The sequence below is a fragment of the Gouania willdenowi genome, chromosome 14 (assembly GCF_900634775.1).
Source record: "Gouania willdenowi chromosome 14, fGouWil2.1, whole genome shotgun sequence".
NCBI lineage: Eukaryota > Metazoa > Chordata > Actinopteri > Blenniiformes > Gobiesocidae > Gouania > Gouania willdenowi.
Genome location: NC_041057.1, coordinates 36509731 through 36636706, shown reverse-complemented (window position 1 = coordinate 36636706; position 126976 = coordinate 36509731). Strand labels below are relative to the sequence as shown.

General features: G+C 40.2%; 1 protein-coding gene and 1 long non-coding RNA gene across 2 annotated transcripts; both read right to left on the bottom strand.

Annotated features, from left to right (window-relative positions):
* Positions 1-8759: 8759 nt before the first annotated feature.
* On the bottom strand, positions 8760-10771 carry LOC114476116 (uncharacterized). The gene is made up of 3 exons (XR_003675536.1): positions 9861-10771; positions 9652-9725; positions 8760-9077 (listed from the first exon to the last, which is right to left on the bottom strand). It is a non-coding gene; the product is annotated as an uncharacterized LOC114476116 (long non-coding RNA).
* Positions 10772-42218: 31447 nt separating this feature from the next.
* Positions 42219-101443, bottom strand: LOC114475897 (junctional adhesion molecule C-like). The gene is made up of 9 exons (XM_028467078.1): positions 101368-101443; positions 61846-61914; positions 61241-61354; positions 61017-61169; positions 53876-54078; positions 44065-44164; positions 43875-44001; positions 43588-43642; positions 42219-43348 (listed from the first exon to the last, which is right to left on the bottom strand). Exons 1-9 carry the CDS (start codon positions 101414-101416, stop codon positions 43313-43315), a joined length of 906 nt encoding a protein of 301 aa, XP_028322879.1. The 5' UTR covers positions 101417-101443; the 3' UTR covers positions 42219-43312.
* Between the last annotated feature and the right edge of the window lie 25533 nt (positions 101444-126976).

Sequence of the window (126976 nt, the reverse complement as noted above, 5' to 3'; positions counted from 1 at the left end):
CACTCCATGTGATGAAGCTGTCCACAGCAGTCCTGTTCTCCACCCTGTCCTCCTCCATGATACATCCAACCACTGCTGAGTCATCAGAGAACTTCTGGAGATGACAGGTGTCAGTGCAGTAGATGAAGTCCATGGTGTAGGTGGTGAAGAACCAGGCAGATCCACCGTTATTGAGATTTTAAACCATAAATTCACAACTAAGCAACAAAATCAATGGATTTGTTTATTGATTTGAAAGAATAAAACGTGCAGCTGTCACAAACACAGATTGTACTACACATACTCTTAAAACTAAGTGACCCAATGCTGCCCTCTAGTGACAGCTTTAGTTATGCACAGGCAGCACAATTAATCACATTTTAATCATCACAATTTTGGTTGCCACATTATTTACATTTAAAATATGGACATATGTAATAATGTATTTATTTCGTTAGCTTTTAGTACATTTTAAATTATTGGGTAATTTTTTTTAAAGGAATAATTCTTATTTAAAGCTTCATTTAAAATGTTCACATATTGTTTCTTTAAAAGTAGTATAAAAACATTTTTTCCCTAACATGATGAATAATTGTGATTACAATATTGATCAAAATTATCGTGATTATCATTTTTGTCATAATAGTTCAGTCCTAATCAGTGGTGTCCAAACTTGGTCCTGTAGGGCCGGTGGTCAGGGTTAGGGTCTGTGCTCAACACGCTGCACTGAAGCAGTTTTACATTTATTTATTTAGCACACGTAAAAAACCATATTTATGGTGTAAGGAGGGAAACCAGCCCAAAGAGTAAGTAAGTAAGTAAAGTTTATTTATATAGCGCTTTTTTCAGACCAGGGTCACAAAGCGCTTCACAATTTACAGTTAAAAGGCACAATGCATATAAAAGTCCACTACAATGATGCTACAATGTATAAAAGAGTCCATTCACAAACAGGAGTGAGTCAAGAAAGCCTCCATAAAAAAGTGGGTCTTTAGATGACTTTTAAAAACATCCACAGAGTGTGTGGGAGAGCATTCCAGAGACGAGGAGCTACCGCCTTAAAAGAGCGATCACCTCGTGTTTTAAAGCGGGTGCGGGGGACCATCAGCAGGTTTTGCGAAGAAGACCTCAAGCTCCTGTTTGAAACATAGGGCTGGATCAGACCCTCAATGTATTCAGGCGCCTGGCCATGAAGGGCCCTGAAAGTCAGCACAAGGATTTTAAAATTCATCCTGTAGATGACAGGGAGCCAATGTAGAGTTTTTAAAATAGGAGTGATATGGGCTCTCCTACAGGTACGGGTCAGGAGGCGTGCAGCAGAGTTCTGGACCACTTGTAGACGAGCCAGATCCTTTTTGCTAAGGCATGTAAACAGACTGTTACAATAGTCCAACCGTGAGGAAACAAACGCGTGGATGACCATCTCAAGCTCAGGACCAGAGACTATGTGTCTCAGCTTTGAGATGTTTCTCAGGTGGAAGAAACAGTTCCTGATGAGCTGCTTAGAGTGACGTTCCAGGGACATCCCAAAGAGCTTGTACAGGAGCTCCGCCCCTTTCAATAATGATGTGTTTGAGCTGGAGACACATTAAAACATGAAGATAATAAAGAACATATGGAAATAATAAGAATATTAAGGTTTTTATTCAAATCAAATGGTTTCAGATTTATTACATAGCTTTTCACTGTATTCAAACATTTACAGTCATTTATGTTTGTTCTAGTTTTACAGTTTTTCTGAAAACATGCCTCATATTCTCAGAATTCTATAAACACAAACACACACAATGGACAAAACCTCTCAATTCTCCTGCAACATTAAACTTCACATTCAAAACAATGTTATTTCTTCTCAAAATGTTATTTTGTTTCAAATGACACAAACCATCATATTATTAGACATTAATAAGAACCAGTTGAACACTGACTTAATGTAAAACACACCGTACATCGTAATGACTCTTTTTTGTTCAGTGTTACTACAGACAGTATATACATCAGTGTGTTGTAATGTAAGATATTTGAGAATATTGTTTTTATACTCAGAACACACAAATACATGGTAATAAATATATTCTATTTTTCCCACAAAAACAATGTACACAGTGTACATCCCAACCAACACCAGGTTCCACATACTGTACAGTGGTCTACATACAAAACAGAAGAATTTACTGTATACAGTTACTGTAAAAAAACAAACTATGCTGCATCCTGTCTTCTGTTTGGGTCTGACCACAGCACCTCATCCACATCACAATCAATGCTTTCCTGGCCAAGCAGCGTGGGAAATATAGCCTAGCATGGCCAATCCAGCTATGAAAAGCATCAACTGCTATATCTCTACATGTGTCTTCCATAGCTTGGAGAAGGATATACATGTTTGAGGATGTCAGTCATACACTTTCCATCTCCAGGCAGAAAAACATTCCTCAATAGGATTTAGGAATGGGGAATATGGAGGGAGATAAACAACTAATGAACCAGTTATGAACCAGAGCAGCCTGGTGGAAACTTACGTTGTCCCAAATACAACGTACCTGAGCTGCTGTGGTCCATCTATCTGGTCTGGTGGAATGAGTGTGTTGTGTAGCGTGTCCAGGAATGTGATCAGATGGGCAGTGCTGTAGGGCCAAGGGTACCATGGTGATGCATGACACCGTGGTGTGTAATCGCTGCACACATTGTGATGTTCCCTCCGCGCTGACCAGGGACTTCAACAATAGCACCGATCATATTCCTTCCCCTCCTTCGTCTTTTTGTGAGGTTGAATCCAACCTCATCAATGAAGATGAACTGGTGGTCCACTGCAGCCTCTAGCTCAAGGACTCTCTGAAACACACATGACAATATCAGAAATAGACATGGGCGTGGTCACTATTGTAAAACACAATCATTGTGATTACAATAGTGAAATATGTATAAGGTCATTTATACAGTGTTGAGAGTATGCATCAATTGTGTGATTGTATAGGACTCACTTACACATAGTTATATCACAATTCTTTGACTCTCTCTGAATTGTGTTCAAATGTCACCTGTAGACCTGCTTCATCCTCACATTATTTCTGTTTAAGACACGGTCCAGTGTTGATAAACTGACCCTATCAATATTTATAAATGTGTCATTGTTTTCTATTATTTTTCTTTGTATTTGCTGTAATGTTATGGCGTTATTTTCTAGGACCGTGTTGATTATTTCAGTTTCCTGTTCAGGAGATAGAAGACGTTCCCGACCACCTTGTGTTGGTAATCTTTCAGTTCTGCCAAACAAATAGTAAAATACTGTAAATACAGTAGGAATGCAAAGTAGGAATACATTTCTCAAATACTTGAAACTAGGGATGTAATGATTAATCGTAAGGCAGTTAAAAATCGATTCATAGGTATCACGGTTGATATCGATTTTCTGAAAATTGAATCGCAGTACTTTTTTAACCAGCAGAGGGCGCTATCCACAAGTGTAGGCGGCGGGCGGAGTCTGCTTATACTTTCTTTCTTGCCGCCTTCTACTCTTAAACATGTTAATAAATGATTCATTACCCCTTTAGCACCGAAAGAATATCTGTAATATTACGTGAATATCTGTAAAAGTCACGTTTTTCTATTAGCTCTGTCTGCTAGCATAGCTTCTCTTCTTCACTGCTAGAATATCTGCATGCCAACCGACCACTGGGTTACCAGCGCCCTCTGCTGGTCCAAACAATTATGACGTAAATCAGTGCAATGATGGGTTTTTTTTTTTTGAAGTCCAATTGTTAAGGCACAAAATACATTTTCAGTTGCACTTTTAAAAAGAAAAATAACTATTATGCAGTTTTGCATTGTTTATTATAGAACCAGAATTTAAATTAATAGGCTTCATTTTCATTTGTATTATTCCTTTATTTAATTAATTCAAGATTTATTTTTAGTTAAATTGCATTGTTTTGAATAGTTTATCAAGGAATTCTTTTGACAATGAAAAATAAAAGGAAAATAATAGTATTTTCTAGTTTTTCCCCAAAAAAAATTTTGTCTACAGTCCTATTTTGTAAAATAAATTGTGAGAGAATCGTATCGTGAACCCAGTATCGTGAATCGAATCGTATCGGGAGTTGAGTGAATCGTTACATCCCTACTTGAAACATACTTTATTTTTATAGAACAGTCCACAGGCATTCCTGTACTACTGTACTCATTGAGTACTGTATTGATATACAGTACTGCAGTTTTCTATTGAGAGTAGATTTCTTACCTATTCTCATTTTGAAGGTCTGGATAATGGATGCTACAGTGTAGCTGCTCAAATGTGGCTGTACTCTTTGCCCCGCCTCCCTCATTGTTAGACCATGGTTGATCACATGGTTGATCACATGGTCAACCAAAGTGGCTTTGATCTCATCAGAGATTAAAGTCCATTTCTCACCACTTTTGATGCTAAAGCTCTGATTATTAACTGTAAACCTGTGTGACAGGTGTTTACCCATGTGATGAGTCAGTGTCATAGTAGGACAACTTCACTTTACAATTTGAATGGTCGTGTGTTCCTTGTGAAAACAAGAGATTTACATCATGAAAATTGTGCCAAATGCAGAGAATTGTGTGTAGTGTTGTAAAAAAATGTGTTTTAGAATTTAAATTTGAGTGTAAAGCAGGAATTGTGCTTGTTTAGCAGAATTGGTTCAGGGGGTTGGTGCACGAGTTACATGTTGTGGTCATTGTGTCTCAACTAACAGTTTTTGTGCTTAAACAATCCAGAAAAAGTGTAATAAGTGTTGGAGTCTGTGAAGCAGCTGTAGAACTATAGAAACCACTTTATAACAGGACAAAGCTTTGTTATCAAGATGTGAGAAAACAACATTGTTCAACCATCATCTGACTTCGTTTAGAGAAGGAGATAAACCTCTCAGCTGTCCCAGAGCCCCCAAGATCCCCCCAGACCCCCACGTCCAATCAGAGTCCACAGCTGGAGGTGCTCAAAAGCATCCCTTACTCTGATTGGCTGCACAGAGAAAGTGAGGAGTGAAGTTCAGAGGGGTATTACTTTGTAAAACCTTTGTAAAGTACATTACTATCCACAACATAACAGAAAGTCAGGTATAGCTGCATTTATGTTACCACAGAGCAGGAGATGTCAAAGCCTGCTCCTCCTCCAAAGCACAGTATGGATACGACAGCAATCAAAACGGACATCCTAACCTTCAGGATATCTCCACCATTATCAAACAATGCCATGGCTGATCATTTTGAGTCATTGAAAACGGAAACACAGGAGACGCAGATTAACAGCAACACCGCCGTCATTCGGGCAGATCTCGAGCAGGTGAAAGCTCACGTCAAAAGTGTGGAAGATGATGTGTCCACCTGGTCTGATGAGATGGTGGCAATGCCAGAAACTGTGTCTGCTCTCCAAAAAGAAATGAAGGTGGTTAAAGACGTGAGGATTTAGAGGTGAAGAAGAAGAGGTAATATTGTGGTGGCTGAGCTCCATGGATCCAGCACGCTGGAGGTGGTCTCCTCACTCATAAAAGAAGTGTTTGGACTTGACAGGGAAGTGTGTGTGGAGCGCTCCCATCACAGTCACACACATCCTGAGGAGAACACGCAGCAGCAGAGGAAAACTTATCTACAAAGCCATCATATTCATATTCCCAGACTACACAGATGTCAGGAGGATGCTCCACAACAGACCTGGAGTTCACGACGGGATTCTGTTCCCAACAAGATTCCACGTCACTTACAACGACGTGGAAAGGGACTAAAACATTATTTATAGGTAGTTAGACCTATTGTGTATCAGACTATTGTTGTTGTTCCTGTTCAGATCCTACTGTTCCCTGGGGATGTTTTATTGGGGAAAAATGCAAAAACTGTTTTTTGTTTATGTTTCTTGTTTTTTATTCATCTTACACTATGTAAACAACAATGTGCTGGTATGAGAATAATCATTATGTAGAAGGAACTCGCTCTAACTTTACTTTATTTTCTAAAATAGAGGCTCTCAGAGTCATAAACTATAACATTAAAGGACTTCATGGTCCTGTAAAACAAAAGAAAATTCTTGGTCAGTTAAAAAGGTACAATTGTCATATTTCATACTTGCAGTAAACACACCAGATATTTTATTCCTCACATCAGTCTGGTAGAAAAAGAGGAGTTGATATTTGAATACATAGGCAGGTGATTGTCACTCTAGATGGGAGGTATATTTTAGTTTATGGAGTTATTGATGGTGTGCTAGTTTCCCTTTTTAACATTTATGCTCCTAATGAGGACGAGCCACACTTTATACATCATGTTGTCAATGCTCCTACAGAGCTCAGGTATATATTACTGTTAGGAGGAGACTTGAACTGTGAATGTCGTCACACATGGATAGACAGACTAGCTCTATAAGCCAAATGAGCAAAGCTCTAAAACGACTCAGCAGAACTAGGTCTAATAAATGTCTGGAGAAATAAGTTTTATTCACACAGGCACTCATCATATTCTAGAATAGACCTTTTTTCACCTCTAAAAATGAAGAAGATAAAATAGAAAACATTGAAATCTTATCAATGACCTTATCTGATCATAGTAACATGGGACTTAGCACAGATACCAAAAACTAAACACTGGAGATTGAATGCTTCACTTTTAAATGAAAAAGAATTCTGTCATTTTATAAATATTGTATTTTAAATAATCACCCCTCATTATGTGGGACTGTGCTAAGGCTTATATCAGGGGAAGAATAATATCATTTGCAATGCCAAGAAAAAGAAAAAAAGGTCCAGACAGTGTGAATAGGTGAACAGTAAACATCTGTTAGAACTGCAGATGTGCTCAGTGACATTTAATCATTGTGCAGAGAACTTGACACTGAAGTAATAGAGGGTCATTTGAGATTTACTAAATAAAAATACTATGAAAATGGTCATAGTGCCAGTAAACTATTGATCATCAGATTTAAGAAGCTACAGCCTATTGTCCACAAATTAAAATGTGATGAAAAGACAGTCACTAAACCAGACCAAACTGTTTATAAATCCTTGTATAAGAATGCTGACTCAACACAATTAGATGAACCAATCCAAGAACAGGAAGTTAAACAGGTGATATCAAATTTAAGAAGTAATCAAAGCCCAGGCTTCATTAACACATTTCCCCCCTATTGTTAAAGGCTTCCCAACATGCATTGGGGTTTATTGAGGAGGTTGTACCAAAGAGGAGCTATAGCAGTCGTCAAGGCAGGATGTGATAAAGGCGTGAATTAGTTTCAGTGGCGATGAAGGAAAGTGAAGGACGGAGATGAGAGATGTTTTTGAGGTGAAAAAAGCGTTTTTCATGATTTGTTTGATGTGGTGGTTGAAGCAAAGGTTATTATCAAAAATGATACTAAGGTTACGGCACTGACAGGGCTTTTCCACCAGGCAGGAGCTGGAGCTAACTTGGAGCTAGCGCGTGTTTTGGCTCCGGGCCATTCTGTTTCCACCAACATAGCTCCAGCTCTCGGAGCCAAAAACCGGGGCTACGCTGGCCCCACATAGCTTCTGGGCTACAGCTCAGCTCTGAAGTGGGCGGGTGGGAGGCGGGGTTATCCACAGTCCTCCATAAACGAAAAGCAGCCATTTTTTTAAGCTGGTCACGTTACCTCAAATCCGACAAAAAACATTTGAGTCCAAAGTAAGTTCAAGAAGACAGAGCAGTGGTCAGAGGAGGAGAACATTGTTTCCTGGTTCTGTGGGTGTCTGAAGAGGATCAGGGAAAGTGGGCGGAGCCCCACGGACCAAACAGAACTACAGCCATGGAGGAGCTGGTCCTGTAGAACTGTTAATAATTCTGGTAAATTTTATTTCACCTGTTATTAAACTATTACCAATATTAACTTGCTACAATATTCCCTCATCAATATGATGAACGTTACGTCTAATGTGGTACAGGCTAGTCAGTTAGCCTCTGATTAGCTAGGAAACCATATCAATATCATTGATCTGTATTCAGAACTGATCTTATTGTTATGTATTGATAATATAATAATATTAATATGGTAACAACTTTTCTGATCATTTCACAGTTAGATTTAAAGGTTCATCTGTAGCTCAGCTCGTCTTCATCTCAGAATAAATACAGTTATATTTATTTATTCTATGCAAACATGTACAATATGATCTGTTGGTCCATCCTAAAATATCATTTGTTTATGAACAAATGAAACTATTATTAATAACTAATATTGTTTTCTATTCCTGGACAAAACCAGGCACTTTCTTGATCAAAAAGCATTGCACACTCTTTATTGTACAATTGTTTTACTATATTTGAGATATTATCTAGAGGTTTGGGGAAATACATACATGACAAACATCCAATTGTTATTCATATTTCATAAAAAACATCCATCAGACTCAGACATAACGCTGGATACAGAGACACACACATGGATTATTGTTAAAAACACCACATTTAAAACTCCAGATCTCATCAAACTCTAAACTGTCCAAATGATTTATAAAGTAAAGGTTTATTTCCAAAAGTGTTGCAGAAAAGATTTTTAGAGAGAGAAGTGGAAAATAATTTGTGTATAACAATATCAGGGGTTAAATTATGGAACTGCATAAGTGATGAAATAAAACAACATAAATCAGTTTAAAAAGTTTTTAAAATCATATATTGTTAGTAAATATAAGAATTACCAAGTACATGTCATATATACATTCATGTGTATATGTGTTTGATGTGAATGTATACACTGTATATAAAACTTGTGTAGAATAAAGAGTTAAAATAGTAATATAAGCTAAATATTTTGTGTGTGTGATTATCTAGAGAACCTTGTTTAGTTTTATTGTGATAAGGTAGGTTTGTATAAGCTTTGCTTCAAACTACACACTTTAAGGATTACACAGTTGAGTGTTTGTTTTTGTATTTTCTTATTGTGGAGAATGCTGGAATAAATAATAAATTAAATATTATTTTAATGCTTCTATGCAGTAAAAAAAGGAGGAAGATGTTAATGCAGATGTTCTTCATGGAACAGTCAGCGACACGGTTCATGGACCAGAACCAGGACCAGGACTACGTCCATGGTCCATAACCTCCAGCTCATGATGAACTCCTCAGCACTGGTGTTGATTCTGGAGGAGATAAAATCAGACTTTGGTCCTTTCTAATAAAAAACTCACTATCATTTAAGTAAATGTTAATATATATTGAGTTGATTTGTAAATCTATTTTTACTTTGTGTAAATAAAGTTATTTATTTTGTATTCTACAAGGACTTTGTGTGTTGTGTACTTGTAAACACACACATGTATTTTATTTCTATTCAGATCATTTAATTACTCTTTACATCCACTTTTTTGCCCAAAGATAGAAACATAACCTGCTGTAACACTATTAGGTTTGTATTTTTTATTTTGATACATTTATAGAATTGAAAAGTTCATATAATACTCACCTATTAAGAAGGACATTTAAATAGAATGTAATTAAGATTTCTTCAATTCAAAATGTATTGAAACAAATCAAACAGCAGCAATAGATATAAAACATGTTGGATCAATAAGGTGTCATTGATCATTAATAACACAAGTTAAACAACACAAACATTTTAATAAAGCATCTCTTCAGTCACACACAGTAAGTCCTTGGTCCAAATATATACAGTATGAATGAAATGACATCAGGACTCGTTAGTTTGACACAAACTTGTTCTGATTCTGTTCGTATTGAGTCCCACCAACAGCATGGTCACAGACGTGCACAGTCAGCATTAAGAGCATCTATAATGATAAACAAACATATCAAAATCAACTTATTGTCTTTATCTGCTGAACTTATGCAGGTGTAGTTGAAGCTACGTAGCTTAGCAAATGCTAACACGGTCATTGTTAAACAATAAAACGTCTGATAATTACCTGTGTTCACTAATGTTGTTGCAGATTCCTGTGACTCTGATGAAGACGTTACATTTGTTCAGCAGAATCTTTACGTAGGATAAGATGGTATTTATACGACGTCAACAGTCAAAACATGGGCTTCATTATCAATCAATCAATCAATCTTTATTTGTATAGCGCCAAATCATAACCAATGGTATCTCAAGACACTTTACAGTAGAGCAGTCTTAAGGACGGACTCTTCATGTTATGGATACACACATATGCATATATACGTATATACACATGTAATGGGGGTTGGGGAGGTACTGGGGAAGTTTGAATAACAATGAATTAACCAAAAGTTTATGGAGGGAGAGTAAAGCGACCGGGTGTGAGCACCTCTTAGTTACCAAGGAGGACAGCAACTGCGGAAGTCACAAATTTATTAAAAAGATTAAAGTAAAACAGATTAAAATGCCCACAAATTAAAATCAATGTATGTGTGGGGGCGAAATTATTAGTTATTCTTAAAAATATATTTACTCATATATTTTTAATCCTTAAGCCTTGGGTAACTTTCCATTGTGTGATTCTCATTTCTTCAACTTTGCTCTGGGTCAGACCGCCTTGTCCAAAGCACATGATATGCTTACACACACACTCACATAGTTCCCCAAAACATTCCCAAGGACAGATGCGTAGGCACTCTCCGTGTACGCACTCACATGGCTACACACACTCACATAGTCACATGCACTCCCCATACACATCCATTCATACACACAAACACATAAACGCACACCCCTCCGTTTCTATGACAATCAAGCAGATACCAGGACTGTTTGACCCAAGAAGAAGAAAATGTTTTTTTCTTCTTCTCTCTCCCCACCTCCTCCACTCTGTCCTGTCTTTATCTCCCAGGGGGGAGGAGGGAGGGGGAACTGCGGGGATATACATGTGTCAGAACTATGTGTCACTCGATCATCGGACCTCGGACCGGACGGTCACTACTTTTGTTCCATCTTTGTCTTTTTTTTTACTTAGCTTTAGAATAAACTTTTTCATAAAATCATCAATGCTCCGACTGGACTCCATCATTCAACCAGAGAAATAAATCATGTCTCCAAATGAGGTCAACCGCAAATCTTGCCGTAACAATGCTACAATCTATTAACGATGTGGGCTAAGGAACGAATAAAATAAGGGTAAAAGTCACTATCCACGATAAAGTGCAATGTGCAGCTATGCCCAGGTCCTCGCTCTCCCTTGTCCCAAGGCAGTAGATCCCTCTGGTCACAGGCTCAGGGTCCCCTGAAAATGCAAAACATAGGCCAGCACGGGGGTCCGAAAACTACGTCCGAGGGTGGGGTGTTGCCACGTCACTTACAGGGCAAGGCAGAGGTCCCCTCTGCCTCTGCGTATATGTGGCTCTTAACACTCCAATCAGTCTCAATACTTCCCGCTGGCTCCAGTCCTCCACACGCTGGGACCCCTACACAAAACAGCTATCGGCAGTCAAACTTCCCACAACAATATCGCCGATCTGACTTTGTCCAACAAGTGTTACTACGTTCCCATAGGGTACTCACACGGAAGGCAGAATCCTCCTCTGCCCCTGCGTGTATATCGCCTCGCAACACTTGTGATCCCGGCGTGCTTGTGGTCCCCGGTGCGTGTGCCATCCTGTGCCCTGGGAACCTGGGGAGGACCCACAGCTTCCCTCCGCTCCTTCTCCTGTCTGCCCCTTTTATTGTGCTCCAGCCACAGGTGCTGATTAACCTCAGGTGTGTTGATTAGCCTCAGGGGTTGGACATAGTCATGTGATGGTGTTGATCAAATGACAGCATGTGACTGGCAAGGTTCATAAAACAAAAGCTAAAATGCACTGCAAAAATAAAACCAATACAAAACACACTAAAAACACAGCACACAATAAAAAATAAAATACCATTTCACAGCAGGATCACACACATACATATGTATCCCACACCCAACATGAATTCATCATGGCGGCAAGGAAAACCCTCTGTTAAGCAGCAGGAACCTTGTGTGGATCCCATTCCTATGATGAACAGCCATCCACGTTATGCTGTGTTGGGTGTGTGCAGAGGAAAGGGTGGAGACAGAGTTGTTGAGACTCTGTAACTCCACACTGAGGATCCCACGGACCTGCAAGACAAAAGCCAGAAGGAGAACAGGAGCAAACACACAAGGGAAGAAGCAGACATAGAGGGAGTGTTAGAGAGAGGAATGGGACCCTCTCCGGTCCCTCTCTAACCTAAATGACCTCTCTCTTAACGCCCTCTCCAACCTCTCTCCAACCGAGCATGCCAGACCCCCCCCCCCGGCAGTCTATGCCTATTGCATCTTAATTATGAGCTATGAGCTGGTTCCTAACTAAAAGCTTTACCAAAGAGGAATGTTTTGAGCCTAACCTTAAAGGTAGAGAGGGTGTCTGCCCCCCGAACCGTGGTTGGTAGATGGTTCCAGAGAAGTGGGGCCTGATAACTGAAAGCTCTTCCTCCTATACTACTTTTAGAGATGAATGGAACAACGAGTAGTCCAGCATTTTGAGAGCGTAGTGTTCTGGGGGGATTGTATGGCACTACAAGCTCCTTGAGATAGACTGGTGCCTGTCCATTTAGGGCTTTATAAGTGAGAAGAAGAATCTTGAATTCTATTCTATATTTTATGGGAAGCCAATGCAGAGAGGCTAATACAGGAGTAATGTGATCTCTTCTCCTAGTTTTAGTCAGTACACGTGCTGCAGCATTTTGAACCAGCTGAAGTGTCTTAAGCGACTTGCTCGGGCAGCCTGCTAAAAGAGAATTACAATAATCCAGTCTAGAGGTAACAAAAGCATGGACTAGTTTTTCGGCGTCGCCCTGAGACAGGATAGATCTGATTTTAGCAATGTTACGGAGATGAAAGAAGGCAGTTCTTGAAGTTTGTTTTATGTGAGAGTTGAAGGATAAATCCTGATCAAATAGAACCCCAAGGTTTCTAACAGTTGTGCTTTGTGCCAGAGTAATGCCATCTAGGGCAGTTAGGCTAGCATAGGTTTCTCTAAGGTGTCGTGGGCCCAGTACAATGACCTCAGTCTTGTCTGAGTTGAGAAGAAGAACATTTTGGTCCATCCAGGCCCTAATGTCCTTTAGACAGGCCTCAAGTTTAGATAGCTGATTTGTCTCACCTGGCTTCATTGATACATACAGTTGGGTATCATCAGCATAGCAGTGAAAGTTAACAGAGTATTTTCTCATAACATTACCAAGGGGGAGCATATAGATACAGAAGAGGATTGGACCTAGCACAGAGCCCTGAGGAACCCCGTAGCTTACTTTAGTGTACACAGAAGACTTATTATTCACGTGTACAAACTGGTACCTATCAGATAGGTAGGACTTAAACCAGTTTAGGGCAGTCCCTGTGATTCCAAGTAATTCCTCTAATCTCTCTAGTAGAATATAGTGATCTATAGTGTCAAAAGCTGCACTAAGATCTAATAAAACCAGCACTGAGAGTCGTCCTTCATCTGAAGCCCAGAGTAGATCATTAGTTACTTTAACTAAAGCAGTCTCTGTGCTGTGTTGAGCTCTAAAACCTGACTGGAAGTCCTCGAACAGGCTGTTGTTTTGAAGGAAGTCACAGAGCTGAGCTGCCACAACTTTCTCAAGAATCTTTGAAATAAAAGGAAGATTAGATATAGGCCTGTAGTTTGCTAAAGTGCTGGAATCAAGAGTAGGTTTTTTGAGAAGGGGTTTGATTACAGCTACTTTAAAGGACTGTGGCACGTAGCCTATTGATAGGGATATATTTATTGTCTCCAACAAAGATGGGCAGACCAGGGGAACAACTTCTTTAAACAGCTTAGTTGGGATCGGATCTGAAAGGCAGGTCGATGGTTTGGAGGATGAAATAATAGAGTTAAGTTCCTGAAGTCCTATATGTGTGAAACAGTTTAGGTTAGGCCTATTTACATTTAATGGTACAGCAGGCCCAGGTGAAGGCAGGGAGTGGCTAATTTTATCTCTAATCTTATGAATTTTATGGTTAAAAAATGTCATAAAGTCCTCACAGCTGAGGGCTAGAGGAATCATGGGCTCAATAGAGCTCTGACTTTGTGTTAGCCTGGCTACAGTGCTGAAAAGGTACCTCGGATTATTTTTATTTTCTTCAATTAGTGAGGAGTAGTATGTAGATGGACTATGTCGTAAGGCTGTCATGTATTTACTATGGCTTTCTTGCCAGAGTATTCGTGACTCCTCTGTTTTATTGGAGCGCCACATTCTCTCTAATTTACGGGTTGTTTGTTTGAGTGTGTGAGTTTCAGAGCTAAACCACGGAGCTTTCCTCTGACGTTTAATAGTTTTTTCCCTCAATGGGGCAATTGAGTCCAAGGTGGATTTTAGTAGACTAGCAGAGCTATCGACAAGCAGATCCAGTTGAGAGGGGTTATAATTAATATCATAGTTATTTATTGGATGGTGCACTGAGTTTAAGGCAGCAGGAATGGCCTCTTTAAATTTAGCCACAGCACTATTGGACAGATTTCTACTCCTAACTATTTTATTGCACAGTGCGAGATCCTCTAGGATAATGTTAAAAGATATTAAAAAGTGATCTGATAGCAGAGGATTTTCAGGGTAGACTTTTAGTTCATTAATATCAAGGCCATATGTTAGAACAAGATCAAGAGTATGATTTAAACGATGAGTAGCTTCATTAATAGTTTGAAAAAAGCCAACTGAGTCTATTAGGGACATAAAGGCTAAGCTCAGGCTATCACTATCTTTGTCCACATGGATATTAAAATCTCCTACTATCAGTATTTTATCAGAACTGAGGACTAGGTTTGATATAAACTCAGAGAATTCTGATAGAAATTCAGAATAAGGGCCTGGAGGACGGTAAATTATCACAAATAAGACTGGCTGGCAGGTTTTTGATTTGGTATGAGATAAATTTAGAACCAGGCTTTCAAAGGAAGTGTAACTGGCCTTTGGTTTAGGATAGATTAGGAGAGAGGAATGATAAATAGCTGCTACACCACCTCCACGGCCTATGTCTCGTGGCATATGAGTATTTAAATGACTGGGAGGAGTGGCTTCATTTAAACTAACATATTCATCTTGATACAGCCATGTTTCAGTTAAACAGAATAAATCAAAGTTATTTTCTGAGATAAGGTCATTTACTAGTAGAGATTTGGATCTCAGTGATCTAATATTTAATAGAGCACATCTAATGCTTTTATGTTTTGGTGTTTCTAGATTTGAGATTTTAATTTTTTTCAGATTTTTATAATTGATAGCTCTTTTATTTGATTTTATGTTAAAATCATTGTGAAATATGGGTCGGGGGACTGACACCGTCTCCATAAAATAATATTCACCACCATCACAACAGTTGTCATGGCGATGAACACAGCTATCATAATAGCAATGGGAGGGAAACTGTCCTAAGGCAAGTGCAGAGGGGCGTGGAGGACTCCGCCTCTGTAACATGGTCTCATTCATGAGATGTCATAACAGTGACTGTGCCATGTTTTCTGATAGTAGAGATGCTCCCTCCAAAGTAGGATGGATTCCATCTCTTCCTATCAGGTTCGGTTTTCCCCAGAAGGATCTCCAATTATCAATGAAGCCCACCTCGTTTTCTGGACACCACCTCGATAGCCAGCGGTTAAATGATGACATGCTATAGGCTATACATGTCATCACTGGTCAGATTTGGTAAGGGACCAGAGAAAATTACGGAGTCCGACATTGTTTTAGCATAAGCACAAACTGATTCAATGTTCACTTTGGTTGCTTCCGACTGACGACGTCGGGAGTCATTAGTGCCGACATGGAGGACTATCCTATCAAACTTACGGTTACTCGTTGCCAGCAACTTTAGATTTGATTCTATGTCGCCCGCTCTGACCCCTGGGATGCACCTCACGATGCCCGCTGACTTCGCTAGCTTCACGTTTCTCACTATGGAGTCGCCAATTATCAGAGTTTGTTCCCCGGTGAGTGTGTTGTCCTCACAGAGGGGGGAGAACCTGTTTGAGACGTGAACATGGTGTTGTCCCGAGCGGCTTTTTGACCTTCGACTATGCTTACCACGGACAGTAACCCACTCATTGCTGGCCGGGGGGGAAGCTAAGCTAGAGCTAGCACGGTCCGCACCGGCTAGGTCCTGCTTGCTAGCTTCGGTTTTGGTATCAGGGGTGCGGAACCGCTTCTCCAGATTGTTGATCCTCGCCTCCATATCTAACAGTACGCTACACTTTATGCAACTACCATTGTCCCTAAAGGAGGAAGAGGAGTAACTAAACATCTGACACACCGGGCAGGAGAGCGGAGGGGAGGAGAGAGAAGCCATAGGTGCTAAATTTAAGCTAAGCTAAGCTAAGCTAAGGACAAAAGGAAGTTTAAAGGAGATTGTACTGCCTATAAGAGGCGAGATTGCTTTTTACTTAACCTTCGTACGTTTAACTGTACGGTAAAAAATTAAAACAAGTGTTTTCAAGGCTAAAATATCAATAACAACAAGTTTGATTAGCGTTAGCAGAACACAGTAGTAGAGCGCTGCAAGCAGCGGTAGAACGTAAACAGGAAATGATCGATACGTCCCCACGTCCTCATGTCATGAACTTATGACGCAAGTGCTCAGGGGTAAACTGTTACGTAATCAGTGACATACTGACGTATTGTGGTGACGCAAGGACGTGGCTCCAACTTGCCGCTGCTGCAGTGGAAAACCAAACCGGTTCTTCAGCAAAACAGGTCTAGCTCTGAAGGAGCTCTGGCACCAACCCCAGCTCCAAAAAAAACCCCCGTGCTCTTGGTGGAAAAGCCACATGAGAGGCGGGACACAGGGTAGAGTTATCAATGGTGAGGTGAAAGTCAGAGGCTGTTTGGGTGATGGAGTTTGGACCAATGAGAAGTTTGTCTGATTTTGTTACTGTTTAAGATCAGGAAGTTTTCTTGGAGCCATGTTTTGATATCAGAGACAGTTTGAAAGTGTGGAGTGGGTTTCATAGGTGATAGACTTGGTGGAGATGTATAAGTGGACGTTGTCGGCGTAACAGTGAAAAAAGAGACCATGACGACGAATGATTTGACCGAGGGGGAGGAGGTAGATGGTGAAGAGGAGAGGACCAAGGACAGAACCCTGGGGGACTCCTTGGGACAGGGGGGCAGTGGAGGAGGAGCAGTTGTTGATGAAGATAAATTGTTTTCTATTAGTGAGGTAGGACTTTAACCAGGTGAGGGCATCGCCAGTGATATTGAGGAGGGATTTTAAGCAGGAAAGTTGGATGGAGTGGTTAATGGTGTCAAAAGTAGCATTGAGATCAAGAAGAACAAGAATTGAGAGTAGGGTGGAGTCAGATGAGAGGAGGAGGTTGTTGGTGACTTTGAGGACGGCTGTTTCAGTGCTGTGTTTGGTGCGGAATCCAGATTGAAAAGGTGATTATTGCTAAGATGGAATGTGATTTGTGAGGCAACAACACGTTCCAGAACTTTTGACAGGAAGTGGAGGTTGGAGATAGGTCGGAAGTTGCTCATGATCAAGTTTTTTGATGACAGGGGTTACGGGAGCCAGTTTCAGTAATGAAGGGACGGAGGGAAAGTTGAGGGAGGAGTTGATGATTTTTGAGATGAGATGGGAGATGGTGGGGAAACAGTGCTTAACAAAGGTGGATGGGACAGGATCAAGTACGCAGGTGGAGGTTTTCATAGTGGAGAGGATTTTTAACAGTTCAGCTGGGTGGACAGGTGTGAAGTTGGAAAGAGAACGAGTGGTAAGAGGGGCGGAGGCAGGTGATGAGTCAGCGGGAGTGAGAGAAATATTTAAGGAATTGTAGAGGGTGTTCATTTTAGATTGGAAGAATGATAGGAAAGAGTTGCATTTGTTTGTGTTAAATAAGTGGGAAATGTTGTCACAGGGATTGAGGAGTTTGTTGACGGTGGAGAAGAGAATCTTTTGGTTATTGGAGCTGTTGTGGATAAGGTTGGAGTAGTAGTTAGAGCAGGCGGTGTTGAGGGCAGATTTATATAGTTGAAGGTGATCGGAGTAGGCTAGGAGATGGACTGTTAAACTGTTTTTTTTGTGGAGATGTTCGAGTTGACATTTGTGGGTTTTTAGTTTTCTGAGGTCAGGGTGTACCAGGGCGCGGTGTGTGTAAATGAGACTGATTTGGTTTTGGAGGGGGCAAGTTGGGCGAGGCAGGAGACGAGGCAATTATTGTAATGATTAACAAGGTCTGTGGGGTCGTCAGTGATGTTGTCCAGATGGAAGTTGAAATCGCTGAGGAGGAGAATGGAAGGTGAGATGGGTGAGAGCTGTGTGACAAAATCAGATAAATTGGGTAAAAAAGATGGGTTGGGTTTAGGAGGGCGGTAAATGACTGCAATGACGAGGGGGGAAGGACTGGGGAGTTTGAAGGTGATGTTTTCGAATGACTGAAAGGATGTTGTGGATATGGTGCTGATGTTGAGGGCTTTTTTATGGACTGAGGCTACGCCACCGCCCCGGCCAGTGAGACGTGTTCAATGTAAGTGTAACCAGGGGGAGTGGCTTGGTTTAGTGACAAATAGTCTAGAGGTTTATGCCAGGTTTCAGTGATGCAGAGAAAGTCCAGGTTATTGTCAGTTATGAATTCATGTGGGATGAGTGCTTTATTGTTAAGTGAACGGGTGTTAACACTAGAAGTCCCACAGAGGTGTCAAATGAACTTTTTACCTATAAAACCCAGAGAGGTGTCATTTGACCCAAAGAGAACACAAAAATTATTTATTTTTAATGACAGTGTGGTGTGAGAAATGTGCAAAAGAACAACTGTGATTTGTTTTCAATGGTTTTTATTTGTGTAAAAAAAAAAAAAACAAACAAAATAAATAAAAATAACGATAATAACAAAGCAACTGTGCACATATTTAGAAGAATCTCCTTCATCCTCTTATTGAGACTCGTGACATACTTGGCACTGCCACGGTATCTCTCTCCTACATTTGCCACATGTGTATTTGTGGCAATGAACACATCGCACAGTTGCGCGATTGCTCTTGCAGCAATGGTTGATCTGACACTTAGCCCTTTTCCCAGGGCCAGGTGTAGGCGGTTGTTGTTGGCGCAGTTGCTCTTTGAGTGCCTTCTTTTCACTCACATGAGAGTTAGCCAACTCTCTTGCTAGCTGAACCAGGAAGTCCACCCGTCTCTCCTGCACCCCGGTGCATGCTTGATAAAGCAGATGTGCATTGAGTGCCGCCATGTCGATCATGTTGTAGAACACGGCGACTGGCCATCGCCGTGTTCCTGTGCGCACACTGTACTCCCGCACCATCTGGTCCATCACATCCACTCCGCACTTTGTGGTGTTGTATTGGGTGATGGTGTTTGGCTTCCTTTTGTTGGTTTCCTCAGTCTCAACCACGCTGTGCATGCTGCTGAGAATGTAGACGGTCTTTTTTCGTTTGGGCGCATACACCGTCAGCGTGGCACCAGTGGTGGAAAACACCTAAAAAAGAAGAAATTGTTGTTATTATAGCGGTTTTAAACACAATGACACACTCAGAGGTGTTGATGGAATAAAAAAGACCAACAACATACCTGAGTGGTGAATTCCTTGCGGTCCATCTTTCTAGTTGACTGAGGAATTTCCCGGCGAATCTTGTTGACTGTCCCGAGGATGGTGGTTTTCCGGCTGAGCAGTCGTCGTGCAAGTGTCAGTGATGTAAAGAAATTGTCCGTGGTGACCGTCCTGCCTTTGTCCATAAATGGTTCCATCAGCTTCATCACCACACTCTCAGAAAGTCTCTCCTCACTGGGACGACTGGGGTCCTTTCCAAGATATGGGAGGACATTGCAGATGTACTTTGTTTTCAAATCACAAGCCACCCAAAACTTTATGCCAAATTTGTCGGGTTTTGTTGCAATGTACTGCAGGAAACAGCAGCGAGTCTTCGATGGGAAAAGCTGTTCATCAATTGTGATGTGTCGACCAGGGTTGTAGCATGTGATGCAGTTGGTAACAAACGATCCCCACACATCCGAAATTGCAGCAAACTTATCTGTCTGCACTCGCTCACTGCGCGTAAACATGTCATCAAATCGTAGGTGACGCATGATGTCTTGGAAACGGTTTCGTGACATAATTCCAGTGATAAGTGGGTTTCCCAGGCATGCTGACCAGCTGTCACGCAGAGATGGAACCTTGGTCACCCCCCTCAAAATAATAACAGAAATAAATGCCATTAGTTCATGGAGGATCATGAACCAGTCCGTCTGCTCCGTTTGCCGTGCATGCTGAATAGTCCATTCTTGAATGGGACGGAGCATGCCAACAGTAATGAAACAGAGGAAGCTCTGAAGGCGACTCCTGATTCTTCTTCTGGCCTTTGCTGTTGGCTCTCCATCTGCAGCGTACGGTTCCATTGGAGTGAAACGGAGAATTGTACCCACATGTTCTTCATGCCACACTGTGCCCTCTTTCGCCGTCTCTGTGGGCTCACTCTCCAACCGAGCTCTCTTTTCCAGATGAGGAGCAGTCGCGTCATCTGCAATGTGAACAAATTCAAATTATTCTTTTCTTCGGTTTTAAATAAAAATAAAGTCAGGAAATGAAAATAGGATGTTTGGGAAATCTAACCTGAAGACAGCTCAGAGTCCTGTTCTGCAAGATGGCGCCGCGGATGGCTGCTGTGGTGTGTTGGTGCGCACTTTTTTGTCTTGTTTTTGTTGTAAAATCCGCAACTGGCTTCTCTTATTCAAGAGAAGAGCTCTTGAATGTCAGGGCAACAACCCCGAGAGATTTATTCCCCACTTTCATCGCTTCCTCTGTGGATTTACTGGACATTTTACTCAAAGGTGCGCTCACCTTTGCTCACGCAGTGAAGCGCCGGAGGAGAGGAAAAAGAGCCGGTGCGCTTGTGCGCCTCCGCCAGCGCGGCCGACGCACACCGTTACCGGGGATATTCCTCTCTAACGTGCGCTCACTGTGTAACAAAGTGGACGAACTCCAGCTGCTGTTGGGTAGAAACAGAGACTTCTCCTCATCTTCTGTTCTGTGCTTCACGGAAACGTGGCTGTGTGGAGCGGTACCGGACTCTGCGCTGCAGCTGGCCGGCTTCCAACTTCACAGAGCGGACCGAGACGCGGAGCTCACCGGGAAGAAGAAAGGTGGAGGAATCTGCTTTTATGTGAACAGTAACTGGTGTAACGACGTGACAGTGATCCTCCAGCACTGCTCTCCTCACCTGGAATCCTTTATTATCAACAGCAAACCCTTCTATTCTCCCCGTGAGTTCGCTTCATTCATCCTGGTTGGTGTGTACATCCCACCGTCAGCTGATGTGCGCGAGGCACAGCGCACACTCGCCGACCAGATCCTGTGCATGGAGCGGACCTACCCGGACTCTTTTATCATTGTGCTTGGTGACTTTAATAAAGGGGACCTCTCACACCAGCTCCCCAAATATAGACAATTAATTAAATGTCCGACCAGAGAGGAGAAGACACTGGATCACTGTTACACCACACTAAGCAGTGCTTATCACGCCGTTTCCCGTGCTGCACTGGGCCAATCGGACCATTTGATGGTCCATCTGATTCCTTCATACAGACAGAGGCTGAAGCTCTGTAAACCTGTGGTGAAGGAATCTAAACAATGGACCAGTGAAGCAGTGGAGAAACTCCAGGAGTGTTTGGACTGGACTGACTGGGATGTTTTCAGGTCTGCGAACAGTTCTCTGGATGAGTTTACAGATGCTGTGACATCCTACATCAGCTTCTGTGAGGACAGCTGTATTCCATCAAAGACCAGGGTGAGTTATAACAATGACAAACCCTGGTTCACAGCTAAGCTCAGAGGGTTGAGGGCAGACAAAGAGGTCGCTTTCAAGAGTGGAGACAGAGCCAGGTACAGAGAGTCGAAGTACACGTTTGAAAAGGAGGTGAGAAAAGCCAAACGTTTGTACTCAGAGAAGCTACAATATCAGTTCTCTGCAAATGACTCGGCTTCTGTCTGGAGAGGGCTCAGGCAAATTACAAACTACAAGCCCAGAGCCCCTGCTGCTGCTAACGACCTCTGCCTGGCCAACAGTCTGAATGAGTTCTATTGTAGATTTGACAGACAATGGGACAGACCTGACTCCAACCCCCCTCACACCTCTGACCAGCCTCACTCCAACACCTTCACCCCCCACATCAAAGCTACAGTTTCACCCCAGCTGCCTACAGAGGCTCTCTCCCCTATCTTCCCCCCCTCCTCCCCCCCTCCTACAGAGACACCTTTCTCCATCAAAGAGAGAGATGTGAATAGACTTTTCAGGAGACAAAACCCCCGTAAGGCTTGTGGACCGGACTCTGTCTCTCCCTCTACCTTGAAGCACTGTGCTGATCAGCTGTCTCCAGTGTTCACAGACATTTTTAACACCTCACTGGAGACATGCACCGTACCAGCCTGTTTTAAGGCCTCCACCATCGTTCCTGTCCCTAAAAAGCTGAGGATCACAGGACTTAATGACTACAGACCCATCGCTCTGACATCTGTGGTCATGAAGTCCTTTGAACGCCTCATGCTCTCCCACATCAAGGACATCACCGACCCCCACCTGGACCCCCTGCAGTTTGCCTATAGATCCAACAGGTCAGTAGACGATGCTGTAAACCTGGCTCTCCACTTCATCCTCCAGCACCTGGACTCCCCAGGCTCCTACGCCAGGATCCTGTTTGTGGACTTCAGCTCTGCTTTTAATACAATAATCCCAGCTCTCCTTCAGGACAAGCTTTCCCAGCTGAACGTGCCAGACTCCACCTGCAGGTGGATCACAGACTTCCTGTCTGACAGGAAGCAGCACGTGAAGCTGGGAAAAACCATCTCTGCTCCCCGGACCATCAGCACTGGATCTCCTCAGGGCTGTGTTCTTTCTCCTCTGCTCTTCTCCCTGTACACCAACAGCTGCAGCTCCTCTCACCAGTCGGTCAAACTCCTGAAGTTTGCAGACGACACGACCATCATCGGTCTCATCGCTGATGGAGACGAGTCCGACTACAGGTGGGAGACAGACCGGCTGGTGTCCTGGTGCAGCCAGAACAACCTGGAGCTCAATGCTTTAAAGACAGTGGAGATGATAGCAGACTTCAGGAAGAACCCAGCCCCCCTCACCCCCCTCACCCTGGGAGACTCTACAGTGAGCTCTGTAGAGTACTTCTGCTTCCTGGGGACCATCATCACTCAGGACCTCAAGTGGGAGCTGAACATCAGCTCCCTTACCAAAAAAGCTCAGCAGAGGATGTACTTTTTGCGGCAGCTGAAGAAGTTCAGTCTGCCAACAAAGATGATGGTGAACTTCTACAGCTCCATCATCCAGTCCATCCTCTGCTCCTCCATCACCATCTGGTACGCTGCAGCTACGGCCAAGGACAAGGCCAGACTGCAGCGTATCATCCACTCTGCAGAGAAGGTCATCGGCTGCAATCTGCCCTCCCTCCAGGACCTGTACGCCTCCAGGATTTTGAGGCGTGCAGGAAAGATTGTGGCCGACCCCTCCCACCCCGGTCATAAACTGTTTCAATCTCTCCCTTCTGGTAGGAGGTTTCGGTCCATCAGGACCAGAACCTCCAGACACAAAAACAGCTTCTTTCCCTCTGCCACCATCCACATGAACACACCCCAAGTCACCCACTGAACCCCCCCCCCCCCACCCGATCACCACCTCCGCCAGCTTGATACCTGCTGCACTGTATATATATATTTATATTTATCCTATTTATCCTTTATTCTCTATCTATCCTTTATTTATCCCTCATCCTTTATATTTATCATTATTATTATTATTATTGTTGCTGGGTTGTTCTTTGTTGTGTTGTTTTTATTTCTTTTATTTCTTTTTGTTGCTTGTTTTGTGCACCAACCACCAAGTCAAATTCCTTGTACTGTCCTCAAAACTGTACATGGCAAATAAAACATTTCTGATTCTGATTTCTGATTCTGATTCTGATTCTGAATCCGAATTTGGCTGAAGGTTTATGTCCTCCCCATCTGAGTCACAAGGGTTTGCATTGTTCAGGATCAATTCCAACGCTTCTTGAGTGGTAAATCTTCTCTGCATTTTGAGTAGAATAAGTGTGGAGTGTCAGCAGGTGGAAGCAGCCAGCTATTTATTCCCCACAGCACAAAAGGCTGCATGACAACATGGTATTCCAGGGGTGTCCAATTCCGGTCCTCGAGGGCCACTAATCAGCACACCTTATTCAAATGATCATCCAGCTCTGCAGAAGCCTGATAATCATTTGAATCAGGTGTGTTGGAAGAGGTGACTCTGTTTCTTTCAATGTTTGTAGTCTGTGTTTGTTCTCCCCCAGCATCAAGCAGAACGAGTTAATAAACGGGGCATTGTGACTTTAGCTTCCAGGGCACTTCCCCCTAACATTCCAGACTTCCATTGTTAGAGTCAGGCTCTCCCCCCTGCTGATTTCTCAGGTGATTCATTTACAAATGAATAGATGCAAATTGTAGCCATCAGAGTCGTCAGTTTGGTCCTAGAGTTCATTTGACCCTGCTCTGGGACTTCTGGGGGGATATAGAAATCCCTGGGACTTCTAGTGTTAAGGAGAACCAGTTTCAGTATTTTTAGCATTGAGGGTGGCTGTGAGGAATGAGGGAGTGGACGGAGGATGGGATTAGGCCGTTTTATACGTTTAATGTCATTTTTGTAGGGTTTAGGGGGTCTCACTGTGATTATGGACGAAATGGGAAAGGTGTGAGCAGAGGGATGCAGTAACTAGTGGAGCCTGTAGGGGAAGCTGTGGCAGGAGGAGGTGCTTTGATGGGGCACAGTAGAGTAAGGTGAAGGAGACGGTGTGTGTTTTGTAAATAGTCAATCATGTGGAAATGCTGGACGGCGTGCTGAAGATTGGCTGTTAAAATACTACTGCCCAGTTTATTAAGGTGAAAACCATTAGGATTAAAAGATGATTTCTGACCCCAGAAGAGATTAAGATTGTCAATCAGAATCAGAATCAGAATAGTTTTAATGGCCAAGTACAGTTTTTAGGACAGTACAAGGAATTTGTCTTGGTTGTCGGTGCACGAAACAAAGAACAAAGAAACAAGCCAGCAACAATAATAATAATAATGATAAATATAAAGGATGAGGGATAAATAAAGGATAGATAGAGAATAAAGGATAAATATATATATATATATATATATATATACAGTGCAGCAGATAATGTCTTCATGGAGGTGGTGATTGGGTGGTGGGGGTCAGTGGGTGACTTGGGGTGTGTTCATGTGGATGGTGGCAGAGGGAAAGAAGCTGTTTTTGTGTCTGGAGGTTCTGGTCCTGATGGACCTAAACCTCCTTCCAGAAGGGAGAGATTGAAACAGTTTATGACCGGGGTGGGAGGGGTCGGCCACAATCTTTCCTGCACGCCTCAAAATCCTGGAGGGGTTCAGGTCCTGGAGGGAGGGCAGATTGCAGCCGATGACCTTCTCTGCAGAGTGGATGATACGCTGCAGTCTGGCCTTGTCCTTGGCCGTAGCTGCAGCGTACCAGATGGTGATGGAGGAGCAGAGGATGGACTGGATGATGGAGCTGTAGAAGTTCACCATCATCTTTGTTGGCAGACTGAACTTCTTCAGCTGCCGCAGGAAGTACATCCTCTGCTGAGCTTTTTTGATGAGAGAGCTGATGTTCAGCTCCCACTTGAGGTCCTGGGTGATGATGGTCCCCAGGAAGCAGAAGTTCTCCACAGAGCTCACTGTAGAGTCTCCCAGGGTGAGGGGGGCTGGGTTCTTCCTGAAGTCTGCTATCATCTCCACTGTCTGGCTGCACCAGGACCAATGGAGCCAACATGTTGAGCTCTACAGGTTTTTTGGAGCCATGTATGGAGGCTGAGAATTGGTTGAAAATTCCCATTCCGCAGTGAGGAGAGAGTGGGCCACTGATGAATCAACACAGCCGAAGTGGACGATGATTCTATGGACAGACGGTGGTAGTGAATGAAGAAGATTGGGAAGTTTATCGAGGATGACAGGGACGGTGGCGCCAGGAAAACAGTGTGTGACTGCATTGAAGAAGCGGATGTTCCGTGTAAATGGGTGACGGAGGAGTGGGAGATATCGACGGCGATGGTGAGACTGGAGGAGAAGAGCGAACAGGGAAGTCATGAGTGCACTGCAGGGCCGGAGTGAACTGAGGCACGGAAAGGGGACGAGCCACAAAGGAAGAGGAATGCTCAGGATTTACTGAAGGAGGGATCGAAGGAGGGGATTCGGACTGCACAGTGGATGACACAGCAGGAAAAGTGAATTCCGATAAATTGAGGATATGAAATCTGTTATTCAGCTGGATTTTGTGATGCGTGGTGTGAGGCGGACGTGTGTTTCTCCTGCTGTGGGGGACCAGGGACCACGGCGGATGGTCACGTGGAGTGGAGATGGACTTGGGTTTGGCCCTGAGCCGGGTCCAGGTGTCATCGGGATTTGGAGGCGGCGGCAAGTGAACTCCAGTCGTCGGACCAGGAGCGGTGGTGTCCGGAGGCAAAGCGGCCCCCGTGGCTGCAACGATGGACGGCGCAGAACCGGTGGAAGACGGAGACCCTGGTTGTCCGGGACCAAAGATGACTGTGTCCATTTGCTGCTCGGCTTCAGAGATATGATGCAATGTGGATAGACGATGTTCCAGCTCTGTGATCTTCTCAGCGAGGCGAGTGCAGCTGTGGCAGCCAGGCAGAGAGGTGGGTGGAGCCATATATTGTTTGCAGTGGATGAGAGACAGAAAAAAACAGAAGGCCAGTACAGGGCTAAAAATGTTTTATAATGTGATGTGGTGAAATGGCTGGCACGCCTTGACAATAAGTGAGCAGAGAGGGCACAGGACTTACACGCAGGAGCTCCTAACCGGAGCCCGCAACGTTGAGATAGAGTTGCTTCTCAGAGTAAGCACAGGACAGGGCGAACAGCAGCTGGACTTACCGGCGAGGGCCCAACAAGTGGGACCGGTGCGGAAGTTAGGTGATACAGGAAGTGTTGGTTCCCTCCAACGAGCTCTGCACAGATGAGGGAGGGATGATCGACTATGAAGTCGATCATCAAACTGCGGCCTAGGGTGTCCTGGTGTCAGGTACACATATGGACACCCTTATGCCTGAACATGGTGTTTGTTTTGGGCAATCTGCGACTAGCACAGAAATCCAAAATGAATCATCACTCGGGTTCAGATTAGGGGGGCCATTCCTCCCATTCACTCCCCTCTGGGTCTTACTGTCATTGCCAAGTGAGCGTTGAAAATCCCCAGCAGAATGAGAAAATCCCGGGAAGGAGCACTCTCCAATACCATCTCTAAGGAATCAAAGAAGCCTATGGGAGGGCGGGCCCATGTCATCTTTTCAGGCTCTGCTCGGTCGGGGCCTGTGGGCAGAGACCTGGCCACTAGGCGCTCGCTCTCAAGCCCCAACCCCAGGCCTGGCTCCAGGGTGGGGCCCTGGTAGCGCCAATCCAGGCGACGTAAACTTCCTTTGATGTTTCTTCATCACATGTGGCTTTCCCAGCAATGGTTTATAAATGGAACATTAAGAACAACTGAGCTGCTTAACTTTAAAACCTCAGAGCCTGACATCCCACATCCTCGGAAAGGCCACAGTCCAGATACAATGGAAACATCCTGGTGTTAGCTCAGAGATAATCAAAAATAAATAGTCTATTAGTCAGTGAAAGCACTGGAAAGTATGAAAATATAAACAATGCTTCATTCATTTGGAGGATTTCTTCAAGTGGACACACATGCACACACACACACACACACACACACATTTATAACTGTGCGTTTGACCATATTCACTAGTGGTGCAACGGATCAATAAACTCATCATTGATCTGTTGCACCACCAATATTCACCAAACTTCAGTATTAATCAATGTTGACGTGATTGTACGCTATGATCAGATCTAACACCAGAGGGTGTTTGATCAAACCCAGCTCAGGGTTAAGTCCAGGTTTAACTTGAGAGTCCAGCTCTGTTAAGCCTGGTTCTAACTAGAACAGTGGTTTCATCAAAGAGAAAACACCTTAGTTACCATAGTAACACAGTCCGTGTGTCAAACCTCATAAAACTATTTGTTGATTTGTGTATCTTTCTGTTGTGTTTTTGGTGCATTTTTTGTATAAATGTGTTTGTTGTTTTTTTTTGTTTGTTTTTTTTTTTTTTTACAAATTTTCATATTTTTTGTAATGTATGTTTTTTGGAGTCATTATGTGTATTTTTGTATCTTTCTATTGTGTTTTTGTATAATTATAGTTTTTTGTTGCCATTGTAATGTGATTCTGTTTTCATTTTGTGTATTTTTTGTATAAATAGAAAATTTGGTGCATTTTTATGCATTTCTGTTGTAAATGTGTGAACTTTTTGTATAAATATTGTTTTGTTTTTGTGTTATTTTACACATTTAGTATATATTTTTTATTATAAATACTGTGTGTGTGTGTGTATGTGTGTGTGTGTGTGTGTGTGTGTGTGTGTGTGTGTGTGTGTGTGTGTGTGTGTCTACGTCCATCTCCTCAGTGCACCTGCATTGTATTTTTCTGTAATGTATATTTTTTGGAGTCGTGTATTTTTTATTCTTTCAGTTGTCTTTTTGTGCATTTTTTGTGTTTTATTTTACTCATTTAGTATATTTTGATTATACATTTATAAATACTGTGTGTGTGTGTGTGTGTGTTCCGTGAAATGTTTGAGACGCTAATAACCAAACTCATAGTGATTGTAGAGCCAATCAGAAAAACAACAAAACTGCGCAAAACAGAACGTAAAGCTCCAAACTACATGAGTGAGCAAGTAAATTAAAGTATTATGTACATTTTGGGTTTTTTTAAATAGCAAAAATCATTGTTTACATTTGAACCGAGTGGTCAGAGTTTAACTTCCATGTACGGCACCACAGAGAATCTACAGTTTACCAGATGGAGAATTGAACGGGTTGAGTTTAATACTGACTATAGTGAAACAGTGCGTTAGTGAATAATTACACAGACAGTTATATGGTTTATACAATGGGAAACGTGTCTGTAAAAGACTCACCAGTGGCTGATAGTTTCAAATGATCTATTCAGAGAGCTCTATGTTTGAGATGCTAATGATAGCATGGTACAGGAGGAAGTGGAGGAGGAGTGGCCGCACACGTGACTCTTGCTCAGGTGAGGAGCTGTGCAGTAAAAGAGATATAGATGGTGCGCTAGCGCCCCCTCACACCCTGAGGTCAAACGTTCAATAGGTTTCATTTCGGGGCCATCCAGAAGTGAAATAAAATAAAATAAACATTTGGAAATGACTAAGTTTCAGGTCAAACTCGCACCGCATCGGGGAGATATTCGCTCCATACACACACACACATGCACGCACACACACACACACACACACAGACGTTGCTTGCTTGTATAGATAGATAGTATAGATAGGCTTCTTCTTCATTTGTACTAGTTCTTTATTCATTTCATTCAGGATTTATTTTTAATTAAATTGCATTGTTTTGCATAGTTTATCAAGAGATTTTTTTGACAATGAAAGATAAAAGAAAATAGTACAGTATTTTAAGAAAAAAAATAAAGAATATTTTTCAGAATCTGTCTACAGTCTGATTTTGTAAAATAGTGAGAGAATCGTATCGTGAGTTGAGTGAGTCGTTATCTCTAATCTAAATAGATAAATAGATAGATAAATAGATAGATATACACACGCACGTATATCAATCACTTGTGCTGCGATTGTGCTGTTTTTTGATGTACAATTTTTCTTTTGTGCAGTTATAGTTTTAGAAATATTAATGATTGGTCAGCCTGCTCATTATGAAGCTCCGAAACGGCTACAAATTATACCAAACGTTTGTGATGTTTTGTGCTTTCAATATTTATTTGTGCTGGTTAAGATTTCAAAATATTATAAACTTTGAAGCCTAAGGCGTCCACGCATGTTTTCCACCAATGGAACGCGCGCACGTGTAAATAGTGCACCCCAACACATGGCAAAAAAAAAAAAAAAGACCCGCGCTTGTTTGTCTCTGTGACGTGGGGAAAAGATTCATGCCAAAGTACATGACACGGAAGTGAAGCGTTACACATTCCGAGATATCTTTAGCTCTGCAACACTTAGGAGACTCTAAATCCTCCTAAATGTCCGTGAGGAGGTTCTGTGCCCAACACCAGCTAAAGCAAAAAGGACATGTTTCTGATGCACAGTTGGAAGCAGCGATCTTGTCATGCCATACTACCGTTAGCATAGCCATTAGCATCAGATGAGAGTACACTTTCGGGTCACGTACTTTGGCCAATCGGTAATGGAGAAAATGGATAAAGGTGTTAGTTTTCCGTTTTTTCATTTTGGTTTTGGAAACAAATAATGTGTTTTTTTTTTGTTTTTCATGTTTTTGTGACATAATAAAAAACAAATGGACGAATGATACACGGATTCATGAGGACCAAAGTTCATTATCATGAAAAAAAGAAATAGAGTATTGAATGGGGAAATATCAGCGTGAGAAATGTCAAGTGTGGCGTGAGAATGCATCAAATTGCGTGATTGTCACACTCAAAGAGTGATGCTTGGCAGCTCTGAACTTAATAAAAATAATAATGGACCTGGTTAGTGGATGGTAGACCTCATAAATGTACCTTTTCACAGTGAGAACTCATACTGTCCTTTTCACCCTCAGAAATCTCTCTTTACTATCAATAATAATAATAATACATTTTAGATATAAGCTCTTTTCAAAAACTCTAAAACACTTTACAGTTGTTAAAACAATTACACAAGTCAGAAAAAGAAACCAACAACAATAAAGTAAATACAGAAAATACATAACAATAGAAAGTTGAAAGCTTGTAGAAGGAGTGGAAACAGAGGAGGTCTGTAGCTTTGATAATGTTTATAACATCGATTTTATAAAAGTGCTCAGATACATCCATCATTCCCGGGTAGAGTCCTAATCCTCCCGCTGGAGACCCAGGTAGTCGGTGTTTTCATTCACCAGGGGTCACCTGTGTGGAAGTGAGGGGGCTGCCCTCTGCTGAGCTGCTCCATCGATTTTTAAAAGTGATCGGATCGACCGAAATCAGCATCAGCGGAAAACCCCGGTCACCTCCTCTAGTCTGAATATGTGTAATATTGAGAATATAAACACAAACACTAACGATCTCTGGAATAACATTACAAACACTGTTGGGTTGGAAATATCAACAGAGAGGACGAGCTTGTTTAGGTTTATATTCCTCTGATCTTTGTTATTTTTAGTAACCACTAGATGGCGGAATATGAATAATGTAGCATGAGTTGATCTACTGGAATTTACAAGGTTTTATATATTAGGACAACAATTATTACATGACTGGGATGAATGGATAGATGGATGGATGATTATACCAATATGGCGGCGCGGATGGTTGCCTCAGTACTGCGCTCTCTCGTAGTTGTTACGTTTCTCTGGTCTCTTTCACCAGAGAAGAACTAATAAACGTAGGACAGTCCTCTGCTGATCTTTTTTTCACCGATTTTCATTGAACCAGAAAGTTATGCAGAGATTCTCACCAGAGGAGCAGCAGCTCTCTATGGAATTAGCAGGAGACGCCGTAGACGCAGACGGAGTAAACGAGCAGGCGCCCTCGTCAAACTGAGGCAGCGGGGATTACGCACTGCGCTTCCATCCATTCACCTGGTGAATGTCAGGCTCTCTGGTAAATAAAATAGATGAACTGCTGCTCCTAAACACCAGAAACACGGACTTTTGCAGACCCGCCGCCCTGTGTTTTACTGAAACCTGGTTTAGTGAACTCATCTCGTGTAAAAGAGCTGTGGGAAGACGAGGGGAGGTGGAATATGCTTTTACATTAACCAAGGTTGGTGGACAGATGTTACAGTGTTGAAACAGACGTGTAGCCATAATCTGGAGAGTTTTTTCATAAACTGTAAACCATTTTATTCTCCTCGTTTGTTATGGTTGGTGTTTACATCCCACCTCAGGCTTGTGTAACAGAGGCGTTACAGCACCTGGCCGACCAGATAACAGACGTGGAGAAACAACATCCAGACTCTTTGCTAATCATTCTAAAGGATTTTAACAGAGCAAATCTAACCCATGAACTCCCTAAATACAGACAACATATAAAGTGTCCCACCAGGGGGGCTAACACACTGGACCACTGCTACACTGTAATAAAGGATTCATATCACTCTGTTCCCCGTGCAGCTTTGGGGCTCTCTGATCACTGTCTGATTCACCTCATCCTGACCTACAGGCAGAAGTTTAAATCTGCTAAACCTGTAGTAAGGACTGTAAAGAGGTGGACAGAGGGGGAGGAGTTACAGGACTGCTTTGACTGCTCTGATTGGAGGGTTTTTGAAGCTGCATCAGACCTAGATGAACTGACTGACACTGTGACATCTTACATCTGCTTCTGTGAGGACATGTGTGTGCAGACCAGGACCTTCTGCACATACAACAACAACAAACCCTGGTTCACACCTCAACTCAGGATGCTGAGTCAGGCTAAGGAGGAAGCCTACAGGAGTGGGGACTGGGTCCTGTTTAAGCAGACTAAGTACACACTAACCAAGGAGATCAGAGTAGACAAGAGGTGCTACACTGAGAAGCTAAAACAAAGCGTCTCAAACAAAGACCCTTCAGAAGTGTGGAAAGGCCTGCGTGAGGTCACCAACTACAGGAAACCCTCCCCCCACCCTGCAGGTAACAAAAGACTGGCTGAAGACCTGAATACCTTCTACTGCAGGTTTTCACACCCACCCCCCAGCTCATTAGCATCAGCCCATCACCTGGACTCTGCCCTTCCTGCTCCCCCTACTCCCCCCCCTACCTCACCCTCTGACCCCCCACCTACCCTGAAGATCAATGACAGAGATGTGTGCCAGCTATTCAAGAGACAAAAGATCAGAAAGTCTCCAGGACCAGACGGAGTATCTCCCTCCTGCCTGAAAGCCTGAGCTGAGCAGCTGGTCCACATCTTCACACGGATCTTCAACACATCACTGGAGCTGTGTGAAGTACCTTCCTGCTTCAAAAGCTCCAGCATCATCTCAGTCCCAAAGAAACCTGCCATCACAGAATCAATGACTATCGACCCATTGCTCTGACGTCCGTAGTCATGAAGTCCTTTGAGAGGCTGGTACTGAGCCATCTGAAGGACAACACAGGACCCCTGCTGGACCCCCTGCAGTTTGCCTACATCCTCCATCACCTCCACTCCCCAGGGACCTACGCTAGGATCCTGTTTGTGGATTTCAGCTCTGCGTTCAACACCATCATCCTGGACATCCTTCACCAGAAACTCACCCAGCTCACAGTGCCGGCCTCCACCTGTCAGTGGATCACCAACTTCCTGACTGACAGGAAGCAGCAAGTAAGGCTGGGAGGCATCACATCCAGCACCCGGTCACTCAGCACTGGCGCCCCTCAGGGGTGTGTTCTCTCCCCACTGCTATTCTCCCTCTACACCAATGACTGCACCTCAGGGGACCCCTCTGTGAAACTCCTGAAGTTTGCAGACGACACCACCGTCATCGGTCTCATCAGGGATGGGGACGAGTCTGTCTTCAGACGGGAGGTGGAACAGCTGGCTCTTTGGTGCAGTCAGAAACATCTGGAACTGAACCTGTTCAAGACTGTGGAGATGACAGTGGACTTCAGGAGAAATCCCCCCCACTCACCCCCCTTACCATTCTGAATAGCAAAGTGGCAACCGTGGACTCCTTCAGGTTCCTGGGATCCACAATCTCACAGGACCTGAAGTGGACCTCCCACATAGACACAACCAGGAAAAAGGCACAGCAGAGGATGTACTTCCTGTATCAGCTGAGGAAGTTCAACCTGCCCCAGGAGCTGCTGATCATGTTCTACACCTCCATCATTCAGTCTGTTCTGTGCACCTCCATCACTGTCTGGTTTGGATCTACAACCAAACTAGACAGACACAGACTACAAAGGATAGTCAGGACTGTAGAAAAGATCATTGGTGTTGATCTGCCCTCCATCCAAGACTTATACCTGTCCAGGGTCAGGAAACGGGGAGGAAACATCACTGCAGACTCCTCCCCCCCTGCACACAATCTGTTTAAACTCCTCCCCTCCGGCAAACGCTACAGATCACTGTACGCCATAAAAACAGTTTGTTCCCCCAGGCTGTCACTGTGAATGTTCATGTACATAAAAATGTACTATTTAATATATGTGTTCACCTGCACTGCTGCACTATTATTATCTTGTTATATAATTTTTTTAGTTTTGCACATATTAGTCTTTAACTACTGTTTATATTTTTTCTAGTTGATTGTTATTATTTAATGTTTACATTAATATAGAGTACAGTTCACCAAATTCCTCGTGTGTATAACATACATTACATGATCAATAAAGTTGATTCTGAATATATGGATGGATGTAGAGCAGCTACAGACCTTATAATAACATATAGTAGATGATGATGATGATGATGATTTCCATCTGTCTCTTCATCACTTCTGTTTCTGATATTTTCTAAATTGTAAATGTGCTTCTGTCACATCTGTTCTTCTTCTTCTTCTTCTTCTTCTTCTCTGATCTGACTTTGTTGAACCACAGTGACGTGATGATGTCAGAACACATCAGGGTTAGATCATCATCAGACGGACACTCAGAATGTTCCAGATGATTGTGAACCACATCCTACAGCTGTGGAGCAGCTTGGACCTAATCTACATGTCATAGTAACATCTGGACGCATCATCACATGATGGTCCACCGACATAGTTGTCTGTGGTGTTCAAACTATGGTTCAGGTCCAAACAAACATTGAGAACTAACAAGCTTGAATATTCAGGCTTTACCTCAATATAAAATACACACATGTATACATTACATTACAGAATAAAAACACACAATAAAGGATGAATTTATAGATATTTTATCATCGTCGCGTCTGATCAGAAAGAATAAAACCTAATAAACATCATGTTTTATAAACTTTGATCTATTGGAACAGGACATGAACATTAAATGGTCCAAATATCCAGATTCCACCAACAAAAGGTTCAGATTATTGATTATAGTTACAGGATAGAGGTGGGCGGAGCCTGCTGTCATAGAAACAGTGAAACAAACACTATGGGGGAGGGGTTTGTGTGTGATGTAAGAATAAAGGCTAAAGACTACACTCACTGAAACATCTACTGAGTCTCTGAGGAACCTTCAGAGAACCAAGAACCAGCCTGGTTTCATGTCTCTCACATTCATAAAGAGCTGGACATCAAAGACCATTTATGATCTTATTGATTATTGATTAGAAGATGCCAGTTGTTTACAGCAGCAGATACAGTTTAGATATGGGTTCAGATCAAAGAAAGAACCAAACATCAGCATAATTTTAGAATGACTTTATTCATCAAAGAGAGAGAGAGAGAGACAGAGAGAGAGAGACAGAGAGAGAGAGACAGAGAGAGAGAGAGAGAGAGAGAGAGACAGAGAGAGAGACAGAGAGAGAGAGAGACATTCAGACTTTACAATACGTGACTTCAAGGAAAAACAGACACAGCCAACATTGATCATTGATCACCTCTGTGAAGATGAGGTCTAAGTTGAGAGTTTAGAAGCTCAACTGAGACCAAAGATTTAATGCTGAGTCATCAATTAAATACTGTATCATGGTGACAAAAAGGTTGGAGATCAAAGAGAGAAACATTAGACACATTGTTCCTCCACTGATCAATAATCAATCCTAACAGGTGATTAACCTGCAAGCTAATGTCCCATTTAGCCTAAATCAAGTGTGTCAAACTCAAGGCCCGGGGGCCAAATCTGGCCCCATTAAAAAGGGCATTTGGTCCCCAGACTGAACATGATTATTGTGTAAATGACCAAATTATTCAGTTGTTGACTTTCACACATTCAATAAAAATACACAATATTTTTGAAGCCCAAAGTTTCCACGTTTATATTACATTATTAGTCATTTCACATCACAAATTATAGAAAGAAATCTCAAATTTTCAAAAAATCTTGCAATTTCTCACAAATAATTCTAGAAAATTTCACAAAAATTGGTTAAAAAAATCTATATGAATATAATATATCATCATAATAATAGAGTCCGTATTTGGCCCCTGAACTATAATGAGTTTGACACCACTAGCCTAGATGCTAACATCTCTATTATTTGAATGGGTATCAAAGTCTATGTGAAGCTAACACATGCTAACAGTGCTCTATCATTATTGATCACTGAAGGTTAGCATGTGAACAGCTAACAGCTCCTGTTTGTGTAGTTAGCATCCAGCTAACATAATGCTGCTAACACTAAGTGACCTGTCCATTGGTAAGCTAAGGGTTAGCATAGCTGTGGTTAATTTGGTGGTTTAAAAAGAGGGAGGAGCTAAGATACCATACATTGACTGTTTCTGTTGAACATGTGTTGTTTTTTTAGTGACACATCCAACCATACATCCAACCATGAGGCATAGAGAACATAAGGAACATTGAGCACTGATACTGCTAGCGTAGCGTAGCTGCTAATGTTTCTATTCCTGCTAAACATGAGCCATACACACTCAGATCCTCTTTGGGTATTTTTAGTCTCGTCAATGAGACGCTGTGAACTCAACGTTCTTAAACCTTTAACACACACACGCACACACACACACGCACGCACACACACACGCACGCACACGCACGCACACACACACACACACACACACACAGGTTGGGCTCAATTATAATCACGCAATTAATACATTTCAATTAAGGCAATTGTAATTGGAAAAAATCTGTTGCTGTTGTAATTGAATTGTTATTAACTTCAGATAATTGACTTTTTAATTTTCATTGTCATGGAACTTTTATAAAACATGTCATTTATAATTAAACACAAACCTGGTGAACCATGTGATGGTTCTATGTCTCACACATAAATTCAAAATTATTAAAATATGTTTCAAGTTTACCTGTCACTTTTGTTCAGAATATAGATATATAGAAATATAAATCTAGCAAGGTACCGCGCTGCCTTGGGCGGGGTGGGGTTGGTGGCTGGGGCCTGCCTGGGGGGGTCCCGCCGTGCTCCGCATGGCCGGTATGGTTCGGGGGGTGCCGCGGGGGGTCTCCTGTTGTGCTGCTCGGCGTGTCCCTGGGGCCCGCAGTGCCAGATGCCCGTCTGCGCCATCTACCCTCTCCGGTGGCCCGCCATGCGAACGGGTCGGGCTCCTACCAGACAGGCCTCCTACATGGACACTTCACATCACTCACTCCCAGCTGGTCTGGCTCACCCACTTGTTGCACCACACTCACATACCCAACCCTTGGGGGACTGGATGGTGGGGCTGGGGGTGGAGGGGGCCGCCGCCTGTGCTACTAAGTAGTGTCACGCGGGCGGCACTCCCACCTCTGGCTGTCCTATTGATCCCTCCAATTTTAATTACACCTCAACACACCACCCCCCGGAGGGTGGGACCACCACTTCCACCCTCCGGAGCTATTGCACCACATACACATATATACACATAGGCTGGATGGGGAGCACCGCTCCCCTCCATCCACCCTTTTTTAATAGCACTTCATACATTCACTAAACACATACATTCACTCAGGAGATAGGGAAGTGCCTCTCCATTGGGGAATGGAGAGGCACCATAACAGGGTGGTGGGTAACTTCACACATTTGGGCCTGTCAGGTGGGGGCCCGGCCCCTCTGTTGATGGCCGGGCCGCCGTGTGGGGATCGGGAGGGTGCAGTCGGGCGTGGCGGGGCGGTGGGTCTCTGGGGGGCGTGGAGGGGTGTTGCTGGGGGCTATCTTTGCGGGGTCTCTCCGGGCGGTGCCGGCCTGGTGGGGCGTGGGGGTGCCCCTTCCCTACGGGTGGGGCTTGGTGCTTGTCTCGTCTCCTGGTTGCCTTGGGGGGGCCTCATGGTGTGTGGGTCTGGGGCAGCCTGCCGTGCCGGTGTGGGGGGTGGGCACGCTGGGGGGTGCTGGCGTCTGCGCCGGGGTTGCTTGGCGCTCCTGGGTGGTGCTCTTTCCTGGGGGACGGCTCTAGCTGTTCCGGTGGTTGAGGTCGGTATCGGCCACTTGGTAGGTCTGTCCTGCTATCTGCGGGCTGGCGGGTGGGTGGGTTCTGAGCCTTTGGCTGGGAGCTGCTGCTCCGCATCGGTTGTGTGCCGTTGGGGTGCCTCTCTCGGCAGCCAGTCGCTCTTGCGCCGGGGGGGGGGGGCATTGCCCTGTGGCTTGCGCTGTCCTGTGGCCTGGGCTGCTGTTCTTGCACCGTCTGGGGCTGTGCGGTCTTGCTGGGTTGTGGCCTGTTCGTGGGCTGGGGTGAGGGGGCCCCCCACGGGGGTTTGCCCTTGGGGGTTCCCTATCCTGCGGTGGTGCCCTTGGGGTCCTGGCTTGGACGGCGCCCTGTGAGCCGGGCTCACAGGTGTGACTGGGCCCTTTGGTGGGGGCTGTCTAGGGCTCATCGCTCAGGCGGCATCAAGGAAAGGCGATTTGGTGTGCTCTGGGGTGCTTGGTCGGTGCACCTGGGGGCCGGCGGGGCAACTTGCAGCATCCACTTGGTGCCCTCGGCGACTATGGGCGTGGTCGCCATCCCTGGGAGCGCTGCTCTCGGTGGCTGTCTCTCAGCCTGGGATCTTAGGGGCGTCTGGGGGGTTGCTCGGCCGTGGGTGGGTGGTCTGGGGCTCCCTGGCCCCCCCTCTTTCTGCTGGCCTGGCTGGATCTGCGAGCTCGGGGCAGTTCCTGGGTTTGCGGTAGCGTTTTTTTGCACATATACTGGTATACGATGCACTGGCACGCCTTGGGATGTGGGATAAAACTCATACTGGGCTTAACTTTTGACACGTTAATCCCAAATACCTGCTTCAGGTACTACCATTCACTCATTCCCCCTGTTCACAGCCACCATCATTATAGCTAAGCTTCACACTTGTCACTATACTGGCTGGATTACACAACATAATAAGCACAATATATTCTACAACTTCACATCTCACCCTCACTGTAAAACAATCTATTCTCCCCACACTTTTTATTTCCTACCTTGAGTCTCTTCTCCCTGCTCCCTTTCCCCTCCCTCTCCACTTAGGTGTAACACTGCTCTCCCTTTTTATATCCTCCCAATAATAAAAGATTTCTTACCCTTCCTTAGGGAGGGCTGGTGATGGTCACAATTAAGCAATTAAAAAAAAATCAATTTATTTTATTGCAATAACAAAACATGCATTGTTGCCTCATAATGATTGCACTTCCTGTGGTGTTGACCTTTGACAGCATGTGCAGACAAGAGAAAAAAAAAAGAAGAAAATAAATATAAATCTATATATAAATCTAAGGGTAGAATGATGCCCACACCATAAATATTAATACCAATATATTAATTGATTAGGAAGCATAACAAGTTAATCAATAGATGAGAAACTAATTAGATGATAGATAATATTTATTAGTGTATTTTACAGCTGATTATAGACATGAGTCAAACTGACCCGTTAGCATTAGAGATGCTAACAGAAAGCTAACACAAAATGAAAATGGTTCACTACAATCATAACGGAGTTGTAATTGGACATGGATATTTAAAAAAAGCAACTGTAATTTAAAAAAGTAATTGAGCCAACCCTGCCACACACACACACACACACACACACACACACACACACACACACACACACACACACACACACACACACACACACACACACACACACACACACACACACACACACACACACACACACACACACACACACACACACACACACACACACACAGTTTAAATCTGTCTCAGTGCTATAGAGCTGCCTAATGTGCCTGATTAAAAATAAGAGTGAGTTGTTTGACCATCAGATCCATTTCAGGTTGGATGACACATGTTGGATGGCACTTGTTGAACAACATGGAGTCACTGAGTTCATCACTGCTGCATAAAGGTCATCTCACGAATAGAAATACTGACACTTCCTGTTTCTACCTTTAAACACGCCCCCTTTAACACTGTCTGTACCAAAAATAAGTCCCACTAAATATAGGCACTAATATCTTTATTTCTATGTCAACAGATCTATGAAAAACACTATGTACACACTGTAGATATGTGAAGATGCTGAGTCATGGTTCATCTCAAACACGTGTGAGTGACGGGAGGCGAAGGCACTGAGAGGAATGACTATACAGGGTTAGGCCACACCCCCAGCCTCAGTGTAGGTGTCCAATCATTGGGCAGATCTTCTCCACCAATGGCTGCTCACGCTTTAACGTTCATCACAAGTTAAAAAGAGCTTTAAAGCGTCTTTAGACGCTCTAGTTCACGTACGACAGCGTGTGACGGCCACGTTTAGAAAGAAAAAATAATGATTCATATTTAACCAGGACTAAAAAACCACAGCAGCAGCTTCTGTTTGTTCTAGAATGATCTCATTATAATAAACATGAAATAATGATTTAGTGTTTAACAGAACTATCAGTGTTAATAAATACATGATAAGTGTGTAGTTATTTTATTCATCATCATAGTCTATTATTCATCTTAAATAAGGAAAAATAGTAAAATTTTATTTTATAATAATAATTATCAGTATCGTATTACATTACAGTATATGTTGTAAATTACATAATAAAATAATGTAACAGTATGTATTATAGTTCACATATAAATGATCATTACATAATTTTACCAAGAAAAATACTAAGTTTTCAATTTTTATGTCTGATTATAAAACAGTCCAGTGACATTAACGCCTCATTAGTTACAGTTACACACGTCTGATTTGATGTTGTTTTTCCTCAGTATTAAATAAATATCAGAACATGTAAATCAAACTATGACATTTACTGCCATGTTTTGAATCGTTAAACATTGCATAATTGTTCATTGATGTGATTATAATCCTGTTCATTTACAGACGCTGAATTCTGTGGGCAACAAGTCCTCGTTAAACAGCCCAATGAATATATATGTATATATGTATATATACACACATACAGTGGGGCAAAAAAGTATTTATTCAGCCACTAATTGTACAAGTTCTCCCTCCTAAAAAGATGAGAGTCCTGTAATTTTCATCTTAGATAAACCTCAACTATGAGAGACAACATGAGAAAAAAAATCCAGAAAATCACATTGTAGGATTTTTAATGAAATAAATGGTAAATACCTTGGTAAAATAAGTATTTGGTCAATAACAAAAGTTAATCTCAATACTTTGTAATGTACCCTTTGTTGACAATGACAGAGGTCAAAGGTTTTCACACACTGTTGCTGGTATGTTGGTCCATTCCTCCATGCACATCTCCTCTAGAGCAGTGATGTTTTGGGGCTGTTGCTAGGCAACACGGACTTTTAACTCTCTCCAAAGATTTTCTATGGGGTTGAGATCTGGAGACTGGCTAGGCCACTCCAGGACCTTGAAATGCTTCTTATGAAGCCACTCCTTCGTTGCCAGGGCGATGTGTTTGTGATCATTGTGGTGCTGAAAGACCAGCCATGTTTCATCTTCAATGCCCTTGTTGATGGAAGGAGGTTTTAACTCTAAATCTCACGATACATTCATTCTTTCCTTTACATGGATCAGTCGTCCTGGTCCCTTTGCAGAGAAACAGCCCCAAAGCATGATGTTACCACCCCCATGCTTTACAGTAGGTATGGTGTTCTTTCTCTTCCAAACACGACGAGTTGAGTTTTTACCAAAAAGTTCTATTTTAGTTTCACCTGACCATATAACCTTCACCCAATCCTCTTCTGGATCATCTAAATGTTCTCTATCAAACTTCAGACGGGCCTGGACATGTAGTGGCTTAAGCAGGGGGACACGTCTGGTACTAGAGGATTTGAGTCCCTGGTGGCGTAGTGTGTTACTGATGGTAACCTTTGTTACTTTGGTCCCAGCTCTCTGCAGGTCATTCACTAGGTCCCCCCGTGTGGTTCTGGGATTTTTGCTCATGGTTCTCATGATCATTTTGACCCCACGGGATGAGATCTTGGAGCCCCAGATGGAGGGAGATTATCAGTGTCTTGTATGTTTTCCATTTTCTAATAATTGCTCCCACAGTTGATTTCTTCACACCAAGCTGTTTACCTATTGTAGACTCACTCTACCCAGCCTGGTGCAGGTCTACAGTTTAGTTTCTGGTGTCCTTTGACAGCTCTTTGGTCTTGGCCATAGTGGAGTTTGGAGTCTGACTGTTTGAGGTTGTGGACAGGTGTGTTTTATACTGATAACCAGTTCAAACAGGTTCCATTAACACAGGTAACGAGTGGAGGAGGAGCCTCTTAAAGAAGAAGTTACAGGTCTGTGAGAGACACAAATCTGGCTTGTTTGTAGATGACCAAATACTAATTTTACCAATTAATTCATTAAAAATCCTACAATGTGATTTTCTGGATTTTTTTTCACATGTTGTCTCTCATAGTTGAGGTTTATCTATGATGAAAATTACAGGCCTCATCTTTTTAAGTGAACTTGCACAATTGGTGGCTGAATAAATATTTTTTGCACCACTGTACCTATAAAGATGAATTTCAAGAAGAATACCATTAAAACAATGTAAAGTGTGGCCATAACACACTGTCACTGTGAGCCAATCAAACCATGGTCAGAGTTTCATTTCGCCTTAACTTTCTTCACCATCAGACACTCAATGAGAGAAATAAAGAAAACAGATATTTACAATCACTACTGTAACCCTCAGCGGTTAGTCTGTGACACAATAGTTACAGCGTGCTAGAAATAATACTAATAATAATACTGAGATCATCTCTAACATAACAGAGTTTCTACGTCCTGATCAGAGTGAAGCTAATGAGAGAACGTTGGACTGTTGTTGGTAAATTTAATCCAACTTTACTTAGTGTAGCTCTTTAGATCATAGAAGTAGCATGTTAGCATGTTTAATATGTGTAGCATTTGTAACATGTGTAGCCTGTGTAGCATGTTAACATGTTTAGCACGTGTAGCATGTTAATTTCTCTGGGAGGCTAACGTATAAACCCTGTAATAATCCTACAGCTTCATTTGATCCCATTCTAGTGTGAAAGTGAAAACAAGTGAAGCTAATTTTAATATTTACAAGATGAACACTAGCGTAGAAGGACACTTCACAGCATTAGACTCTCCACACTCAAAAGCCTAAATATCTACAACCACCTCAACACAAAGTGGACCAAATAAAAAAGAAATCACGTTAGTACTTTACAAATCTTTAAAAAAGTAAACCTTTGTCTATAGGCATTTTAAAATATATTCCATCAAAAATAGTTGGACAAATTTCCACAATAGAAAATAAATGTCGTATAAATGATGAGTTAGAGAGGTGAGGGCAGTTGAAAGGTGTGTTGATGAAGCCCCGCCCCCAGTGGGCATGAAGTGAAACCAGCATCAGTTCATACACATCAACAGTGGTTCATCGTCACCTTTGGCAAACTGAGCAGCTCATTGGTCGCTCAGCTGGGAGGACACGCCCACACGTCACTCGCCCTCCTCAGATTACAAATGAAGACTTGTGTCTGAAATCCCCCTGAAGAGACAGAAGCCCCGCCCATTATGGTAATTACATGTTAATTGGTCAGGAAACTACCCAACCTGGCAACCCAGTGTGTACGCCGTATGTATGAGAACAAGACACAGTTCTGTGTGTTATATATAGATATTAGTTTCTTTGTGTTATATATAGATATATAACACACCTTTGAACATGTCATACAGAGCTTGATGTAGAGTAAATAATCAATGATTATTATTGATTGATAAACAAACCTCATCGTCTGTCCTAACGTAGTCCACTCCGTCTCCTTTAGCTGGGACTTTATAACTGGAACACACACACACACCACACACACACACACACACACACACACACACACACACACACACACACACACACACACACACACACACACACACACACACACACACACACACACACACACACACACACACACACACACACACACACACACACACACACACACACACACACACACACACAGTGATCAATGAATGATGATCAGGCTGAAGTATTGGATCAATAATAGAACACTCACTTGTTTCCTGTCTCTTTGTGGCTGAAGTATCCTTGTTTGAAGGCACAGCAGATTCCCACAGAGATACACAACAGGACCACCAGGACCACCACAACCCCCAGAGCTATCCCCACTACATCTATGTCATCTACACACACACACAACAAGGGTTAGGGGTGTGTGTGTGTGTGTGTGTGTGTGTGACACTTACACACTTCCATCTGCTGAGCATCACACTCCGCATGTCCTGCATCGTTCTTTGCTCTACAGTGATATTCCCCTGCATCATCTTTTCTCACTGAGATGAACTTCTGCAAGACACACACACGCACACGCACACACGTGTTTAATGTCTGAGGAGAAACTGGAGTAAAATAAAGACTAAAACTACTAAGGTTTACATTTCCTCACATCAGCTTCTATCATAGATATTAATCATACACATCAGTAATCACATGACACACACAGCTTTAATCTAAAGAGCTACTCCTAGAGCAGTGGTTGTGTTCAGGCCACAACCCCCAAAATAAAGATGCCAGATCCCGGGGACCCCCACTGTAGCTGAAGTTGTTAAACACAGACATGAACATTAGGGTCCTGTACTATGAAGCTGGATAACTACTGTGTATCCTGGATTTATCTTCGTTACCTTCACCTAACCAAACATTCTCTGTCATAGAGAAGCTGTCCTACAAATCTAGATATCAACTCACTCAAGTTAACCTGGTGATTTCAGCCGGGCTATGTGCATGTGCCTGTGACAGGGGGCGGAGTTAGCAGCATCAGACCAATCACAATCACAGAAAAACTGGTGAACAACTTATGTCACAATTGAGGAATAATTATTTAAAAATATGAAGAATTAAAATCCATAATTCAGACCAAAAACAAAACTGTTGCTGCAGTAAAAGCAGAAAGTAATTAATGCAGGAATTGATGAGTGTTGATTATTAAATTAGTGAGATTATGAACAGACACTGATCACTTTCTCTTTGATCTTGTCTGTGTCTCTGATGCTGCGTTCATACAGATCTACATCTGTATGATGGCGCCGTGGATGGCTGCTGTGGTGTGTTGGTGCGCACTTTTTTGTCTTGTTTTTGTCGTAAAATCCGCAACTGGCTGCTCTTATTCCAGAGAAGAGCTCTTGAACGTCAGGGCAACAATCCCCAAAGATTTATTTCCCACTTTCATCGCTTCCTCTGTGGATTTACTGGACATTTTACTCAAAGGTTCGCTCACCTTTGCTCACGCAGTGAAGCGCCGGAGGAGAGGAAAAAGAGCTGGTGCGCTTGTGCGCCTCCGCCAGCGCGGCCGACGCACACCGTTACCGGGGATATTCCTCTCTAACGTGCGCTCACTGTGTAACAAAGTGGACGAACTCCAGCTGCTGTTGGGTAGAAACAGAGACTTCTCCTCATCTTCTGTTCTGTGCTTCACAGAAACGTGGCTGTGTGGAGCGGTACCGGACTCTGCGCTGCAGTTGGCCGGCTTCCAACTTCACAGAGCGGACCGAGACGCGGAGCTCACCGGGAAGAAGAAAGGTGGAGGAATCTGCTTTTATGTGAACAGCAACTGGTGTAACTACGTGACAGTGATCCTCCAGCACTGCTCTCCTCACCTGGAATCCTTTATTATCAACAACAAACCCTTCTATTCTCCTCGTGAGTTCACTTCATTCATCCTGGTTGGTGTGTACATCCCACCGTCAGCTGATGTGTGTGAGGCACAGCGCACACTCGCCGACCAGATCCTGTGCATGGAGCGGACCTACCTGGACTCTTTTATCATTGTGCTTGGTGACTTTAATAAAGGTAACCTCTCACACCAGCTCCCCAAATATAGACAATTAATTAAATGTCCGACCAGAGAGGAGAAGACACTGGATCACTGTTACACCACACTAAGCAGTGCTTATCACGCTGTTTCCCGTGCTGCACTGGGCCTATCGGACCATGTGATGGTCCACCTGATTCCTTCATACAGACAGAGGCTGAAGCTCTGTAAACCTGTGGTGAAGGAATCTAAACAATGGACCAGTGAAGCAGTGGAGAAACTCCAGGAGTGTTTGGACTGGACTGACTGGGATGTTTTCAGGTCTGCGAACAGTTCTCTGGATGAGTTTACAGACGCTGTGACGTCCTACATCAGCTTCTGTGAGGACAGCTGCATTCCATCAAAGACCAGGGTGAGTTATAACAATGACAAACCCTGGTTCACAGCTAAGCTCAGAGGGCTGAGGGCAGACAAAGAGGACGCTTTCAGGAGTGGAGACAGAGCCAGGTACAGAGAGTCAAAGTACACGTTTGGAAAGGAGGTGAGAAAAGACTCAGAGAAGCTACAACATCAGTTCTCTGCTAACGACTGCTTCTGTCTGGAGAGGCTCAGGTAAATAACAAACTACAAGCCCAGAGCTCCTGATGCTGCTAACGACCTCTGCCTGGCCAACAGTCTGAATAACTTCTATTGTAGATGCGACAGACAATGGGACAGACCTGACTCTTCCCCCCTCACACCTCTGACCAGCCTCACTCCAACACCTTCACCCCCCACTTCAAAGCTAGAGACTCACCACAGCTGCTTACAGAGGTTCTCTCCCCTATCTTCCCCCCCTCCTCCCCCCTCCCACAGAGACACCTTTCTCCATCAAAGAGAGAGATGTAAATAGACTTTTCAGGAGACAAAACCCCCCTAAGGTTTGTGGACCTGACTCTGTCTCTCCTTATGCTTCCGGCAGCTGAGCTAGCAGCAGCGAAAGAGCAGAGCGGAGCTCACAGAGGAATTTATTTACTAAACATGAACTTTTTCTTCTGAGAAATGATACGATACTTCAACATCAAACTATCATTTATTGCTTTTTTATTTGCTGGCTCAACTGGAAAGCTAAGTAGCAAGCTAGAGAAGGTGGTCTTCAACCAACTGAGTCAATTCTTGACATTCAACAAAATATTTGATAAATTTCAGTCAGGTTTTGGTTCTCATCACAGCACAGAAACTGATCTGATCAAAGTGATCAATGACATAAGGTTGAACACTGATTCAGGAAAAGTATCTGTTCTCATTCTATTGGATCTAAGTCTACATTTGACACTGTAGATCATACAATGTTGTTGCACAGATTGTAAACATGGGTTGGACTAAATGTTAAAGTAATGGTTTAAGTTCTACTTGGAGGATCAAAGTTATTTTGTAAACATTGTAAACTTTGAATCTGACAGATTACCAATGTCCTGTGGGGTTCCTCAGGGCTCTGTTCTTGGACCTCTTCTGTTTAGCCTTTATATGCTTCCTTTAGGACACATTTTACACAACTGTAAGGTTGATTATCAGAGCTACGCAGATGACACACAACTATATCTATCACTGAACCCAGATGACTATGGTCCCATTGAGGTGTTGTGTGACTGCTTAGAAAAAGTAAACTGATGGATGAGTGAAAACTTCCTTCAACTAAACCATGACAAGATGGAGGTGATTGTCTTTGGTAACAAGGAAAAGAGGACTGCTGTCAGCAACTATCTGAGTCTGGATCTTTAGAAGATAAAGACCAAGTCAAAAACCTTGGTGTTCTGATTGACTCAGATCTGACATTCAGCATCAGATCAAATCTATCACAAAAACATCTTCTACCACCTAAAGAACATCTCCAGAGTGAAAGGTTTAATGACTCAGAAAGATCAGGAGAAACTGGTCCATGCTTTTATCTCCAGCAGACTGGACTATTGTAATGGTCTTCATCAAACATCTACAGCTGGTTCAGAACGCTGCAGCTCAGGTCTGAACCAGAACAAAGAGGTCAGAACACATTACACTGGCTCCCAGTCAGCCTCAGAGGAGACTGTAAAGTTCTGCTGCTGGTTATAAATGTGTGAATGGGTTTGGTCCAGAATACATCAGTGAGATGTTAGTCAGGTATGAACCCAGCAGGTCTCTGAGATCTATGGACACAGGTCAGATAGTGGAGCCCAGAGCTCACAGTAACCATGGTGATGCTGTGTTTAGTTGTTATGCTGCAAAGAAGTGGAACAAACTGCAGCAGAGCTGAAGTCAGCATCACATGTGAACATTTTTAAATCAAAGTTAAAGGAACTGTTTTTCTCTACTGTGTATGATTGAGAGAGAGATTTATGGTCATGATGATGATGTCATGTGTTTGTTGATGATTTTAATTGATTTTACTGATGATTTTAAATGTTCTTATTGATTTTAAACAATTGAATGTTTTATCATGTAAAGCACATTGAGTTAGCTTGTGTATGAAATGCGCTATACAAATAAATTTGCCTTGTCTCTCCTTCCACCTTAAAGCACTGTGCTGATCAGCTGTCTCCAGTGTTCACAGACATTTTAACACCTCACTGGAGACATGCACCGTACCAGCCTGTTTTAAGGCCTCCACCATCGTTCCTGTCCCTAAAAAGCTGAGGATCACAGGACTTAATGACTACAGACCCGTCGCTCTGACATCTGTGGTCATGAAGTCCTTTGAACGCCTCATGCTCTCCCACATCAAGGACATCACCGACCCCCACCTGGACCCCCTGCAGTTCTCCTATAGATCCAACAGGTCTGTAGACGATGCTGTAAACCTGGCTCTCCACTTCATCCTCCAGCACCTGGACTCCCCAGGCTCCTACACCAGGATCCTGTTTGTGGACTTCAGCTCTGCTTTCAACACTATAATCCCAGCTCTCCTTCAGGACAAGCTTTCCCAGCTGAACGTGCCAGACTCCACCTGCAGGTGGATCACAGACTTCCTGTCTGACAGGAAGCAGCACGTGAAGCTGGGAAAAACCATCTCTGCTCCAGGACCATCAGCACTGGATCTCCTCAGGGCTGTGTTCTTTCTCCTCTGATCTTCTCCCTGTACACCAACAGCTGCAGCTTGCAGACGACATGACCATCATCAGACTCATCTCTTTAAAGACAGTGGAGATAATAGCAGACTTCAGGAAGAACCCAGCCCCCCACACCCCCCTCACCCTGGGATACTCTACAGTGAGCTCTGTGGAGTACTTCTGCTTCCTGGGGACCATCATCACTCAGGACCTCAAGTGGAGCTGAACATCAGCTCCATCATCAAAAAAGCTCAGCAGAGGATGTACTTCCTGTGGCAGCTGAAGAAGTTCAGTCTGCCAACAAAGATGATGGTGAACTTCTACAGCTCCATCATCCAGTCCATCCTCTGCTCCTCCATCACCATCTGGTACGCTGAAGCTACAGCCAAGGACAAGGCCAGACTGCAGCGTATCATCCACTCTGCAGAGAAGGTCATCGGCTGCAATCTGCCCTCCCTCCAGGACCTGAACCCCTCCAGGATATTGAGGCGTGCAGGAAAGATTGTGGCCGACCCCTCCCACCCCGGTCATAAACTGTTTCAATCTCTCCCTTCTGGAAGGAGGTTTAGGTCCATCAGGACCAGAACCTCCAGACACAAAAACAGCTTCTTTCCCTCTGCCACCATCCACATGAACACACCCCCCCCCCCGATCACCACCTCCATGAAGACATTACCTGCTGCAATGTATATATATTTATATTTATCCTTTATCTATCCTTTATTTATCCCTCATCCTTTATATTTATCATTATTATTATTGTTGCTGGGTTGTTTCTTTGTTTTTTTGTTTCGCGCACCAACTACCAAGTCAAACTCCTTGTACTGTCCTAAAAAACTGTACTTGGCCATTAAAACATTTCTGATTTTGATTCTGCTAGCCTGGCTGCATCTGCGGGCCTGGGGCGGCGCCTGGGTTTGCAGTAGCGGTTTTTGCACATACATTGGTCTACGATGTACTGGCACACCTTGGGATGTGGGATAAAACTGGTAGTGGGCTTAACTTTAGACACGTTGATCCTAAATACCTGTTTTAGGTTTTACCACTCACTCATTCCCTCTGTCCACAGCCACCACCATTTTACCTAAGCTTCACACTGGTCACCAGACTGGATTGATTACACAACATAATAAGCACAATATGTTCTACTACAACTTCACATCTCACTTTAAAATAATAAATTCTTCCCCACCTTTACATTTTCTACCTTGAATCCCTCCTCCCTGTTCCCCCCCACCCCCCCACCCAGGTGTAACACTGCTCTCTCTTTTTATATTCTCCCTTTAATAAAGTGTTTCTTACACTTCCTAAGGGAGGGCTGGTGATGGTCACAGTTATGCAATAAAATAAATTCATTTATTTTATTGCAATAACAAAACATGCATTGCTGCCTCAAAAAGATTACACTTGTTGTAGTGTTGACCTTTGACATCATGTGCAGACAAGGCTTCTTAGGGATGCAGATGAAGGGTGCATCCCATAGTGAGACATCTCACGAAATATTATGAAATAGAACTATATGTTTACTTTAGGATGTGATGATAAATAAAGGATAAATATGTCCTGTCAGCAAAACATCATATCTGCTCGTTTTATAAGAGATCTGATTGGTCAGGAGGCGGGGCTTTAGTACTCGCTCAGATCTGATCCACTTCATAACCTGGTCCCGACCTGGTTAGTCATTCAGGCTAAGTTACCATGGTGATTTAGCCCAAGTTACTGTGGTGATTTAGCCCCGTAAGACGTTAGCCAGCATCATAGTCCATCACACCCTGATTAAATCCTGGAAGTAAATGGACTTGAATGGACATGATTTATATAGAGTTTTATCACCACTGAAACAGTCTCAGAGCTTTACATATCAGCTCATTCACCCAATCACTCTCACATTCACACACCAGTGGGACAGGACTGACATGCAAGGCACTAGTCGACCACTGGGAGCAACTTAGGGTTCAGTGTCTTGCCCAAGGACACTTTGACACATAGTCAGGTACTGGGATCGAACCCCCAACCTCTCGATCAGAAGACGACCCACTACCACCTGAGCCACGGTCGAAGTTAGTGAAATAAATAAATCTAGCTTCTTAGTGCAGGCCCTGAAGAACAGTCATGTGGAGACAGGACCATCTATAAGGGGGAATAAAGGAGAGATTTTTGGGGTCCATCCATAAAGTCAGTAAAATGATGGTCTATTGTTCTATGAATCTGTGATAACCACATTTATTTATTCATCTGAATAATATCCACTGTTATCCAGGAACGTTTATTATTCATTCAAGGATTCAAGGATTCAAGGTTCTTTATTGTCAAATATGCCCCATGTTAAACATACAGCACAGATGAAATTGCAATCCCCCCCAACCCCCAGTGCAAACCTGCAGTGCATAAAAAGAGCACTTAAAACACACAACAAACACACAAAAAAAAAAACAACTAGTAATACTATACAACAAATAACTTAACTAAAGACATACGGACAACAAATAACAAATAACGAACAACAATGAGGTAGAATGTGGATAAATTACTATGAGGTAGAATATAAATAAATTACAGTATTAATAATATAAACAGAGTGCAGATGAAGTTAAAAAGTGAGGTAGTGTGCAAATAGCATAACAATACAATGACGGCTGTGCAGAGTTTAGGGTGCGTGAATTAGTGGAGCACGCAGGGGGTGGAGGTGGAGGGGGGAGATGCCAGGTCCTGTAGGGGCAGACTGTGGCAGGATGAAGGGGGGGGGGGTGGAGGGCAGAGGGGGCATAGGGGTGAAGGAGGGTAGACAACTGAGGGCAGAGGGTGGAAGGAGGCGGAGGGGGGATGGAGGCAGGGGAAGGAAAGGGGATGAGTGGACGAATGGGAGGGAGAGCAGGGAGGGAGTTGAGTCTCCTGACAGCCTGGTGGAATAAACTGTTCTTGAGCCTGCTCGTTCGAGTCATCTTATAGTCATCTTAAAGATGGAAATCATGGTTTTAATCACTAATAAAATGGTTCAAAGTGACCAAAAATAAGCAAAAAAGTGGTAAAAAAGATTAAAATTTTGTGAGTTTGGTGAAGTTGGGGGAACAAGGGTAAAAATAAGCAAAAATGGCTTTAATTGTTTAAATAACATTCATAGTTCATTGAAGGCATCTGGTGACCTCCTCACAGTGTCTCACGACCCCAAGGTTGAGAACCCCTGCATTAGACAACTGAGGTCATTTATTTACATTTATAACCACTAGTACAGTTCCCATTGGAAGTATGTATTCATATAGTGGGAGGAGCTTAAGTAGAGTTGTCAGTTATGACCAAATGAGTATGTGTTTGAAGGTTGGCTGTACATAGAGGTGTACATACTGTACTCTGTAGTGTTATAAAGGGTTTATGTGTGGGTGTAAAATAAAATGGGATTTATCTGGTTTAGTTCTATTAGACATGAACATGATAAATGTGTTTGTTGTTTCTTTTTTTGGTGTATTTTTCTGTAATGTATGTTTTTTGGAGTCATTATGTGTATTTTTGTATCTTTCTGTTGTGTTTTTGTGCATTTGTTGGTATAATTATTGTTTTTTGTTGCCATTGTAGTGATTCTGTGTATTTTTTGGTGTAGTTTTGTACATTTTTGTTGTCATTTTGTATATTTTTTGTATAAGTATTTAGTTTTGTGTATTTTGAGTCAATTTCATATTTTTGTTGTTGTTTGGTGTGTTTTTCTGTAATGTATGTTTTTTAGTCATTTTGTGTGTTTTTGTGCATTTCTGTTGTTGTTTTGTGTACTTTTTGTACAAATATCGTTTAGTATTTTGTTTTATTTCACTCATTTAGTATTTTTTTATTATAAATACCTTATGTGTGGTGAGGGCATGTTTTGAGATGTGTGTGTGTGTGTGTGAGATTTGGACTCCCTCCCTCCATCATTTTTTAAAGAAAATATTAGTTTTTAGCTCCTGAAAGTAAACAAAATAATTACTAATAAATAAAAAACTCATAATTAAACAAAAATGTAAGTTAAAAATAAAATAACATACAATTAGTAGAATAAAAGTAGATTTAAATTATAGTGACATGGATTATTCTGACTGATCCTTTTTAATTATTTATATATCATATAAAGATGTATGAGAACAACATTAATGTCACATGATTTCCTCTCAGGGATCAATGATTTACGGAATCTGATCAGGTTTATTGATTAAGTTTTGATCAACTTAGTTTAAATGAACCTAAATTAAATGATCCTATCTACTGTAGATCTGATGAGATGTTTTTATAATGTAACATTCTAATAACGTTGCTCCAACAGACTTTTATTTTGCAAACCAGAAGTTATCACTATAACGGTTGTACTTGAGGTAGCTAGCTGACTGTGAATGTGTAGCTATAGACACTTAATAAAGGCTGGAATAAAAAGAACTAAAGGACAACACGGACTGAGTTATTCTTAGTTAGTCAGACATAACAGATCGATCACTGAGCAGGTGAAGATGATTAAAGCTGATCACATTCTCACAGAGCGCTGCTGTGCTACACAAAAAACGGGCGGAGCTTCACAGGCACAGCAAAGTTAAACAGGCACTGGTGGTTCTGTGTTTATGAGTCAGTGATGATTTGTGTTGTTTTAGACGGTGTTTGTGGTGAATGAGTTTAATGCAGCCAGGACAGGAGGAGGGAGGGCGGGGCTACTAATAAGTGGTCCCTGGAAACATTTCCCCATAAAAAACATTCTTTGCCCCACGATGATGGCGTTTCATGCTGATTTTGTCCATTTCCGCGTTTAACTGTTTTTATTGGTCGATTCCGTGATTCCGTCCGCAATTCCGTGAACGTGGATTTTATAGAGCCCTATAAATATTAATGGTGCACTAGCACCCCCTCACACACTGAGGTCAAAAGCTGAATAGATTTCATTTCTGGGCCGTTCAGAAGTGAAATTCAATTAAAATTAACATTTGGAAATGACCAAATTACTCCAAAATAACAGATGCACACACTCAGGGTATTTGGAAGCCGTTGAAAAAGTTTCAGATCAAACAGGCACCGCGTTTGGGAGATATTCACTCCATACACACACACGCACACACAGACCTTTTTTGCTTTTATAGATAGATGTGATGATTGTTACACATGTTTAATAAAGTTATATTGACAGCTGTGCTGTAAACAGGAGTCAGTCAGTGTGTGCGTGTGTGTCCCACTAACCAGAATTCCAGTCTCCTGGTCCACTGTGTATGAGGAGTTGTAGAACCTGGTGGTTGTCTTGGGGTCCTCAGGGATCTGTTCCTGGTTCCTGAACCACTGGTACTGAGCCTTAGGGAAGCCCTGGTCCTCCACACACACCAGCTCAGCTGATTTACCCACGGGAACCGCCTTAGGAACACTGCACTGTGGAACCACTGGTTTCACTACACACACACACACACACACACACACACACACACACACACACACACACACACACACACACACACACACACACACACACACACACACACACACACACACACACACACACACACACAGTCAGTCCCTCATGTCCTCAGGTTCATCACCAAAACACACAGCTCTGTTTTCTTTAGCTTAACTTAGCCCTATTTTTTTTTAGCTTAACTTAGCCCTATTTTTTTTTAGCTTAACTTAGCCCTATTTTTTTTTAGCTTAACTTAGCCCTATTTTGTTTTCGCTTAACTTAGTCTGGCAAAATGTTCGGTGCCTCAGGAGGGGGAAGCAGTGTTTCACCAGCACTGTTTACAGTGCAGGGGGGAGCTGCTGACCTCAACTGGGGATGTTGTCGGGCGGTGGAAGGAGTACTTCGAGGGTCTCCTCAATCCCACTGCCACGTTTTCCAATGAGGAAGCAGAGGCTGGGGACTCAGAGGCGGACTCGCCCATCACCCGGGCTGAAGTCACCGAGGTGGTTGGAAAGCTCCTCGGGAGCAGGGCTCCGGGGGTGGATGAGATTCGTCCTGAGTACCTTAAGTCTCTGGATGTTGTAGGACTGTCTTGGTTGACACGTCTCTGCAACATCACGTGGCAGTTGGGGACAGTGCCTCTGGATTGGCAGACCGGGGTGGTGGTCCCTCTCTTTAAGAAGGGGGATCGGAGGGTGTGCTCCAACTACAGAGGGATCACACTCCTCAGTATCCCCGGCAAGGTCTACTCCAGGGTGCTGGTGAGGAGGATCCGGCCGATAGTCAAACCTTGGATTCAGGAGGAACAATACGGTTTTCGTCCCGGTCACGGCACACTGGACTAGCTCTATACCCTTCATCAAGTGCTCGAGGGTTCGTGGGAGTTTACCCAACCAGTCCACATGTGTTTTATGGATCTGGAGAAGGCGTTCGACCGTGTCCCTCGTGGTGCCCTGTGGGGGGTTCTCCGGGAGTATGGGGTCCGGGGCCATTTGCTAAGGCCTGTCCGTTCCCTGTATGACCGCAGCAGGAGTCTGGTTTGCATTGCCGGCAGTACGTCAGACCTGTTTCCAGTGCATGTCGGTCTCTGCCAGGGCTGCCTTTTGTCACCGGTTCTGTTCATTACTTTTATGGACAGAACTTCTAGGTGCAGCCAGGGACCAGAAGGGGTCCGATTTGGGAACCTCAGGATTTCATCTCTGCTGTTTGCAGATGATGTTGTTCTGTTGGCTTCATCAAATCAGGACCTTCAGCGTGCACTGGAGGGGTTTGCAGCCGAGTGTGAAGCGACCGGGATGAGGATCAGCACCTCCAAATCTGAGGCCATGGTTCTCCACCAAAAAAAAGGTGGCTTCCCCTCTCTGGGTCGGTGGAGAGTCGTTGCCTCAAGTGGAGGAGTTCAAGTATCTCGGGGTCTTGTTCACGAGTGAGGGTCGGATGGAGCGTGAGATCGATAGACGGATTGGTGCGGCGTCAGCAGTGATGCGGTCGCTGTATCGGACTGTTGTGGTGAAGAGGGAGCTGAGTCGGGGGAAAAGCTCTCAATTTACCGATCAATCTACGTTCCTACCCTCACCTATGGTCATGAGATTTGGGTAATCACCGAAAGGACAAGATAGCAGATACAGGCGGCCGAAATGAGTTTCCTTCACAGGGTGGCTGGGCGCACCCTTGGAGATAGGGTGAGAAGCTCAGTCACTCGGGAGGAGCTCGGAGTAGAGTCGCTGCTCCTTCACGGCCAGCTGAGGTGGCTCGGGCATCTGTTTCGGAATCCTCCTGGTCGCCTCCTTCTTGAGGTGTTTCAGGCATTTCCTTATGGGAAGAGGCCTCGTGGGAGGCCCAGGACATGCTGGAGGGACTATGTCTCTGAGCTGGCCTGGTGTCGCCCCAGAACGGCTGGAGGAGGTGTGCATGGATCGGGAGGTCTGGGCATCTCTGCTGAGACTGCTACCTCCGCAACCCGGCCCCGGATAAAAGTGGAAGAAAACGGATGAATGGATGGATGGATGGATAGTCTTACTTTCTTTAGCTTAGCTTAGTCCTATTTTCTTTAGCTTAGCTTAGCCCTACTTTCTTTAGCTGAACTTAGCCCTACTTTCTTTAGCTTATCCCTACTTTCGTTAGTTTAAAGTAGCCCTACTTTCTTTAGCTTAGCTTAGCCCTACTTTTAGCTTAACGTAGCCCTACTTTCTGTAGGTTAGTTTAGCCCAATTTTCTTTAGCTTAACCTAGCCCTACTTTCTTTAGCTTACCTTATCCCTACTTTCTTTAGCTTAACGTAGCCCTACTTTCTTTAGCTTAACTTAGCCCTACTTTCTTTAGCTTAACGTAGCCCTACTTTCTTTAGCTTAGCCCAATTTTCTTTAGCTTAACTTAGCCCTACTTTCTGTAGCTTAGCCCTATTTTCTTTAGCTTAGCCCTATTTTCTTTAGCTTAACTTAGCCATATTTTCTTTAGCTTAGCCCTACTTTCTTTAACTTAACTTAGCCCTACTTTCGTTAGCTTAGTTTAGCCCAATTTTCTTTAGCTTAACTTAGCCCTACTTTCTTTAGCTTAGCCCTATTTTCTTTAGCTTAACTTAGCCTTATTTTCTTTAGCTTAGCCCAATTTTCTTTAGCTTAACTTAGCCCTACTTTCTGTAGCTTAGCCCTATTTTCTTTAGCTTAACTTAGCCATATTTTCTTTAGCATAGCCCTACTTTATTTAGCTTAACTTAGCCCTACTTTCTTCAGCAAAGCCCTACTTTCTTTAACTTAACTTAGCCCTACTTCCTTTAGCTTAGCCCTATTTTCTTTAGCCTAACTTAGCCATATTTTCTTTAGCTTAGCCCTACTTTCTTTAACTTAACTTAGCCCTACTTTCGTTAGCTTAGTTTAGCCCAATTTTCTTTAGCTTAACTTAGCCCTACTTTCTTTAGCTTAGCCCTATTTTCTTTAGCTTAACTTAGCCTTATTTTCTTTAGCTTAGCCCTACTTTCTTTAGCTTAACTTAGCCCTACTTTCTTTAGCAAAGCCCTACTTTCTTCAGCTTAACTTAGCCCTATTTTGTTTAGCTTTGCCCTACTTTCTTTAGCTGAACTTATCCCTACTTTCTTTAGCCTAGCCCTACTTTATTTAGCTTAACTTAGCCCTACTTTCTTTAGCTTGACTTCGCCTTACTTTCTTTAGCTTAGCTTAGCCATAATTTGTTTAGCTTAGCTTAGCCCTACTTTCGTTAGCTTACTAAACTAACTAAATTAAACTAGTATCAGTACCTCTGACTAACTAACTAAACTAGTATTAGTACCTCTGACTAACTAACTAAACTAGTATCAGTACCTCTGACTAACTAAACTAGTAGTAGTACCTCTGACTAACTAACTAAACTAGTATTAGTACCTCTGACTAACTAACTAAACTAGTATTAGTACCTCTGACTAACTAACTAAACTAGTATCAGTACCTCTGACTAACTAACTAAACTAGTATCAGTACCTCTGACTAACTAACTAAACTAGTATTAGTACCTCTGACTAACTAACTAAACTAGTATCAGTACCTCTGACTAACTAACTAAACTAGTATCAGTACCTCTGACTAACTAACTAAACTAGTATCAGTACCTCTGACTAACTAAACTAGTATCAGTACCTCTGACTAACTAACTAAACTAGTATCAGTACCTCTGACTAACTAACTAAACTAGTATTAGTACCTCTGACTAACTAACTAAACTAGTATCAGTACCTCTGACTAACTAACTAAACTAGTATCAGTACCTCTGACTAACTAACTAAACTAGTATCAGTACCTCTGACTAACTAACTAAACTAGTATTAGTACCTCTGACTAACTAACTAAACTAGTATCAGTACCTCTGACTAACTAACTAAACTAGTATCAGTACCTCTGACTAACTAACTAAACTAGTATCAGTACCTCTGACTAACTAACTAAACTAGTATTAGTACCTCTGACTAACTAACTAAACTAGTATCAGTACCTCTGACTAACTAACTAAACTAGTATCAGTACCTCTGACTAACTAACTAAACTAGTATCAGTACCTCTGACTAACTAACTAAACTAGTATCAGTACCTCTGACTAACTAACTAAACTAGTATCAGTACTTCTGACTAACTAACTAGTATCAGTACCTCTGACTAACTAACTAAACTAGTATCAGTACCTCTGACTAACTAACTAAACTAGTATCAGTACCTCTGACTAACTAACTAAACTAGTATCAGTACCTCTGACTAACTAACTAAACTAGTATCAGTACCTCTGACTAACTAACTAAACTAGTATCAGTACCTCTGACTAACTAACTAAACTAGTATCAGTACCTTGACTAACTAACTTAAACTAGTATCAGTACCTTCTGACTAACTAACTAAACTAGTATCAGTACCTCTGGACTAACTAACTAAACTAGTATCAGTACCTCGACTAACTACTAAACTAGTATCAGTACCTCTGACTAACTAACTAAACTAGTATCAGTACCTCTGACTAACTAACTAAAACTAGTATCAGTACCTCTGACTAACTAACTAAACTAAGTATCAGTACCTCTGACTAACTAACTAAACTAGTATCAGTACTCTGACTAACTAACCTAAACTAGTATCAGTACCTCTGACTAACTAACTAAACTAGTATCAGTACCTCTGACTAACTAACTAAACTAGTATCAGTACCTCTGACTAACTAACTAAACTAGTATCAGTACCTCTGACTAACTAACTAAACTAGTATCAGTACCTCTGACTAACTAACTAAACTAGTATCAGTACCTCTGACTAACTAACTAAACTAGTATCAGTACCTCTGACTAACTAACTAAACTAGTATCAGTACCTCTGACTAACTAACTAAACTAGTATCAGTACCTCTGACTAACTAACTAAACTAGTATCAGTACCTCTGACTAACTAACTAAACTAGTATCAGTACCTCTGACTAACTAACTAAACTAGTATCAGTACCTCTGACTAACTAACTAAACTAGTATCAGTACCTCTGACTAACTAACTAACTAGTATCAGTACCTCTGACTAACTAACTAAACTAGTATCAGTACCTCTGACTAACTAACTAAACTAGTATCAGTACCTCTGACTAACTAACTAAACTAGTATCAGTACCTCTGACTAACTAACTAAACTAGTATCAGTACCTCTGACTAACTAACTAAACTAGTATTAGTACCTCTGACTAACTAACTAAACTAGTATCAGTACCTCTGACTAACTAACTAAACTAGTATCAGTACCTCTGACTAACTAACTAAACTAGTATCAGTACCTCTGACTAACTAACTAAACTAGTATCAGTACCTCTGACTAACTAACTAAACTAGTATCAGTACCTCTGACTAACTAACTAAACTAGTATCAGTACCTCTGACTAACTAAACTAAACTAGTATCAGTACCTCTGACTAACTAACTAAACTAGTATCAGTACCTCTGACTAACTAACTAAACTAGTATCAGTACCTCTGACTAACTAACTAAACTAGTATCAGTACCTCTGACTAACTAAACTAAACTAGTATCACTACCTCTGACTAACTAACTAAACTAGTATCAGAACCTCTGACTAACTAACTAAACTAGTATCAGTACCTCTGACTAACTAACTAAACTAGTATTAGTACCTCTGACTAACTAACTAAACTAGTATCAGTACCTCTGACTAACTAACTAAACTAGTATCAGTCCATCTGACTAACTAACTAAACTAGTATTAGTACCTCTGACTAACTAACTAAACTAGTATCAGTACCTCTGACTAACTAGCTAAACTAGTATCAGTACCTCTGACTAACTAACTAAACTAGTATCAGTACCTCTGACTAACTAACTAAACTAGTATCAGTACCTCTGACTAACTAAACTAAACTAGTATCAGTACCTCTGACTAACTAACTAAACTAGTATCAGTACCTCTGACTAACTAACTAAACTAGTATCAGTACCTCTGACTAACTAAACTAAACTAGTATCAGTACCTCTGACTAACTAACTAAACTAGTATCAGTACCTCTGACTAACTAACTAAACTAGTATCAGTACCTCTGACTAACTAACTAAACTAGTATCAGTACCTCTGACTAACTAAACTAAACTAGTATCAGTACTTCTGACTAACTAACTAAATTAGTATCAGTACCTCTGACTAACTAAACTAAACTAGTATCAGTACCTCTGACTAACTAACTAAACTAGTATCAGTACCTCTGACTAACTAAACTAAACTAGTATCAGTACATCTGACTAACTAACTAAACTAGTATTAGTACCCTCTGACTAACTAACTAAACTAGTATCAGTACCTCTGACTAAACTAGCTAACCTAGTATCAGTACCTCTGACTAACTAACTAAACTAGTATCAGTACCTCTGACTAACTAACTAAACTAGTATCAGTACCTCTGACTAACTAACTAAACTAGTATCAGTACCTCTGACTAACTAACTAAACTAGTATCAGTACCTCTGACTAACTAACTAAACTAGTATCAGTACCTCTGACTAACTAACAACTAGTATCGTACCTCTGACTAACTAACTAAACTAGTATCAGTACCTCTGACTAACTAACTAAACTAGTATCAGTACCTCTGACTAACTAACTAAACTAGTATCAGTACCTCTGGACTAACTAACTAAACTAGTACCTCAGTACCACCTCTGACTAAGCTAACTAAACTAGTATAGTACCTCTGACTAACTAACTAAACTAGGATCAGTACCCTCTGACTAACTAACTAAACTAGTATCAGTACCTCTGACTAACTAAACTAAACTAGTATCAGTAACCCCTCTGACTAACTAACTAAACTAGTATCAGTACCTCTGACTAACTAAACTAGTATCAGTACCTCTGACTAACTAACTAAACTAGTATCAGTACCTCTGACTAACTAACTAAACTAGTATCAGTACCTCTGACCACCAGGTTGATGATGACCTCATCAAAGCTCCTCTGGTCATCAGCAGCAGTGACCTCACAGCGGTATTTAGCTGTATCTGCTCTGGTAGCGTTTAGGATCAGGAGGGTTGCAGGTTCTCTGATGACCGCTCTGTTCTCCAGGTCTCCTGTGTGTGTGTGGGGGGGGGGGGTCAGCATAGCCACCACAGTGCACGTGAAGTACTGGTGCGTGTGTTACCTGAGATCTTCTTATCAAAATAAACATAACTGGGTCCTTCATCTGTGATTTTCTTCCATTCGATGCGTGGGTTTGATGTAGAGATGGATTCAATAAGACAGGACAGCTCTATCCCTGTGTGAACACATGAACACATGAAGATATGAATACATGAACATATGAGCACATGAAGATATGGACATATGAACATATGAACACCTGAACATATGAAGATATGAACACATGAGCACATCAAGAGATGAAGATATGAACACATGAAGTGATGAAGACATGAACTCATGAATATTTGAACACATGAACATGAAGATTTGAACAGATGAAGATATGATTATATGAACACATGAATATATGAACACATTATTACATGAACACATGAATATATGAAAACATGAAAATATGAACACATAACTATATGAACACATGAAGACATGAAGAGATGAACACATGAACATATGAATATACGAACAGATGAAGATATGAACACATGAAAATATGAACACATGAAAATATGAACACATGAAGATATGAATATATGAAAACATGAAAATATGAACACATGAAGATATGAACTAATATATATATATATATATTGTTATGATTCTTACTGTCAAACTCGTCCGTCCATGGTGAGTCGTTGTTGGTCCTCAGGACGACTGATAACACACTGACACAACCTGTACACACACACACACACACACATTAGCACAATCATGTATGATCACATGTGAGTCATTCCGTGTCATTTTCAATAATATTCCACACACTTCCCTCTAAAAAATATTAGTAACTACAATATTTGCATTTCCTGAAGAAAATGCAAATGAGGATGCAGGTGCTGGCCCGTGTCGTACTGCATGAGCTTAGCATTAGCATTAGCCTGGCATTAATGCTAGGATTAGCCTGACATTAACGTTGGGGTTAACCTTAGCCTAGCAATAGCATTAACCTAGCGTTAACATTAACCTAGCATTAGCATAATGTTAGCATTAGCTTAGCATTACCATTACCCTAGCTTTAGCATTACCTTCGCATTAGCAGTGACCTAGCATTAATCTAGTGTTAGCATTAACTTAGTGTTAGCATTAACCTAGAAATAGCATTATCCTATCATTGACATTAACCAAGCATTAGCATTAACGTAACAACAGCATTAGCCTAGCATTGACAATAGCCTAGCATTAACATTTGCCTCGCATTAGCACTAACTAAGCATTATCACTAACTTAGCAATAGCATTAGCCTAGCAATAGCTGAATATTAGCAATTGTTATCCAGTCTGCACTGGGACAATAAACGACCTTTGTTTTTTATATACAATAAAGTCTTTTGACCAAAAATGCGCGTTCGACTGTGAAAGTGTGATCCAGTCAAAACGGGAAGGCAACGTGTGAGGAGAACCGCAGCACACACGCAGAGCACACACACTACACACAGCAGCTGGGCGATCGGACCCTCGTCAGCCGGAGTGTGCGCTGTGCGCTACGGCTGGAGATCACCGCTGGACAAGAGGGGAACGGAGGCCAGATCAAGCAGCGGGAGAGGGAGGAGCTAAAATAACCCTCTAGCCAAATGTTAGCCATACTCATCACTGGAACTGTTTACAAAGGGTGGTGGGCGTGTCTGTTGCCCATGCTGCCGGGGCTCTAGGGCTACGTCATGAAATGGGAGGCACTCACACGGGGAGAGGCGGGGCTCCAAGAACCCAAGCGTCTCAACTTCCAGGTTTCTTAATGAATGAGTATTTTATTTTGCTAAATGTAAAATATTACATGGCTGTAGTTGATTTTGGAAGGTCTTAATATAGATAAAAGGACCTTTAATATCAGGTACAGAGTGGCTGGAGATGAAGGTTAGATATAACCATAACCCACAGTATTGAATGGGGAAATATAAGCGTGAGAAATGTCAAGTGTGGTGTGAGAATGCGTCAAATTGCTCTGGTTCATAGCTCTATGTTGATCACATTACAGGGAGCTGAGACATATGCTAAGTAGTTTACTGAAGACCCAAACACGTTCCAGACCCAAACACACACTGACTGTTTAGAGGAGCTGACATGTCCAACAGATAGGATGTATAGCAGATCTATTTCTGTAGGTGGAGCTTATTACTATACCGTATTTACCTTTCTATGTGATGGAGTTACTGATATATTGGAAGAATAATAAGGACACACCCCCTCACTATATTATCCATATCTATAAAGTATTGATCAGATTAAACTAAACATTTACAGTGTGAATATTAAATAATCACTAAACTATTGGTAAAAAATTCAGAACATATTTAACCTGAAGTGTATGGAACATCCTGAACATAGGTTTAAATCCCATTGAATGTCACTGTATCTATGAAACCAAACAGTTGTTGATACTGTGGGATTTTTCACAGTAACAATCAAAGCTAACACTGCAGAATGTGCTCAGTTTACATCAGCGTCCATTTTTAGCTGGTCAAATGTGTGTGTGTGTGTGTGTGTGTGTGTGTGTGTGTGTGTGTGTGTGTTATGCACAGTGGATAATTGTGCAGAGAACCATGTGCCCTTTTCAGGGCGAGTGAGCTTTGCCAGTTATGCTGTCAACCTCTCTCTCTCTCTGTGTATCGGTGTCTCTCGTCAATGTTAAACTGATGGAGCATTGGAACCGTGTGTGTGTGGTGGGGTGGGGGGGCACAGCCCATGGTTCACTAACCAACTCATGCAAAGTATCTCATTCCTAAACACGAGGAATGTTCTTCTCTGAGTCTGTTACCATGGTAACATTGTCCATGAACTAAACCTGGTCGCTGGCAGGTTTTATCAAAGACACTCTGGGTTTTTACCTGGCTCCGCCCACCTGAACACCATTTCACTAGGAACACTTTAATAAACCTTAAGACTTTTCTCTGACACATATTAGTGACATCACACACCGCAGACGTGTTCACATCATTACTAATGTTGTGACAACATGTACCATCAGAGAACAAAACAACAAGGAAAGAACATGGAGTCTATGAGCTTCCAGCAAGAAATCAAAATCACCAAAATGAAGAGGTCAACCCAACCCCCACATCTCAGGACCCACCTGCTTCACCCCAAAATTCACCTACTTCCACCTCATCCAGCTTCTCTCCTACCCCTGCCTTCTTGGATTTAACTGCCCAGATGAACGAGCTGGTTCTGGCTGGCACAAGACTGACACCCCACCCTTTACCCCACCATGGTCCCATCTTATCTCCTCTAAAGAACCAATCAGCACCACCCATCCCTCCTCAATGATACCAGGTCCAGGATCACTCTTCTCCTCAGGCCAGATGTGTTCATCTTAGAGCGACACAGGTCTGATGTGTGCTGGGTCCAGACTGTAATAGCTCTATGTTTAGGAACAACCAGAAAAAGTCAGGGCCTTATGGAGTTAATGCAGCTTCTTTAATTCCTGTGGTGACAGGTAACACAGGTAAAATTGTGAAATTAAAGAAAAACAAAAAGCTTAATAGAGATAAAAATGTGACTCCTATAACATGTCATCCAAAAAGTCCACCAGTGTCTCCAGTAAAGTCTTTAAAATGAGCTCTTCTTAATGTTAGATCTCTTGTTAACAAGTCACTAATAATTAATGATTTTATTTTGACACATCACTTGGACTTTTTATTTCTTAATGAAACATGGTTGAATGATGGTATCAGTAATACTATTCTCAATGAAAGTTCACCACAAGACTTTATTTATTTCAATAAGTGTCGTACTTGCAGGAAAGGTGGTGGAGTTGCTGCCATTTTTAAATCAATATTTCAGTGCAAAGAAATAATATTTGGTGATTTTATCTCCTTTGAATATATGTCATTCTTACTGAAGGGTGATTCAAGAGTTCTGTTTTTAGTCGTTTATAGACCCCCAAAATATTCTGGAGAATTCATGGATGAGTTTGCTGAACTGCTGTCAGTTGTATGCACTGAATACAACTTTTTAATAATAACAGGTGACTTAAATATTCATGTAGACAATAACATGGACAATACTGCCAAAGAACTGTATGCTTTAATGGATACTTTTGGTCTTACACAACATGTGACTGGTCCGACACACACTCAAGGTCACACTTTGGATCTGGTTATCTCTAAAGGTGTTGATATCTCTGCTGTTGATGTAAGAGACTTAGCTCTATCTGATCATTTCTGTGTCTTTTTTGACCTAGAGACTGTAACATCTGTTCCCCCTAGTTATGTGTGTTTAAAGAAAAGGTACATAAATGAGAACACAAGTGCACAGTTTATGGAAGCCATAGCAATGACACCAACATTGAGTGCTGAGACAGTTGATGATCTTCTGGATGAGTATAATAGAAACGTCTGTAATGTCATAGATGTGGTGGCTCCAATCAAAACTAAGAGAAAACCAAACACACAGAAAACACCTTGGAGGAGGACTGAGATAATGCAGAATTTGAAATCTGATTGTAGAAGAGCTGAGCGTAAATGGAGATCAACAAAACTCCAAATTCATCTAGAACTATGCAAAATAAGTCTGCGAAAATTCAATGATGGCTTGTTCAAAGCAAGGCAGCAATACTTTTCTGAAATTATTGCTAAAAATGTCAACAACTCTCACACGTTGTTTTCTGTATTTGAAAAGCTCACAACCCCCCAGATCTATGGACACAGGTCAGATAGTAGAGACCAGAGCTCACAGTAACCATGGTGATGCTGTGTTTAGTTGTTATGCTGCAAAGAAGTGGAACAAACTGCAGCAGAGCTGAAGTCAGCATCACATGTGAACATTTTTAAATCAAAGTTAAAGGAACTATTTTTCTCTACTGTATATGATTGAGAGAGATTTATGGTCATGTTGATGATGTCTTGTGGTTGTTGATGATTTTAATTGATTTTACTGATTATTTAAATTGATTTTACTGATTATGTTAAATGTTCTTATTGATTTTAAGCTGTTGAATGTTTTCTGTTGCACTTACTGATCATGTAAAGCACATTGAGTTGCCTTATGTATGAAATGTGCTATACAAATACTTTTGCCTTGCCTTTAAGTACTTTTTTGCTAACTGTAGTTTCCTTTATAACACTGTGGATGTAGATCATTTAGTGAAAGACACTGAGAGGTTGATTTAGATTAAAACATCTATAGACGACTGTAGTATTTATGGCTCGACATTTATGGATGCCCTCGTGTAAAAGTTACGGTGGCGAAATGCGTTGAGGCTCTGTTTTTGAGAGTGTAGGGTTGAGGGTTTAATCCCAGATTCACTTTTTTTTAACGACGTCTTTCTTGGACGTCGGCATAACTCTGGCGACTACATTACAATGAAAATCAATATAAATGGCACAATGTTAAGCTGACTTCACTGTGTTTTTATCCAGTGTAACAGGAGGACTCTCTACGCAGCCATCCTATGCTGCTGACACGTCTCCTCAGACACATTTTATTCATTCTATTAAACGAATATTGGATATCGGATTCAAATTTCCGGATTTTCCGATTTCTTTTTTCCCCATTCCTTTTTTTTTTTATTTTATTCAATTTTAGAATACTGTAGATATTATGTTGAAGGTTAAAAATTATGGAACCAATTGGGGTTAATAATAAATGGGTCAGTTTTTCTCATATCTTCTGTTGCCGACTATTGTTCTCTGTTAGAGTTTGATCAAGCGTTTTCTAACATTCCCCACTATAAAATAAGTCATCAATATTTTTTATTAAAGAAAAGAGAGATAAAAAAAAAGATATCAGATCAATATCATATCGGAAATGAAAAAGTTGTATTGGGACATCCCTAGCTGTAATGGAATCAGATACCAAGAGTTTACATGGCGGTGTATGTTGACCCAGAGTTTATGAATAGACTCAGAGTTTGATGAACCTCCTTTAAGGAACAGACCTCTGGTCTATGTTTGGGTAAAGTTTGAGCAAAATCTGTTGTGGCTGGAAACTTTAACCATGTGGACTTAAAAACTTTGCTCCCCAAGCTTTACCAGCGTGCTGGATAAGGTTTTACAGCAACATCAAGGACAACATCAAGGTCTCCCCCCTTCCCCACCTCAGACAATCAGATCACCTATCCCTGTTTCTCACCCCAGTATACAGACCTGCATTACTGCCTGACACAGCTACAAGTTTGCTTCCACACGAAGGACTTGACTGTTCTGTTTTATATTAAAACGTGCATGGATAATGTCACAGAGAAGAAGATGGCTAGACACTATCCAAATTGAAAACAGTGGATGAACAGTGAGGTTAAACAGCTGCTGAGAGATCGGGGCTCTGCCTTCAGGTCTGGAGATAAGGATTTGTACAACTCAGCCAGATCCAACCTGAAGACGGGAATGCTGTACACTCTGTACACCCATGACTGTGCACCAATTCACAGCAGCAACGTCCTCGTAAAATTTGCGGATGACACTACTGTGGTTGGGCTGATTCGCAACAACTATGAGACTGTCTACAGAGAGGAGGTCCTGAACCTCAGCGCCTGGTGCTCCCTCAATAACCTGGCACTCAACTGCTCAAAAGCTAACGAGTTGGTGCTGGACTTCAGGAGAAAGAGGGAGGACCCCCCCCCTTCTCATCCAAGGGTGCCTGGTGGATCAGGTCAGTGACTTCAGGGTTCTGGGAACGTACATTTCACAGGACCTCACGTGGGGCACCGACAGCAATGCCCTGGTAAAAAGGCACAGCAGCGCCTGTACTTTTTAAGGTCACTGAGAAGGGTCAACGTGTCCCGGGACCTGCTGCTGTCCTTCTACATGTGCTCTGGAGAGAACATCCTCACCCACAACATCCTGGTGTGGTTCAGGAGCAGCTCTCAGGCTGATAAGAAGGCTCTGGAGAGGATCAGGAAGTCAGCACAGAGCATCATAGGAGTGCAGCTGTCCTCTCTGTCAGACATCTACAACACCAGATGTCTGCACAGGGCCACAAGCATCACCTGTGACAGTTCACACCCTGTTCTCACTGCTGCCCTCAGGGAAGAGGTACAGGTCCATCAGGGCCAGATTCACTGCAATCAGGGTAATGAACACAGTAATCACACCCTGTTCCATTGTTTCAGTCACTCTTCAATGTGCAATATATATTTTTATTCCCATCACTGCTCTCCTATTGTACATTTCATTTTATTTCATATTTTTACGAGCTTATTGTGTCTTTATTTTATTATATACTCTTTTTTTCTTTATACCTGTACATAGTTGTCTTTTAATATCATTGTACATTGTGTATGACAATAAAAGCCTTCTATTCTATTCTAGTCTAATAATGACTAATAACTGATTAATAACTGATTAATAAATGTCTAATAACTGATTAATGACTAATAATGACTAATAACTGTTAATGACTAATAACTGACTAATAACTGATTAATAATGACTAATAACTGATTAATAAATGTCTAATAACTGACTAATAACTGATTAATAACTGATTAATAATGACTAATAACTGACTACTAATGACTAATAACTGACTACTAATGACTAATAACTGACTATTAACTGACTAATAACTGATTAATAATGACTAATAACTGATTAATGACTAATAACTGACTAATAACTGATTAATAATGACTAATAACTGATTAATGACTAATAACTGACTACTAATGACTAATAACTGACTATTAACTGATTAATAACTGATTAATAATGACTAATAACTGATTAATAAATGTCTAATAACTGACTAATAACTGACTAATAATGACTAATAACTGATTAATGACTAATAACTGACTAATAACTGATTAATAATGACTAATAACTGATTAATGACTAATAACTGACTACTAATGACTAATAACTGACTATTAACTGACTAATAACTGATTAATAATGACTAATAACTGATTAATAAATGTCTAATAACTGATTAATAACTGATTAATAATGACTAATAACTGATTAATGACTAATAACTGACTAATAACTGATTAATAATGACTAATAACTGATTAATGACTAATAACTGATTAATAATGACTAATAACTGACTACTAATGACTAATAACTGACTATTAACTGACTAATAACTGATTAATAAATAGCTGACTAATAACTGATTAATAATGACTAATAACTGATTAATAATGATTATTAACTGACTAATAACTGACTAATAACTGACTAATAACTGGTTAATAATGATTATTAACTGACTAAAAACTGACTAATAACTGATTAATAATGACTAATAACTGATTAATAACTGATTAATAAATGACTAATAACTGACTAATAGCTGATTAATAATGACTAATAACTGACTAATAGCTGACTAATAACTGACTAATAGCTGATTAATAATGACTATTAACTGACTAATAACTGACTAATAATGACTAATAACTGACTAATAGCTGACTAATAATGACTAATAATGACTAATAACTGACTACTAATGACTAATAACTGATTAATAATGACTAATAACTGATTAATAATGATTATTAACTGACTAATAGCTGATTAATAATGACTAATTGACTAATAACTGATTAATAACTGATTAATAATGACTATTAACTGACTAATAGCTGACTAATAATGACTAATAACTGACTACTAATGACTAATAACTGACTATTAACTGACTAATAACTGATTAATAATGGATAATAACTGATTAATAAATAGCTGACTAATAACTGATTAATAATGATTATTAACTGACTAATAGCTGATTAATAATGACTAATTGACTAATAACTGACTAATAACTGATTAATAATGACTATTAACTGACTAATAACTGACTATTAACTGACTAATAACTGATTAATAATGATAATAACTGATTAATAAATAGCTGACTAATAACTGATTAATAATGATTATTAACTGACTAATAAATGACTAATAACTGACTAATAACTGAATAATAGCTGATTAATAATGACTATTAACTGACTAATAATGACTAATAATGACTAATAACTGACTAATAATGACTAATAACTGATTAATAATGATTATTAACTGACTAATAAATGACTAATAACTGAATAATAATGACTAATAACTGATTAATAATGATTATTAACTGACTAATAACTGATTAATAATGACTAATAACTGATTAATAACTGATTAATAACTGACTAATAACTGAATAATAATGACTAATTGACTAATAACTGACTAATAACTGACTAATAATGACTAATAACGACTAATAACTGACTACTAATGACTAATAACTGACTAATAATGACTATTAACTGACTAATAACTGACTACTAATGACTAATAACTGACTAATAATGACTATTAACTGACTAATAACGACTAATAACGACTAATAACTGACTATTAACTGACTAATAACTGATTAATAATGGCTAATAACTGATTAATAAATAGCTGACTAATAACTGATAAATAATGACAAATAACTGACTAACTGACCTTTTTACAACAGAGAAACAGTTTATGATATTAAATAAATATAATGAATATAAATCCATGATGACAGTGAAGAACAACAGTGTAAGTGCAGCGCATGCACCAGGGGGGAATGTTGGCAGCAAATCGCCGACTCCGTGAGTGTGTAAATGCGTGAGATTAATTATGACATTAATCTATTGGATGATAAATGGACAGCGCTCTGATCAGTTAAACTTTATTACAGCACACACATGTTGTTTACTGTAGTATGTTCTTGATGATGCTGTCAGCCTCACTATAGTGTATGAATGAACAAATTAATTCATCATCCAGTGATGATAAATATCAGTTTGTGTTGGAATAAATAATAATAATAATAAATTAAAATATACTGATTTCTCCCTTTCCACCTGAGATAAACAACAGTTAATGCATGTTGTGTTACGTAAGTAGATCTAGTCTGTTACTAATTAGACCTTCTGTGTGTATGTGTGTGTGTGTGTGTGGCGGGGGGGTCCCCTACCACAGCAAACATGCTAAACTAAGCTAAGCTGATTAGCTCGAGCTCTTCCTAGAATCACATGACAAAAGCTTGTTTTCATCTGCTGACACTAGCATCATTAGCTATGCTAACAGCTATGCTAACAGTTAGTTTATAGCATCCAATGTGGCCCACAGCAAAAAGTTAATATTACAGAAAAAACATGAAGAATCAACATGAAAATTAATAACTAATTTGAATATAGAAATCTCAGTCCCTCAAAATACACAAATTCAATGAAACTTTACAATATTTGATGGCATTTTTAAAAGTAAATTGTTGAAAGAACCCCTGCATTTTAACTCAAATTATTCCACAAGATTTCTACAAATTAAATAAAAATTCATCACATAACCAAGTAAATCAGACCCTCCAGGAATTTAGCCAATCCCTGCAAATTCTGCGTGGCCCTGTCATTCTGTCCAATCACCGCAAATTTCTGCAATTTTAACCAATCTGTTTAAAGATTTCGGTCAATTCGGCAGCACAACGTGGCTGTACGCTTAAGTCCGTCTGCTTTGTGTAAACCACATCAACTTCCAAAGCCGGTGTCATGATCTGAGTTCACATTGTACTGAGGTTAAATTTGTGCATATGCGCACTACCAAAAATGAATTATTTGCTAAAAAAATGTATTCATTTTTGTTTATTTTTGTTTTCAAAGTGAACGGACACATGTTTAATTTGTTTATTAAAAAAAAAAAAAAAAAAAAATGTTTACTGGATAAGTACGGAGGTAAACTGAGACCGGCTGTCACTGAGAGTTCCCCAGTGTGAGCGGTTCTGGTTACAGACTGTGTCACAAACAAATAGTGTCAAACGTGTTTCATGAACACAACTGTCTAATGATCTCCTGCTGAAGGACTTTTAAATAAAATAACCTGATTAAACCTCTACTATTATATATGATATTTGATAGAGCTTCATTACAGGTACCGTCTAAAACAGTAGCAGTGAGTAATATCATTGGTGCTTGCGCCCCCTGGTGGTATCTCCACACACACATTTACAAATGACTGAACACATGAGACTCTTCTGCAGCAAAAAGTGTTTGTAGGAAAAGTCTTTGATGAGATTCTGACAGAAAAAAAAACATTTATTTATTTATTTTAGGATTCTTCAGCTTTTGTTTCAAAAACTTAAACTGATTCTCTGTAATATTCTCTGCACTGGAAACCTTTAAAATGTGACGGAAATAATCCATATCTTGTTAAATTATTGTGAATCCGAGCTCTTTTCTGTATTGTTATGAAATAATTCAAAGGCAATCAGGTTTTTTGCCAAATTGACCAGTTTAGGCAACGTTAAAAAAAAAAAAATAAAGCCTGAAAATGCTGCAACTTTTGCCGCAGTTTTTTTTGAAAAAGCTGCAACAATCACAGAAATTGGCTGTGAAACCCTGGAGGGACTGATTAATGTAGGTGAGACTGAATCTGTCACTTATTGTTGGTCATTATCAGCGTTTCTCAGAATTTATGTATCATTTAAAGGTGGAAGTGCAAAATAGGGCATATTATTGCTGAAATGTATTGTTTCCCAACCTATAGTCTGTGGCCCACTTCAGGTCAAACTGGTCTGTATTTGGCCCCTGATTTAAACCAGCACTTCATCTTGTCTCTTCTACTCCACCTGTCAAACTCAAGGCCCTTTAGACCAGGGATGCCATAAAATGTGAAATAAACCATCCAGTTGTTTGTTTGTGGTCTGTGTAAGTCTGATAACACAGAGAAAATTGCCCCGTTTCAAATTTTCTACATTTGTGATATCACACGTGAAATCAGGAATCAGTGTTGCCAGATCAGATGAACAATTTCCAGCCCAATCACATCTTAGAACCCAAACACAAACCATGGATCTGGCAACACTGTGTTTGTGACACAGTGTGACTCAGCAGTTCTGACTGTCACCATGAATGGATTATTCCTGTAATCTCTACATGAGACGATGACAATAAAGTAACGTAGCAGCTCCACTAAGTGTTTTTGCTGTTGAAGCTGCTGTTGCTGCACGGTGCATACACTTCATCAAACACTGTTTTTCTGACTCACAATCACAATATCTGCTTAAATATCCATGTGTTTTACTGTAATGTGCAGCTTTTTGGCTGAAAACAACAACATGAGTGTGTGAATAGCAAAATAAAGTCTCTAGTGATCAGCTGTTGTGTGGAGTCTATAGACACGCCCACTCATATATGGACCTTTAATTTAGGTGGAATCCATCAGTTGTTCTGTTGCTGCTGACTCAGCTACAGCTGAGCTAAGCTGGTGAAAGTTAAAAAGTATCTGGTTTCAACAAGTAAAATGTATCTGAAGAAGGTTTGTCTCCTCATTTATCATAATCCTGTGTGATACGGGTGGGAGGGACTAAAAGGGGTGGGGTTAACTGACGTAGGCTGTACATATATATACATAGATATGGGTGTGTGGAAATGTGGGTGGAGTTTATTGGTGATGACTGGCAAAGTTAATGTACCATCTGTTATTGAGTCATGTTTTAACTCATTCACTGCCAGATGTTTTAGAGCATTTTGACTGATTTTTAAAGACCCACAGAATATTTTGTACTATGACAATGTGAAATCTGACACCAGAGTCTGAAAGATTAAAGTCTCTAATTTCATTAGAAAATAATTTTGTTTCTAGTTTGTTTCGTTCTTCTGTAATCAGCAGTTGAATAGAGGCAAGTTTCACACAAATCACCAGTTTGTAACAAAAAGCTGAGAAAAACTATTTGTGACTTTGAAGCTTTTTCTTTGCTTTAGTGACACCTCAACATTAGTTTCCTTCTATAAAACTATAAAAACCACACTGAGACCAGGCTTTTGATGTCCAAATTATCATTATTTTGTTATCTCTGTCAGAGTTGAATTATCCTCCAAGTCTCTCCCCCCGTCATTCTAAACACAAGCAACTTCCTCCTCGGGGCAAGCGGTGAGACATTAGTCTCACCGCTTGCCCCGTTTTTTTTTTTTTTTATTGTTTTCTCTCACCATCACCACACTCTCAATAGTCCACTTAGTTCCACACATGTTCTGGTTGAGTGTGAGCTGCTGTGAACTGGTGAGAACTTCAGCATCAACTCATAGGGACATTTTCTGTCTCGTAAACTCCTTTCCTCTCCCTCCGAGCTCTGCCCATCACAGGTGATCTCTCATCCAAAGGTGCTCTGCTGCCACCTACAGGTCACCTATTCTTTTGCTATCTGGCTCACAGTTGAATGTTTTGCTGACAGCCCCCCCCCCCTTTCCCCGTCAATCACACAGGCATAACTTCCTCCTCCTCCCAACATGCAGAGATGACCCGTTTGGCCTTGTTAGTTTATGGTTAAATCTCACCATTGCAACATAATCAATAATCCACTCAGGTCCACATGTTATGTGTAAATATATGGAGCTGTGAGCTGATGGATATGTGACAATATCACTTCATAATCTCCCTCGTCCCTGCTTCTTCCTCCTTAGCTAATGGTAGCATCAGTGGCTAATCTCTCATCATCGGTGCACTGCTGCCACCTTCAGGGCACAGTTGGTCACTACATCACATTACAGATTAGATATTGATGAGAGACCTCCCCCAGGGTGTATTCTAGTCATCACCGTGAAAAGAAGTAATTAACATATTACGTCAATGGCACTGAAAGAGTTAAGAACCTTTTTGTTTGACTAATTCCTACTGGATATTCAGTCACATGGCCTATTGTTGGATGACTTTACTCTAACACGTACTTTCTGTGACTCGTTTAGGCCTATAGGGTTAGGGTTAGGGTTAGTTATACACATCTATCCATTGACCTTTTATGAAATCTGGACGTACGGACGCATCCAGTAGGAACCCAGCATCACACTCGCGCACACACACACACACACTAAAACCAGTCTCCATGTATGTTTATTGTTCTCTAAAATAATATTTTATAAATAATGAATTACTAATTTAATCAGGTTTGTTACCCTGTGGTTTTAGACAGCCTTTGTGTTAATGGGTAAAGATGAAACAATGTATATTAGATGTAAATGTTAATGCTAACATGGTGAACATGTGCTAAATCTAAACACAGATCTAATGAACCTATCAGTGCTCTGATATTTAAAGCTTCAACTCTACCAGTGGATCTGATGACTGGGTTAATACTGGTGGGGGGAGGGGGGGGTGCTGGTTCCATCCACTAACACTAACGCTACCAGTTCATCACCACCTGACTAATTAATTAATAAGATGATCACATATTAACATTAGCAAAAGCTGCTTTAGAGACGATTACTACAGCTCATCTCTCACTAAACGTTCACACAGAGATACGAACGTGTGTGTGTGTGATGGACGGAACCACACCAGCTCCACCTGTTCATATCACACACACACACACACACACACACACACACACACACACACACACACACACACACACACACACACACACACACACACACACACACACACACACACACACACACACACACACACACACACACACACACACACACACACCTTCTCTCAGCAGAAGGATCACATGACTGTAGAAAACAAGGGTCAATGAGGTGAATATTCTGTCCAACTGCATTTGTTTTAGTTAAAAAAGGTCTAAATGTATAAAAAATACCAAATATGTATAACTTAGTATAAACTAGTACGGTGCCCGTCGAAAGTATGTATTCATATAGTGGGAGGAGCTTAGGTAGAGTTGTCAATTATGACCAAATGAGTATGTGTTTGAAGGTTAGATGTACATAGAGGTGTACATACTGTACTCTGTGGTGTTATAAAGGCTTTTTTGTTGGTGTAAAATAAAATAGTGTGTGATTTATCTGATTTAATTCTATTAAACATGAACATGATAAATTGATAAATGAAGTTTGCAGAGTTCACCCAGAGGGAGGGGCTGTGTGGGGGGGGGGCACACAGACACACACACACACGCACGCATGCAAGCGCACAGACACAGACGCACACACACACACACACACACACACACACACACACACACACACACACACACACACACACACACACACACACACACACACACACACACACACACACACACACACACACACACACACACAGAACTTCCTTGTTCTCACTTTGATTATATTTTTTAAATGTTAATTATCTGTGATGTATTCTGTTATCCAAAGTGTCTAAATACCATATAGTGTGACTGCTCACGTATTCATCCTTTCTGTTCCAGGTGTATAAAACACAGCTTGGCTCCGCCCACCAGCGCTCTTTATCTCATTACCTCCGCCAAGTTTTGTCAGTGTGTCTGTTAGCAAGATAACTTATATATATGCCATTCATTTTCCCATCCACACTGTGGAACTTCTTGTTGATGATGTCATCAGGGTTCCAATTAAAAAAAGAATACAGATATAAGTGGTCCTCACAGAGCATGATTTGTAACAAGGTTGTAATATTTTAATAACTATTTGACAATTAATAATATTGTTATTTTAAATGCTTAAGGTATGTTTTGATGATCAATGAATCTAATAGTGTATATAAAATCAACGTAGGACTACAACATAGGGTGTAAATCACTAGTTTATTCTGTATTTACAGCAACACAGTCATGGTCCGTGGACCCTCTAAGGGTCAGTGCTGATCATGTGATCCTCCAATAAAAGGCTGGACCTGACCGGGGGGGAGGGGGGACCTGATGGTGTCACTATGACTCAGCGTTAACAACTCAGACTTTAACCTGCAGCTCAGTGTGAGTGTTCTACACACACTTTATACACACACCTAGCAGCAGTTCAGTTTATCATCATAATAAACTGATCTCTAGGAATCATGATGTCATCTAAGGACCAGCCACTGTCACTGCACACGCTCAGATCGTCTCAGTCATTACCCTCATCTAACCCTTAATTACTCTCATCTAACCCTTAATTACCCTCATCTAACCCTTAATTACTCTCATCTAACCCTTAATTACCCTCATCTAACCCTTAATTACCCTCATCTAACCCTTAATTACCCTCATCTAACCCTTAATTACTCTCATCTAACCCTTAATTACTCTCATCTAACCCTTAATTACCCTCATCTAACCCTTAATTACCCTCATCTAACCCTTAATTACTCTCATCTAACCCTTAATTACTCTCATCTAACCCTTAATTATTCTCATCTAACCCTTAATTACCCTCATCTAACCCTTAATTACTCTCATCTAACCCTTAATTACTCTCATCTAACCCTTAATTATTCTCATCTAACCCTTAACTACCCTCATCTAACCCTTAATTACTCTCATCTAACCCTTAATTACCCTCATCTAACCCTTAATTACCCTCATCTAACCCTTAATTACCCTCATCTAACCCTTAATTACTCTCATTTAACCCTTAATTACCCTCATCTAACCCTTAATTACTCTCATCTAACCCTTAATTACTCTCATCTAACCCTTAATTACTCTCATTTAACCCTTAATTAACACTCATTTAACCCTTAATTACCCTCATTTAACCCTTAATTAACACTCATTTAACCCTTAATTACCCCCATTTAACCCTTAATTAACACTCATTTAACCCTTAATTACCCTCATTAAACCCTTAATTACCCTCATTTAACCCTTAATTAACACTCATTTAACCCTTAATTACCCTCATTTAACCCTTAATTAACACTCATTTAACCCTTAATTACCCTCATTAAACCCTTAATTACCCTCATTTAACCCTTAATTACCCTCATTTAACCCTTAATTAACACTCATTTAACCCTTAATTACCCTCATCTAACCCTTAATTAAAACTCATTTAACCCTTAGTTAACACTCAGACAGTATACTATAGTACGTACTAGACAATACATACGATAGTATATACTAGACAGTACACTATAGTATATACTAGACAGTACACTATAGTACGTACTAGACAGTATATACTATAGTATATACTAGACAGTACACCATAGTACGTACTAGACAGTACACTATAGTATATACTAGACAGTACACTATAGTATATACTAGACAGTACACTATAGTACGCACTAGACAGTATATACTATAGTATATACTAGACAGTACACCATAGTACGTACTAGACAGTACACTATAGTACGTACTAGACAGTACACTATAGTACGTACTAGACAGTACACTATAGTACGTACTAGAAAGTACACTATAGTATATACTAGACCGTACACTATAGTATATACTAGACAGTATATACTAGACAGTATATACTAGACAGTACATGTCTGCCTGATGAGGGAAACAGTGAGAACGTTCTGTCAGAACTGATCCAAACACAGACCCAGAAAAACCAGAGGACTGACAGCTACAGCTAGCAGCTGCAGTTACAGTTGGCAGCTACAACTAGCAGCTACAGCTAGCAGCCACAGCTACAGCTACAGCTACAGCTACAGTTACAGCTAGCTGCTAGCTGTAACTGTAGCTAGCAGCTACAGCTGTAACTAGCAGCTAGCATGGTGCACATGCTTCACATTCTAGTTCAGGATGCCAGACCTCTTCCTTAATCCAAATTCATAATGTAATAGGATACATGCACAGATGATAAACACGTGTACAACTGGACTTTATCAATCTAATGATTCACTTTATTAATTTAATGATTCACTTTATCAATCTAATGATTCCATTGATTCAGACATATCTAAGTGATCAATAGAGCAGACTGTACCCTCCTATATGTTTACAATGAATAATACATTTCAGCCCCTCTGGAATACTAAACAGGGATTCCTCAAGGCTCTATATTGGGCCCCTTGCTGTTCTGCCTCTACATCAATGAACTGCCAAACATCTCCAAAGAGACTGAGTGCTTTCAGCTTTATGCTGATGACACTGTTATTTATGTCTCAGCTCAGACTCCAGAAAAGGCTGCAGAGCTAATAAACCAAACAGTTGGTCATTGTCTCCCAGTGGTTAAAGCAAAAGTGCCTGTGTTTGAATCATTCAAAGACAGTTACTACAATACGTACTTTTCTCTGCACCAAAAATCACTGGAGAACTTCCAGATACTGATAAAAAAAATCCAGCTGATAATGTTGAGATCACCACTTAGAATTTGACGAGCACATAAAGAAATATCACAGACAATCCCCCTGAACTACTTCTGTTTAATAAGACCTTGTTTATCCATGAATGATTCTCTCGTTCTTCATACTGCATCACTGTGCGGGGACAAGCTACCCAGTCGGCCATGAAAAGTGTCACCTCTCTGTACAGACAGGCATGGTGATGGACAAGTGATGGACAGAAAGCCTGTGAGGTGGCACTACCGTACAATTTTAGAAAAACACCATTTTTTAAGTTTTGATAGTTTAATTAAATATGCATTCTTAAAATTACATTTCAAATGTGTGTGTAATGTTGTGCCTGACATTGTTTGTAAAATGGTAGAGAAATGTTACCCCCACTGTCACCACTAGAGGCGCTGCAAACAGTGACTGTAAAGCAGCCAAATGTAAAACCCCTTTGGGTCAAAGCGCCTTCACAGCGAAGGATCCACAGATCTGAACCTGTTCCACAGCAAAGTAAAGTTAAACCAAGCCTACAAACCCTAAATTCATTTTATAAGTCTGTAAATTATTTACATTTTATGTATAACTATGTATCACTTTTGGCCTTTGTCTGTTTTATGTCTTTGGCTGGGTGGCCCATGGACATGGCACTGATGGCTATTTTATAAAAATGTAACAATGCTCTCTGTTCTGTTCCTCCTAAATAAATAAACTAATAAATAAAAACATTAAAAATAATAATAATAATAAATAAATTCACATTGAATCCTGAGCAGAAATATCTCCCAGGTCCTAAAACCTGCTACATTAGATAATGGACCCAGTGAAATATGCAGACATCACACACACACACACACACACACACACACACACACACACACACACACACACACACACACACACACACACACACACACACACACACACACACACACACACACACACACACACACACACACACACACACACACACACACACACACACAAATCTGACTCACTCATCAGGATACACAGCATAGACAGAACAGACCTGAACATCACTGGTTCTGACCCTTTAGAACATAACCAGTGATGTTTATGTTATAAAGGGTTAGAACCAGTGATGTTCAGGGCCTTGTTCTGGGGGGTTAGGGTCGGTGGCATGGTGCGCTGAGTCTTCGGCTCCTTGGGGCTCTCTCGGGCGTGTATGTAGGGGGGAGGTGGCTGCCTCTTAGCCTGGGATCTCTGGGATGTCTGGGGGTGCAGCTCGGTAGTGGGGGGTGGCCTGGGGCTCCCTGGCCCCGCTCTTTCTGCCGGCCTGGCTGCATCATCGGGCCTGGGGCGGCTCTTGGGTTCTCAGAAGAGGCTCTTGCACAAACAGTGGTCATGGATGCACTGGCACGCCTTAGACTGTGGGATAAAACTGGTAGTGGGCTTAACCTTAGACACAATGATCCCAAATACCCGTTTAAGGTGTTACCACTCACTCCTTCCACCATTATACTTAAGCTGGGTGCTGTGTCACCCACCTCAATTTCTTCACACTTTTCACCAGACTGGCTGAACGGATTACACAACACAATAAGCACAACTGTAACATCACATCTCACTCTTACCTCAAAGCAGTCAACGCTTCCCCATCCCTTCCATTTCCTACCCTGACTCCCTCCTCCCTATTCCCTTTCCCCTCACCTAGGTGTAGTAACATCCATACAAAAAAATCATGCTTTTCTTAAGGGTGTAAACGACTCATTAACAGCCCTGAGGAACAGAGTGGGAGACCATAAAGACTTTATAACAAGTAGTTCACTGTTTACTGGTCCAACAGTTTCCACTGAGCAACTTGTCCACAGCCTTTGTTTACACAATGGAACAAAAGGCTTGTTGTGTGTTAAACAACAACGTTATACTGATGCTCATCTAATCAGGTTCAGAACTAACAAAGTTCACTTCTTTCAAACACCATCACTAGAACACTAACACACTGCCTGATACACACTATCAGTTATAAGGGTGTGCCAAAATATCGATAGTACGATATGTCGCAAGGTTTCGTGTAGCAGTACGTTATCAATTCACTGGCTTCAAATATCGATATTTAAAATGTTTTTTTTCCCTTATTACACAAGTTAAGTATAGGGCCCTATAAAATCCACGTAAATGGAATCATGTACAGAATCGGCATGAAATGTCTCACTGCTGAAGCACTTCTCGGCTGCATTAAACACTGCCTAAACCACCTGAAACCCCATCAAAACTACACAAACCATACCGCCTCTGGTCTGTCACTGGATGTCGGTGGGGGGCCTTGGGGTTGGGGGGGATGGGGTCGGTGGCGGGGTGCCACCGACCCCATTACTAGTGTACTGTCTAGTAAATGGTTTACACCAGAAGTGTAGGCGATGGGCAAAATCGCCAACTTCTCGTTGTAGCCGCCTTCTACTCTTAAACATGTTCATAAATGATTCCTTACACCTTTAGCACCCAAAGAATATCTGTAATATGATATGAATATCTGTAAAAGTCACATTTTTCTATGAGCTTTGTCTGCTAGCACATAGCATCTCTTCTTCACTGCACAGAATAGCTGCACCCCAACTGAACACTGGGTTACCAGCGCCCTCTGCTGGTCCAAACTAATATCTGGCGGCTGCAACTGAAGGAAAACAATCATTCTCTTTAAACATTTCCCCAATAATATAATAAATCTTAACATTCACAACATTACTGAATTCAACCAAATTAAATAAACATTATCTTTAAGAAAAATTCAACAAAGAAAAGAGTCTCTGGTAAGAATAATTCACTGACCAAATTTGAAAAAAAAAAATATTTTAAAGAGGTTTTAATTCTTCTCTATGGATATTGAATATGTTTTTTTTAAAACATTCATCATGATCATGATCAATATCATCATGAATTAAAAGTCCTGCATCCAGGGTACTTGGTTACGAAAATCACAAATGTAAGGGTATATGCAATATATACTATGAATATTAATGTGCATTGATACAACTAAATATATTACCAAAACCAACTACAAGCAAATCACACATAAATGATGTAAATCATACAGATGTTCCAGTACCAGACAGTATTCTACAGAGGACTACTAACAGACCACGCCCCCATACTACTGCTATACTATAAGTTGGTACATTTTACACTGGAAAGAGATAAACTGATAATGATGCTCAATTCTTTGTCATCATTACCATGGATACCAGATTTCAACTTGTAAATGCATCATGTAAACACAAACTAGGTGAGAAAATACATTATGATAAGAAAAGTGCTACAAAATAGACAGAATTACACTAATGCACCAAAAGTCACCATTTAGCATCATTTTTGCTAAACTGGGCTCAGTGCAACAGTTGTAAAAAGAATATCAGATCAGTGCACAGGGAAACCAACACAGGTGCACAGTGTGCCCACAGCGCCAGAGACACTGGATCTATTTACATAATCCACATATCAAATATAAGGATAATCCATGTTCTTGTGCAGAAAAAAGGATTAATTTAATAGTGGATGATTGTTTCAATCCTGTTCACTCTCTGATCTGCTCGGGGGACAACACACTGACAGCTGACGCACAACACTTTTTTTTTTGTTGCAGAGCAGCACTTACACACACACAGCTGTTGCTGGACATGGAATCATTGTTTCGGTATTAAATATTATATTACCATATCACCTATATAAGTGCATTGCATTTTTTTTACGGTATTGAATCTTGGTCGATCACGACGTCATCGACCAATTAGTCGACTAAACGACCAAAGCTGGCAGCCCTACTGTATATACATATACATTGTGTACAATACATGCATTGTACAATTGCCTTTTAAATTTTTTCAAAATCAGGAATCGTTCAAATTTAAACGATTTTCAACCCTACTGACCAATAATGCCTCTCCTAAGCAGAGGTTGAGACAAAGTGGAAACAAAGAAAAGTTCACTCAGTATGTTTTATGTCACATTAACGCGTACACAGAAACATGACACGCCTCCAAAAAATCCAACATATGAATCAGAAGCAAGAATTAGATTTTAAAGTCTGTCAGCGCATGTTCCACTGAGATCAACTCAGACCTTCTGAACTTCATCAAGAGTTGCTCAAAAGTTCAACAAAAACTGGTAAAAAACATTCAAATATCACTTAATAATGATTAGTGATTATTAGACTTAATGATAATTAGCGATTATTAGACTTAATGATAATTAGCGATTATTAGACTTAATAATAATTAGCGATTATTAGACTTAATAATAATTAGCGATTATTAGACTCAATGATAATTAGCGATTATTAGACTCAATAATAATTAGCGATTATTAGACTTAATGATAATTAGCGATTATTAGACTTAATAATAATTAGCGATTATTAGACTTAATGATAATTAGCGATTATTAGACTCAATAATAATTAGCGATTATTAGACTTAATAATAATTAGCGATTATTAGACTTAATAATAATTAGTGATTATTAGACTTAATAATAATTAGTGATTATTAGACTCAATAATAATTAGCGATTATTAGACTTAATAATAATTAGCGATTATTAGACTCAATAATAATTAGCGATTATTAGACTTAATAATAATTAGCGATTATTAGACTTAATGATAATTAGCGATTATTAGACTCAATAATAATTAGCGATTATTAGACTTAATAATAATTAGCGATTATTAGACTCAATAATAATTAGCGATTATTAGACTCAATAATAATTAGCGATTATTAGACTCAATAATAATTAGCGATTATTAGACTTAATAATAATTAGCGATTATTAGACTTAATAATAATTAGCGATTATTAGACTTAATAATAATTAGCGATTATTAGACTTAATAATAATTAGTACCACATTAGATGAGAAAACCTATGAATACAGAATGTTCTAAGGAGGTTCTAAATGTTCATCTTCCTGCTGAGAACTCTCACGTGATGAGATTTTGCCAGTTATCAGGCTCCGCCCCCATAATAAACTTCAATGGAAACACATTCAGACACACTTTAGACTTTATGGAAACTTGTGAAATATTATTTAGATTTTAGTGTAAAACTAATGGAAACCCATATATAAAGTAGAGGAAGTAGAGAAGCTTCTCTTCATCATCAACTTTAAAACACTTTAAGTTTCAATGAGAACACATTTAATTTAACTCTTTAGGTTTGTCCCATTAAAGCCCCTAGCAGCTGGTCCCCACACACACACACACACACGCACACGCACACGCACACGCACACGCACATGAGCAGTAGATGAAGAGCAGAGTTGCTAAATGAGGGGTCACAGGTGAACCCCCCCCCCCTTAAAAACAAAAAAAACACCTTCTGTTTCTTTCAGTGTGACAGTGAAAGCTCTCCTCCCCCTCAGTGTTTGATGTTGACCTTAGACAAAGGGACATATTCATTATTTACAATAAATACATGAATAAAAAGACAACGTAGGATTGGAAGAACCTGCCTTTTAATTAAAAAACATGAAAGTGTTTCCTGAGAGTTTATATGAAGGTCAGGGTTAGGACGCAGTGACTCTTAAAACTAGTATTTAATACTAAATATCTATCATTATAGGAGATATTGTACAGTTTAGTAACTAAGTATTTGTTATAGATATACACATCATAGATCTAACTGTGAACGGTTGGTCAGTGTTTAAATAACAGTAGTAACTGTAGAACTGTACATTCTATAAAAAGTAGATTCATTCATTCTGAAAATGAACTTAATCATGTACTTTAGACACTTATTATTTAAAAATAGAAAGTTAAGTTAAGCAGGAGTGGCATTGTTTTTAATATAATGAGTACATATTTTAATGTTTTATAACAATAATATTTCTATTAAATGAGGAATAGATCATATATAATAATATATAACCTCACATACTGTAACCCTACTTATAAAAAAATGTTCTTATGTAAAATAAACTCAATGATGCACTTATGATTTAATCTTCTGCCAAAAGGTTTAAGGCAGTAAAATAGTAAAATAAAGCTAAACAGGAGTGTCATTGTTTTATTAATATTTAGAGTTCAGTTATGTTTTAATCCATGATTAAATGAGGACACGCCTTTATAATCTACAGAGCACTGTGTGTGTGTGTGTGTGTGTGTGTGTGTGTGTGCTAACTCAGACAACACATGTGCATTAAACAGTCTCACATACTTTAGTTTATACAGGCTGGCCATGGGGGGGTGGGGGGTGGTCAACCATCTGATATTCTACAGTCACACTTCCATCACCTGCTACACAGGAATCTATGATGAGTTTCCGTGGGAAAAACCGGGGGGGGGGGGGTGGCATACTGTCAAACTGCTGATATCTGGTAATCAATCACTATCAATCAGCTGATCACCTCCATCATCTATCAATCACACAACAAGCCTCATCAGCCCCATGTTTCCTCCATAAGGATCAATAAAGAAGAAAGACAGAACAGAACCATCAAAGTGACATCACCATGGTTACACTAAAAATATAACAATAATATGTTAAGGTCCTCAGAGGTGTCAGCTGATCACTGTGTATTATATATGAATAATAGACATATCTAACCCATCGGTAGAGAACATGGTGGGTTCACACCCTTAAATCTGTTAAGGCTCATTGTGATTGGACGGCTGGTGTTTGACAAATCAAATGTGATTGATTTAAAGTATTGATCCTAGTCCTGGTGGTTTTAGGTCTAATAATAAGTGTGTTGGTATGGAGGAGGGTTCATCATGAGCGTCTGCTGCTGTCAGACCAAAATAAGATGGTGTGAGACTGGGCTGTGAATCACTGTGTGTGTGTGTGTGTGTGTGTGTGTGTGTGTCAAAATGCCAGGCATAGATGACGAGTCTGTAACATGGGGCCAGGCCCAGCCTGAGCTAGGGGAGGGGGTTGAGGGGGTTGGGGGGGCTGGGGGGGTGTTGACATGTGTCATTGAACACAACCAACCAGGATATTCAGGCTTTTTATTGTGACTCAGACTTTAGTCAGACTTTAGTCAGACTTTAGTCAGGTTTAAAACAGGTCAAAGTCATCATAAACTAATCAAAAGCTTTCAGTTTTTTTTTTACAATAAACTGAGACAGAAACCAAACCATGAGTCAGCATATATTCCAGGGCCTTGTGTGTGAAAGGATTTCCTGTGTTTGTGTAATTAAGACTAAAGATGGTGATTATAGTAATGGATCAGTTAACCTGACGTCCACAGAGGAAGGAGTGGTTCTCATAATGACTCAGCTATTTACTCAGTGCTTTCCTTTTATAAACACATCATCATCTACTACAGCCCCACTGTCCATGGAACATGGATTCACTTCATCCTACATGTTTTAGGACAAAATATCACTTTTCCACAGTGGTTCTCAACCTGTTCAATCTGTGACCCTCCAAAATAAAGGTCCCAGAGAGCGGGGACCCTCCAAAATAAAGGTCCCATAGAGCAGGGACCCCCTCTGTATCTGAAGGTGGTTGAACACAGACATGAACATTGAAGAACAGTCATGTGGAGACAGGACCATCTATAAGGGGGAATAAAGGAGAGATTTTTGGGGTCCATCCATAAAGTCAGTAAAATGATGGTCCATTGTTCTATGAATCTGTGATAACCACATTTATTTATTCATCTGAATAATATCCACTGCTATCCAGGAACGTTTATTATTATTATTATAGTCATCTTAAAGATGGAAATCCTGGTTTTAATCACTAATAAAATGGTTCAAAGTGAATAAAAATGTGGTGAAATGGGATTTAAAAACCACAGAAAATAGTTAAAAACTGTAAATTAAAGAGGATAAAAACAGACAAAAAGTGGTAAAAAAATCAGCAAAAATGAGCTGAGATTGTTCAGGAAATATTCTTAGTTTCTTGAAGGCATCTGGTGACCCCCTCCCAGTGTCTCATGATCCCAAATGGAGTCCTGACCCCAAGGTTGAGAAGCACTGCTCTAATGTGTAGCAACTTTAGCAAATGAACAAGCATAATAATGTCATTAATAACAGTATTTATCTGTATGAATCCAGTTTAATAGTGTGCAATGGGATTAAGGACTGTTAAACTCAAATAAAAAGGGGGAGGGGTCTACTCTCTAACATCTGTCCATCCTTCATACATACTGTACTTATCATGATTACGTCTATATGTGACCAAATATGTTCTCCTTTCAATGTGACTTGATTCTAAAACAGAAACAATGTGTGGAAGTTTAAATGAAGTTCACTCCATCACTGATGAACACATCAACACCAGGGGGTTACCATGGTGACCTCAGTACACAGTTCATTACATGTTCTCCATCTAGAGCACTTTCATGAGATGTTCTTCTTCTCTCAGAGAGCAGACGGTAGCGTTCTAAAATATTCAACCAACAAAAGCAAAAAGCTACAAATAATTCATTGAGAAAATAGCAGAACAAAAGGACACACACACACACACACACACACACAGACACACAGACACACACACAGACACAGACACAGACACAGACACAGACACAGACACAGACACAGACACACACACACACACACACACACACACACACACACACACACACACACACACACACACACACACACACACACACACACACAGAACTAGAACAGGTAATAAATAACATTCTCATTTTGGTTCCTGATCTATCCATCATTTCTACTGTGGGTTGTTAGATCCAATCCCACTAACTCACATCAGTCTATACGTGACATTTCTAGCTCCAGCCTCTCTATGCTTTACCTTTAGCTCCTCCTCTTCTTATTCTGGTACCGACTCTGACACATGTGGAGGTGGAGAACCTCATAATAACAAAGACACTGTTCCACATGTAGAAGGAGATGAAACGTATCTGATTAGAGCAGACAAGCTAATGACAAGCTAATGACAAGCTAATGACAAGCTAATGACAAGCTAATGACGAGCTAATGACGAGCTAATTTACAGCTTTGGAGACAATGTGAGAGAGAACAACAGTAGAGTGGGACAAAGTATTTGATCATTGTGATGATGATGATAAACAAGCCCTGAACATTCACAACACTGCAGATAATAACATATAACAATAGATAATAACATATAACAATAACATATAACATTAGATAATAACATATAACAATAGATAATAACATATAACAATAAACAATAACATATAACATTAGATAATAACATATAACAATAGATAATAACATATAACAATAAATAATAACATATAACATTAGATAATAACATATAACAATAGATAATAACATATAACAATAAATAATAACATAACAATAAATAATAACAAATAACAATAGATAATAACATATAACAATAAATAATAACAAATAACAATAGATAATAACATATAACAATAAATAATAACAAATAACAATAGATAATAACATATAACAATAAATAATAACAAATAACAATAGATAATAACATATAACAATAAATAATAACATATAACAATAGATAATAACATATAACAATAAATAATAACATATAACAATAGATAATAACATATAACAATAAATAATAACAAATAACAATAGATAATAACATATAACAATAAATAATAACAAATAACAATAGATAATAACATATAACAATAAATAATAACATATAACAATAGATAATAACATAATAACATATAACAATAGATAATATCACATAACAATAAATAATAACATAATAACATATAACAATAAATAATAACATATAACAATAGATAATAACATAATAACATATAACAATAAATAATAACATATAACAATAGATAATAACATATAACAATAAATAATAACATATAACAATAAATAATAACATATAACAATAAATAATAACATATAACAATAGATAATAACATATAACAATAGATAATAACATAATAACATATAACAATAAATAATAACATATAACAATAGATAATAACATAATAACATATAACAATAAATAATAACATATAACAATAGATAATAACATATAACAATAAATAATAACATATAACAATAGATAATAACATATAACAATAGATAATATCACATAACAATAAATAATAACATAATAACATATAACAACAGATAATAACATATAACAACAGATAATAACATATAACAATAGATAATAACATATAACAATAGATAATAACATATAACAATAGATAATAACATATAACAATAAATAATAACATATAACAATAGATAATAACATATAACAATAAATAATAACATATAACAATAGATAATAACATATAACAATAAATAATAACATAATAACATATAACAATAAATAATAACATAATAACATATAACAATAAATAATAACATATAACAATAGATAATAACATATAACAATAGATAATAACATAATAACATATAACAATAAATAATAACATATAACAATAGATAATAACAAATAACAATAAATAATAACATAATAACATATAACAATAAATAATAACATATAACAATAGATAATAACATAATAACATATAACAATAAATAATAACATATAACAATAGATAATAACATAATAACATATAACAATAAATAATAACATATAACAATAGATAATAACATATAACAATAGATAATAACATAACAATAGATAATAACATAACAATAGATAATAACATAATAACATATAACAACAGATAATAACATATAACAATAGATAATAACATATAACAATAGATAATAACATATAACAATAGATAATAACATATAACAATAGATTCTGATATAATAAATCTTAATAAATATATGAATAAAAGTGATTAAAAGAGATTCTCAGGTGAACAGAAAATCTATTTTATTAAAGTTTCCATATTTTATAAATAAAAAATATTGAACTAGTATCTGATTCAGCACATTTAACGTAGTTCACAGGGTCAAAGGTCGCTGAGCCCTGGTCTAGAAAATACCTCTGATTAGCAGAGAAGTGATCAGAGTATATATATAGATATAAACCATATAGATCTACATCATTTTATTGGGTTAAATTCTCACAGTCACACTTATTAACAAACAGCTGATCAATATGTGACATTTTAGTCTTCTCCTCCTCTAAGGGACAGCACATGTGAGTGAGTTCTGCAGTGTGGATGTTTAGATGAAGGTCTGGGTCACTGATCATCTAGTTTTTCTGTTCTGAGAAGTAAATGCAGCAACTCCTAAAACATATTTAGTTTATTCAAATAAAGATATCAAACATATATATCAATATATGTTATATTGTCATTTTCTATATCACTAAAATATAAAACTGTAAATATTGCCCAGCCCTAGGTCAGAGAACCGTCTAATGTCATTACAACAATGTGACCCACCCTACATCTGGAGTTAGTCAGTAATCCTCCCACTACCACAGCTGTTACATCATCATCATCATCATCACTGAATGTACAGACCACTCCCACTTCTCATATTATACACTACCTCCACCTGATAGGGATCAATACAACTGATGTTGGTGTTTATGAAGTTTCACCTCTTCATCATCAGCACATTATTTTATTAATCCTCAGATTTATGGAAGGTTTTGATTGGTCGTAAAATAATTACATTATATGCAACATTATGTTGAAGATTAAAAAGGAACAGTTGGTTAAATATAGAATGTTAAAAACATGACTGATGCTATTGGTCCAAATCCTCTTTGATCCTAATAAATGGCTTTGATGTTCCTGTTGTATAGGATGAAGAACTTATAGAAACTTAAATAAAGATCCATCATCTTTCAGCATTTAAATGTCAACATAATCCAAAGGTCCATGTATGTTTTAATTATTGATTATCTATTTAGAAAAGGGAATTAAAAAATAAAAAAATGAAGTATTTGATCTTTATTTTTAAATTCAAACATTAAGATTGAAATTCAAGACATTTTTTTATCAGGGTCAAGAAAGGCTAAACAAAGCATCCTCACACGCTCTTATTTTGAAAATGGCAACTTCCTGTTTCTGTCTAAAATCTAATTGTTTTGTTTTCAGGAAAAGAAAATCAAAATCAACCTGTATAAAAAATATAATTAAAGAGTAAATCATTTCAATCTTATAATTATTTATATTTAATCCAATGACATAAACACACACGGACCTATGTTTTGTTGTTTTATTGATGCATTGATCAGATTACGTCTCCATCCTATCACAGGATCACATGTGATCAGTCACAGTCAGCTGATCTACTGTGGTACATTTACATCTTTATATGCAGATATTATTCTATTCTATTCTACAGACATGTTAGGATGTGGACAGATGAGAGAGCTTCATTATTTAAAATGAAAATACATAATGAGTCATTTCACAAACCACCCACACACTTTAGTCTCTGAATTTTTTACCAATTGTACCTTAATAATTTAATATTAATATAAATGTTTAGTTTGATCTGATGAATACATCTTTATTATGAATACGATTCTAATGTTCTACATTTTCGTTAGGGGTTAGTGGTTAGCGGTTAGGGATTAGGGATTAGGGGTTAGTGGTTAGTGGTTAGGGGTTAGCAGTTAGGGGTTAGCGGTTAGGGGTTAGCGGTTAGGGGTTAGCGGTTAGGGGTTAGGGGTTAGTGGTTAGGGATTAGGGATTAGGGGTTAGTGGTTAGTGGTTAGGGGTTAGCGGTTAGGGGTTAGTGGTTAGGGGTTAGCGGTTAGGGGTTAGTGGTTAGGGATTAGGGATTAGGGGTTAGTGGTTAGTGGTTAGGGGTTAGCGGTTAGGGGTTAGCGGTTAGTGTTTATCTCTCTGGATGCTGATGATCCACTTTTTTGCAGTTCATTCTCTTGTACATAAAAAAACTCAAAGCAGAACAACATCTAGCTGAAGCTCTACACCTAGGAACACAACAGTGGTATCTAGATGTTCTATCTCCTCTTGTTTAGAAGGTCAACTTCCTCCTTTTGTATGTCATTGGGTAGACACATAAGCACACAAAGAATAAAACCACGTTTCAAAAGTGTGACGGCTCACTTCTCCACTGTTTGACTGTCTGAACAGGAAATACTTCATCAGTCTTATTTTCAACTGTAAATACGTCACGTCTCACTGTGCATATAGTTATAGTAGGTGGAGCTTATTACTATACCATATTTACCTTTCTATGTTCCAGACATATTGGAAGATGAAAATGGAAGAATAATAAGGACACACCCCCCACTACATTATCCATATCTATAAAGTATTGATCAGATCAAACTAAACATTTACTGTATGAATACTCAATAATCACTGAACTATTAGTAAAAAAAAATCTGAATTTTTTTAGACTGAAGAATGTGAGAGTTTGGAATGATCCACATCCAACTATCACCTGAGGTGGTCAGCTGACTGCCTGCTGGATATTTATAGACACTAACCATCCTAATGTTACAGCCTGGGAAACAAAGATGAACATAGAGTGATCATGATGAGACATGAATGAGACACCATCACTTATTTCCTCCATGGATGACTTGGTGGTCTCCTCCTTATCTGAACTTTAAAATGTGAGTCCACTCACAGGAAGTGGTTGTGGTCCACGCCCTGACCCCAGCCCTAGAATGTGCTGCATGTGTTCCACTGCATACCCCACCACGCTCCTCTGCTGACATGTGAAGCATGCACATGCCTCATGTCTCCATCTGTTTGCCTTTCAACCCAGCATCTGCAGCAGTAGACACTTAGCTTAGCTTAGCTAGCCTCAGGTTCCAGACAAACACACAACCACCACTACCTCCAACAGCTCCATGAACATCACTGTTACTAACCACCGTGTGAATAATCACAGAGGAGCTGACATGTCCACCAGATAGGATGTATAGCAGATCTATTTCTGTAGGTGGAGCTTATTACTATACCATATTTACCTTTCTATGTGATGGAGTTACTGATATACTGGAAGATGAACATGGAAGAATAATGACACACCCCCATCACTACATTATCTATATCTATAAAGTGTTGATCAGAACAAAGTAAACATTTACAGTGAGAATATTAAATAATCATAGAACAACTGATTACAGCATCATTTAAAGATTTAAATGTGCACGTGAAACATTAGATCATCATCTACTGTAATGATGGTAAAGGTGAAGTTAGAACATGTTTCATCATCATCATCATCATCATCAGCTCTGTTTTCTCTCTGCGTTCCAACAGGTGTTAGTGATTGTAGTCAGTGGTCATGTGACGTTCAGCTCTCCCTGCATGTGTTTAACACACACACACACACACACACACACACACACACACACACACACACACACACACACACACACACACACACACACACACACACACACACACACACACACACACACACACACACACACACACACACACACACACACACACTGAGGTTTGGGATATTTGTGGTTACGACTCAGCTCCAAAACACCAGCCGTGCACTAGTGCTCAGCTGTTTGAACTCATTCCACAGAGAGAGAGAGCCATGTGGCACTTCACTTTAATCCATGGATGGACTGTTGTTACACACACACACACACACACACACACACACACACACACACGGTTCCTGTGCTTTAAAGGAATGTGTGTGAAATGCAGAGCAACACATTCTGTCATTTCTAACATCAGACGTTAGGGAGAGAACCTCCATCAGCAGTTCTCCTGGAGGAGGGGGCGGGGCTACACCACAGGCTGTCAGCATGGGGGAGGAAGGCTGGGTTTGAAGATAAACGTTAAAATGGTGACGAAGCATCATCATCATCTGATGAAGGACGTTCAAAGCTTTGACTGATGCTGTGACTTATCAGAAGAACAGTCTGATCTGATCTGATCTTATTCAGATAGTGATGGAGGGCTCTGATTGGTTCAGGCTGACAGTCTGAGATACTGTGACCTTCTGTCATTAAACGTCCAGGAAAAGGAAACACATTGGAATAGTTGAAGTGTGATGAAATAATTCTGATTCTTACACAGGGACAACACTGAGAAAAACCAGTAAACAGTGGTTCCACATATACAGTAGGTGGGGGGTGGGGTGGGGGGCAATAGAATTAAATATATAGACCATCTAGAGATTGGCCACAACCACACAGTGTGTAACAACATATACAATAATGATAAAATGATTAGTAACATTATTGCTAATGTCCATCGTCAATATGTATGTTCTCACTCATTCACACTCTATAGGAATGAAATGTTTCTCTAATACAGCATAATTATCACAATTATCATATACCATTAGAACCTTCTGTTTTTAACCCTAACCTGAACCCTAATCACATTTGCAATATTCTGGCGATATCATAAAACATGTTGTTCTAATCGCAAAGGCTACGATTATTTATTTTTTTTTGGACCAACGAGCTCCATCCTTATTGGTCCTGTTAATGGTATTATTAAGGTGGCGTTAATCCTCAAGCCTCAGACAAACAGTGATACTGCTGTGCTGCCTGTCAGTCCACCTTAAGAGCCAACATGTGGAGCTGACTGATGGGAGGGGCTACTGTAGACAGTGCTAGCCTGTTCACCTTGCTTCATGAGTAGGCGTGTCTGTAAACGCTATCCACACTCTTGTTATTGTCTTCAGCCCAAAAACTGCACATTACAGTAAAACACGTGGATATTTAAGCAGCTATTGTGATTTAGAGTCAGAAACGTGTGTGTGACGCTGCAGAACCAGATGAGTTGTGTGTGCACGCCGTGCAGGGTTCTCCACGACTTAGCCTTTAGCCTAGCCGCTAGTCCTCTGTAGCAGCCACGCTTCTGCCGTCTGTCACGCTGCCTCCATCTGCTCCAGTGGTGGTGAGAGCTGGCAGGAAAACCTGATGCTTCGTGGGCCGCTGGGTGGTCTCAGCGTAGCGTCCTAGGCTGCGTAGCGTTTCCCCGCACATCGGCCACTACTGTGCCTCGGCTGCCGGAAACAATTAGTTCGCGTTAGGGATGTAACGACTCACTCATCTCCCGATACGATTCGATTCACGATACTGGGTTCAAGCTACGATTCTCTCACGATTTATTTTACAAAATGGGACTGTAGACAAATGATGATTGAAAAATATTCCTTTATTATAGAAAATACTGTATTATTTTCCTTTTATTTTTCATTGTCAAAGAATCCCTTGATAAACTATTCAAAGCAATGCAATTTAACTAAAAATAAATCTTGAATGAAATAAATAAAGGAATAAATAAGGAATCATTTATGAACATGTTTAAGAGTTTAAGAGTAGAAGGCGGCCAGAAAGAAAGTAGTAGCAGATTCCGCCCGCCGCCTCAGCAGTTGAACAAGAGAAGGATAATAAATCTGACGTTGCAACGAGCACACACTTTTCTGACTCAAAATCACTGCACGTTGTGTGATTACATCATAACGTCACACGTTACTATTCGGCCTTGATTTTAACTGACCAAACCGAAGGGTGAATTTGGCTTTTTTTGCAATATTCGGCCAAATATATTCGATGGCCAAATATTTGGTGTATCCCTAATCAATAATGATTAGATCAGGTCTGTGGTTCACCTCCTACCACGACTACAGTCATCATTAAAATAAAGAAATGATCTAATGATAAAAAATTCATTTCTGATCAACAACAGGGCTATGAACACACACACACTCACGTGTGACATTCTGGTCCTGAGGACCGTGCACTGATAACACACTGGTGGGATTACTGTGGAGGTATTTTTACCATCTGAGGATTCAACGAGGACTTAAAAAAGGAGTAAAAGTAGATGATTCCTCTGTTCCCACACACACACACACACACACACACACACACACACACACACACACACACACACACACACACACACACACACACACACACACACACACACACACACACACACACACACACACACACACACACACACACACACACACACACACACACACTGATAAAGTTTGTTTCCTTTCTCACTCGTCTGTGTGTGTGTGTGTGTGTGTGTGTGTGTGGTTAAAGAGCAGTTTCCAGGATTACTCTGTTTCTAGGATTACTCTGTTTCTAGGATTACTCTGTTTCTAGGATTACTCTGTTTCTAGGATTACTCTGTTTCTAGGATTACTCTGTTTCTAGGATTACTCTGTTTCCAGGGAGTTTTCCAGAGTAACTGGTGGAGGTGGAAATGTCAGAGCATTCCACTGGTTTGGATGGAAAGGTTTAAAATAACAAAGGCTGTGCTGCGTCTCGTCTCTGTGACAGATGACGAGCTGATATTTAATCTGGGTGGAGCCAGCGTTAGCGTTAGCAACATCAAATGAAAATACCAAACACATCTCTTCTTTACCATCTCCTGATTTCAAACATGTTTGGAAATAACTAATGATTTTAATTTGAACATCATTCTAATTAGTGTCAGTGAGTATTCATGGTTAGTGCACATCAGCACTAATTAATTAGCTCTAATTAATTCTGAATATGTGCTTATGGCTGCTTCAGTCTGGACACATTTGTTCTGATTCTTAACGTGTGGCGCTGTTGGCCCAGGGCCAGTGGAGCACATGGACGGGTCCAGACATTTCATCAGCTACTAAAACGTCTGATATCAGCCTGTCACATGACTCATTAAAAAGTATTCCACGGCCCAGAGGTATGAACACAGAGAACTAATTAAAGCAGAAACATCAACACGTGACACATCAAAGCACTGAGTCTGTCCTTTGATCCTCTCACACCTCACTTCCTCTCATGGCCAAAGGGAAAAAACATGAGAAAAGCTCAGCATTGCATCGTTATTTATTCATCCACAGAAAACATGGAACCATGAACGCTTCAAAAAACACTTTCTCACACAGAAAAACATTAAAAAACAAGAATATTAGAGTAGAAACCCTTACTCCACAAAGTTTAACATATATGAAGACAACAGAAAACAGCATAGTAAGCACTTTTACTCTAACAGTGAGAATAAAAGTGATTTATTAGAGGATCAGAACTACAGCTGAAATAAGGACTTACAACTTCATGTGTAAAATATAGAAATAAAGAGTGAACCTGACGAGGCCCATCAGATGTTCAGCTCTGATTATTATCAATTACAATTACAATTACACTGATCTAAAGATGATCTGCTTTCACAAAGATCAGTTTAAATGGTCTTCCTAGTGGCGTGTGTCCCAGAATCTGGTTTAGTTACTTTATAATACTTTATTATTGTACAACGTGTTTCCTAAAGGATCAACAAACCATGAAATCTGCAATATTTTATCTATTTGATTTACATTGTGATTCTCATTTATTTGGTATTATAATTTAATACTAACAATTATCATGACTTTAGTGTCTTTATTTTGCTTAATTAAAAACAACGTTGATGGGGAGGTTCATATATTTAAATAATGAATTTCTTTTTTTTCAAGCAAAGACCATGAACAATTATATTTTGAATATCAACTATAGGGCTGGACGATATGAACCAAAACTCAAATGTTTTTTTTTCAAAATAACGATATACCATATAAATATTAAAAAAAAAACATTCAGGGTTAAATTTGCTGATGCCAGATTTCACACAGACATTTATTAACAAACAGCTGATCAATAATTGGTCTGTTTCTCCTCTAAGGGACAGCACGTGTGAGTGAGTTTTGTCGATGAAGGTCTGGGTTGTTCATCTAACTGAGCTTTACATCTTCTAAGAAGTAGAGAAAGAAAAAACCAGTGTTTAACAGGAATGTCACGTATCAAAAGTACCTCGATATCATCATGGTTATGTCACGGTATAAAATAATGAGCCGTTGCTCTTAAAACTGAGTTTTTTGGTTGGGAGTAGCTGACATTTTCAGAGTACCATAATGCATTGCGGCGTCGTCATTCAGGCGGTTGAGCCCATGGCGTACGACAGTGTGATGTCAGAGGGACACATGGTGGATGATGAAAATAAAGGAGATGTAAGAACGTGTAGATGATGCAGCGCTACAAGTCAGAGGAAAGTGTAGCGTACACTACTCATTTAACAACCAACATCCAGAAAAGTTTAAAGATTGAATCAAACAAACCATTCAGTCTGATCTAAAAACTCTATAAGAAAACATTTACTACCACGGTCCCTTTGTGTGTGTGTGTGTGTGTGTGTGTGTGTGTGTTATTCCGCTGTAATATAGAAGGGTCCAACCAGGGACATAAATTGTAAACTAGCGCTAGCACTACTACACACTTATTTTGTATCTATGTTGAACTAATCATCGCTGTTAAATAAATAAATAAATAAATAAATAAATGAATAAATGAATAAATGAATAAATGAATAAATGAATAAATGAATAAATGAATAAATGAATAAATAAATAAAGTTACTTCTAGTCCTAACCTCCACTGTTGACTTGTTCATCTTTCTCTAGAAAAACCTCAAATTAATCTAAACACAGAAAAAAGAAGTTTGCACTACTTTGATTTCATTGGCTGTTTTTTTTAAAATTCTTATTATTTTATTTATTGTAACGAGGCTGTTTCTATACCTGTGCCTTTAACAGTGTTAGTAAGCACTATTCAGTTTATAATGTCATGAATGTAAAAGTATGACAATAAATACAGTCAAAATATTAAACAGACATTTTTTTAATGCTCATCATTCTTGTTATTGTTAGCATTGCTGCTAACTGTAAAACTGTGAGTTTTCCCACATTACCGCAATAATTATCGTACCGTGAGGTTAATAACGTGAGATTTAAATATGGTTACATCCCTAGTATTTAATACTAAATAAGATATGTTCTAGTGTTTGTAGATCACGATATGTTTGATCTGAAGCTGATGGATGTTCTTCTTCTACTGTTTATTGGAGGTATTAAATCAACGCACTAGTGCACCCCCCACTACCAGCAATTTTGGAAGAGGATATGACATCACAATTCATAAATATTGACCCTAAAGAGAATAATTTATTTTTAATATGGTCACGAAAGAAAATCATAATACATCACAAAACAATGCTTTCCCCACCCTAATATATGTAGACTAGAGCTTTAATTTCAATCATTTACTTTATCCAAAAATCTGAAAGGGGCGGAGCCAACAAAGCAGCTGTTTACACAGCATGTTTCAACCTTCACTTAGGCTGAGTATGTTAGCTATGTTAGCAATGTAGCTGTGTGTAGCTATATTAGCTATAAATAGCGATGTAGCTGTGTGTAGCTAAGTTAGCTATAAGTAGCTATGTAGCTGTGTGTAGCTAAGTTAGCTATAAGTAGCTATGTAGCTGTGTTTAGATATGTTAGCTATAAGTAGCTATGTAGCTGTGTGTAGCTAAGTAGCTATATGTAGCTATGTTAGCTATGTAGCTGTGTAGCTACATTAGCTATATGTAGCTGTGTGGAGCTAAGTAGCTATATGTAGCTATGTTAGCTATGTAGCTGTGTAGCTATGTTAGCTATATGTAGTTATATTATCTATATGTAGCTATGTTAGCTATGTAGCTGTGTAGCTATGTAAGCTACATGTAACTATGTTAGCTGTGTAGCTATGTTAGCTATATGTAGCTATGTAAGCTATATGTAGCTATGTTAGCTATATGTAGCTATGTAAGCTATATGTAGCTATGTTAGCTATATGTAGCTATGTAAGCTACATGTAGCTATGTTAGCTACATGTAGCTATGTTAGCTATATGTAGCTATGTAAGCTATATGTAGCTATGTTAGCTATATGTAGCTATGTTAGCTATGTAAGCTATATGTAGCTATGTTAGCTATATGTAGCTTTTTATTCACAGTCTTCACAGGTTCTCTCTGAAAAATAATGATAAAACATTATATCTGACTCTAAGCTGCTATAGGACAGATGATTTATTTTGTTATTCGACATTAAAACTGAATAATTAAGGATAAATAACTGCCTTAACGTTTTCATTTTAAAGATACATTTACTAACCAATGGTTCAGTTTTTATCCCAATATCAGTAAAACAAATGGAAAATAACTGTAGACTGAAACAAGGTGAAGATAGATGTTTTATTTATATTCTGTAACACTGACCACTTCAACTGCTTCTACTTTTGACTTTAGTGATGATTGTTATAATAATAATTAAGTGTGTAAGAAAAAAAAAAAACATAACATTAGCATAGCACGTAAACTTCTGTTTACTAGGTGTCAGTGAACGCACCATTACACCTTGTTTCACTACTCAATGACTTTTAGCTTTATTTACATTAAACATACTGGACACTTTGATAGATAATGTGATTAGTTTATATTAAAAACTTTAAGAACTAAACAGAATCAGAAATTTTTGTAAAAGCAAAACTTTTTTATATATATATAAAATGTAATTTTACACTTTTATAAATCACTACCGTTACCATTTACTTGTTCTCACAAGTTTAAAAAACAATGGAAAAAATTGTATTTCATACCATTTTGGGACATTTGTAGTGATTGATGTCATATCACGATGTATATTGTATTGTTTAGTATCGGGATATATCGTATCATGACATGCAAATCATAAATTGTATTGTATTGTCAGACTCATGGCAATGTACAGGCCTAATAATAATAATAACAGTAATAATAATAATGAAATAATAATAATAATAATAATGTAATAATAATAATAGTAATTATAATAATAATAATAATAATAATAATAATAATAGTAATAATAGTAATTATAATAATAATAGTAATAATAGTAATAATAGTAATAATAATAATAATTATTATTATTATAATTATAATAATAATAATAACTACAGTCCATTAAAGGAACCAGCGGTGAGCAGTGTATAATAATAAAGCTGGAAACAGACTCTGGAGGAGGAAGAGGAGGATGATGAAGAGTAGGGGGGGGGTTCTGCTCCCCCTCCCTCGGTCAGTCTGTCTTTATTCTCCCGCAGGAAGAACCGTTATCTCACATCACTGACTTTAGTGTTTGTTTAGAGCCTAAAACTTCATTAGTTTCACATTAAACGTGTTTATATGAAGTTAAATCATCTAAAGTTTCACATTAAACGTGTTTATATGAAGTTAAATCATCTAAAGTTTCACATTAGAACATGTTTATATAAAATTAGAGTCTAACTAAATAACTTTGATCATGTGTTTGTAACATAGTGTTAATTGTTGTCAGTGATCACATGTTATTAAACTATAGAATGTTCTACACACTAATCTATCATAGACAGTAACGGACCGACCACAGACCACAGACCGACTGTTACCGACACGCAACACTTCACACGGTGATAAAAAGCCTCTAAACACACACACGCGGTCCGGTAGGACCCGGTAGACCCCGGTAGACCCCCCGGTACCGGGGCTGTAGCGGTGGTACTCACAGTGAGTTGAGAGCAGAGAGAGAACCAGGACCAGGCGTGTGTTCGCCATCTTGGAATGAACAGCTCTGAGCAGCGGGCACGCGCACACGCACTAGAGAGAGAGAGAGAGAGAGGGAGAGAGAGAGAGGGAGGGGCGGAGCGACCGTTAGGCAGCATCACCATGGCAACCCAGAGCATCACTCACACTCAGAGACACAGAAAGGAATTTATAGAACAGATAACAGCAACAGGTCTAACAGTGATTACAGATACAGACAGTACCTAACGACTGACACTAACTACTGACAGTACCTAACGACTGACACTAACTACTGACAGTACCCGACTACTGACACTAATTAACTACTGACACGAACTACTGACAGTAACTAACTACTGACACGAACTACTGACAGTACCCGACTACTGACATTAACTAACTACTGACACTAATTAACTACTGCCCTTAACTACAGACAGTACCTAACGACTGACACTAACTACTGACAGTACCCGACTACTGACAGTACCTGACTACTGACACTAATTAACTACTGACACGAACTACTGACAGTAACTAACTACTGACACGAACTACTGACAGTACCCGACTACTGACATTAACTAACTACTGACACTAATTAACTACTGCCCTTAACTACAGACAGTACCTAACGACTGACACTAACTACTGACAGTACCCGACTACTGACAGTACCTGACTACTGACACTAATTAACTATGGACAGTACCTAACTACTGACACTAACTACTGACAGTACCCGACTACTGACAGTACCTGACTACTGACAATAATTAACTATGGACAGTACCTAACTACTGACACTAACTACTGACAGTACCTGACTACTGACACTAATTAACTATGGACAGTACCTAACTACTGACACTAACTACTGACAGTACCTGACTACTGACACTAATTAACTACTGACACAAACTACTGACAGCAACTAACTACTGACACGAACTACTGACAGTAACTAACTACTGACACTAACTACTGACAGTACCCGACTACTGACATTAACTAACTACTGACACTAATTAACTACTGCCCTTAACTACAGACAGTAACTAACTACTGACATTAACTAACTACTGACAGTAACTACTGACATTAACTAACTACTGACACTAACTAACTACTGACAGCAACAAACTACTGACACTAACTACTGACAGTAACAAACTACTGACACTAACTACAGACAGTAACTAAATAGTGACACTAACTACTGACAGTAACAAACTACTGACACTAACTACAGACAGTAACTAAATAGTGACACTAACTAACTACTGACAGTACCTAATTACTGACACTAACTACTGACAGTAACAAACTACTGACACTAACTACTGACAGTACCCGGCTACTGACATTAACTAACTACTGACACTAATTAACTACTGCCCTTAACTACAGACAGTAACTAACTACTGACAGTAACTAACTACTGTCAGTAACTAACTACTGACAGTAACTAACTACTGTCAGTAACTAACTACTGACAGTAACTACTGACATTAACTAACTACTGACACTAACTAACTACTGACAGCAACAAACTACTGACACTAACTACTGACAGTAACAAACTACTGACACTAACTACAGACAGTAACTAAATAGTGACACTAACTACTGACAGTAACAAACTACTGACACTAACTACAGACAGTAACTAAATAGTGACACTAACTAACTACTGACAGTACCTAATTACTGACACTAACTACTGACAGTAACAAACTACTGACACAAATTAACTACTGACAGTAACTAACTACTGACACAAACTAACTACTGACAGAAACTAACTACAGACAGTAAACTAACAACTGACTGTAACTAACTACTGACTGTAAATACAGATACAGACAGTAACTGCAAACAGTAACTAACTACAGACAGCAACTAACAACATACAGTAACTACAGATACAGACAGTAACTACTGACAGTAACTAACTACAGACAGTAACACTAACTACAGACAGTAACTACAGACAGTAACTAACTACAGACAGTAACACTAACTACATACAGTAACAAACTACTGACAGTATCTGACTACAGACAGTAACTACAGATACAGACAGTAACTACAGACAGTAACTAACTACTGACAGTACCTGACTACTGACACTAACTACTGACAGTACCCGACTACTGACAATACCTGACTACTGACACTAATTAACTATGGACAGTACCTAACTACTGACACTAACTACTGACACGAACTACTGACACTAATTAACTACAGACACTAACTACTGACAGTAACTACAGACAGTAACTAACTACTGACACTAATTAACTACTGACACGAACTACTGACAGTAACTAACTACTGACACTAATTAACTACAGACACTAACTACTGACAGAAACTACAAACAGTAACTAACTACTGACACTAACTAACTACGGACACTAACTAACTACTGACAGTAACTACTGACATTAACTAACTACTGACACTAACTAACTACTGACAGTAACAAACTACAGACAATAACTAACTACTGACACTAACTACAGACAGTAACTAACTACTGACGCTAACTAACTACTGACAGAAACAAACTACTGACACTAACTAACTACTGACAGTAACTAACTACAGACAGTAAACTAACAACTGACTGTAACTAGCTACAGCCAGCAACTAACAACAGACAGTAACTACAGATACAGACAGTAACTACAGACAGTAACTAACTACAGACAGTAACTAACTACAGACAGCAACAAACTACTAACAGTATCTAACTACTGTCAGTAACTAACTACAGACAGCAACTACAGATACAGACAGTAACTAACTACAGACAGTAACTAACTACTGACAGTAACTAACTATAGACAGTAACTACTGACAGTAACTACAGACAGTAACTAACTACTGACAGTAACTAACTACTGACAGTAACTAACTATAGACAGTAACTACTGACAGTAACTACAGACAGTAACTAACTACTGACAGTAACTAACTATAGACAGTAGCTAACTATAGACAGTAACTACAGACAGTAACTACTGACAGTAACTACAGACAGAAACTAACTACTGACAGAAACTAACTACTGACAGTAACAAACTACAGACAGTAACTACTGACAGTAACTAACTACAGACAGTAACTACAGACAGTAACTAACTACAGACAGTAACACTGACTACAGACAGTAACAAACTACTAACAGTATCTAACTACTGTCAGTAACTAACTACAGACAGCAACTACAGATACAGACAGTAACTAACTACAGACAGTAACTAACTACGGACAGTAACTAACTATAGACAGTAACTACTGACAGTAACTACAGACAGTAACTAACTACTGACAGTAACTAACTACTGACAGTAACTAACTATAGACAGTAACTACAGACAGTAACTACAGACACTAACTAACTACTGACAGTAACTACAGACAGTAACTACAGACAGTAACTAACTACTGACAGTAACTAACTACAGACAGCAACTACTGACAGTAACTAACTATAGACAGTAACTACAGACAGTAACTACTGACAGTAACTACAGACAGTAACTAACTATAGACAGCAACTACAGACAGTAACCACTGACAGTAACTACAGACAGTAACTAACTACAGACAGTAACTAACTATAGACAATAACTACAGACAGTAACTACTGACAGTAACAACTGACAGTAACTAACTACAGACAGTAACTACAGACAGTAACTAACTACAGAAAGTTACTAACTACAGACAGTAACTAACTACTGACAGTAACTAACTACAGACAGTAACTACAAACAGTAAATAACTACTGACAGTAACTAACTACTGACAGTAACTAACTACAGACATTAACTACTGACAGTAAATACTGACAGTAACTAACTACAGACAGTATCTAATTACAGATACAGACAGTAACTACAATTACAGATAGTAACTAACTACAGACAGTAACTAACTACTGACAGTAACTAACTACAGACAGTAACTACAGACAGTAACTACAGACAGTAACTACAGACAGTAACTAACTACAAACAGTAACTATCTACTGACAGAAACTAACTACAGACAGCAACTACAGACAGTCACTACAGACAGTAACTAACTACAGACAGCAACTACAGACAGTAACTACAGACAGTAACTACCTACAGACAGTAACTAACTACAGACAGTAACTAACTACAGACAGTAACTAACTACAGATACAGACAGTAACTGACAAAAGACAGTTCGGGTGTGGCTTGGTGTTTGTCTCGTCTCTGGGTTGCTTTGGTGGGTGGCCCCCGCTGTGTGGGGGGTGGACACGCTGGGGGTTTGATGGCGTCTGTACCGGGGTTGGGGCAGGGTTGCTTGGCACTACGGGACGATGCTGTTTGCAGGGGGGTGGCGCTAGCTGTTCGGGTAGGTCTGTCCTGCTATCTGTGGACCAGTGGGTGGGTCTGTGGCGCCCTTTGCTGGGGGCCACGGACCCACCCGGATGTGTGCTGTTGGAGTGCCTCCTTCCCGCGTTGGTGGCTATCAGTCGCTCAATGGAGGGCATTGCCCCGTGGCATGCATTGTCCGGCGGGGCCTGGGCTGTTGTCCTTTTTTTTTATTTCTGTGACCATCACCAGCCCTCCCTAAGGAAGGGAAAGAAATCTTTTTATTATAGGGAGGATATAAAAAGGGAGAGCAGTGTTACACCTAAGTGGAGAGGGAGGGGGGGGAAGGGGAAAGGGAGTAGAGAGACTCAAAGTAGGAAATAGAAAGGGTGGGGAAAATAAGATTGTTTTACAGTGAGATGTGAAGTTGTAGAATATATTGTGCTTATTATGTTGTGTAATCAAGCCAGTATGGTGACAAGTGTGAAGCTTAGCTATAATGGTGGTGGCTGTGGACAGGGGGAATGAGTGAGTGGTAGTACCTAAAGCAGGTATTTGGGATTAAAGTTAAGCCCAGTATGAGTTTTATCCCACATCCCAAGGCGTGCCAGTGCATCGTATACCAGTATATGTGCAAAAAACCGCTACCGCAAACCCAGGAACTGCCCCGGGCCTGCAGATGCAGCCAGGCCAGCAGAAAGAGTGGGGGCCAGGGAGCCCCAGGCCACCCCCCCCACGGCCGAGCAACCCCCCAGACGCCCCCAAGATCCCAGGCTGAGAGGCAGCCACCGCCCCCCACACACACATCCGAGGAAGCCCCAAGCAGCCGAGCACCCAGCGCATCCAGCCACCGACCCCAACCCCAAGGCCCCCCGCCAGCATCCCGCCCCCCCACCCACCCACACTTAAGCACCCAACCCCCGAGAGGAGGGCCCAGAGAGGCCCCCGCCTGAGACCCCAGCAGCGGAGCCAAGGCCCACGCCCAACAGACGGCCAGAGCCGCGCCAAACGGGCAGCCAGGGGGGGGGGGGTTCTACACACACACCCACCCAGCACAACCCAGGGGAGGCCCCAGCACGGGCGAGGCCCCACAACTCACCCTTCCCTCCCCACGAAGCTACACAAGCCGGCCCCTGCGGTCCCTCAAGTGAGCCCCCAGAAAGGGGTGGGGGAAAAGGGTGGCCCGGCCCACCGCGCCAGCGGCACCCTCAGCGAAGGTGCGCCCCAGGGAACCAGGCCTAGGCGCCCAGACAGGCCGGCGGAGTAACCCACCGCAACATCCCGCCACCCAACAATCCAGGACGCAATCGCCGCTCCCAAGAGCAGCCACCCCCAGCGCCACCCCCACCCCGGACCCCCCCGGCCCGAAACCGCACAGGGACCCCGAGAGCACCCGAAAAAAACGCACGCCCCCGCAGAGGCACCCAAAACACCAGTAGCTGTAGCATCATTAGCTGTAGCATCGTTAGCTGCAGCATCAGTAGCTGTAGCATCGTTAGCTGTAGCATCAGTAGCTGTAGTATCAGTAACTGTAGCATCAGTAGCTGTAGTATCAGTAGCTGTAGCATTAGTAGCTGTAGCATTGTTAGCTGTAGCATCAGTAGCTGTGGCATTGTTAGCTGTAGCATCAGTAGCTGTAGGATTGTTAGCTGCAGCATCAGTAGCTGTAGCATCGTTAGCAGTAGCATCAGTAGCTGTAGTATCAGTAACTGTAGCATCAGTAGCTGTAGTATCAGTAGCTGTAGCATTAGTAGCTGTAGCATTGTTAGCTGTAGCATCAGTAGCTGTGGCATCGTTAGCTGTAGCATCAGTAGCTGTATGATTGTTAGCTGTAACATCAGTAGCTGTAGTATCAGTAGCTGTAGCATTGTTAGCTGTAGCATCGTTAGCTGTAGCATCAGTAGCTGTAGCATTGTTAACTGCAGCATCAGTAGCTGTAGCATTGCTAGCTGTAGCATCAGTTGCTGTAGCATCAGTAGCTGTAGCATTGTTAGCTGTAGCATCAGTAACTGTAGCATAGTTAGCTGCAGCATCAGTAGCTGTAGCATCGTTAGCTGAAGCATCAGTAGCTGTAGCATCGTTAGCTGCAGCATCAGTAGCTGTAGCATCGTTAGCTGTAGCATCAGTAACTGTAGCATAGTTAACTGCAGCATCAGTAACTGTAGCATCGATAGCTGTAGCATCAGTAGCTGTAGCATCATTAGCTGCAGCATCAGTAGCTGTAGCATCGTTAACTGCAGCATCAGTAGCTGTAGCATCGTTAGCTGCAGCATCAGTAGCTGTAGCATCGTTAGTTTAGCATTGTCAGCTGTAGCATCAGTAGCTGTGGCATCGTTAGCTGCAGCATCAGTAGCTGTAGCATTGTTAGCTGTAGCATCAGTAGCTGTAGCATCAGTAGCTGTAGCATCAGCAGCTGTCGCATCAGTAGCTGTAGCATCAGTAGCTGTAGCATCAACAGCTGTAGTATCAGTAACTGTAGCATCGTTAGCTGTAGCATCAGTAGCTGTAGCATTAGCAGCTGTAGCATCAGTAGCTGTAGCATCGTTAGCTGCAGCATCAGTAGCTGTAGCATTGTTAGCTGTAGCATCAGTAGCTGTAGCTACAGTAGCTGTAAGATTGTTAGCTGTAGCATCAGTAGCTGTAAGATTGTTAGCTGTAGCATCAGTAGCTGTAGCTTCAGTAGCTATAAGATTGTTAGCTGTAGCATCAGTAGCTGTAGCATCAGTAGCTGTAAGATTGTTAGCTGTAGCATCAGTAGCTATAAGATTGTTAGCTGTAGCATCAGTAGCTGTAAGATTGTTAGCTGTAGCATCAGTAGCTGTAAGATTGTTAGCTGTAGCATCAGTAGCTGTAAGATTGTTAGCTGTAGCTTCAGTAGCTATAAGATTGTTAGCTGTAGCATCAGTAGCTGTAAGATTGTTAGCTGTAGCATCAGTAGCTGTAAGATTGTTAGCTGTAGCATCAGTAGCTGTAGCTACAGTAGCTGTAAGATTGTTAGCTGTAGCTTCAGTAGCTATAAGATTGTTAGCTGTAGCATCAGTATCATAGCGTAAACTACACACAGTGTGAGGTGACACTATTCACACACTATATAGTTAATAAGGTAATGGTTTGTAACTGCTTTAGAATTCCATTCCTAATTGTCGCTGTGTGTGATAAAGATGTTTATTAATGTCTCTACAGTCTCAGATAAATACTGACAGTTTTCCTCGTGAAGCTACAAATATGAGCAAATTAAAGTTGTACGTCAGACACAGAATGTGTTCAAGGCCAAACGTCATCTGAGTGTCAGGGTTGATTGTGTGTCGACGGATGGTTGTGAGCGTTCTGTCATAGATGGAGATGAAATGTGCCTTTAGCTCACTCTTTGACACGTTCTGTAATGACTCTGTGTGAATCCTGAGTTTACAGCAGAACCAATGAGAGAATCTATTGTTTCATGAGTGACAGCACGTTTTCATCATGTTTGTTGTTTAAAAAAATATTTTCATGGTGAAACATCATTTTTTTGCTGCTTGAACATACATTTATTCTTCTAACCATAAGCCATAACGTTCCCCATGTCTCCTTAGACCTAACCCCGCCCCTTTTTATTACCTGCAGCACAGCGTTGTTTACGGTGAGGGGGTGCAGAGGAGAACACGCCCGTCAGCTCTGATTGGATCTTTTCCAAATGAAGTGAATTTTCTTTCCCATTAACAACAAAAAATCTTGTTCTGCAGCACGAAAATATGAAAACATTTTGTTAGAACTCATGAAACAATAGATTACATTTGATGACAACATCGTGAAGTTTAGTTAGATGATGAATGAGTCTGAGCAGAACACAAAGCTGTGGCTGCATCTGTTCATCATTGGTTCCATTATTGGTTTCTATCATTAATTCCAATTATGGTTCAATCATTTGTCCTTTAAAGTTCCTTCGTTTTCCATTTGGAACTAAACTTATATAATATGTAAAGCCTTGGAACCAAAGAATCTCCTTTGGCCATAAATGAAGTTATTTTATGATAAAAGAATAAAGAATGTGAGTGAAAGGAGGAGTTACTGTATGTCATCATTGTTTCAGTGCTGTGAGGTCATTTTCCATTGGTTTTCCTGCTCATTTGATGGAGATTAAATGGACATGATTTATATAGAGCTTTATCACCACGGAAACAGTCTCTAAGCTTTACATATCAGCTCATTCACCAGTGGGACAGGACTGACATGCAAGGCACTAGTCGACCACTGGGAGCAACTTAGGGTTCAGTGTCTTGCCCAAGGACACTTCGACACAGTCAGGTACTGGGATCGAACCCCCAACCTCTCGATCAGAAGATGACCCTCTACCACCTGAGCCACGGTCGCTTATTAATAAGCTGTAATTCACGTTCTCAGGGCTATGATGGATCTGAATAAAGGATCCCAGCGTTCACAGGCCTGATGATTGTCTCAGAATGTCTGGAGGTACACGGTCAGACAGAAGAGCTGCAGCTTGTTTTTTGGAGCCAACAGAGGACATGAATCCACTGTAGCATGAAAGATCTCATGAATTAAACAGTGATCTCTCTTATTAACTCAGTCCACTGTGATCAGTTCACTGCCATCTCTCCTCCTCCTCCTCCTCCTCCTCCTCCTCCTCCTCCTCCTCCTCCTCCTCCTCTGTAGACCTGTAAATAGCAGAATGACCACATCAACACACAGTCTGCTCTGAGGCAGCAGTCACAGAAAGGAGAGTAGAGGAGGGGTCTCCATCAGGAACAAACATAGAGAAAGGAATAAAAACATGAGACAGATGCATCTCTGTTCTAATGATGTAATGGATGTTCCTCACTGATAGAAGCAGGTGTTCCAGGTTCTCTGTTCTCTCTGTGGATGAAGTTACACTTCTTCTGTTTTAGGTTAAAAGTTGAAAATTTGAGTGGCTAAAAACAGACAAAAAGTGTCAATATTGGAACAATTAGTTTAAACTGGCAAATAATGAGCATGACAAAAGGTAAATGTGGTTAATTTGGCAAAAATAATCATGAAATATGATGAAAAGAGGTTAAAAGTGACAATAATGGTCAACATATGTGACATTAGGTGTAAAAGTGGTAGAAATGGTTTATTAGTGATGAACATGTCTGGAAAGTGGAAAAATGTGTAGAAAAGTCATTAAAATGTGATGTAGAAGTGTCAGAAATGTGAGAAATACATTAAAAGGAACAAAAATATGACAAGTGATGAAAATATGTTAAAATGTTGTGAGTTTGGTGGAGTTGTAGAAAAAGGGTAAAAAAAACAAAAATGGGCTCAAATTGTTATAAAAGAAATTTCTTAGTTTCTTGAAGGCATCTGGTGAGCCCCTCCCAGTGTGTCGCGACCCCAAATGGAGTCCTGACCCTAAGGTTGAGAACCCCTGCTTTAAAATAATACAGGAATTTCCTGCAATTTTTTGCAAAATGACACAAAGTTTTTTTCACTGAGGAGAAATAAGGTTAAAACATCAAGAACTGACGGTGTTCAAGAAAAGAATGATCACAACACATCCACTATAGATTCAGATCCCTCTTCTACCTTTATCATATTTCAGTGTGTCACGACCCACAATCGGGTCTTGACCCCAAGTTTGGGAACCCATGTTCCAGTGTACTGTATAGAATTAATGAAGTAGTTACTACCACAGTCTTGATGTTCTCCTTGTCAGTCTCAGTGGGACTGAGTCTAAAACACCTGATTATCTTCTACTTGTTCTGGAAAAAGGTTGGCAAACATTTAAAGGGGGACAGTCACCTCAGTGGTATCTGTCATTGTGTCCTTGGGCAAGGCACTTTACCCACATTGCCCAGTATGAATGTAATGTGAGTGAGTGTTGGTGGTGGTGGGAAGGGCCTATGGTTATGGTTATGGTGCAGACCAAGACTTTCTGCACATACAACAACAACAAACCCTGGTTCACACCTCAACTCAGGATGCTGCGTAAGGCTAAGGAGGAAGCCTACAGGAGTGGGGATAGGGACCTGTTCAGGCAAGCCAAGTACACACTATCCAGGGAGATCAAAGTAGCCAAGAGGTGCTACACTGAGAAGCTAAAACAAAGCTTCTCAAACAAAGATCCCTCTGCAGTGTGGAAAAGCCTGCATGAAGTCACCAACTACAGGAAACCCTCCCCCCACCCTACTGGTAACAAAAGACTAGCTAGAGACCTGAACAGCTTCTACTGCAGGTTTTCACACCCACCCCCCAGCTCATTAGCATCAGCCCATCACCTGGACTCTGCCCTTCCTGCTCCCCCTACTCCCCCCCCTACCTCACCCTCTGTCCCCCCACCTGCCCTGAAGATCAATGAAAGAGATGTGTGCCAGCTTTTCAAAAAACAAAAGATCAAAAAGGCTCCAGGACCAGACGGAGTATCTCCCTCCTGCCTGAAAGCCTGTGCTGAGCAGCTGGCCCACATCTTCACACGGATCTTCAATACATCAATGGAGCTGTGTGAAGTACCTTCCTGCTTCAAAAGTTCCAGCATCATCCCAGTCCCCAAGAAACCTGCCATCACAGGATCAATGACTATCGACCCATTGCTCTGACGTCTGTAGTCATGAAGTCCTTTGAGAGGCTTTTTCTGAGCCACCTGAAAAAGATCACAGGACCCCTGCTGGACCCCCTGCAGTTTGCCTATCGGGCAAACAGGTCTGTCGAGGATGCAGTCAACATGGGACTGAACTACATCCTGCATCACCTCGACTCCCCAGGGACCTACGCTAGGATCCTGTTTGTGGATTTCAGCTCTGCATTCAACACCATCATCCCGGACATCCTTCACCAGAAACTCACCCAGCTCACAGTGCCGGCCTCCACCTGTCAGTGGATCACCAACTTCCTGACTGACAGGAAGCAGCAAGTAAGGCTGGGAAGCATCACATCTGGCACCCGGTCACTCAGCACTGGCGCCCCTCAGGGGTGTGTTCTCTCCCCACTGCTATTCTCCCTCTACACCAATGACTGCACCTCAGGGGACCCCTCTGTGAAACTCCTGAAGTTTGCAGACGACACCACCGTCATCGTCTCATCAGGGATGGGGACGAGTCTGCCTTCAGATGGAGGTGGAACAGCTGGCTCTTTGGTGCAGTCAGAAACATCTGGAACTGAACCTGTTCAAGACTGTGGAGATGACAGTGGACTTCAGAAGAAATCCCCCCCCACTCCCCCCCCTTACCATTTTAAATAGGGAATTGGCTACCGTGGACTCCTTCAGGTTCTTGGGAACCACAATCTCACAGGACCTGAAGTGGACCTCCCACATAGACTCAACCAGGAAAAAGGCACAGCAGAGGATGTACTTCCTGCGTCAGCTGAGGAAGTTCAACCTGCCCCAGGAGCTGCTGATAATGTTCTACACCTCCATCATTCAGTCTGTTCTGTGCACCTCCATCACTGTCTGGTTTGGATCTACAACCAAACTAGACAGACACAGACTACAAAGGATAGTCAGGACTGCAGAAAAGATCATTGGTGTTGATCTGCCCTCCATCCAAGACTTATACCTGTCCAGGGTCAGGAAACGGGGAGGAAACATCACTGCAGACTCCTCCCCCCCTGCACACAATCTGTTTAAACTCCTCCCCTCTGGCAGACGCTACAGATCACTGTACGCCAAAACTACCCGCCATAAAAACAGTTTCTTCCCCCAGGCTGTCACTGTGATCAACACTAAACAGTCAAAGAGTGTCAGACCTGGTTCTGTGAAAAAACCCTGGAACCAAACATAACAACCCTGGATCAATCTGACACTGAGAATGTTCATGTACATACCTTTAATGTAAATGTTCTCCTGCACTACTCATCAATGCTCTACTGCACTATTTTCCTTTTATTAATATTATATTTTATTATTATCTTTCTTTTCTATTATTTTTTCCTTCTTTTTATCTTATTTTTTTATTAATTTTTATTTTGTATTTATTTATTTTTTTTATACTATTATTATTATTATTATTATTATTATCATCTTGTTATTTGCACATTCTAGTCTAACTACTGTTTATATTTATACTTATGTTTATACTTATTATCATCTCTTCTAGTTGATTGTTTATTATTGAATTGTTTTCACTATTGGAGAGAGCACAGTTGACCGAGTCAAATTCCTCGTGTGTACAACATACACTTGGCGAATAAAGATGATTCTGATTCTGATTCTGATTCTGATTCACTATGGCAGCCTCGCTTCCATCAGTCTGCCTCAGGGCAGCTGTGGCTATAACAGTAGCTTACCACCACTAAGGACAAGAAGAAGTTCTACAGGATTCGTGAAACCTCCTGATGTTATTAGTCAGTGTGCTCACAGAATGAACAACATTAACACACACACACACACACACACACACACACACACACACACACACACACACACACACAGAATCAGTCTAATCATAGTGATCATGTAGTGATCATGTAGTGATCTTATAGTGATCATATAGTGATCATATAGTAAATCATGTAGTGATCATGTAGTGATCATATAGTGATCATATAGTGATCATGTAGTGATCATGTAGTGATCTTATAGTGATCATATAGTGATCATGTAGTGATCATATAGTAAATCATGTAGTGATCATGTAGTGATCATATAGTGATCATATAGTGATCATGTAGTGATCATATAGTAAATCATATAGTGATCATGTAGTGATCATATAGTAAATCATATAGTGATCATGTAGTGATCATTTAGTGATCATGTAGTGATCATGTAGTGATCATATAGTAAATCATGTAGTGATCATGTAGTGATCATGTAGTGATCATATAGTGATCATATAGTAAATCATGTAGTGATCATGTAGTGATCATATAGTGATCATGTAGTGATCATGTAGTGATCTTATAGTGATCATATAGTGATCATGTAGTGATCATATAGTAAATCATATAGTGATCATTTAGTGATCATGTAGTGATCATGTAGTGATCATATAGTGATCATGTAGTGATCATATAGTGATCATATAGTGATCATGTAGTGATCATATAGTGAGCATGTAGTGATCATGTAGTGATAATATAGTGATCATATAGTGATCATGTGGTGATCATGTAGTGATCATATAGTAAATCATGTAGTGATCATGTAGTGATCATATAGTGATCATGTAGTGATCATATAGTAAATCATGTAGTGATCATGTAGTGATCATGTAGTGATCATATAGTGATCATATAGTGATCATGTAGTGATCATATAGTGATCATGTAGTGATCATGTAGTGATCATATAGTAAATCATGTAGTGATCATATAGTGATCATGTAGTGATCATGTAGTGATCATATAGTGATCATATAGTGATCATGTGGTGATCATGTAGTGATCATATAGTAAATCATGTAGTGATCATGTAGTGATCATGTAGTGATCATATAGTGATCATGTAGTGATCATGTAGTGATCATATAGTGATCATGTGGTGATCATGTAGTGATCATATAGTGATCATATAGTGATCATATAGTAAATCATGTAGTGATCATGTAGTGATCATATAGTGATCATGTAGTGATCATATAGTAAATCATGTAGTGATCATGTAGTGATCATATAGTGATCATGTAGTGATCATGTAGTGATCATATAGTGATCATATAGTGATCATGTAGTGATCATATAGTAAATCATGTAGTGATCATGTAGTGATCATATAGTGATCATGTAGTGATCATGTAGTGATCATATAGTAATCATATAGTGATCATGTAGTGATCATATAGTGATCATGTAGTGATCATATAGTGATCATATAGTGATCATGTAGTGATCATATAGTGATCATGTAGTGAACATATAGTGATCATATAGTGATCATGTAGTAAATCATGTAGTGATCATATAGTCATCATGTAGTGAACATATAGTGATCATATAGTGATCATGTAGTGATCATATAGTGATCATATAGTGATCATATAGTGATCATGTAGTGATCATATAGTGATCATGTAGTGAACATATAGTGATCATATAGTGTTCATATAGTGATCATATAGTAAATCATGTAGTGATCATATAGTGATCATGTAGTGAACATATAGTGATCATATAGTGATCATATAGTAAATCATGTAGTGATCATATAGTGATCATGTAGTGAACATATAGTGATCATATAGTGATCATATAGTGATCATGTAGTGAACATATAGTGATCATATAGTGATCATATAGTAAATCATGTAGTGATCATATAGTGATCATGTAGTGATCATATAGTGATCATGTAGTGAACATATAGTGATCATATAGTGATCATGTAGTGATCATATAGTGATCATGTAGTGAACATATAGTGAACATATAGTGATCATTTAGTGAACATATAGTGATCATGTAGTGATCATGTAGTGATCATGTAGTGAACATATAGTGATCATATAGTGATCATGTAGTGATCATGTAGTGATCATGTAGTGATCATGTAGTGAACATATAGTGATCATATAGTGATCATGTAGTGATCATGTAGTGATCATGTAGTGATCATGTAGTGATCAGGTCAGAACCAGTAGAAACCTGCTGACTGAACGAGCTGTGAAACCCTCTGAACAAGGAACAGAACCTACCAGCCTAACACAGGTCAGAACCAGGTCTTGGAAAGAACCCTGTCAGACACACTCCAGTGGTCCAGAGCCACGTTTTGCTGCTTCAGACTCCTCCCCTCAGTCCACTCTGCTACAAGAGAAGGACCACCCACCACCGACCCATCAGAACAGAGGTACTCTGGATCTCAAATTATAATTGGGCCTAAAATAATTGCAGCCACATTATTCTATACTGATCTTATCATAGCACACACACACACACGCACACGCACACACACACACACACACACACACACACACACACACACACACACACTGAAATCATGCTACTTTTCTTTCCTTCTTTCTTTCTTTCTCTACTTTTACCTTTAAAGTATCCTTAGTTTAGTGAGCGTAGCGCTCTGTTAGCTTTATTGTGTTAGTAGGTTTTAACTTGTTTTGATTAATAAATGTTTATACTTTGAGAAGTTGTCTGTGGTTTATGAAAATATTACAATCATAAGGTTTATTATATGGAGAATAGATAGACTTGACAAGAGTTCACAACCCTGGATGACAAGGTATTAATAACTAATGAAGTGATATGAAACACTTTAACTCTATTTCAGATGGAACCTCTTGGCAAATTACTGTAATATTAATAATAATTAATATTATAAATCTTATCACTCCTTGTCCAAACTCCTCCTCCTAAACTAGCAAGCCTGGCCTTAGTGAAATAAGAACGGTGAAGAACCTTAAACTGTTTCAAACAGTGTCGTATGCAGATGGACGTTGAATGTATGAGCCTGATACTTAACTCCCAGGTATCACCAGATATTTTCATGTTTAGGTCTTGTTCCCAAAAAGTCTTCACCTCAGCCAAAGAAGTAGGATCTACTGTATGTGATGCAACGCATTGTATATTTTGGAAATCTGTCCTCTGGAAATAGATTGTAGCTGCAAACGGTCTTCAAGGGAGAAGGTATGGTTTGTTTAGATAAGTGGAGAAACGCTTTGATGCAAAGCTATGGGCCTGTAAATATCTGAAAAAGTGAGATCTGGGAATATTACATTTTCTTTGCAAAATCTTCAAATGACATAAATGAGCCATTAACAAACAGATCAATGAAAAACACAATCCCTTTTGTTTGCCAAATTTTGAAACCCAATCATTTAAGGCTGGTAGAAAAGAAGAGTTAGAAGTAACAGGAGCATAGAGAAGCATCTGTTTGAAGGAAAAGTGGTGACAACATTGAAACCAGATACTGAGAGAGCTTTTAACCAATGGATTCGTGAATTTTATTTTCCCCTCTAATAGGAATGAGGAACACATTAGAGCTATGGGTGTGGTTGGAGGACTAGAACCCAGTTCCATAACAGACCAAAGTGGGCCGCCGCCCTCTTTAAATGTGCCGAGCCAGGTGGAAAGTTTTACAATATTAGCTGACCAGTAGTAATACATGAAATTTGGTAGGGCAAGGCCACCTTCAGCTCTAGAGCACTGTAATCTGGATTTCCGAATCCTTGGGCATTTCTGGTTCCATATAAATGAAGTCACAATACCATAAATTTTTTTAAAAAACGTTTTGGGAAGAAATAAAGGCAGCATCTGAAAAAGATACACGTGAATCTGGGCAAAACGACCATCTTAACAGTATTAATACGCCCGGCAAGAGAGATGGGTAAGACCGACCAACGCAACAGATCTGCTTTGGTTTTATCAAGAAGTGGGTTGAAGTTATATACGTATACGTATATTGTATGTGTATATACGTATATATGCATATGTGTGTATCCATAAAATGAAGAGTCCGTCCTTAAGACTGCTCTACTGTAAAGTGTCTTGAGATACCATTGGTTATGATTTGGCGCTATACAAATAAAGATTGATTGATTGATTGATTGATGTTTAAAAAGGTTGTTATAGGAATTAGAAATTTGTACCCCCAGATATGTAAATGATTTTTCCTCAATTTTGAATGGAATATTTATATAATCCAGGTCTTTAACTAGCTGGTTTATGGGAAAGAGTGTACTTTTTCCCAGATTAAATTTGTACCCTGACAAGAGGCCATACGAGGCAAGCAGTTCCAACATTCTCGGGATAGACTCCACCGGCTCCGTTACGTACAAAAGCAAGTCGTCCGCATAAAGAGATAATTTGTGAATAGCTCCTCCTTGACTAATCCCACCAAACACCATCATCCGAACGCAGTGCCACGGCCAAAGGCTTGATTGCAATATCGAAAAGCAAGGGGCGGGTACCTCTATATTGTGGGAAATAATCTGAAAAATACTGTTGGTCCGAACTGAGGAGAGTGGCACTGAATATAAAATCTTAATCCATGATATGAATTTTGGCCCAAAACCAAACTTGCTCATGACCGATAACAAATATGGCCACTTCACACAATCAAAGGCCTTTTCGGCATCGAGAGAGACAATCACTTCAGGCTGATCTGTGGAGTGGTCAGAATACAAAACGTTGAATAAGCGTTGAGTGTTAAAATAGGACTGTTGATTTGCAATAAAGCCAGTTTGATCTTCGTGAACGATTGTGGGAGCGATACCTTCAAGGCAGAGTGCAAAAATGTTTGTAAGAATTTTATAGTCCACATTTAGTAGACTGATTGGCCGATAAGAATCACATTTTTGAGGGTCTTTATCTGTTTTTAGTAACAGATTGTGGCTTGGGACAATGTTTGTGGCAACGTATTATTTGTATGTATTTCTAAAAACATATCACAAAGTAGGGGTGCCAACTTATTTGCAAATGCCTTGAAAAAATCACACGAAAACCCATCTGGACCTGGCGCTTTGCCGCTCTGCAGAGACCCCATCGCCTTTAAAATTTCAGCTATGCATACAGGTCTCTCAAGTGACTCCTGTTGATCTGTCGCAATTGTAGGAATATCTAATCTACCTAGAAATAAATCTATATCATTTGTTGTACATGCAGTCTGACTGGCGTAGAGCTTTTGGTAAAATGTCTTAAAAACTGTATTAATCTCTTTAGGGTCAGTTGTTGTTCGACTAGAGTCTACTCTGATTTCAGGTATTGAGTTACTTAAGACCGACTGACGCAGCTGATGCGAGAGAAGTCTATTGGCTCTTTCTCTATGTTCATAAAGCTTTTGACTTGTTCTGAGAAAAAGTTTCTCTGTCTGTTTAATTGAAAGAGTTTCAGTTTTTGTTTGTACAGATCCAGAGATAGATTACTAGCATATTGTGATTCCAGGTTTGCGATAAGCTCAGTCAGTTCCTTAAGTCGATTAAAACGTTTTTTATTTTTCTAAGCTGCAAAGGAGATAATTTGGCTGCGTAGGTATGCCTTAAGAGATTCCCATAGTATGGATTTTGAGATGTCTGGGGTATCATTAAGGTCCAGAAAAAAATCAATTTGATACGTTTAGTATTTACAAAATTCTTCATCAGACAATAAAGTTGAATCAAATCTCCAGACCCGCTGCACGGCACAAGAATTCAGAAATGAAATATCTAGTTGAACCGGTGCATGATCAGAAATAACAATGGTATGATATTTACATTTAGTAACTTTAGGAATAAGAAAATTATCCAATAGGAAATAATCAATCCTAGAGTACGAGTGATGTACTGGGGAGAAGAACCAATAATATTTTGCGACGGGCTCGGTTGCACGCAGCGGGTCAGAGATACCGTAATTTTGGAGAAAGGAATTAATAACTGAGGCCGATTTGGAAATTTCTGCAGATTGACGCGTTTTCGATCTATCCAGACTTGGATCAAATACAAGATTCAAATCCCCTCCCATTATCAAATAGGAAGTATTTTCTTTAAAAATTGTGGATTATCCCAGTTAGGGGCATAAACATTTAATAATGTGACCGGGGTATTGTGTAATTTACCTGTAATCATGACAAAACGACCATTGACATCATGTGTTACATAGATTCCTCTTAATAAGTATAGCGACACCTCTGGCCTTGGAATCAAAGCCTGAATGGTACACTTGTGAAAACCAGTTACACAACAGTTTATTACCCTGTGGGGCGCAGGTGTGTCTCCTGTAAAAAGACAATGTCCGCTTTAAAGGTCTGAAGATGAGCAAAAATCCTTTTACGTTTGACCAGATTATTAAGTCCCTTCACATTCCATGTCATACATGTTGTAGAACAGGGCCCACTTGTTTGTATTGATTAGAGGAGGTGGCCATGTTCACACTGAGTATGGGCAATCATGGTGGGTGTGGAGCAACATCTGTATGGAGCAAGTGAGTGCAGCCAAGTAAACAAAGAAAGAAAACACACACACACACACACACACACACACAAAGTAAGAAATACAACCCCCACAGCCTCAGCCCACCCCCCAAAGAGCCTAGATGTAACATGTAACTCGTCCTAACACTAACATTACCCTCAGCAGGGAACAAAAGGTTTCTAAAATTACTTAACTGACAAAATACGGTATAACATTTAATACTGCCATCAAACTTACTACTCTACAATATGCAGGTTAAGAGAGAACAATTAACAATTCACATTATAAACCAATGAGTACCTCATCATTATATTATATTCAGCCCTCATCCTGTCTGCCATTCTGCACCAGATGCTTCATGGTGTAGTCCTTAGCAGCCACTGGATCAGTAAAGAACTTTTGCCCTAAAGACGAGGAGATCCTCAGTTTTGGGGGATACAGCATGATACAGCATACCATATCTAACGTCTTGACAGCCGCAGAGCAACTCCTTCACATCCTTGAACGCCCCTCTCCTCCTCACTACTGCAGACGCAGGTCCGGAAAGATGAGGTTCTTGTCCTCTCACCGGGGCTGGTTGTAGACTGCGATGCGCCCCGTCCAGTGTGGGGGCCACATCCAAGCTCAAAAGTTCCTGAAGTAGCTTAGCCACACAAGCAACAGGTCGTGTCCCGGCCTCAAACTGTTCTCTTACCCCAAGTATTTGTATGTTGCAGCGGCGTTGTCTTTCCTCCAGGTCCTCAGTTTTATTCACAAGGGCTGATACAGTTTCTTTCAAACTGTGAACCTCTTCCTCTAAAACCACCACTCTATCAGACTATGTGTTTGTAGCTTCTTCCAAGCTAGTTAGCCGGGCCTGGTGGTCGGAGAAGCTAGTAGCTAGTGGGTCTATTTTAGCACATAATTCTGTCCGGACACCATAAAGTTGCTCTTTGAACTGACTGCGGAGGGAATCAATCGTCTCGTAGAGCGTTTGGTACTTGGATTCTACTTTTGCCCACAACAGTTTTTTTCCAAGTTAGCTATCGCAGCCATTAGCTTAGCTGTATCCGGGGATGTAGCAGCAGCCTCTGCAGCTTTAGCGAGTTCCTCCATTTTGGAGCCTTTAGATCCAGACATTGCGAAAATGATGTTTCACACAGCACTGGTATTTGCAGTAGGTTTTCAGATGACGGCAGGTAGCGCTTAAATGTCACGTATTTTTATATGAAAATCGGTAAAACCCAGGGCAACAATGCTAAACGTCCTTACATGTCGCTGCTCACGAGCGGCGCCCCCCCCCACCCAGCCTGTTTCTAACGCTACAGTTGACTTCTGCTCAGTGACCTCACTTAGAACTCCCTGATGTGCCAACATCTGCACACACACACTTTTTTAATTGGTAAAAAGTCAAGGTTAATTGACTGAAATAATTTTTTCTGTTCAGTAAAAAAACATGTGGCACCTCCTCTGGTCCTCCTCTAGACCTCCTCTGGTCCTCCTCTGGTCCTCCTCTAGACCTCCTCTGGTCCTCCTCTAGACCTCCTCTGGTCCTCCTCTGGTCCTCCTCTAGACCTCCTCTGGTCCTCCTCTGGTCCTCCTCTGGTCCTCCTCTGGTCCTCCTCTAGACCTCCTCTAGACCTCCTCTGGTCCTGCTCTGTGTGAACATCTATCACAGCTTTAACATCTGAAGGATGAGGAGGTCACACATGTGGATGAATGAATGAACAAATGTGCTGTGATCAGATCACAGAGGAATGTGTTAGGGCTCCATTGTGGATCTGCAGAAGATTTTCTGCACAATTTTTATCTCTGAATCATTATCTACACAATTTTGACAGAGTCAACCATTCTGTCTTTAAAACTATATGTTTAGCTCTGTGTGAGAGAATTTATCTGTTTCTTTTTCTGACCTTTCAACATAAAACCTCTTGTAATCAAGAGTTAACTATAGATATAGTTTCCATTTGTAAAATAAAAACAAGCATCTCATCACACATCCCCGTTTTAAACACAAGCAAAGTCCAAAACAAAACACACGGTAAAAAAGCTGGTAATTTTAATAACCTTCGGACTTTGCCTTTTAACTCATTCACTGCCAGCTATTTTCAGAGCAGCCAACACCACATTACCACGTGTTTTAGATGATTTTTACTGATCTTTCAAGACCCACAGAATATTGTGTGCTTTGACTATGACTATGTGTACATAGAAACCATCAAAACACAGACTAGACTCTTCTTTCATCAGGAAACATGTTTTGATTTCCACCTTTGTCCTTTCTTCAGTTATCAGCAGTATTAAAAAATGCTGTTTCTGACCAAAAAACCGAGAAAACGAGCTTTTTGTAAAAAGAAACATATCAAGCAGAACAGAGACTTTGACGCTAATATTTTTTTCCTTTAGTGACACCTCAAACATCTGAAGAGTGGTTTCCTTCTATAAAACAACACTGAGAAAGGCTAAATAATAATTTTTACCTGCAATCAGCAGCTCTGTTGGGGGGTTAAAATGTTGTTAGATTAACACTTGCCAGCAGAAATATATGAAATTGTCATTGGTGCTCTTGATTTGTAATGCACTGCCTACCCAACCGTAGTGCTCATGGCACGTCACTGCTCCTACTCCACCATGATCACCATCATCTCCTCCAACACCGTTACTACGAGAACCACCGCTAATCAAAACCTGTTCAAATGTTCAAAAGTTGCCTGTATTTTTCCTGATCTGATTTTCTGCATTTTGCCATTCTCTCTAGATCTTCTCCTGGAACATGGATAACTAGGAAGTAGCCGCGGTTTCTACTTCTGCTATCTGTGATCGGGCATCCAAAGAGCACTGTTGCCACCTGCTGACTCAATAAAATATTGTTTAGAAGTAAAATCTTTACATGGCACTCACATAAGGCTTTACTGTTCCCACTGAAAAACATAATTGACGTCTATAGACGTCATTGGCAGTCAATGAGTTATTCAAAAATCAGCTCACTCTCTTTTTATTGACACACCTTTTTTATTGACAATGGCACTTTTTAATGTACGCTCTCTTTTAAACAAGTCTTTTATTATAAATGATTTGATTTTAGAACACAAACTTCATTGCTTGTTTTTAACTGAAACCTGACTGAAAAAAGACGCACCAATTATTCTCACCACCAAATTTTAACTTCTGTTTTAGAATACGTGATGGTAAGAGAGGAGATGGCACAGCATCCATTACCATGAACAACCTCGCCACCAAACCTGTTTTATTTGATTCTTATTCTTCTTTTGAATTTCACACTTTTATTTTTAACAGTCCTCCTATTTTATGTATTGACCCCCAAAACCGTGCACTATTTTTATTGTTTTTATCAGTTATTTATAACAAATTTGATAGGATACTTTTAATTGGAGATTTTAATCTACATGTAGATAACCTTTTAGACAGTTTACATCTTCTTAGTTGAATGGATTTTACTCACACAGTCTGGACCTGATCATTGTCTGTCCACGTGTGTGTGTCCTCTACTGTCTCTGACTGTGTGTTTCTTAATCCAGCGTTAGTGAGGAGGCGCTACATGAAGTGTCTGCAAACTTTAAGGATGTTTTAAACAAATCCACTGCCTGTTTATTATTGTGGATCATTTCAGCCTCGTCTGGATTCTGTGGCCTCACTTGTGACAAACGTCAAACACCATGGAGAAGTGAGGAGCAATAATTAATCAACAAATCCTCTGTTAACAGTTAAAATCATATACTGTAACAAAGCCTTTAGTAACACAATAACCAAGCATAACAATTGCCCCAAAGTTTTATTTTCCACTTTTGATCGTTGCTCTAACCCTGATTGCAGATTAACACTATCAGATGTAATATTTTATCTGATTGTATCATGGTTTTCAACAGTTCTGAGCGTCTATCTTTACCTGAAGAAACACTGGACAGTTTTGTCCTGGTTGATGCTGAGATGCTTGATAAAGTTTTCTCCACCACATGACTTTTAGATCCAATCCCAACTTCATTTTTTAAAACATTTTATGAATCTTTCAGAGATGAACTTTTAAACTTTGTGAATTGCTGTCTTCAGACCTGCAGACTGCTTTAAAGCAGCAGTGGTGAAGCCCCTTCTGAAGAAGAGCAGTTTAGATTTTAATGATTACCGACCAATATCCAACTTGCCATTTTTAAGCAACATTTTTGAAAATCTTGTTTTTATTCAACTGAATGAATTTTTAGCTGATTTTAATATTTTTGAAAAGTACCATTCTGGTTTTAAAGTGAACCACAGCACATATACTGCCCTCTTCAAGATTTTAAATGACATTAGGTATAACCTGGACTTATAAAAGACTAACAGTGTTGGTTCTACTGGACCTTAGTGCAGCCTTTGATATCGTAGACCACACCATTCTTTTAAACAGACCCAAACAACTGGTGGGCATCTCTGGTGCTGTTAACAAATGGTTTTTATCCTACTTCACAAACAGGACTTTTATGGTAAGCTTGGATATGTTCTCCTCTAAGGTCCATAAAATAACATGTGGTTTTAGGCCCTATTTTATTTAATCTATATGTACTCCCTCTTGGTGATGTCATCAGAAGGCAAGGAGTGAACTTCCACATTTACGCTGATGATGCACAGCTGTACATCTCTGTGTCTCCTGATGACACCAGTCCAATAGATGCTCTTTTTAACTGTATTTTAGATATAAAATCATCAATGGTAGAAAACTTTCTCCAACTCAATCAGGACAAAACTGTTTTAGTTTTAGTTCTCAGTCCTGAAGCTCAGAGAGAGAAACTTTGACCTAAACTTCAAACATCATCTTTGATTCTGTCTGAACAAGTTAAAAACCTGGGCGTTATTTTAGACTCTGAGCTCACTTTTATTCCTCATATTAAAAAGAAAACAAAATGAGGTTTTTATCATTTGAAGAACATATCAAGAGTCCGTCCTATTCTCATGCTTTTATCACCAGTCGGATTGACTAGTTTTAAATTATTACAAAACTCAGCAGCACGTGTTCTCACGAAGACCAAGAGGAAGGAACACATTACACCTATTTTAAGATTGGCTCCCCGTGTGTTTCAGGATCCATTTTAAGGTTCTCTAACTGGTTTTTAAATTTTTAAATTGTCTTGGACCTTGTTACGTGGAGGTAAACTCTGCACTATTCTGATCCTCCTGTGGTGTTTCAGCAGACTAATCAGCTGTCTGCTGCTGTGCTCACCTGGCCTGGTTAGCAGCCCTGCAGAGTATATAAGGGCTCAAGAGAGGAAGTCTGGAGAGAGCTGTGCTACGTGGTGGCCTTCATTTTGTTTTGTTCTCGGCGTGGTGGTCCGGTGTAGGGTTAGGTAAGACGAGGTACCTCTTACATTTTACACACCTAGGAATTATTATCTTCTTCTCTATCGCTCGTGTGTGCGCAGCGATTGGCTCTGGCCGCACACGTGACTCTTGCTCTAACTCTTGAGCTGTGCAGTGAAGATGGTGCACTAGCGCCCCCTCACACCCTGAGGTCAAAAGCTGAATAGGTTTCATTTCAGGGCCGTTCAGAAGTGAAATAAAATTAAAATAAACATTTTGAAATGACCAAATTACTCCAAAATAACAGATACACACACTCGGGGTATTTGGAACCCGTCGACCGAGTTTCAGATCCAACTCGCACGGCGTCGGGGAGATATTTGCTCCACACACACACACACACACACATCCACACAGACGTCCCTTGGTTTTTAGTTAGATCAGGGGTCTGCAACCTTTACTCTCAAAGGAGCCATTTTGCCTAATCTCAACTGGATTAAAATCCTTCCGGAGCCAAAAAAAAAAAAAACCTTCTCAATGAAGACAATACAGTGTGTAAAATTATATACAGTTAAAATAGGATCAAATGATTTTATGTATTAATGGATTTGAAAGGCTACAAAAATAACCTGAATTTGATAACACATGATCATGTCCATCATCACATGCTAATTGCTAATTTCTTGCAACATATCAAGCTTGCATATTAAGCCGGCACGTTGGCAGTTAAATAAATCTTTCCCCACACAAATAAAGTTTTTGTTAGTTTAGTTATCTTAGCCACAGGTGTAAGGAAAGTTGATGGTATGTAGATGTTGCGGGACGTGAAGTAGGAAGGTGCTGAGTCATTGCACAATGAGATTTATTTTTAGATTAACAAAAATCGTTTTATCATCCTGTTATTTGAAGTTAATGTCATTAATTACCAGTACCCTCTGTAGGAAATAATTCATTATTTTATTTTTTAAATTTTTTTTAAAGCTACAGAGAGCCATTGCAGAAAAGTCAAAGAGCCACATGAGGCTCCAGAGCCGCAGGTTGCAGACCTCTGAGTTAGATTATACATTTTAGGATTGTTCTCTTTAATGTTTTTATTGTTATCTTTTGTTGTTTTTATAGTTTTAAGATTATGATCTTTTATGTTGTTTTATAGTTGTGTTATGTTTTATGATTAC

Bases quoted from the DNA above. Each gene is read 5' to 3' on its own strand.
- LOC114475897 (XM_028467078.1), bottom strand. From the start codon at position 101,416: ATGGCGAACACACGCCTGGTCCTGGTTCTCTCTCTGCTCTCAACTCAC. The intron at 61,170-61,240 runs GTAACACACGCA...ACACACACACAG, and splicing joins TTTTGATAAGAAGATCTCAG to GAGACCTGGAGAACAGAGCG. The intron at 43,349-43,587 runs GTTTGTTTATCA...CTGTCTCTTCAG, and splicing joins ACGTTAGGACAGACGATGAG to GGGGATTTCAGACACAAGTC.